The 121,896-nt window shown below is 43.4% G+C and overlaps 3 protein-coding genes and 2 long non-coding RNA genes across 6 annotated transcripts; 3 read left to right on the top strand and 2 right to left on the bottom strand.

Moving 5' to 3' along the window:
* Positions 1-19,709: 19,709 nt before the first annotated feature.
* LOC132592543 (uncharacterized) lies at positions 19,710-28,347 on the bottom strand. Its single transcript, XR_009558006.1, has 3 exons — positions 28,336-28,347; positions 22,190-22,231; positions 19,710-19,856 (listed from the first exon to the last, which is right to left on the bottom strand). It is a non-coding gene; the product is annotated as an uncharacterized LOC132592543 (long non-coding RNA).
* LOC118090366 (uncharacterized) lies at positions 22,134-28,536 on the top strand. The gene is made up of 3 exons (XR_009558005.1): positions 22,134-22,904; positions 26,724-26,900; positions 28,407-28,536. It is a non-coding gene; the product is annotated as an uncharacterized LOC118090366 (long non-coding RNA).
* Positions 28,537-52,928: 24,392 nt separating this feature from the next.
* On the bottom strand, positions 52,929-87,016 carry XKR9 (XK related 9). 2 transcript variants are annotated; one of them, XM_060277754.1, is made up of 4 exons: positions 86,819-87,016; positions 64,875-65,386; positions 56,815-57,038; positions 52,929-54,920 (listed from the first exon to the last, which is right to left on the bottom strand). In XM_060277754.1, the coding sequence occupies exons 2-4, from the start codon at positions 65,132-65,134 to the stop codon at positions 54,223-54,225; spliced, it is 1,182 nt and encodes a 393-aa protein (XP_060133737.1). In that variant the 5' UTR covers positions 65,135-65,386; positions 86,819-87,016; the 3' UTR covers positions 52,929-54,222. The 2 variants fall into 2 exon arrangements, with proteins under 2 accessions (XP_060133737.1, XP_034981909.2); XM_035126018.2 differs by lacking the exon at positions 86,819-87,016 and adding an exon at positions 68,057-68,147.
* LACTB2 (lactamase beta 2) lies at positions 73,921-85,365 on the top strand. Its single transcript, XM_035126069.2, has 7 exons — positions 73,921-74,077; positions 75,559-75,722; positions 77,904-78,030; positions 78,485-78,663; positions 80,790-80,938; positions 83,290-83,377; positions 85,120-85,365. The coding sequence occupies exons 1-7, from the start codon at positions 73,956-73,958 to the stop codon at positions 85,161-85,163; spliced, it is 873 nt and encodes a 290-aa protein (XP_034981960.1). The 5' UTR covers positions 73,921-73,955; the 3' UTR covers positions 85,164-85,365.
* A 133-nt stretch (positions 87,017-87,149) lies between the features above and the next one.
* Positions 87,150-101,282, top strand: TRAM1 (translocation associated membrane protein 1). Its single transcript, XM_035125818.2, has 11 exons — positions 87,150-87,401; positions 90,202-90,265; positions 91,099-91,220; positions 91,380-91,496; positions 91,656-91,714; positions 92,031-92,115; positions 93,759-93,829; positions 94,351-94,455; positions 96,695-96,838; positions 98,703-98,860; positions 100,688-101,282. The coding sequence occupies exons 1-11, from the start codon at positions 87,279-87,281 to the stop codon at positions 100,759-100,761; spliced, it is 1,122 nt and encodes a 373-aa protein (XP_034981709.1). The 5' UTR covers positions 87,150-87,278; the 3' UTR covers positions 100,762-101,282.
* Positions 101,283-121,896: the final 20,614 nt, after the last annotated feature.

Below are 121,896 nucleotides of genomic sequence, written 5' to 3' on the forward strand. Positions count from 1 at the left end.
GGTGACACTTATGATCACATGTGATGTGACATACGAGGTTCATAGGAATTAAGCCAGCTTCAGGATTGTTCCACCTGTGTAGTGCTGGCATAGACCAAAATTACCATGTAGTTTGCTTTCAGAGAAAACAGGAACGATAAAGAATTGTACTTGCCTTTAAAAGACACCCTTTTCTACCTCTGAAAAAGAGAGAGAACCATTTTCAAAAAGAAAAAGAATGCAGGAACACATTTTTGCTCAGTTGCAATGCAAAAATCATATACATAAGCAGCATAGCTGCCAAGTTATCCCTTTTTTACAGGGATTTTCCCTTATGCTGAATAGGCTTCCTCGCGAGAAAAGCGAAAACTTGGCAGCTATGATAAGCAGACATGACTGCAAATGGGGGGGGGAGCATACCTGCCAAGTCCTGGACTGCAAAATCCGGGATCGGCAGCTGCGTGACACCAGAAGTTGCGTAGACGCAACTTCCGGTGTCGCTTTGCCCATCTACGGGCACCAAAAATGGCAGGCGCTGGCAACGGAAGTCGCGTCTACGCATGTCCGGAAGTGCGTAGACGCAACTTCCAGTATCGCTTTGCCCATCTATGGGCACAGAAAATGGCCGGCGCCGGAAGTCACGTCTACGCACTTCTGGACATGCGTAGACGCGACTTCTGGCACCGGCGCCGGCCATTTTCGGTGCCCATAGATGGGCAAAGCGACACTGGAAGTTGCATTTACGCACTTCCGGACATGCGTAGATGTGACTTCCACGCCAGCACCGGCCATTTTCGGTGCCCATAGACGGGCAAAGCAGCAAAAAAAGGGGGGCACCGGCAGGAGCGGAATAAGGTTGAATAATGGGAGAGGAACCAATACGGGGGACCGCCGGGAAACGGTAAGAAAAAACAGGGGTTTCCCAGGGAAAACAGGGTACTTGGCAACTATGGGGGGCGGTCCTAACCCTAACTACATTCAATCTTCATAATATGAAGATAAAATGTGTAAAATCTTAGATGCCATCATTTATGATATTCAGGTAAGTGTGTTACAATCCCAAAATACCAATCTGCCATGACTGGCACAATAAATTATGTACAACAAGCAAATGCATAACTTACTCAGCTTACAGAATCCAGCTTTTCTGAGTGCAGAATATAGATTTCCTTGGCACATTTTTAAAAAGTTATATATTTAAGAGTATAAGAGGACGGAGCAGCACTCAGTAACTTCCAATTGTACAAACTGTTCATTGACATCACACAGCCATTAACAATAGCAATAATTACCCCCGTTTGCCAGATGAAAATTAGTCAGATTTTATGAAACAGAAAAAGACCAAGAACAAACAAGAGCCTATTGCAAGACAAAGAGAGAAGATAAATCTGCCAACTAAAACACTTTGCATGGACAGGCAGAGTCCCCCCAACCCCAGGCGACCCCCGAGCAGAATAATGGCACAAGACAACATGCAATGGGGTTAAAATTGGCCACAACTTTATTAAGTTTCAGGTGTAGGGAGAGCTTGGCTCAGGCATTGGGCATTTATCCTACCCAGTCCCCAGCCAGGGATCTGGGAGACACCAGGGTTATCCAGAATGTGTGGGGATTGGGCTGGCTCTGGAAAAGATATGTTCAAGCAGAGAGCCCGCCCACCCCCCGCTTTGCCCCCATTGGAGGGGAGAGCAATGACAACTTCTCAGCATATGGCCAATGCCTCCCCTCAAGACCCCCTTAATGGGGAATCCTGGGATCACCGCCACAATGGGGCGTGGGCCATTGCTTCACGCCCCCCAATTTAGGAAGATAAACTAAAGGATTCCACCCAAGGCCTGAAACCGCCAAAGTTGTGACGTTTTTCTACGGGAAAGACGAAACCTGCCAATGCAGGAAAATTCATTTCCGGCCCTTCAACAGCGACCCTGACATAGCAGCGCCTGCGTACCTGTGGAGAAGATGTTAACCTGCAAAAGAAGACTTAACTGAGGGAGGGCAGGGTGGGAGAAGCTCTGGAGCCAACTGCCGCTTTGCAGGTAAGGTTCACCTTCTGTTGTGTGGGCAGGGCAGTCTCTCCCCTTACCTGGCCGATCCCCTGGCAACGCCTCTCCAGGCGGGATTGGATGATTGGCTGAGGTAGGCGGAGACCTCCAGGTATCCAGCCTGGGGAGGATGAAGCCAGCTGGAACTACCAGGAGCCACACTGGGATCCGGGGGGCTGCGCACAACCACGCAAAAGGCGCCCCCCCCCCCATTTGATGTGGGGAGCGGTCATTATTATTCTGCTAATTGCATTGATTGGTTGGCAAAATCAATTATTCAAGAAATCTCCATTTTGCAGTTGAAGGTACATCTGGAAGCGTCAGACAATAAAGTGCTGCCCACTTTTCCTCTCCTTGCACCATATACCACAGGACAATACATGTCGAGACTTCATTACACTGGGCATCTACCTGTTCCTTGCTTTACATAAGTGGCTAGCAGGGAAACACACAATGCAGTGCCATCATTTTACACATGTGTTTGTAGTACACACAGTACAAAGAAGAGAGACATGGGAGGCAGGCAGATCCGTATATCTTCCATCTACACTGTCCTGAGAAGGCCAGGAGTCTTTGTTTCTGAAGTGATATTTGAACGGGGGACTTCCAAGGTCTCAGCTTACCAATACATTCCTAGCCTCTATTCTCCCCCAGTTCACCCAAGTACAGCCAGGCCTACTAATGATCCTAAACAGACACAAAATCAGGGAGATCCAGGCCACCATTAGCAAACGAGGCAAAAATGTCCCACTTGCCTCAAATATAAAGTGCCGTGACTGTTCTGCAGAATTCCATAGCGGGGAACTTTAAGCAAGAGGAGTTCTTAGATGCATAGAAACCCTTGCTTGGGACACCTGGAAGCCACACTGGTGTGTGATAATCTCTGTGTCCAAATGGAAAACCTAAGGCTCACAGGATCAGCATGGTCACCAGAGTTCAAAACAGTCACATCCAGTGGTGGATCTACATTTGAGGGGCCCTGTATATGAGGGCTCCTTCGCAACCAGCAGCGAGGTCTGGGTAACCACTGTTACTGTCTTCAATGGGGTTGATCCACAACAGATCACCGCTTAAAAAAAAATTAACTACTACATCTCAGATTGTGATTCAAATTTCTGTACTGGATTATCTCACATGTCAAAGTCACTCAGTATGAATAGCCTTTTTCTGTGCCTTATAGTTTTTAGTTATGAGATGAAAATTAAGGAACTGTTGTATACATGCATAGAATGATGGAATTGAGTCTACTAGACCTGAAAATTTTAAGCAATGTGAACTAAAGTTGCTTCGGGGGGGGGGGCCTCCCGACTTCGGGGCCCTGAACCTTAAGCTTCATTAGTTTCATAGTAGATCCATGCCTGGTCACCTCACACGCTTTCAAGCTGTGTGGAATGATGGTGTTCAGACAAGGCCTCTGTGACAACAAAGGGCCAGTGAGCAAATCTGGAATTTTGAGGAAGTGCTATGGATTCTGGTCACAAAATGTTTATAATGGGCCATATCAATTTATGTTCAATTAGTATGCTTTATTATGTATATTAGTTGGTCATTTTTATTTTAGATCAATAATGATTCAAATAAATAAATAATCAATAGTAGACTGTTGACATAATATGCCTTCAATTTTCTTTGCAGAATATTTCCACAGAGTTCTGCAAAATTCTGATTTCTTTCATCTGTTGAGGTTCATCTCCTGAACCTCAACAAAGGAAGTTCTCTCTCTCCCCTCACCTCTCCCCTCTCTCTCTCCTTTTCTTTACATTAAACAAAAATATAAGCCCCAAACATATGGATACAAGCTGTCCAGAAATTAAAAAGTTTGTAACTATTAGATAAAGAGATACACCAGAACATTCTCTCTTGACTAGCGATGGATCTGTCAATTCCAGTTCTCACACGAAATGAATTGAGTGTATTTTCCTGGATTCTTACTGAAACCGATTTAAAGTGGTCTACTATCTTTTTAGGGACCCAGGTGGCGCTGTGGGTTAAACCACAGAGCCTAGGGCTTGCTGATCAGAAGGTCGGCGGTTTGAATCCCTGTGACGGGGTGAGCTCCCGTTGCTTGGTCCCAGCTCCTGCCAACCTAGCAGTCGAAAGCACGTCAAAATGCATGTAGATAAATAGGTAGGAACTGCTACAGCGGGAAGGTAAACGGCATTTCCATGTGCTGCTCTGGTTTGCCAGAAGCAGCTTTGTCATGCTGGCCACATGACCTGGAAGCTATACGCCGGCTCCCTCGGCCAATAATGCGAGATGAGCTCGCAACCCCAGAGTCGGTCACGACTGGACCTAATGGTTAGGGGTCCCTTTACCTTTACCTTTTACTATCTTTTTAGACATACAGGAGACTGATTATAATATAATATAATATAATATAATATAATATAATATAATATAATATAATATAATATAATAAATATAGCTGATTCAAAGAAGACAAGGATAGTCAGACACACAGGACATTTTCAGTACAAATCTTTCTGCTTTGAAATAATAGTCTGTCTTTGGGAGCCTTATAGGCAATATTTCATGACCATCAAGCTATTATATTTCTTGGAGAGAAAAAGGACAAAATTGAGTTAAAGGATGGTTTGTGCTTCATGGGATGTCAAGTAACAGTTTTAGGACATTGGTCCAATTCGGAAAAAATATCTTCACAGCACTGTGTACAATTGCCTGGAGCTTTATTGAGATGCATTAAATAAAACCTGTATACACTAACTACAAATAGGAGCTTTGTAAGTGAGGTGTGGAAAGTGACAGAAGCCATCTGCAATGATGCACAATGGTTCACCAGGAAAGAATCCTTCCCATAATTCCCATTATTCTTTAGGGGAAGCCATGGCTGTTTAAAATGGTATCATACCACTTTAAATGTAAAGTGCAGATAGGACCTAGGATGTGGAGCGTCCATAAACAGACAGACTAACTGTGAAACCATTAAAAAAAATTGCACGAGCTACACAATGTTAAGATTGCTGCTAAATTCCTTTCACCAGGAGTGGGCAGAAGGCAGATCTGGCTGTACCATCCGGGTGTTATGAGGGGGTGACATGGGAGCCTGAACCGAAAGCCTTTTGTGTTAGGCTGGCTATCTTCTTCCCATTGGGGGAGGGGGGCAAACTATAGATTTTCTCTGTGAATTCCTGCCCCTCAATCATTATAATCACTGCTCAGAGGCCTAACACTTCATTGGAACTCTCAGAAATTCCAGTGAGGCAACTAAAAAGCAACAATTGGTTCATTTCATAATTAAGAGCTTTTCCCAATACATACTATAATGTTGATAACTTCATTGTATGAAGTGTTAAGGTTCAAGACTGCAATAACAGTACTGTACTGTTGTAGATGCTTTGGCAGATAATCCCAGCTCAGTAAAGTTATAGGAATTATATGATTCTGCAGTATGTAGTCAAACTGTACGCTCAGGTCAATATATAGCTACATTTGCTCTGAGCATTTAACAGAACTGTTATATTGGTTACTGTAGTGTGCTTACAGGCTGTAAACGTCCAACAAATAATTTTTATGTTTATGGAAAAGGGTCCAATGATACACGTAAATTTGGTGAAAAGATAGGAATGCAGGAGGAGGGGGGAAACCCAAACCTTGTTCCCAGTGTCCCACTGAGCATTCCAAATTGTCCCCCCACTCCATGCATGATGTAATTTGGCTGCAGTCCAGCCTGAAGTCCCAGCATGCTCTATTAAACTGAAACATAAACGGAAATATATGTTTTTCAAGGCATGTATGTATTTACCCGCAGCATGTAAAACCATGCAATAAATTCACAAACACACTTGAAATTATATGTGCATCAAGGCTGACTCTCTTGCAGGTTATCTTCACTATTGGCCTTCTGAAGAGACCTGCATGGAGGAAGGAGGGCTTAGACAGAAAGTAAGGGCTCCATTATATTCTGAAAGGAAAGTCGCAGTATATTTTACACATTCAAATGCAAAAAAACAATAATCCCAAGAACAGCTACTTGAACATTTGCTATATTTCCTTGACAATAATAAAATTATTTGTTAAGAAACCATACAACTAATATAGGTGCACTAACACCTGTGTGACAAAAATGAGGCGAAAACTACAATCCTTACTTGGAAGTCAGTCCACTCAAATCAGTTCAGCTGCAATCTTGTGTACACCTACTTGGCAATAACTACTTAGAGGGTTTCTTCCTTTTTACAATCCTAAATAAAGAAATAAACTTGGATTGAACACACACCGTTTCAGTTTAATCACAGAATATTATTATGAGGCTGCTGTGAAATGCATAACCATAGATGTTTCTGTTACATTTGGATATCACCTATACAACCAGTTCCTCTGGCTGGTTTATGGGGGGGGGGAATACAGTTTCCAACTTACAAAATAAAACACTTAAACCAAAATAAAATAACAGCAGTAAAAGCAGCTAGCAAAAACAGCAGAAGCCAAGCAGCAATTTAAAACAAAAATTGCAAGAGGATAAATGCTCTATTAGAAGTTTTGATAATTAAGTGGGATATAAATCCTGTTAAACTAATAAAAATAAAAGGCCTGAGAAAACAATAATGTCATCGTCTGGCACCTAAAAAGCACCATTGGCTTCATAGGTGCATAGATTTCAAATGAGCTTCTTTGAGCAGAGCATTCCAGAGTTGTGATGCCACCACTGAAAAGGCCCCCTTCTCAGTGACTCAGCGAAGTGCTATACCAGGGGTCCCCAAACTAAGGCCCGGGGGCCGGGTGTGGCCCAATCACCTTCTAAATCTGGCCCGTGGACGGTCCGGGAATCAGCATGTTTTTACATGAGTAGAATGTGTGCTTTTATTTAAAATGCATCTCTGGGTTACTTGTGGGGCATAGGAATTTGTTCATATTTTTTTTCAAAATATAGTCCGGCCCCCCACAAGGTCTGAGGGACAGTGGACCGGCCCCCTAGTGAAAAAGTTTGCTGACCCCTGTGCTATACTGTACACTTCATTTGGTGGGAGAACACAGAGAAGGGCCTCCAATGCATATCTCAAGGTATGGGCAGGTATATAAGGGAAAAGGTGATTCTTCAAGTAACTTGGGCCCAAGTCATTCAGGGCTTTAAATGTTAAAAGCAGCACTTTGAACTGGGCCTGGAAATGGACTAGAAGCCAGTGCAGTTGACAGAGGTACAGTGGTATCTCCGGTTATGAACTTGATTAGTTCCAGAGGTCCGTTTGTAACCCGAAACCATTCTTAACATGAGGCGCGCTTTCGCTAATGGCGCCTCCCGCTGCTGCCGCACCGCTGGTGTGCGACTTCCCCTCGCATCCCAGGGCAAAGTTCACAACTAGGGGCATATATTTCCGGGTTAGTGGAGCTCGTAACCCGAAGCATTCGTAAGGAGGATGGTACATAACACGAGGCTCCACTGTATGGTGAAATAGGACCATATTTATTTCAGAGCAATGTGAACACCACTGAACACTTTTCTAAGTACAGAAACATTTGGAAACCAAGGCGTGGCTTCTGATTGGCTGCAGGAGCATCCAGCATCCAATCAGAAGCCGCACCGAACATCCAGCTTCTGAAAGAATGTTCAAAAACCAAAACACTCACTTCCAGGTTTCAATCGTTCAGGAGCCGAAATTTATGAGCACCAAGGCGTTCAACAACCAGGGTACGACTGTAAATATGTTTAGGACTGGGCTTGAAACTATAACTTGAAAGCATCCAGAGACAGCAGCTCACCAAACTGAATTATATACAAGGCCAAAACAGGGCAGTGAGGACTGAGCAGACTCTCAGGAAGTACAGATTGCTGTCAGGTTGCTAAAGAGGGCCTGGAAGAGGGCATGTCTGTTTGGCTGACTGCCTAGCAACACTGCAACATTTTGCTGCATGCCCATGCTTCAAATGTCCGCTACAAGACTATTCCATTTTAAAAGAATGGCATGATGTGAGCTATGTACCTGAACACCCCTCCAAGATGTCCCAACCATGGGGCACATGCTTGATCTTTTAGAAGATCAGCCATAACCATATCATTTCACTTGCGCGAATCATCTTCCAGCATACAGAAGTCCGCTTTTTACTGCTAAATTGGAGCAGACAGCAATCCACGGAAAAGCCAAAGTGCTTTTTGCTCCAACTCAATGGAAGATCATTATTTTGCTGGGGAAAGTGGAAGGGTAAATCAGGTCCTCCCTCATCAAGAGGGTACATGTTGTGGTGGGACCTGGCAATCAGGCCTTGTGTTGTGGGTGGGAACAATGGAGCGGCCACAACACCCTATTGGTGGTCCCTCGATCTTGGGAGCCATTGGGCTAGCAGGAAGCCAGTCAAAGCGATTGAGGGGCCACTACTTAAGCTAATGCACATACCCTGAGCTTCCTCTTTGGGGCTCAGTGCATCGGAACACCCGCCCACCTCTCCCTATAGGGCTTGTGCTTGACCTTGCTATGCCGTCGTGTGTCGCCTGTCGTTGGGACAGGGGCATGGCAGGAATTTTCCCCACTTGGCTGATTGGCTGGTGCCATTTGGGTTTTGCCTGCCGTGTAGCAAATCGTCACAACTTGTAAGGTTGCGGATAGGCTCTGGTTCAGGTGGATAGGGGTGGCAGGATGCCTAGCCATCCCTATGTGTTGGGTATTCCTTTAAGAAGGAATCCACGGGCTCATGGTTGGTCTTCCCCGTGTGGGGTTGTGCCCGGAGCCTGAGTCCAGGGCTCATCTGGGTGGAGGCATGGCAGACCCCCTGCTAGCCTCTGCCCCAGGTGTTCACCCAAGGCTGACTTATGGTTGGTGCCCAGAGTCAGCGCTGCCTGCAGGCCTGTAGGTAGCTAGCCAAACCAGAGCCTATGCAACCATTCACTTGATTTGTAATCAATAAAGTTGTGGCCTAAATTCTGCCAAAAAACCAAACCAAAAATTTGAGTCCTGTCTGAATTTATTCCTAGGGCTGGTTAAAAGGTCTCCACGCGCAAAACAAACAAACAAAAAGTGCCCTGACATGGGTAGGGAAAGAATGGAACTGTGCTTGGACAGTGCAGGGCAATGGTTTTTTCAGCACACACCGCGAACTAAGTATTTAGCCAAAGATGGCTTCTCATTGGATTTTATACAGTAGCTTCAAAGAAGCAACATGTTCTGAAGAAGGACTTTCTTTATCTGCCTGAGGATGAGTGGGAGGCCAGCCCAAACCCCTTTGAATCTTGCTTCTTAACTTTAACCACAAATTTCTCGAATCTCTGGAGGTGCTTTGAAAAGAGAAAGAGGCAGGAGCATGCGGGGGGAGAGGGGGAGGGGGAAACCCCAAGAAAAATAAAAGAGAGACAATTTGTGCAGCCTGAGGCTGGAATCCCACTTCCAAGAGGAGACATTAAAGAGAAACCTCGACAAAGTCTTCAGCTATCAGGTGAGAGGGTATAAAAGTTATCCGTGTCGCTTTTGATGTGGAGCCTTGACATGAGTCTTGGAATCGCTTCTGATTTAATAATGGAGATTGTGCCAGTGATTCACATGCTGCCACCGCTGCCGCCTCCTCCTCCTCCTCTTCCTCTCATGTTGAGCCTTGTCAATGCAAGGGAGGGTATAGGCTGCCCTGCATGTCTGCTCATCAGCTATTGACAGTGGAAAAGGCTGATTAAAAGCCTCTGGGGCTCACTATGTTGCTGATCTCACAGAGTGCTCATAAACTTATGCATCTTTGGAAAACTATCATGTGTTTTTAACTTCCTGAAGAATTCTTGTAAAATATAACTTAACCACATTACCCTTTGTCCTGTGCTTTTATTCCACTAATGGACAAATTGGGAGGAGGCTGAGAACAAATGTGCTATTAATTACCCAGATGGCTTTTTAATAGAAGCTTGGATTATTGCTCAGCTACAAAACATTGTCCAGAAATTTCTTAATAATGCCGGTGAGTGCTGCATTCCTTCCAAGAGAATAAAGCTGCCATTGACCAGGGAGGCTAGGCTATGTCAGGTTAGTTTAAGAGATAGCAGACAAAGAGCGAGTATTGTATAGGTGGAATGACAAGCCATATCCTAGCTGTCCGGCTTCTCCTGCAATGACAGATTTCCTAATTCACTGCAGATTCTCAGGAAAGTGGGTGGTCAGCTCTGGGGAAAACCAACAGTACCTCTATTGATTCTGGGTGGGGAGAGACATAATTCTGAATTAACCTGGATTGATTTAATGCAGCACAGAGTCTTAGTACCAGGATAAAATTAGTATTAATGCATTAAATGTTAGGTCAGAATGTTAAGTCTCATTGTTGAAAGACCTACATGCCCTAAGCCAAGGCTTAATGCAAGCAGGTAATTTACGTTAAGTTAATTATTGCTGCATTTTTAATGCCCAAACAGAACAATCCACTAGGACAAAAATTACTCATGAAGTGATGCAATAGTGGGGGAAAGAGACATGAGTACAGAGTTTAGGAAATATTTTGTTGTCTGATCGTAATAAATTGGCTGCTAGTTCATATTATATTTTGTGTTATTTTTGTAGACAGCATCATGATGCCTAAAACAATTGATGGCTCCCTACTTTCCCAGTTTCCTTGGCACACTCCTGCCTGAAGAGAAAAGCTCCATCTTTTCCAAACAGACTCCCCTGAATGTTTCCAGTGCACACTAACAGACTATTAGGTAAAGGTAAAGGGCCCCTGACCATTAGGTCCAGTTGTGACCGACTCTGGGGTTGTGGCGCTCATCTCGCTCTATTGGCAGAGGGAGCCAGCGTACAGCTTCCAGGTCATGTGGCCAGCATGACAAAGCCGCTTCTGGTGAACCAGAGCAGCACACGGAAACGTCGTTTACCTTCCCGCCGGAGCAGTACCTATTTATCTACTTGCACTTTGACGTGCTTTCAAACTGCTAGGTTGGCAGGAGCTGGGACCAAACAACAGGAGCTCACCCCGTCGCGGGTATTCAAACAGCCAACCTTCTGATCAGCAAGCCCTAGGTTCAGTGATTTAACCCAGAGCACCACCAGGGCCGGCCCTACGTGCAGGCTGGGTGGCGCAGGGCACCACGGTGCCGGCCCGCCAGGAGGGCGCCACGAGCTGCGCCCACCCGCTGGCCGGCCGGTCCGCCGCGCAGCTGCGCCTGCCCGCCTGCCCGCCGCGCAGCAGCACCTGTGGCAGCCGCGCGGCGCGTGGCGCCCACCCGCCCACCGCGCTGGGAAATGGGGCGGGAGGGCGCTGGAAGGATCCGGCGCACCATGGCACCAGGGGCGCTTAAGATGGCACTGAGCACCACCTGCGTCCCAACAGATTATTACACACTGACTATAAGTACTGTATATTCCTGCGTTTAAGACTACTTTTTAACCCAGGAAAATCTTCTCAAAAGTCGGGGGTCGTCTTATATGCCGGGTTGTATTTCTTATATGGCGAGTATATCCCAAACTCTTTATTTTAACTGGAAAAGTTGGGGGTCGTCTTATACGCCCTTACCTATATACGGTCTATGGAAAGCTGCTGTTGCACTGTATTGTGTGTTCAGACCACTATTCTCTTTCCATTTCATTTCACTCTTTTTTCCTCCCTCTTCCAGTACTAATCATTATGAATTTCCCATATCCATCTGTTTCCATCTCCCAGAATGTCAGACTAACCTTTAGTCCATTATGAAAGGTTGTAGCTCAGTGTCAAGAGCGCATGTTCTGCATGCAGAAGGGCAGAGGTTCAATCCTTGCACTCCTTTGTGCCTCAGTGCTTCCAGTTCCTACTGTGGTTCCTCACCACATGAGTGTCTCCCTTGGCTCTGCCTTCCTGCACCCCATAGCTCCCCAGTGTCACCTCTATCCAGAAAACACTGGCTATGGGTGCTTAAATAAATTTTAAAAATTAATAAATTGTCCAGTAGCACCTTAGAGACCAACTAAGTTTGTTCTGGGTATAAGCTTTCGTGTGCATTCACACTTCTTCAGATACCAAAGCTTATACCCAGAACAAACTTAGTTGGTCTCTAAGGCGCTACTGGACAATTCTTATTTATTTTTTTATTTATTTTGACTGCTTCAGACCAACACAGCTACCTACCTGAATCTAGAATTATGGGTGCTTACTTAGACATACAATGCAATATGAACCTAGAAATGTGGGGATTCAATCCCCTGCATGCAAAGTAGATGTTGTAATACTGAGCTACAGCCCTCTGCTGGCTTCCAGGGGCATTCTGGGGTAATAAAGATGGTAGATGTTGCTTTGCTCAGTGCTTCTCTGAGCATTTGCTGAGCAGAGAAAGGAAGCTCATTTCTAAATTTTAAAAAAGGAATGACTGACATCCCTTGGTTAGCTTTCCAGAGCTCAAGGGCCCCAGCATTTGCCTCACTGTGAGGACTGCTGACACCAGGCCTCCCTATATTCACTTTGTACACAAGATTTATGCTGCAAAATAAGGGCTGGTGTGCGAATAAGCCTCAATACCTCAGGTAGACCAATACTGAGTCCTACAATTACCATGGTTATCAGTCATGATTAAGGCCAGCTATTTTAATCTTGCTCTAGATTGCAAAAGTAGTAGCACACCCTTATCTCCACCACCCTTGGCGTGTGTGCTCCTCCACCCTCCACCCCCACTCCATAACTTTTGTGTCATTAAGATTCCAAGAAGGATCTCATTTATTCAGTTTGCATTCTCCAGGTCTTCAACTTTTGGCACCAGCCAGTATTCTTTAGACTAAGCCATGTGTTTCTCCCTTTGGGCCAGTGATCATATTTAACAATGTGAGATGGGGTATCACTTACTTGTAAAACACAGGTTTATTATTTTCTTCACACTTACGTAACGGCCTTATTGGGCAAGGCACAGACAAGTCAGGAGAAGGAAGCTGAGCTTGCCTTGGTGAAATAGCACACTTGTGATCAGGACACTCTTAGGATGCAGTTGCCACATAAAACATAAGTGGAGGGTTTCTGAGGTGTGCTCTGCAAGGATGAGCTGTTCATATACTGAGCCCTTTGATATGACTATTGCCTTATATGAAGAATAGGGGACCTATTCCAGTGTGATCATCACATTACAGGCTATGGAACTGCCTTGTAGAAAGTGTCCTATCACCTGAAGCTTTGTGAGTCGAACGAAAGCATTAACCTTTTTCAAGGCACGCATCCCCTTGAAATCAATATAAGCCAGCTGCAACTAATAATGCCCATTAATTTCAGTGGGATGGTTGCTGAACTTTCTCTGCTTCTGGATCAATGTTTTTTGTTGGGAGAGCTAGAGTGCCTTATTTAGAAGATAATGGGCAGCATATACTGGGACAGTGTTTCCGAAATTTACAATACTTACATACCCCTGAGAGTTGTGTCTTACCAGTGCACCTCTTATTGGGCAAAGATAATTTTGGGGTAGTTCCAATGATACTATTTTATCTATTCAAACCCTTTCACGTACCCCCAGGGATACGCCTACCACACTTTGGTAAATCCAGAACTAGGATCACCAGTCCTGCTCTGAAACCTAGATCCATTTTGGAGAACAGACAGAAACCCTGTTAATTTTGATATGTTCATTTATTGATTGAATTTATATCCTGCCCATCGTTCCAAAGGAGTCCAGGATGGCAAACACATCCACAATTCGAAAACAAAAAGCAAAACAGTTAAAACGTTAGGGAAACAATTTCAGTTGAAAACATCTGAAAGCAGTTACGTACAGTTTAAAACATGCATGGACTGGTAGTAGGGGTGAAGTGTGGGGTTCTGGGTGTGTTCAGAAGGCACTTAGAAGCCTTCAAGTGTCAGGAACCCTCTGATATTGGGGAACACAATAATAGAATAGAATAGAATAGAATAGAATAGAATAGAATAGAATAGAATAGAATAGAATAGAATAGAAATTTATTGGCCAAGTATCAACCATACTTGGAATTTTGCTTCAACTACATTGCAATGTAAAGAAAAAACGTACCTCATACAAACACTATTTATTCCCCTCACAATACAACAGCACAGCGAAAAGACCCCATACCACCAACTGGCCTCCCTTCCGCCCACAACTACTGATTCAACAATTTGATCACAATGGGGAAAGCTATTCCTGTGCCTACACGTTTTTGTATATAGATTCCTGTACCGATGTCCAGATGGGAGTAAATCAAACAGGTAATGTCCAGGATGCGAAGGGTCTACAGCAATTCTCTCTGCTCTCTTCCCTTAGAATCACCCTTAGAATTGCCCTTCAGATCCTTGTGCTAAAAGCAGGAAGGTTTGCAGTGGACCTGGAGCATGTTGGTATGCTGAGAGCAGGGTTTGTGCATGTTCCCCTGCTTGTACTTTAAACCAGCACACATTCACCTCAAACACACAAATGGAACTAGCGTGCTCAACAGGGTATCTGCATCTGAAGAACCACTTAAGTGGAAGTTCTGTCCTGAAGTTTCATGAAGTTGTAACCATTATTTTTAATCACAGGTTAAAGAGTGGTGACAGTCTTCAACAAAGACCTAACTGAAAGGCTATTCCATGGGGTGTCGTTGCTATGGAAGAGTTTCAGAATCAATTCTTAGGCCAACTCAGGTGAGACACAGGGTACCGTCGCTTGGAGTCAATGTTACAACAAAAAGAGCAAGACAACTGTGTGGTGTTATTTTTGACTGGATCATGTCCATGCCTAAGCAAATATGCACTGTGCTTTGAATGGCACTGGTTGCAGATAACTCTTCCTTCACCAGCTGCATACAATGCTCCGTAATTTAGAATTAAGTAATGAAGAATTGAGGTTGTAATCCTATGCACACTAACCAGTGGAACATACTTCTCTCTCTCTGTGTGTGTGTGTGTGTGTGTGTGTGTGTGTGTGTGTGTTTGCTCTGAAAGACTACAAAAAGACAGCGCTTCTGTCTGCTTACTTATAGTACATCCATGTGCATTTTGCACACTACTTATGATGAGTGAAGCAATATTTTTGTGTCAATTTCTTAAGTTGGATTCTGTTCTCATGCTGTGATATTTTGACATCAGTCGGGCTTTTTTTTGTTACTTAATTGAATAATAGATGTATGCTTCCTTTGAATATAAATGAGTTCCAGTCAGTTGTGTCTATCTGCAGCGTTGATGCTTTTTGGAGAGAAACAGGAGATTGTTTTTAGTTCCCTCGTCTCCCTCATAGGCAGTGACAGAAAGCAAGTTGAATGATGAATGTTCACTTTAAAGTACTCGGTATATAGGGTTTCTTCTCAGGCTCTTACCTTGACTCTCTCTGTGAACCCAAAGCAAATGCTAGGAAATCAAGCAGAAAATGAACCTTTACAAGAACACAGGGCTCCGGGGTGGGAGGGGGCATGAAAAAAGCTATATATTGTAAACCAGCATTACATTTATATTTATATTACAGGCAATGACAAATTTATGTGCGTCCACACACACATCACACCAAACCTAGAAGTGACTTTTAAAATGGCAAAAATGGCCCTGAAAGACCGCAGAAAGGACAAAAAAGGTGTTAAAAACAGTATCTAGCAATCCCACAAGCCACCAGGACACAGATCCCAGCAGAAGCCAGCACCTGTTGTACCCCTCAGAATTTTGTGCCTAGGGCCATGGCCCCCCTGAGTCCCCTGTGCTATGTCACTGTTTGCAGGCTTTTCCCAATTGCGTTTCAAATATACACAATTTCACTTCAACGTGCAGTGCCTCGGAACGTAACCCCAGCGTTAATGAGGAATTTGCCTATACTGTATCCTCATCATCATCTGTGGGCCTAAGATTAAGGGCCAAACAACATGTCACATGACATGGGAAAGAACTGTGATTGGACAACTACTTTTTTCAGGAAAAAGAGCTGTGGCGGAGGTCATTTGGATCAGGGCCATGGTGCAAGGGGGTTAACCCTTTCCCCACCCCGCACTAATTTCCCAATCAAATCCACCACCACCACACACACCCCGAATGGATGTTGGCCATGGAAGAGTTGTTGTGAGGATAAAATGGTGAGGGGAGAATCATATACACCACATTGAGTTTCTTGGAGGAAATGTAATTAATAAATAAAAATAAATCTATACCTGCAAGTTAGCAGGTGTATCTTTTACGCCCCTTTTTGTCCTCTTTTCAGGGTATGGGTTTTCTTGGGGGGGGGGGCTACCCTATTGGACAACAGCCATGAATTCCCTCAACGCTCCTCCTGTGTCACTGAGAAACCGCAAGCTGGCTACCTTTCAGAAACAGCAGCACCAAAGCGCTACTCAGAGACAGCCATTCTCCTACACTGAGACACGCAAGAGTTGAATAAAGGGCGTCCCTTGACAACTTTAGGTGCAAGCTGATGTTTCACCAACAAGATTTGCTCGCTCAGTGAAGCCACAGCGAAGCAAAGCTCAGTTTTCCGTCTGCTGTCAGGAAATACCTGGCCAGTCTACCCTTAACATCCTTTCTTGTTTGGTTTTCTTCCCCCTTCCCCCTCACCCCCCAGCCCGCCCCGCCCCCGCCTTTTGGACATATTTTTGTAATTGCTTGTCCTCAGGTACAAAGATGCTTACAGGAAGTCATTAATCTTTCATGAGCCCATTCTGCCATTTCTTAATTCCGAACAATAAAAAAAAAAGGCTCCGAGGGGCAAGCATTCTCCTGTCACTGTGTGCTTCAAGGGAAAGGAAGTTTTTTGGGGGAGAACAAATCTGATCAAACGAGAGAGAGGGGGGAGAGGGAGGGAGAGAGATGACTGTGTTAAAGAGAAGAAAATAACAAAGCACTGGGAAGAAGGGAAAGGGAGAAAGACACCTTAGATTCTTTCTGGGCTGAGAAAGCAGGTCAGAATCTGCAAGCAGGAGAAATGTGAAGATGTGGTTGGGCCCAGATTTCCCTCCTCGTGAGCGCAGAGAGGGTCCTGCTCCCTTGGTAGATGCCGCCCATCTTTTAAAAGGCTCTTGTTTGCTGTGCAAAGCAGGTGTGGCAGGGGCTAAATGGAGAGAAGCTAGCCAGCTGGAGTCAACCATCCACCAGCTGCCCATCAGAGGCTTAGAAAAATGCCACCTGTCACTAAACAAGGAAGGGAAGAGCGGGAGGAAAAAACAGCAGCCACATCACAAGAACCAGCTCATTCTTTTGATATTGTTCTCGCTCTTGTGGCCGGCCTGCTCCAAATCCAACAGCAGTATGAAAGGAACTCTTCTGTGCGGTTTGCTTACTCTAATGGTAGGCAAAGACAACATGGGGAACTTGGGGGGGGGGTCATCCAGTTGGTCCAGATCACAGCATAAACATGCTGGATCATAATCCTATTGGAGATCATACCAGATGTAACATCAGAGACCATAGGAAAAGGTCCGTTGTAGTTTAGTATTTTGTTGGAAGCCGCCCAGAGTGGCTGGGGAAACCCAGCCAGATGGGCAGGGTATAAATAATAAATTATTATTATTATTACTTCAGGGAGTAGCTCAGTGGTAGAGCATCTACTTTGAAAGCAGAAGGCCTCAGGTTCAACCCCTGGCCCAGGTAGGGCCAGGAAAGACCCCTGCCTGAAACCACAGGTGAGCAGCTGCCAGACCGTGTAAACACAAAACCACTTCCGCATCCCAACGGAGGTGGTGTTGTGGGCGGGACCCTCCTGCACTCGCGTGACGGGGCTGGGAGCCCAGCCCCTCGCATGTAGGGAATTCCCGTCGACGTCACGCCCGTGTCGGCCAATAGGGTCGGCTAGGAGATGGAGCCTCACCCCCTTTTAAACGGAGCTGAGGCGGGAATTCAGCCTCTTTGCACGCTTCCCCCTCAGCTGTTTGGTTCACCCACCCGCCCACCCTTCAGGCTAGGCTGACGCTGCTATGGACTTCGGTTGGTCACCCTGGTTGGCTGGGGGGCCTGGTAGGACTTTTCCCACTTGGGCTAGCCAAGGTGGGTTTTTTGCCTACCTCATAACAATTCGTCACAACTTTGGTTTGGCGGTTAGGCATTGGAAATTAGCATAAATTGCATCATCATCTTCCCAGAGAGTAGTGAAATATTCCGATAAAGGTCTTGGGGGGCGGAGCATGTCCTGAGCCTGCGGAGGTCAGGGCCGTAATGCACGCCCCAATGGCAGCCACAGAAGGCGCTTCTGGTAGATGTACATCACTGGGCACCTTGCTGGTGGTTAACTTCTCACAGACTGCAACACACGGGTTGCAGTCAGATTTAGTAGTTAGGTTCCAATGCCTAAGCCAATACCGCTCAACATCCGTAACCAATAAAGTTGTGGCCTTTTCACCCAATTAAAATCTATACAGTGTGTCTGTGTCTTATTTCATGGGAAGGAGGGTTATCGCCACACAACTAAGCTACATGGGCCAATGGTCTGGCTCAGTATAAGCAGCTTGTGGTGTTCCTGATGTCTACATGTGTTTTGCAATGTTTGGGCCAAGAAGGGATGCAATGAAAGATTCTAGCAAGCATAAAGTTGTAATAATCTACCTAGAATTATGTGCTTTGGAGGCCTAAAGGCCAAATTAGGTGTATGATATCAGGGATCAAATCTCCCTTGTTTTCTGAAAATGCAGCCGCTGGGCCAGCCAATCTGGATCAGGACTACAGTGCTCGGAGAATCTCTTTATAGGGTATTTTCTAGAAGCAAATCACTTCCCAGGAGCTTCACCCCACAGACCATGACATACAGGCATTTAATGAACATTGAAGGTTTGCTAATATAGCATAGTAGAGACACTTTTCCCAATGGGTTTTTTTTGTTTTTGCACAATCATTGCTGTTTGTGACTATTTATTTACTTATTTAGCTATATAGCATAACATTTACCCATGTCTGAATTTTTTTTAAGTACATTGCATTTCCATGGTACAGACTGATTTATGTGTCAACTGTAAAAATATTTCATGCTTTTGACATGCCAAATGATAGGCCTTGTCACAAAAGCTTCTGTTTTATTTTTATTTTAAAAAAAAAAGCTTGGTTAAAATTCTAGCCCTCAGCCATATCAGCAAAGAGACATAAAACGAACTGTTTTCAAAAAAAGCAATCTTATGTTTTTATTCCACATTTGCAACCATTATAGTATATCATTTCCCATAGTGGTTACAAGTGTAGAAACATTTCGTGCATTTAGCATATGTTTTCAATGGAAACCGCTCTGATCTTTTCATACAAATGTATAAATATAAGTAATGCTAGTCCTTGTTGCATTTTTATTAAAAATAAGTTTCTACTGTTGTGTTTGCAAGGCGCATTCTTAAATGACACTTTCATTTCGTTTTCTATGTCTGATGTCCACCACCCCCCTCCTTCTAGAGCATGTTCTCGTACCCCCTCTCTGCATGGTGATATATCATTGCAACTTCATTTCAACTGTGATTCAGCCCTCAAAACCTGCTTTCCAGGGCCACATGCACACCATTCATTTGAAGCGCCATGATACCTCTTTGAACAGTCATGGCTTCCCTCAAAGAATCCTGGGAAGTATAGCTTGTTAAGGCAGAGTCAGATTTAGGGGAGCGCAACTGGTGTGGTCGCACTGGGTGTGGAGCCTTGGGCATTGCAGCTATGAAGTGGTCCAAAAGGCAAGAAGTGGGTGGCGTCAAATTTTGGTGTCCCACAGGGCACCACTGAAATTTGAGACCCCAATGTCCACCACTGCTTAAGGGTCCTGAGAGTTGTTAGGAGACCCCTATTCCCCTCCCAAAGCTACAGTTCTCAGAGTTCCCCAGGAAGATGTTTGATTGCTGAACCACTCTGAGAACTGTAACTCTGGGAGGGGGACAAGAATCTCAGCATCCTCACCAAACTGCAATTCCCATGATGCATGACGTGAAGAAAGCCCAGGCCTCAGTCTTGGACAATCTGGAGTTGTATAGGGCATATGAACATGTTGAAATTCACCAGTGAGTAACCTGCTTGTAGAATCGTAATATTACCAAGTTGGAAGGAAACCTGGAGGCCATACAAAAGACACGAAAAGGAGCTGAGTTGTAGGCTCTGTGAGCATTGTAGGAGCTGCCTCTCTCTCGAGATCTGATGTGAGCCACTAGATTTAGCCATCTGCTGGAGTATTTGAGTTACACCTCCACCTTAGCTCAGCCTGTATATCATAGGTGCCAACTCCCAGATTGAAAAATCCGGGATCGGCAGCGGCTCAGCACCGGAAGTCGCGCTGCGGCCATTTTTGGAACTTCTACGCATGCTCTGTCCATTTCCAAAATGGCCACAGTGCCAGAAATTGCTTCTGCGCATGTCCAGAGACTCCAGACATGCACAGAAGGAGCCTCCCCGGGCTGGTAAGAATCTGGGGGATTTACGGGGGGGGGGGTTAATCCGGGCTGCCAGCGGGAAACGGCTGGAAAAACGGGGGTTTCCCAGGGAATACGGGAGACTTGGCAGCTATGCTGTATATTTGTAAACAAATGCAGGTACCACAAAATACCAATTAAACCTCCAGTGACCTCCTGTCCCAAGGAAACCTGTGCTGCACTGCCTGGAATGTCTCAGCACTCCAATATATGGGTGAGCGTAACAATATAGTGAGAGAATGTATAGGATTCGGGAAGCATTTATGAGCATTTACGCTCTGCTAACTCTCCGGCAAATCCATTTTTGCAGGCTCTGATAAAAGCCCTGGTCCCCTCCCTTTCTGTAGAGCTGATTGAACCCTTACCTAAAACACCATCAGGGCTCCAATAGACAAACAGCGAAGTCCAACCTCACTTGCCCAAGAGAGCATACAAGCAGGCTTGGTTTTGTGCAGCATGAAAGTGTATGGTGAGTCAAGAAATGCAGCGTTCATTCCTGTAGCTGCTACCATCTGTGCTGGGCCCTCTTTGGCTCCCCATAGCTTTGTGTGGTTCAGGCACAGCTCATTGCCTGACTCCATTTCCCCCCCCCAATGGCAGTTTTAGCTGAGCTCACTCCCCAGTCCCTGGTGGGGTGAAAAGCTGCTACTTTCTTGGTTCTAATACTGCAATACAGGAAGCTGAGGCTCCAGGCCAGCTTAGGAGCAGCAGCCACAGTTCCAAAGCAGGGCCAGCAGAACGAGGTCTGATCGCTTCTGCCAATATTGGGAAATGAAGGGGAGAGAGACGTCTGCCATTGGCTCAGTTGCACATGTTGGGCCTCGGCAAGGCAAATAAATATGCTTCCTTGATATTAATATTAAACTGAGAGAAAAAGCCCAAGGGAGGCAAGTTGATTATTGAAACTGAGTCTATAGGCATCCAAAAGAAACCAGGGATTGCATGGTCATAAGAACAGTGGAGTCATGAGCAGGGATGGGCGAGTATGTCAATTTCAGTTTTTCTCGGTTTCTCATTTTTCCAATCTTAAAATCAGTTCATCACATTTCCACATCGGTTTGTGATTTGTTTATTTTTAAGTCCTCATGAAAATCCATCAGCATCTTAGTGCAAACTTCTTGTGATATACACATTTTGGTATGCAGTTCTACTTAATAGTTATGCTGTTTCCTCTAACATCAGCCACACTGCCTTGCCCCTGCAACAGTGGGTGCTTGAGGAGTGTGTGTGTGTGACACTGGTACACCGGCAGCATGCTGACGTCACTCAGCACATGTTAGGGGGTGCCAACGTGGCCAAGTGCAATCTTGGGGGGAGGAGCCGGCCCCTTCATTTATGATTTGTGGGTGTTTGGGCACCTAGGGCCCCACATAGTCAGTGTCTATGCCTAACATAATGCATTTTTTTTGTTATATTCACTAATGTATGCACTTATACGAACACTTTACCCTAGTAGATACATTTCTGTACACATGACATTGCAAAATTCAGAGCAGTGCAAATTTCAAAGGACGACTGCGTTACAGTTCTCATATTGTTTTGGAAGGTGCAAATTAGGTAAGTTTGCTATTGAATGCAAACCGAATCAAATTTCCCTCCCATCACTAGCCATGGGTGAAACCAGTTTTATCTTACTTTCTCTGGCACAACCATACTGCATTTCTCCGGTCTCAAGATTTTAGCCTGCATTTTAGGATTTCCAAGAGAAAGGCAGGGAGTCAGTTATTTCTGCTTGGGTCCATTCCCAGCCATCTCCAAAAATACATTATGAATATTACAGGAAGTGAAATTAGAGCTTTTATATGACCCCCATACACTGATCTACAACCAGAGCCCAGCAGAGTTAGCCTCTTGATTCACTAAATGTGAACGGCTTTGGCCAATCCGGCAGCACAAAGCATCATCACCTGATTGAAGAGGAGTCACCAGATCTGGCCTCAACATATCAAGAAGAACCCAGAGTTCCCGGACTCTCACCTCCTAAATCTTTGGGTGTGATCCTCAGGAGATTCAGCATACCTTTAACACATGAACCATTTATTATAATAGCTTTTGAAAGCCTATATTTACTGGTGTGGACATTTCATTAAGAGCCTGTCACATTTTTAAAATAATAATATCCATGAGCAAGTCACCTGTCAAGATCTACAAAAGGAAGACCCTGTACAACTCATTTGTTTCAGGGAAAGGGAGACATTGGGTGACAGCTAGAGCCTAAAAAGACACACAGATATGTGTCTGCTCAGAAGTAAGTCCAAGTAAGATCAACAGGACTTCCTTTCAGGTAGGTGAGTAGAAGATTACAGCCTTGTATGTTTGGGTTTTATGGGGGAAAGATTATACAGTACAATCTCATGCACCTCTATTCAGTTTAGACTTACTTCTGAGTAGACATGGATAGGAATGCGCTGCTGTTAATTCATTTTAATTTTGTATATAGTTCAATAGACTGCTATAGAACAAGGAAATAAATCGGCTAAATAAGCAAAAGATGTTTTCAAAGTGTGAACATCCTTTCCATGAGAATAAATGTGCCTGGGCAATGAGTCCTGCCTGCCCCCATTAAAGTGAATGACAAACTTTCCTTTGCCTTCACAGGAGCTAAGATTTCACTCAATGTGACACAAGCAGATTATTTCCAAACAGACTGTCTTTTTGTGTTTTCTAGAAGGCATCAGGGCTTCTTTAAAACGTAAGTGTCTGCCAAGAGCCATCGAGCTTTGAACACATGTTTGGCTTTCTTGAAAACCATTGGCAAACTTCAGCTGCTGTATTTCAGACAGGCCTGGATCTCATTGCTGGGTGGGAAAAAATCCACCCTAATGAAAATAAACAGGTTAAGGCTACAACTCCTTACACGCTTACTTAGGAGCAAGTCTCATTGAACTTAACAAGAATTACTTCGCAGGTAGACATGCAAAGGATTTTGCTGTCAAAGCCATTCATTGTTTAGCAGCAACACAAAAACCGAATGAAATGAAAGGCTTTGTTTCATAATTGTGTATAGCCTGATCTTGCATTAACTCACCATAGAAGACTTTTTCTGTGCTGCCCTAGAGGGCAGACCTAGGGGCTTGCCCCCAGTTCCACTAGCCCCATGCCTAGAAACCACAGGTCTGAGCGGTTTTCCCCTTGCAGTTTTCTCAGGTAAAACCCACTCTTTCATCCTAAATCGGAGCAAATGTCAATTTGGAGGAAACCTGTAGCTTGAGCGCTACAGAATAGTTTTCTCCAGGGGGAAGCAGCATGACAAGAGGAAGTATGGATAAGCCCTATGTCAAATGGGCTGAAGTAGCAGAAGGGTAGATTTCAGGAGTAAAGTCTTAACGGTAAAAGCTGTTTGACAGTGACCTTGGTTGTGTAAACGGCTTAAAAATGCAGCTAAGCTGTTCTTTTTCTCAGTTTGAATCAAAGCTGGTTTGGGGGGGAAACACATCAAAATGAAACAGTATTTCATTAGAAACAACAGGATAGATACAAGATAGCTATTGTTTGGGACTAACTTCATGCACATACCATTTACCACAACAGAGAGCGGAGAGCACTTGATGCAGAGTCTCAAGATGGAAACTGGGGGTGGGGTTAGGGATTTTCTACATCAGACAGGTGGTGAACATGATGTCCTCATCATGTTCAAATTCACATAAAGCACCTTTCAGCAGAGAAGTAAAGGGACCCCTGACCATTAGGTCCAGTTGTGACCGACTCTGGGGTTGCGGCGCTCATCTCACTTTATTGGCCGAGGGAGCCGGCGTACAGCTTCCGGGTCATATGGCCAGCATGACTAAGCCACTTCTGGCGAACCAGAGCAGCACAGAGAGAGAACATCAAATACCTTGGTTCCCAAATGTAATCCATTCTGGAAGTCCGTTCGACTCCCAAAACCATTCGAAAACCAATTTGCGGCTTCTGATTGGCTGCAGGAGCTTCCTGCACTCAAGAGGAAGCCATGTCGGACATTCAGCTTCCGAAAAAAGTTCAAAAAACGGAACATTTACTTCCAGGTTTTTGGCATTTGAGAACCAAGGTACAACTGCACTGTAGCTGTTCTCCAGAAGTATTGACAGGGCATTGAGTATTTCCTAAAAACAACAGAGCACTGAGTTCGAAAATGGAAGAAAGGAACTTAGAAGCAAGCTGGCAACCAATGTAAGAATCCACAATGGCTGAGTTGGGGACCTTTGCTGAAACTATTCCTTGCCTCGTGATTAAGAAGGAAAAGGGCATCCCAAAGGGAAAGGGTGAGAGTGTGTGGGAGAGAAACCATTTCTTGCCTACTGATTAAGAAAGGAAAATACATCCCAAAGGGGTGCATGTGAGAGAGAGAAAGACGTCACAATCTGTTTACTGAGCATTCATAATGATTTGTTTGCACAAAGTTTGTGGGGAGGTAAAGTTTGTAACCCCAACTGCTTATTGAGCATTCCTTATTATTTGTCTGCAGGGAAGTTATACAATGGCATAAGCACTGAAAAGGAGTTCTGCTGGATCAGACCAAAGGCCCATCTAATCCAGCATTCTGTTCTCACAGTGGCTAGCCAGACCACCAGCTGGTTAAGTGGTTGGTCAAGTAATGGTTATCCTACATTTTCCAGCACATTTCCACAGCACTTTCTTTACTGCAAGAAGTGTGTGTGTGTGTGTGTGTGTGTGTGTGTGTGTGTGTGTGTGTGTAGAGAGAGGGGGGAGGGGGATTTTGCGCCTGAGCACTAAATCCACTTTAATTGTGCAACCTGAATCTACTGGTATATGTTTGAACCCCACCTGCAAAAGAACAATTGTCATGGAGGGAAAGAGACTGTTGCAGGTTTTATGTCTCCTATTATGAAGCAGCCATTTAACGTTTGGGTTTTGAGCCAGAGAGCTTTTGCTTGCTCATTAGAAGCTCTCCCTTTCCTAGGAAATACTAGGACTCTTCTCTACATACTGCATGGCCAACCAATCAGAAACAAGGTCCTTGCTTTTATTGGCCAAAATGGATCTAATTCTACTGAAGTACAAATGGTCTTGTATTACACTAGTCTCGGCAAAAAGAAGTGGGGGGGGGGAGAGACCTTCTCCGAGCTTGGATCCAATCTCAGGCCTTGTTTTAGACACTGTTTCCTGGATCAGATTATAGCTATATCCAGATGGGTTATAAAGCAGAGCTGGAGTCAAGGGATGAGTCCAGTTGGTCCCCCCCCCCCTGGTATCTCTGCGAGGGATTCCTTCCCATAAGGAAGTGCACACGATGTACCATACCCTTCCGAGTCCCAGGTTTCGTAAAGATGTTGTTCTGGCACATCATGATAGGGAAAGGTGAAATGTGTCCAGCACAAGCCAGGGTAATCCATTCCAGACATATGTGTAATGCAGGGGGGGAACAGGTGCAAACAATTGAGCCAGCTGTCAGTAAGCTCCAGTGATTGCTTTTGATAGCTTAATCGTTAGTTGATCCATGTGCAACATTGGCAACATCACTGCCATAGTTGACTGCCTCCTACACATCTGCAAACCTTTTCTAGGTGCTTCTTGACATGAGTGGGAGTCCGCAAAGCCCTGACATCATAGCAGGCTAAATTAGACATGATTGCTGCCATTTCTGTTTTCCTGCTACAGAACACGGAAAGCTGACAAATGTCAATAACTGCTAATAACTCACTAGCCACTACTGTTTACCACATGCCACGCAAGGCATGTGCTCCAGCAAGCATCCATCATAACTCAGTTAGCTTGAGAATCTCTGTGTGGATAAAGAAATCGTTATCCAGCCTTTCCATCTATCACTGACAGAACTTACTTCTGACTCAACATGCATTGATTGTGCTGTAAGAAGCTTAGTCCTGTCTGTTACATTTCCACTCATGGGGTGGGGAAATGGATTCAGGGGGCGGGTAATAACAGGATAGCAGCAGCAAGTGGCAACCCTTCCATCTCGTAAAGTGCATAAGTTCATAAATCACAAGACTCAGATCCATTTCGCTCAGTCAGCTCCACCCCCCAGCTGTATAATTCATATAACACTTTTTTAAAAATGTAACACCCCTCTCCATTCTAGAAATCAATAGCCGGGTTCTAACAAACTATGAACTAGTTCTGTATACACCCAACCACTAATTTCTCCAAAGTTTTATTCACCTGTGAAAGAGAATTCAGTTTTTCTGCCTATTTTTCAGGGTGCTTTAGAATTTCTTTATCTTTTCAGTGGGTGCAGGATTGAACTTAATATATCATTGTGAAGCAGCTGTGGGTGGTGTGTGTTCCTTTATTCTCATTTAACACTCTGCAGCCTCCCCTGCTGCCTATGTCTCCTGATCTAAAAAATAAAATAAAAAAATCCCTGTGGGAGGAATTGCCTCATTTTAAATGAAGTGTGAGAAGTTGAAAAGGTGGCTACTGAGCATCTGATGTGCTCCCTGACTTTGTTTTTAAGATAAGGTTTCATTTTACCATTTATTTGTATTGTTTTGTTTTCAAAAGCTTTCTGCACTGATTTCTTTGAAAAATAAAAATGCTTCTCTCTTGAAAATAGTGAACAGTGGCCAGGCACGCAATAGGCAATGTGGTTCCCTTCTGCACATACATAAAAGCCCAGCTGAGGATGTCATGGGGTTTTCAGGAAGTAAAGACACCCAGAGAGGCTGCATGGGTGCAGATTTGAAGACTGAAAGAAAAGGACGCACACAAACATCCCTTGGCCACCTCAGAAGTAAGCTAAGTACAGCAAAATAACCTCCACCCTTTCCACAATAATTTCTCCAATTTTTTATCCCCCTTTTGATCATTTTCAAATGTGATTACTGCTCTTGGTAATTGATGGAGAATAATAGAGGGAAATACAGGAGAACTTCTGCCAAATACTGTGAGCTGTTGGGCTTGCATTTCACAAATAGGGACCATCCATGCCTCATGGCAGATCACTGGGGAACTGATGGGAATTTCAAAAGCAGCTTGCTAAGGGGAGACAAGGTAGTCTGCTCATTTTTGCATGTGTGTGTAGGTAATAAAGACATGGCATGAACTGCAGGCAGGTTTCTGGAATTCCGCATGATCACCACACAGCAATTTCTACATTTTACTCTGTGGTGTGGTCATCTCTCATGGGCATAATTCCATGCCTGGAAAAAAGTGTGCATTGGTTCTAAAAGTGGCTCAGCTTCTTCCTCCTAGAATTTGCTCCATCAGTGGCTATTCCACCTGGTCCTTCTGTAAATTGAACAGAGCAAGGAACATAGGAATCTGCCTTAAACTGAGTCAGAACACTGGTCCATCTATCTCAGTATCGTCTGCACTGCCTTGCAGCAGTGCTCCAGGAATTCAGACAAGAGTCTCTTCTGGCTATACCTGAATATGTTCGGGCCTAAACTTTCCAGGACCTAAACTTTCTGCATGCACACCAGATTTGCAACGATCCTCAAGTGCCTCCCCTCCCCTCTTTTCTTCCTATAAGCCATTATAGCACAAGAAAATCCTGCTGGATCTGGCCAAAGGCCCATCTAGTCCAATATTCTGTTCTCAGAGACCAACAAGATGCCTCTGAGAAGCTTGCGAACTAGACATGAGCGCAACAGCACTCTCCCGACTTACATGCTTCACAAGTGTCCTGGAAAAACCATTCCATTTTTTATCATGAGAGAATAGCAGCCATATTGGTTGCCATGATCTCATGCAATTTGAAGGTATGATTTCTCCTGGGGGGGGAGTGCTTTTGGGGGGCTGCGATCTCACACAGTGCCTCAAAATACACATTTTGGGGTGTATGTCTGAAAAGGCGCTTTGGGGGAGGGACCGTAGTGCGAAATCAACTTTGTGCTCTCGCGATAAAATATATATTAAAAAAAAGGAAGATGGCATCCAGGAAGATGGTGTCTCAAATTTTGGCTTCAGGGTGTTAGAGGGCATGAACTTGTTTCCCCAGAAACTGGTATTCAGAGGCATAATGCCTCTGACATTGGAGGTAGAACATAACCAGGATGACTAGCCCCTGAAAGTTTTTTCCTTTGTGCATTTGTCTAATCCTCTTTTAAAGTCATCCAACTTGGGGGCCATCTCATCATCCTGCCATTGGACCTGTCTAGTCTAATTTAAATTTTGGGTGCAGTGCAGGGTGGCTTTTCAACACTGATAAAGTTATTAAATATTACCTTCAAGTCTTCATTTTTGTCTCTCTCTCTCTCTCTCTCTTTTTTTACTCCTTACTTCTTTTGGTGTTTAGCATTTCACAGAATCTTCTGTTGACCTCTCGGTTCAGAATCGTTCCTACCATAGTAGCAGCTGTCCCTGCCGAAGAAATCATGGATTCAGTTAAATTCCCCCCAAGCATCTCGAGGCCTTTAGGCATGTGCTATAAATTTTAAAGTTCTAATTATAGCCATGAGCAGCAGGAATTACAGTCATGAAAAGCAGGAACAAATGGAAGAATAGCTCAGCAACTGAGAGAGATCGATTTTGCCTTCCCCTCCCCTCTGGGCCATCCTCTCTTCAGGATCTCTGAGGGTACATCTGCCACCCTCCCACAGTCACCCAGCAGCTCAACTTATAAACCTACCAAATCTGAGAAGGGACAGGTCTTTGATACATAGCCTCTATTTGCCACAGTTATCTGTCTTGTGAAAAAAGTAAACACAGGAGGACATCAAGACGCCCTGCATATTTCTGGTTAGAATTATTCACAGTCAAAACTTTAAGAAAGAATGGGAAAGATTTATAATTTATTTAGGAGACCACTGTAAGCAGATGAAAACATTAGCAGGGTTCAAGTAACACTTGTTATGTAACAAATACTTTGGAAAATATGGAGAGGTATAAAATATGGATGATGAAATAATATGCAGTTGACAATAAGATGGTGGGAAGTCTGGAGATTCAGAGAAATCTCTAGATATGGATATATATTTGGTATTGTTGTAAATTTGCACTTGTAAAATCAAATGAAAATTATTTTGGAGGGGGGAAGAATTATTCACAGTCAATACTAGGTTTTCTGTCAGGGCACTTCAAAAATTATTAATATTGTTATTATTTAGACAGAAAGGTGAAATAAGCCCAAACTGTAATGTTTCTAATTCGGTTCCGTTTCAAAGTTTAGCAGAAGGCCAACTCAATGGTTCCACTGATATTATCCAAAATGGTTATTATAAGTCCGAGTAGCACATCACGGTCAGGGGAAAAGGCAATGTGGTTTGCAGCGACCAGAAAGGTTAATCTAAATTATCCCGGAGATTAGCTCTGAGACAGTGTGCGGTTCCACAAACATCACCGCTGGTGTCCTGAGCAGTGATCTGATACTCTCTGCTTTTGTTAGCATTTGCAGGGAGACTAATCCAGAAAACTCAGGCGAGGTGAAGACATAATTTTATAGGTGAAGTTGTCAGTCTCCTTGGCTGAGTTATGGGGCTCGACTGACAGTGGAACAGTAGCGTGGAAGTTACAGGTCAAGATGTTCCAAAGGAACTCTTGCCGAACAAAGCAACCCAAAAGGCAAAGGCGTAAAATTGCAGTCTCTATAAAACATAGGGCAGCGGGGCCTCGCTTTGTGAAAATGGCAGCGCTTCCCATTTGTTAGGTATGATCTGAATGGTCGTTCTGCTAGCTTGGAATAAATGGGCAGACAAGAAATCTTCGCAAAACAATAAAGACCATACTTGCGGCAAAGACCCTCCCCCTTTTATAAGAACCTTCCTTACACTGGCTCAGTTCATTGGTCCATCGAGCTCAGGCTACCAACACTGACCGGCAGCAGTGACTCTTCATGGTTTCAGGCAGGGTCTTTTTTCATACCTGGAGAAGCCAAGGCTCTTCTGCATGCAAAGCAAATGCTCAACAGCTTTTCCCTCCAATGCACACATCCCTGCTATCCTTTTAACCTAAAGGGATCAAGATCTACCTGGCTGCATTTTAAAATTTAAAATTTAAACTGTATTTTAACCTGTATTTTAATTAATTGTTTTTCTTTCTTTTACTTCTTATTGTAATTTTATTGGTGTCAGCCGCCCTGAGCCCGGTTTTGACTGGGGGGGCGGGGTATAAATAAAACATTTTATTATTATTATTATTATTATTATTATTATTAAGCTGCAACTCAGTTAGTATTCAATGAAAACAAGCACCTAACCCTCATGAAAGTGGAGGTCTTGAATGTGCATCATCTGCTAAACAATAACTTGGGCTTTTTTTGCAAACTGCCTTGTGATAAGACTTTCTAAAAGACAGGCTATAAATGACAAAAAAGAGGAAAATATATAATAAGAGCCCCTGATCAAAAGCTTTATGTTTATTTCAATGCATGCATAGAGTTTCTGGGGGAGTAGACTGCCTCAGTCATTTCTAAAGAAGGTCCAGTTCTAAATAAGCATCTCTTTGTACTCACAGAATTGCCCCCACTTTACTGGAATGAACAGGTGAGACTTGCTTGCCACCATTGGATGAGAGCAGAAATCTCAAAGAGGTTTGTTCAGAGATTCCTGTGTTGGGAGCTAGAATATCTGGACTCTGCACTTTCTCAGGGCACAATTTCTTTTCCCTGACCCACACGCCTGGTTTTCCTAGTGCTTCTGTTATCTTACTCCCTACACAACAGTTATCGCAGCCAAAAAAAATTAAAGATTGCGCAATAAGCTGGGATGGTTATGCCATTTCAGTAAACAAGTGACATTTTCTCACAACTCTGATGTAGGCTGATGACAGAATATGGGAACCAGGATTGCGCAGGTTAGGATTCTGAGTGACAATAGCAAGACTAAAAATCATTCCCTGTTTCCATCTAGGGAGCGATGCTGCTTTACTGCCAGTCAAAACAAATACAAAACCTTATTACACAGGTGCAATAGTTACAACATATAGAGCGCAACAGGCTGAATAGCAATGTTTGTAACAAATTTATTTACTGGTTACTTTCTAACATACAAATCAAGTCCAGGATGTAAACCAGGCATCCCCAAACTTCGACCCTCCAGATGTTTTGGACTACAATTCCCATCATCCCTGACCACTGGTCCTGTTAGCTAGGGATCATGGGAGTTGTAGGCCAAAACAGCTGGAGCGCCGCAGTTTGGGGATGCCTAATGTAAACCATATACAATCCTTAAGGTACCTGTTCTGTGTTTCCTTGCCCTCTTTGTAGTGGTGTTTCATGAGGTCACTCACTAGACAAGACTGCTAGCATCTGCTTTTCAGCACCAAGCAAATTCTCAACCTTTAATTTAAAAAAAACTGAAAAAAGCAAGTTATGCAACATTAAACCTAGATATTATAGCCATGATAGCATTAAATTCCATGTACATTTAAGGCCTTGTCCTAGAAAGTGACACCTCCCAACTCCAGAATGCTACTGTGACTTTGAAAGAAACTCCTACAGGTCCCATATTCATGCATACCAGTACCTGGCTGATATATGCGTCTCACCATCCTCACAATTCATAAAATAAATATGGTTGGACTAGATCAGGCACGTCCAACAGGTAGATTGTGATCTACTGGTAGATCACTGGATGTCTGTAGTAGATCACTGGCTCTCCCCAAAGAAGCTCAACAACTTTGGCTCCCCTAAAAATGCACAACATTTTAGCCCTTCACACACACACACACCCAAACAGGGCTTTCCTCCTGCCTCAGAAAAGCTCAAAAACTCTGACCTGAACCCCCCCCCAAAAAATGGGCCTTCCTCCTTCCTAAAAAAATCTCAACAACTCTGACCTGAACTCCTAAAAAACGAGGCTTTCCTCCTCCCTAAAAAAAGCTCAACAACTTTGACCTGAACCCCCCAAAAGGGGGTAGATCACTGCCAGTTTTTAACTCTGTGAGTAGATCACAGTCTCTTCAGAGTTGACCGCCTCTGGACTAGATGAAACTCATTGCTCCTTCCAACACTGCAATTCTATGTTGTGGTGGTTGAGATTCTAGTTTCTCCATTATTAGGAAATCCCAAAGTTTAGTGTAACAGTTCTGGATATTCAGAACCAAGGTGTTGTTGCAATGCTAGTCGGCAACTTTTGAGCAGCTGGCAGGCACCAACATGGTCACTGCTGGTCACTACTCCCCACTCAGCACACGCACAATTTCATAGTGTCAGGTTAACAGTCCCTCTGCCTCCTCTACTGTCTTGAGATGCCCTCCAGCAACAGCCCTGCCCTCCACATCATGCAGTAACACAAGCAGGTGTTCAATGAGTCTTTGCATTTAATGTGGTCCCACCACCCCCCCCCTGTAAATAGCAGCCACTGATGTGCTGGGATGATAGCAGGATATCCACAGGATCTCAGCAGGATCACAGCAATAAGGATGGCAGTTTAACCTTTTCCTCCCATGCTTCAGTGCTGATGAAAACTGCTCCTCTGAAGCTGCTGTTTGCACTCGGAGGAAAGCTCCTGTTGGTGCCAGTGGGGTTTTTCCTTCCAATGCAAATAGCAGCTTCAAAAGAGCAATTTTTTGTGGCGGGATTGTAGCCAAGGGAAAAAACTCCCTTTCCAAACTGTTCAGACCCCAGTAATGATCATACCTTGGCTGCTATTTGCTTCTTTAAAAATGCACATTAAATGCAGAGGCACATTTAACGTCTTATCTTGTTTGCCCCTCATTGCCAGACAGACAGTGGTAACCCTGAGCCAACTGTCTCATGGGCCATCCTTGTTCTTAATGCATTGCTAATCAATAACCCACTTAAGACATTTTTTCTATATGAGTGGGAATAATCTTTGCGAAAGGAAACACATGGGCATTAAAATGTTTGAAGGGTGGCATGAACATACTCAAAATAAGGTAAGAGTCACGAAACCTCGCAGAGGAATGTGTGATTAGCACGTGCATTCTGGTGAAAAAAGACAGCCTGTGGCCTGAGCCAAGTTTAAATGGCTGTGTATGTGGTGAGCCTAAACAGGACATGGACATCTGAGCTTGGATTACCAGGGAATGTACGCGAGCAGCAATTATCATCATCACAATGCAACATTTGGACTCCGATCCATGCTTCTTTAGCAACATCAGATAATTTGGAATGCAATGGTCTGTTCTTTTAAAGTAAATTGCTACCCTCGTCATTCCATAGAAAACCTAAAAGCACATGTACAATTCCTGCTGAGGGCTTTGAAAAGGGAAAGGTTGTAGGGAATTGAGACCTGGTTGTCCAGGCCTTTCATTTTGCAAACCTTTTGTGCAACCTCACGAAGGCATCATTCCAATCATGGCGCTTCTGTGGCCTAACAATATCTTACATATATCATTGCTTTATACACCAATAAGCTAGTTCCACTGCATGCAAAAAAAGAAAGAAAAACCCTCTATTTTCAGTCATACTGTTTGCAGGTTGCAGTGTGTGTGTGTGTGTGTGTGTGTGTCAAAATTTCCTAATTTGCCATTTTTCTTCCCAAGAGCAAAAATTGTTTCCCCCCCCCCCAGTGCAAAAATTTGGATCTCATGGGCACAGCGATCGATCTCATATTATTCTTATTTTTACGGGGAAAGCTACGGGTTTAACCCTTGTTTTTCAGTAAAGAGCAAAATATGGCATACAGACAGTGCAAGTTAAGGTACTTCTTTGCCTCCTGACGTGGCAAAATTGTATATGTTCCAATGGCATTATCCGCAAGATAATTTCAGTCTGAAGTGTGATTTTCCATTTCAGCCGCCATTTCACTGCAAACTGTATTTGTTTTTAGAGCACCCGAGCCTGTCACAACGTTGATGAACCTTCCTTGAAGTGGTGGTTATTTATAGTCAACTAGACAGAACACTAGTCTGATCCAGTCTGTTAATTTTCATGTGTTTGTTATCTGTCCCTTAAACACTGGAAAACAAACCTCATTCACAGCATTATTGTCTATATAACATGGCTCATTTGGTATGGTACTCCTTCGTTGGCTTTATTCGGGTACTTAAAGATCAAAAGGGATCTGATCCAGTGCTTGTCCCGTCAAGCTAGGATTTAGGCTGATGTTCTCTGAATTTAGCTCCTTATAATAATAAGTACATTGTTAAAAACACTGCACGGTGCCTGCTGCCTGCATTTTCAAATTTAGGTTAATTGAACGTGAGCATGGGTTCGAATGAACAATTAGACCAAATGATAAACAACAACAAAAAAGCAGGGTGAATGCAACCTGTCTTGTCAAGGTCACTGCAGAAAGCACTAAATAATAACCTGCTGCTAAAAAGCTGACGTGGTTTGCTCGACTTGGCATATTGCAAAGAAAGCTCGGAATGCACATAGTGATGTTTGACCTTTAGGATGGCGTAGTGCATGTATATAAAATGCTGAGTTAGAAAACTGTCAGATAAAATATAGAGATGAGATAATAGTCAGAAAGATAATGTTAAATGGGTTCCCAGTATGCTAAAACTATCAGGTTTCTTTGAAGTGGCATGTGACCTCACTAGGGTATCAGTTTCTTTTGTGCTCACTGGTGTTTGTTTTGAGGATGAGGACATGAGATGCACGCAGGACTAGTGCCATCTGCTGGCAGTCTCCTGAAGGACAGGAGCACAGCCTGACCGTTGCTTTGCATTTTCGAGGGTGGTGCATTTATCTATGAATGCTGGGCTGTTCTGTATCAGAATCTTTGTTTTCCGCATCCTGTTCATCCTTTAGATGAAATGTGGAATTCATTTTCGAGGCAGAGGGGGAAGAAGACCACATATGCTACAGGGCCGAGCTTCTTTGTTTTCATTTTGTGTAAGGGTTGTAAAAACCATGTAACGTCAAAGGGGCATAAAATCAACACTTCATATTGCCACATAGTACAAGCCTGTGAGTGGAATGGGGTTGCATGAGAGCCCAAGTATGCGTCTCACACCAATATGTGTAATGAACTCGCAGTGGTTGCTTTTTCTAAAGTAAAATTAGCTACGGTAATAGTGATTTGAAGTGTAGAACTTGCAGGGAAATCTTACACTTTCCCTACCTGATGCGTCGCCACCCCGAAACCACCTCAAAATCCATTTCCTTTCCCTGAAGAAGTACTAGTCCAAACAAGCTATATGAATAGTATTTTGATTGTTAACAAAAACATTCAAATTATATATAATAAGAATAATCAAATATATATGCAGCAAAAAACAAAACCCAACCATTTTAAATGATCATTGCAAAACTAAGTTAGTTAGTGTGTTCTCATTTGATATTAATTCAGTTGCAGATAATCAATAGCTATTGACAGCAATATATCGGTGGGGAAAGTTTTAATGCAGGATCATAAACATCAACAAAAAATCAGGATTGCCTGTTCCACTGGCAACTTCAATGTGACAAGTTGCTTATTTCACTCCAGATAGATTTCATATATTTTTGTACAGAACTAAAGTATAGCCAGACTTTAGTAGCCAGCAACAAACATTTATGCTGAAGGTTGTTGGTTTTTGGAGGTTGTGTGCAGGGCTTTTTTTCAGCCAGAACTCACCAGAACTCAGTTCCAGCACCTCTCAGGTAGGCACCATTGCCACTGGAAGAGAAAAGTGTTCATGGTGAGTTCTGGCACCTCTTTTTCTTGAAAAAAAGCACTCTTGTGTGAGTGTTTCACAGGCAGTAGCACTCTTATATTTCTCCTTCTCCTCCTTCTGGTAGGAAAAGTATTCATCCAGCCTGGTGTGTCAGTCATAGAATACTTCTGGGAGACTAGGGGAATCCCAGACAGAAGATGTCTACTCTTGCCGTAGACTGTTTACAGTATGGGTGGTCACCTGCCTGAAGTGCCAGCACCTCCTTGCAAACTGAATAAAAGTGGGCAGGAGGCAAGGAGGTTCATTCACTGGGGGAAGTAAAGGAAGGGCAGTCTCCAGATGATGTGTTGAAGGTAATTAGTAAGTGGGGTAATAAGAATAAGAATAACAGGCTTAAGAAACAACAACACTAATATATATAAAAATTCCTTCCAGTAGCACCTTAGAGACCAACTAAGTTTGTCATAGGTATGAGCTTTCGTGTGCAAGAAGTGTGCATGCACACGAAAGCTCATACCTATGACAAACTTAGTTGGTCTCTAAAGTGCTACTGGAAGGAATTTTTTTCTTTTTTGTTTCAACTACGTCAGACCAACACAGCTACCTACCTGTAACTAGTATTAATATATATATATTAATACTATATATATTAATATATATTAGTCCTTTTTTGTGACAGTACTCACTGATAAGGATCCACCCACGAGGGCAGCGATACCTGCGGCGAGTGCCCCACAGGAGCGGGGCCGCCCACAGCAAGCATCCCGGGGGCGGCACCACCCATTGCCAGCATCTCAGGGGGGGAGCGGTGAGCACGGGGATGGCGACGCCCACAGGGAGGCGCCACCTGCGGCGATGTCGCCCCCCTCAGGTATGACACCATCTTCCTACGCCACTGAGGCTATGAGTTTAATCTGCTGCTCTGCAGGAGATGCAGCATGCTGTGGAAAGGAGGTGTTGTTCTTATTAACAGTAAGGCTGGTTGTAGTTTCTGCTCTGGGTCTTCCTTTAAAGCTAGGCCTCCGCTTACTGTATCAATTCTCTAGCATAGGAAAATAAGGTAAATGCCATTCCTCTGTTCTTTTCTTGGGTGACCTTAAAGGTCAGCTGGTCTGGAGCCTCCGTGGATTCAGAAATGTGGCGCGGCTAATTCCAGTCTCACTCAGGGTGCCAACTCCTACTGCTTTTCCTGAGAAAATGTCATGTGGCCCAATGGTAAATGGCTATGTCTTAGTCGTAGAGCATTTGCTTTATATACAGATGGTCCCAGGTTCAATCTCCAGTATCTCCAAGACTGGGAATGTCCCGTGCCTGAAACCGTCCAGCGTTGCTGCCAACCAGACTACCAATCAACTCAGGTTGATGGACCAATGGGTTGACTTGGGGGTACAGCTGCTTCCTATGTTCCCATGCTAACTACATCTAGGTGGGATAGCACTCTTTGTGCACAATAAGAGGCCCCTCACCTGTCTTCTCTCTTTCCATTGCAGCTACTATTGTACTGGATCTAAATTTAGGCCTACATTGCCAATAAAATGAGCTTTGCATCCATTGATATACATCTTAATAACAGGACCACAATTGGGAGGGGGGAGCAATCCCGATCATGATTTATATAACATTTTGCTGTTCTCATCACATACGGATGGTTGGCAGTGAAATAAAAATGTTAACCACAGAACATTTGATTCAAGCCAAAGTTGGACTGTAGCTCTCTGGGAAATGAATTTGCTGCTGAATTTCTTTCTTTTTTTTTAAGTTGCCTTAACTCAGTCTTTCCTTTTATCACTGCAAGGTTTCGAGCAGTTTGTCATAAACCCAGACACGAGGTTCTTGGATGTCTGGCTATCTAGTCTGTGCATCAAGCCACACACAGTGATGGGTGCATACCCTCATGTGGACTTTTTTGGCAAATTCCATCATTGTTATTCCAGGCACAATTTGTGTATGGAAAAACACAAATGCGGAGATTTATATATCCAGGAAATTAACATCATCTTGTTGTTGGCTTGGTATAAACAGCTTAGCTGCAGAAGAAGATGCAAAGTTGGTGAAGAAAACAGGCTCAGGTCTTGACATTTTTCCCCACCCAGGTGGCATGTACACTAGTCCAATCGACATCGTCTAGCGGATTCAGGCGGATGTAGGGCCCACCAACCTCAGCTGGCCTCCAGCCTCCAGCTGCCTGCCTGCCTTGGTAGAGCATCCAGGGTCTCGCAGTGGCTGTCAGCTTCTTCCTCCTTAGTCTCAGTGTTGCCTCTTGTAGAACCCAGCAGGGGAAACGATGGGGACACAACTAGAATTAGTTGGCTATGCATGTCATGGACTCTAGCTCCACCTGTCATTGGCTCTCTGGGTATATTGCAGTTATTGTGTATATGACCTTAAGGCAATTGGAACAATTGGGCCAAATTGGGCCCCACGTGCCGCTCCTAAGGGCCCCCACACACACCAGGGCAATCTAGATGGATTTTACTTATATCTATAAGATTTTGCAGACTTTGGCTGTGAACTGGGGCCCTACCAAAAAATAATAATCAAGTTGTGCCCCACTGCTTAGCTAGCCCTGAGTCTCATAGTTGCTGGGCCTGAGTTGCCCTGCCCTTTTAGGGTTGGGTTTGCAATTTTGGGAGAGGGGAGACTGCCCTCTGGGGAGCAGGAGGGCTGGCGAGGCCCCCTAGATTTAGAGGCCCTAGGCTTCAGCCTACTTATCCTATACATAAATTCAGCACTGGGTCAAGGGGGTGGCTGCCCCTCTGCCACCGCCGTCACTGCAGCATCAACATCCCAAACGTGTACTGTAGAATTTAATTATTTATTTAGCCACACCCCCACCCCACCCCCACCGACCAGATTGGTTGACCCAAGAAGTGACACAGCAGGGGACTCCCTAATGGCGCGGGGGGGCTTGCCACGCCCCTCATGCAGAGGGGAGAGCTCGTGACGAGCCTGCGAAAAGGAAATGGCTTTGGTGGGCAGGCGCTTGGGAGCCGCAAGAGATTGCTTTTTCAAAATTGCCTAGGGGGCCGTTTGAAACCAGCCCAGGGGGCACAAGTGGCCCCCGGGCTGGACTTTGGACATGCCTGCTGTATGGCATAGATTTCCCATGGTCTTGCATCTCATAGGGGTTCTACACTAGTAGAGCTGCAGACAGTACGCCTCCAGTTCATGGAAGATGATGGAGAGAAAATGCTCGTCCTTGCTCTCCCAGGCAGCCTGCCCTACTTACTCATGAGTATACTGCTTGAGTGTCCTTCTTGAGCTGAGATGTGAGCCTGGGCCACTGGAGTGGGACTACGGGACTGCCTGGTCCCTCCTACCTTTGCAATTCTGCAAATTTCCAGGAAAGCAATTTTTAAAAACCAAAAGAAGCAACACCAGAAAAATAGAATATTGACCAAATGTAGAAACCAATGCCTGTGCCTTCAGTTGTCCAAAATAAAGCACCAGATTGGGGCTTTCAACACGTAGGTCCAGAGCTACATTTTGCTACTCAGGCCTTTCTCCATTTCCTCTCAGGGAGCCCATTCATCATCGATGCTGACATATCTCTGGCCCCAACTGCAGCTGCCAGAGAGTTTTTGTCATTTTATAATAAATCTAATAGGAGTTGCATATGACACGCGATGAGGAATGAAGAGCCTTCGCTGCTTGAAAATGAGTAGCTGCGAGTGCCAGAATGACATGCAGAAGCAGAAGGGGATGGAGGCACAGAGAGTTTCCAAGTTCCACGTAAGGAAATGTGCTGATTTTTCCACTTAACAAACACAGAGTCCAAAGTATTTCCCCCTTTTAACTTCAATGCAGCTGATGCTGCCAAGAAATTGGGGCAGCAGAATGCTCCTAGGAGAAGACACCCGGGCCAGAGAGCACATACTCAACAACTCCTGGACTTATGGGGCAGCCCCAGCTCCACTTTTCCTGGGGTTGATTAAGACCTGTGTGCCCTGAGCGAAGGCAGAAGAGGAGAAGCCCAACCCTGTCGTCTGTTCCTGAAGTCAGCACGGGAATATTTTATACCGTTTGTTTGTGTTAATATTTTAAATTATGCTGATATTACATTGGTATTTCACTCCAGCTACCGGTAAACTGAATAAAATTCATTCAGATGTACAATTTAAGCGTTGGAAGTTCCCAGCTATAAGTGCACCTTTGTCACATATGCAGTGGGATTGTCAGACGGCTTATGATTTTGGGAGGAAAATAGTCAGAACTATAGTGAAAATGATAGGTTGCAAATTAAGATACCTTTCAGTGCTAGTCTTAGTTAGGGATGTAAGAAAGCAGTAATTTCTGTTCCAAATTGTCTTCATCTCTCGTCAGTGCTGTTTCCATTCTGCTGCAGTTCAGATTCCACTGAATATTACATTATTCTTCTCGCTGTCAATTTACAGGTAATAGAATTATGTTAGTTACAAATTTAATATAATTAATGGTGTCATTATTCCCACACCATACATTTAAGTGAAGAGGGCATGCAATTTAAATGGGGTGAGTGGGGTGTCATTAGTTACATATCTTTGCAGACTAAATACAATCAATCAATATTTGCCGGATTGATTTCCATTCTGGGCATGGGACAAATATGCAAATATTGGCAATTTCCATTTCCATTTTTGTTGAAATTCTCTTGTCTTGCTTAATGTGATTTAGGAAAACACGTGTAACAACTCGAACTTCTTAATGCCAATTATGTTAATAGCAGATCTATCCATAAGGGAGTGGTTACTGAAACGTCTAGAGATGGCAGAGATGGACAAATGGAGATGGGAAATTTTGGATTGATTAGTTTATAGAGAAATGGACTTGTTTTATCAATTACTGGAATGTAATTATGCCAATGTAAGGCTCTTGAAAGACATATATTTTTGTAAACAATGGTTTATTTGCAAATGGCTATTTGCCAATTGGATTAATTAAAAAAATCACAAACTGCTTTGGCAGAAAGGAGGTATGTAAATGCAACAAGTAAATTAGTACAGTACTTGAATTTCTATTTTGCTGACTGTTTATCTCCGTCTTATAGCATTGTACAGTGTATTCATTCATGTTTGTAATATTGCCTCCTTTGCTAATAAAATTTTACAAGCAACTTTTTTGTAGAGGAACACAAAACAAGGCTGTTTCTTATGCTTTTAAAAAATATATATATCCTGAAATAAATATTCCATCAAAGAGACTTTTGTTTCACAGTGGCAAGTCTCAAGTGACTTGAATGATATCATGTTCAAAACCTGGAGTATGATCCATTTTTACAGTAGATTTACTCTATCACAGTTACTAATCAGATTAGTACTGCTTTCATTCTGACAAGCTTTTAAAAGTTGGGAGTAATTAAGGAAGTTGCATATAACAGCAAAGGAGCATGTGATGTTGAGTTTTGCTTTTCCGGGGAACTACCTTTGCTAGCTGCTTCATCCCTGAAAACAGCTTTCAAGTGAAGAATTAATTGCTTGTGGATAGGCAGAGCCTCTAAGAGAAACATGGGGGTCTGATTCCCATTATTACTACTACTATTATTTATTACATGTGCATATCATCCAAAGATCACAGGGTGGTTCACAACATAAAAATACAAAATGAAAACACAAAATGCATAATAAAACCAGAACAAAAACAAACCAATAATCCCCCTCCCATAAATACATTTAAACGGCCATAGAATTAGTGGCAGACCTTGACATCTCATATTTCAGTGGCACCCTGTACGATGCCAAAATCTGGTGCCACTCCTCTGTCCCCTTTTGTTGGACGTCACTGTGGTGTCTGCTGAAGCTTCCCAGAAGCTCCACACCCGGTGCGAACAAAACGGTCTCGCTGCCCTAGATCTACTGTACCTTTGACAGAATGTTCAATCAGCCCAAGGCCTGCTTATAGAGAAACCACATTCCCATGAGAAAACAATTCCTGAATGGCAGCAGTACCAGAGCAAGGGTGTGCATCTTTCCTCCCAGGAAGCAATGGCACAGGCCTAAGCCCTCCTCAGGTGTGCAGATTCTGGATGAATTTAACGCATGAGAGTGGACTGTGGGGACAAGAACTCCAGATCTGCTCCCATGTGCTGTGCAAGAGGCAGAAACAGTGACAAACTTTAAACACCACCTAAAAAACCATCTATTTAAGAAGGTATTCCCGGACGAGGGGCGTAGCAAGGGGGAGCCCGCTCCCAGATCCATCTTTAGGGGGGCAGCATGAGCAGCAGCAGCAGCACCCCACTATGTAGCGTGCATGTGCAGCATTGCTACGTAGCGACGCATGCATCGTACGTAGAGACACGTGTGTCGTATGTAGTGACGCCTACGTCGTACGTAGCAATACTGCATATGTGCGCAACGTAGCGGCGCCCCACCCCCAGGTGCGTGTCTTGTTTGCCGCTCCGGGTGCCCCAGCAGCTTACTATGCCAGTGTCTCAGACTCACAAGATTCATTGCATTGCTCTATTATTTATTGATATTTAACTGAATGTTTTATTAATGGCTTCTCTGATTTTTACTGATGTGTTTCTTGGTATTTTTGGTTTTAAATGTTGTATATAGCTACAGCTTTCTTTTTCTTTATTATCTTACTGTGTTTTATGTAAACCACTTCAGGATTTTGCATATTAAGCTGTATATATATTAATATTATTGACGATGGTGCATTTCAAAATGTCCACTGGGCTAATACAGTTCTCAATGCCCAGTTTAAAACATTAAATCATAGAATCACAGAGCTGGAAGGGACTGCAAGGGTCATCTAATCCAACTCCTTGCAATGCAGGAATGTCAACCACATCATACATGACAGATGGTCATCCAACCTCTGATTGAAAACCTCCAGTGGAGAAGAGTCCACCAACTTTCAAGGGAGTCCATTTCGCTGTTGAACAGCTCTTTCTTTCAGAGAGTTCTTCCTGGTGTTTAGTTGGAATGGGAGCAGAGGCAGCTAACTCCCCTTACCCCAGAGAATGTATTCCAAAAATCTAGGAGCCCTACTGGAAAAGGTCCCGGTATTTTCCTTCATCCTCAATCAAGATAAGGAAAACAGTTTCCAATGAAGCAAATGAGAGGGGTATTTTACCTTTGCAAATTGCAATTTCCCCCCGCCCCACAACTCAATCCAAATCAGCATCATAGTGGCAGTCAAAAAGTTAAAGGCGCCCCACAAAAAAGTCTTCATCCAGATTAAGGGCCCTGAAGTAGCAATTTGCCCTTTTTAAAATAAATCAAATATCACTGCACAGATACATAGCTAATGTATCCTCTCCTTTAGCCCTCATTCATTTCAGTAGGCATTTGTCTAAAAACAGAAATCTGAAACTGATGATTTCCTAATGCATACTTCTTGTCATACAAATTCTGATCAGAGTTCTTATTTTAGGCATGCGTGTGCAAGCAAGAGATTTCCAGTAAGTGTTTGGTTACAACTAAATTTTTAGTCATCTTTTTGGCAAGGAGCACTTATTTACAATAACAAGGCTTCTTTGATGTTCTGGTCATTGCTAACCACTCAATAAATGAATAAATCATTGTTTCGCCCCTTCCATGCACCAAGCCTTTTTTTAAAAGGGGGGAAATGGGGAATTTAATGTTACAAGAAATCTCTGTCAGCATGTTAGTTTCATCAATATGGATATAGACAGATATTCATAGGAACCAGTTTTCATAATAAATCCAGCTCGGTCAATAATGAATAACATCTATTTTCCCTTTGAAGTCAATTACTGTGTGGGTTTTTAAAAAAAATATATTTTCATAATGGTTCCTCCCCCTCCCCAATTTCATAGATGGCGATAGTCATCTGGCATCCTCAAAGACTGGAAACGAGCCTTGAACCCAGGTTTCACCACTCCCATACCTGATGCACGCTCTTATGGTTGATAGAAGCCTGTTGCCTTTAGTTTATAGGATTATAATTTATTTATTTATTTATTTATAAATACCCGCCCATCTGGCTGGGTTTCCCCAGCCACTCTGGGCGGCTTCCAACAGAAAAATTAAAATACAATAATTTATTAAACATTAAAAGCTTCCCTAAATAAGGCTGCCTTCAGATGTCCTCTAAAAGTCTGGTAGTTGTTTTTCTCTTTGACATCTGGTGGGAGGGCGTTCCACAGGGCGGGTGCCACTAGCGAGAAGGCCCTCTGCCTGGTTCCCTGTAACTTGGCTTCTCGCAGCGAGGGAACCACCAGAAGGCCCTCGGCACTGGACCTCAGTGTCCGGGCAGAACGATGGAGGTGGAGGCGCTCCTTCAGTTATACTGGACTGAGGCCGTTTAGGGCTTTAAAGGTCAGCACCAACACTTTGAATTGTGCTCGGAAACGTACTGGGAGCCAATGTAGGTCTTTCAGGACCGGTGTTATGTGGTCTCGGTGACCGCTCCCAGTCACCAGTCTAGCTGCCGCATTCTGGATTAGTTGTAGTTTCTGGGTCACCTTCAAAGGTAGCCCCTCATAGAGCGCATTGCAGTAGTCCAAGCGAGAGATAACTAGAGCATGCACCACTCTGGCGAGACAGTCCGCGGGCAAGTAGGGTCTCAGCCTGCGTACCAGATGGGGCTGATAAACAGAATTGTAGAGTTGTAAGGGACTACAAGGGTCGTCTAGTCCAGCCCCCTGCAATGCAAGAATCTTTTGCCCAACGCAGGGATCGAACACATGGCCCTGAACTTAAGAGTCTCCTGCTCTTACACTTGACTTGCTGATAGGCTACACTCTGTTGCGAATGTTCATTTAGCAGAAAGTTCAAATGAGACTCTTGAGTGATTCTGTAGATATTTGACAACGCTCTACCCTCTTGCCCAGGCATCCCCAAACTTCAGCCCTCCAGATGTTTTGGACTACAATTCCCATCATCCCTGACCACTGGTGCTGTTAGCTAGCGATCATGGGAGTTGTAGGCCAAAACATCTGGAGGGCTGCAGTTTGGGGACGCCTGCTCTTGCCATTGTCTCAAAGCAAGCAAGCAATGTGGTACCCAGCAGATGTTGCAGGTCTCCAGCTCCCATTGTCCCTGACCAATGGCCATGTTGGCTGGGGCTGATAGGAATTGTTAAGCAACATCTGAAGAACATCATGTTGGCTACCTCTGTATGGGGTGCATAAGCAAGAATGTCAAGAAGCTCTTTCTCCAGGACACTCCTAGGCAATAAGCTGGAAAGGGTTCTATGTTCAACTCTTGCGCTGCATTGGTTTCTGAAAGTTACGCTGCTCAACGGGGAATTGCACAATGAGGGAGGCTAGAATTGCGAGCATTGCAAGAGCATCCCTGATCTCTGAAATGAAAGCAATGGATAAAATTATCATTTCATAAAAGCTGCATTGTTTTGATGATTCCATTTAATTTTGAGCCTAAATTGGAGAGGCTGTGCTTACCTTTTATAACAGAGAACTAGCTGTTTTCAGGTTCGTTATGTAACAGATGTTAATTCTTTTTATTAAAAGAATAAACTGCTAAAATGCATGAAACTGCATGCATTAAAAGAGAATCGGCTAGACATGGCGGTTGTGATTAATCTTGAATTGTTTCGTAGATAGATGAAAAAGGGACTTGGGAGACATTTAGGTAAAGGACAGGAAAATTTGTAGTTGAATGTCTTAATAAAGAAAGGCCCTGAAAAATGATTATATGTAATCACATGATATTATGACGACAGCTGATCTGAAAAGCTAAATGATTTTGATTGGTTCAGGATGATGACATTGGGCTGTAACTGGAAGAGACAGGAAATGATTTTTGTTTACTGTTGGTCACCAAAGCTACGCAGAAAGGCTGACAAGTGGCCAATCTTAGTGGAGACAGCCTACAGGTTGCACACACCAGCTCTGAGCAATTCTGTTTTGCATAGCTACTAAAAACACAACAGTCCTGAAGAAGTCACATTCCCTTTTAAAGAAAGCTTTTGGAGATGGTTCCGTATGTTCAGAACTGTATTTGCGTAAACTGAACTCTTTTCATTGCCTGCTTAAAACATTTTTGTTTTCGGCAAGCCTCTGCAGACACGTAGATGTTGATATTTTTAATCTATTCTATTGTTAATTTTAATAATTTTTTAAATGTTTTTATTAGTAACTGCGATATTTCTTGTAAACCACTTAAAGGTTTTCTCACAATCAAGCAGTGTATACGTTTTGTTAAATAAATAATAAGCTTTTGACATGTACCACAAAGAATTTCTTTCTGCTTTTAAATAAACAGAGGGTAACCATAACAGCAAAAATGTGTCTACATTCACACACAAACAAAGCTGTATTCTTAGGGCCAAAAACATTGTGAAGTGGGACAGCCATGACACAACTTTTCAAATATATTTTAAAGTTCCTCCAATTTTGATTGAAAACACAGGGGTTTTTTTTAAAACAAGCAAGAGTGCCATCTATCAGAGTGCCAGGATAAATGACAGAATGGCCTTGCTCTGGCAAGTAAATGAGGTTTGCTTGTGACAGAACAGCATAGAAGAAATCAGAGAATGAGAGAAATGATCAAGCAGAGGCTGAATACGTCTTTCCTGTTCTTTGATGGGGTTCCAGCTTCCTGCTAGCAATTTAAATTGTAACACTTCTTTACAAAATTGCTTGCATTTCTCATTGAACAGCTAAAGTTTGCATTTCAGCTGGCTGAAGATCTTTAGCTCAATACGCTTTACTAGCTGCAGGCAGAAGTTTGAGTTATTCCCAGATGAGTATGCATGGGATTGCAGAATGCTGATCCTAATTAATTGGGCATGATCCACAGCAAGAGCCTTTTTTCTGGTGGGAAGATGAGAGGCTTCCAAGGCCACTTTGCATCCACCCCTAGGGGCCGCCTGTGCAAGTCCTATCAAAAGTGTCAGATATGATCACTTTAATAAAAACTTATTTTATTTTATTTTTATTTTTTTAAAATATATGATTACCTTCCAAAACAGGTTCTGCGTTGGCATATCAAGATACATAGGAAACACAAATAGCCTTTGTATTCAGCAAATAAATGATATCAATCATTATAACAAAGGACTTGACAAAGCATGCAATCTGAAGCACACCTATTCAACATAAGATTCCACTGACTTCAGTGATATTTATTTAGGACTGGATGAAATGCACACACATCATAGAAGGGGACCAGTACATAACAGCAATTCTATATTGCTTCATTGAATGGTCTAATCATGAAAACCAGACATTTCCTCTCAGTATTCGTGAGTGTTTTACTAACTGCTCTTATTTTAAGTGAATAAATGCACTTAGCAGAAAATGCAATAGATACAAAACATCGCACTGCTGCATATGCTCAAACCAATGCCATATATTCTGGCTGCAGGTTTGAAAAGGCCAACCCAAACAATGTTCTACATGTTATTCGGGGAGTTGTTTTTCACACACTGTGCCCCAACTGACTGTTCTGCCCAGTGTTATATAACGATTCGAGCAAGCATGAAAGTGAGGTCAATTCCAGTAGCAGTCCGGGTAAACATTAATGTTGCAATAGGGAACAAGCGAGGTTGACCTTATGGCAGCGTCTTCTCTGTAAATGTCAATAACTGGTTTGTATACATCCAGTTAAATGTTTAGTTTGCTTTGGAAATAATAATTCTCCTGCAGTCTAGATGAATCCTCTTCTAGGGCCCCATATCACAACTCCAGACCAGGGCCAGAAATACTGCATCTCATTAACAAGATCTAACCAGAACTGCAAATAAATGGAGAACAGTTTGATCTAATCCTCATCTGAATTATGTCCTCCTCCACCCCTTCAGGCTGCTAATCCAGGTTTTAGAACACTGTGGTGGAGAAGGGCTGTAGCTCGGGGTAGAGCCCCAGGTTCAATCCCCAGCAACTGCAGGTAGGACTGGGAGAAATCCCTGTCTGAAACCCTTGAGAGCCTGTTAGGTATAATTGCCTAATTGTACCTTGAAATGGAGAATAACTCTGGATGTGTCTTGCTAAATGCCACTGAAGCTAAGTGAGGCTCTCTGGGTGCCTAATAGGTTCATAATTAACTAAGAATGTGTCTCTGCTAGCTTTCCCCTGGTGTTTAACTTAGATCACATGGGAGGGGTATTCAATTGCAAAACTCCATTTTGTGTGAGCTGGTCTTTGTTCTCAAGCCACTGAATATACAAAGGGTGTGCTAATGATGTCTCTCCTGGAATGCCTCAGGCTGGAATGGAGTCTGTGTGGAGAGAAAGGTTTTCAATTTCTGTTTGAAGTAATTTCATATTTTTTAAGGTGCTAAACCCGTGCTTGGACAAGTACATGATTTTACGCAACTGTATGAATGCACCATTATTGTTGAAAGTCTGTTTTGGAACAAGTTCTGTTAGAAAAGCTTTGGAACCATGTTTTTGATCTGGACAATTTTATTTCAGGAAGAGTCAGCTTTTATTCATCCTATTGCTTCCATATGTGCAATATTAATAACTGCAATAGAGTTGCTGCCAATCAGTGTAGACAAGGTTGTGCTAGATGGATCAATGGTCTGTCTCATTTTAAGGCAGCTTCCTATGTTCCTGTGTGATAGCAGAGTAGTCAGAAAGCAATGCAAGTTAGGGGCTGTACTAATTACTTATTTAGCTACATTTATATCCTGCCTTTCCTCCAAGGACCTCAAGGCAGTGTACATGGTTCTCCTCCCATCCACCCCCCATTCATTTTTTCCTCACAACAACTCTGTGAGCTGGTTGGAGAGGCAGAGTGGTAGTGACTGGCCCAAGGTCATCAGGGAACTTTATAGCCAAGTGGGGATTTGAACATGGATCTTCCCGGTCCTCCTGTTCATGCATACATCTCTTCACCAACACAAAATGCATTAGGGTCTAGATCACTGGAAGTCAGTTCCTTCCTTCCTGGCTATCAAAACTATTTTCTAAGAGAAGATGCTGACCTGACAGTTTACAAACTCCTTCAGCAGGAGTTTTTCAGAAGTGTTCAAGGAAGCTCTAGAGCAGACCAAGGATGGGGGAGCTTTGGTCCTCCAGATGTTGGACTCCAACTCCCATCAGCCCCAATGATCTGGGATGATGGGAATTGTAGTCCATGGAGATGCCTCGCCACTTCTCTAGGCATACATAGAACATCTTGCCTCTTGGGCTAAGATTGAATTATCTACAAAGTTGTTCCATTTCTGGTATTAAAGTGATATTTCTGTTATTTCAGTACAGGCTTGTAACCATAGCTGCCAAGTTATCCCTTTTTTTAAGGGATTTTCCCTTATGCTGAATAGGCTTCCTCGCGAGAAAAGGGAAAACTTGGCAGCTATGCTTGTAACAGAGATGATGTTTGGTCCAAGCCCAGGGAAGGAGCTTCATTTCTAAACAGGTGCTCCTTTCACTGCAACACATTATCAATAGTCTTGCGCAAAAACTGTAGCTAACCAGTAACATAAAAAAAAATGTCAGCCACTTAGTTCTAAATAGAAATATTAGCAGTTCCTTGCAAACAATGGGATATGCATCTATTTAAATAAACTCAGTAATTAAGGTGAAATCTCCTTCCAGTTAATTACATTTATCCTTTATGTTTTATGTTCCTACTTACCTACAGATTGCTCAGTAAATAATTTATGTTGAAAAGATAGATTTCTATTTTCATGCCAGAATGGAGGATGGGGGGGGGGGAGGCACCCTGGATTTTCAGTATAAGTCTTGGAGAGAGGGGGAGAGATACATATAGTATCAGTAACTAACATACAGCAGAACTCAACACTCCAAAGGTTGAAAGTGAACTTTAGTCCTCCAGTGATCACCCTCGAGTACTTTGTCTTCATAAATTCCCCCCTTTTATAGAGTGTTTTTGATGGCAGACAATTCTTTGCTGAAAGTTAAGTGCTCTTTTATATGAACATATAAAGCAGGCTTTGGTTTGAATGAGTACATTATTTTGACAAATGTTTATTGGAAAGCCAATTACAGCTTCATAAATCAGGACTCTCTGTGCCACATCAGGCAAGCTCGCCAGTGCCACCAGATGCCGCAGATGAGACCAGCAGAGTAATTAAAATAATTTGGTGGGATCCTGCCCCCTCATCCACACCACTGACAGTAGTCAAAACAGGATGAAATTGTTTATTATCTTTCATTTAACTTATTAAAATACTTGTTGCAAGATGTCATGGCCATACTGGGGAAGGGGGGGTGGGATGTGGCGGGTAACATTTGCTTTCAATTTGCAGTTAGATTAAAATGACAAGGTCAAGCACAATCCACGGTCTGACTGGCAGCTGGATTTTAAGGACTGCCCAGAATAGAAAGCGGAAGTGTGCGTGAGCATCTGTAATAGATTGAAATCCAAAGAGGAGGCCTTTACCATTTTATTTTCGAGGTGGCCATTTTTGATTTGAAATATCGCCCTTAATGATATGCACATTTGCATGTTCTGCTTGACCTCAGATACACTGGTACCGATTTAGACACATTCAGTTGACACGAGAAGGCTTAAGCACATCTGAGTCATTCGAGTTTTATAGCCTGAGGGTTTATTCTAGGCAATGTTTACAGGAAACACTATCATTACATTTTGCTGTAATTCTGTTGTTACTCGTTCCTGTTTCTTACAAAGAAGCCCTCATGTGGTGAAATCAAGATATAACATGACGGAAGGACTGTCCTGCAAGATGGATGGAGAGAGAGACTGAAATCATGCATACATTTTTAAGTACAGTACTTTAATCAACGTTTAGGAATCTCCACTGCAACAGTTAATGAGTGTTGCTACTATTTCCCACTTCTCCATGAAACTGATTAGGTAAAAAGGTTGTCATTGTCACAGCTGCTGGTTGTACCTGAGCTGCTGACGTGTTAAAGAAGAAAACAATTGCACCAGTGAGTTTCTCTTACCTGTATAAGCTTCATGGAAGAACAAAGAGTGAAGAGAACAGTCATACTGTGGAAGGCCAGATTTGTAGAAAATGAAGAGGAATTTGATAAGGGGGCCATGCCAGTCAATAACAACAATTGCAAACAGGGAGATGGTGTTATAGGAAAAGCTGCAGAGAAATGATGAGTGGAAAATAAAAATGTGCTTCGGACAGACCACAGCTGTTCAGAGGTAGCAGAAAGTGCAAGAAGGTTATGAAGCAGTTGCAACGCCACCTTTCGACGCCACTATTAATGGATTTAAAAGCCTGATACAAGACTATTTTGAGCTGCATTACTATTTTTCACATAAACACAAGAATAGGAGAGAGGTTCAATGGTGCATTATGTGGCATGTGTGAAAAAAGATAGACACATCTTTATAAATGTTGTGCTGGGGACAGTTCACTCTAAAACTTCCATTCTCTTTGAAATAAGGCCAGCAAATATGGTGCCTTCTATATGTTGTTGGACCCTGACCTTTGCCAGGTTGGCTGGGGCTGTTGGAAGGTGCAGTACAACATGTGGAGGACACAAAGTGGGCTGCTCCTGCTCTAAAACCTACCACCGGCTGTTGTTAGATGCCAATAGTATTACTGAGGTCATTTCCACACAAAGCACTTTGCAGGCAATTGGCACCTGAAGCAGAAAACTAGTAAAGTTAAAGGGACGCCTGACCAGTAGGTCCAGTCATGACCGACTATGGGGTTGCGGCACTCATCTCGCATTATTGGCCGAGGGAGCCGGCGTACAGCTTCCCGGTCATGTGGCCAGCATGACAAAGCTGCTTCTGGCAAACCAGAGCAGCGCACAGAAACGCCTTTTATCTTCCCCCTATTTATCTACTTGCACTTTGATATGCTTTCAAACTGCTAGGTTGGCAGGAGCTGGGACCGAGCAACGAGAGCTCACCCCACTGCAGGGATTCGAACCGCCGACCTTCTGATCAGCAAGCCCTAAACTCTGTGGTTTAACCCACAGCGCCACCTGCGTCCCAGGAAGCAGAAAACTAATCACCCACTAACCACAAGCTCCTGGCGGCAGCAGTCCCTGGCTGCACAGGCACAGAACATTTGAAGCATAACTTAACACAAATAATCCTAGCTTACCCCTCACAGAGCTACAGTTCCCTGCACCATAAACAAACTACAGTTCCCAGGATTATTTGGGGAAGTTATACACTTTAAAGTATGCAGACTTAGTCCCTGCCTAGCATAAACAGCATAGAGACCGAGCTACTCTTGTATAACAACAGTTATGGTAGCTCTTAATCCTTCCAACAAGAAGTACCACCTTAAGAGATACTTCCTGATTTTGTGGTTCTGTCATGAATCAAAACAATATGTGGAGCAGCCCTTTGGATTCTGCCTTCACAAAGAGCTTCCTGGTCAAGCTATATAAAACATTCCCCTTTTTTTTGTACAACATACCGTTCATAGCACCTGTGGCTTTTTCTTTGCAGTGGGGTGAAAGTCAAACATATCACATGTAAGCATGTGAATTCCATTTGCTGAACTAACGTAGCCTTTCGTCAGTTTCACATGCTTATAAGATGCATTTCAAAGGAATTGCAGAGAAATGTATCTTGAGTGGGACATTTCCCTGTAAAGAGTATATAGAAAATCACCCCAAAATAACAAAACAGAAAACACATAAAATAAAATCTAGTTACAGGTACCTGCTGCAAGACAGACCCAAAAAAGAAAATAACAGAACACCACTAGTCATCACATACAGCTCCCAAGTTAAAACAGTACAACGCATCATCAGAGATCTACAGCCTCTCCTGGACAATGACAGCTCCCTTTCTCAAGCTCTGGGAGGAAAACCTTTCATTGCCTACAGACAGCCACCCAATCTTAAACAACTCCTCACCCACAATAATACAACCACCAGACTTAACATGGACACTGGTACCAGAGCCTGCAATAAACCCAGATGCCAACTTTGCTGCCACATACACCCGGACAACATCATTACTGGCCCCAACAACATCCAACATACCATCTCAGGACTATTTAATTGCTCATCTTCTAACATTGTGTATGCCATCAAATGCCAACGGTGCCCTTCAGCTCTCTATATTGGACAAACAGGCCAAACCCTACGCCAAAGGATAAATGGACATAAATCTGACATCAGGAACCATAAGACTGAAAAACCAGTAGGAGAACACTTCAATCTCCCAGGACATTCTATACAAGATCTCAAAGCAGCTGTTTTATTACAGAGAAATTTCAGGAACAGACTGGAAAGGGAAGTTGCTGAATTGGAAATCATTACCAAGCTTAAAACCATGGAAGCACCTGGGATGAATAGAGATATCGGATTCTTATCTCATTATGCATGATCAAGCTTTCTTTAGCACCTCAGCCCAGGACTAATTGCAGCCATCAGCAGCCATTAACACCCATCTACAGGTTTACCACTCCCATCAGCCCATCTCCCATTCCCACCCACCCCCACCACCCTCTGTATATATATAGGGTCTGACACTTCTGTTTCTAGTGTATCTGAAGAAGTGTGCATGCACACGAAAGCTCATACCAAAATATAAACTTAGTTGGTCTTTAAGGTGCTACTGAAGGAATTTTTTTATAAAATAAAATGATATAGATATGAAGGCTCATTATACCATAGCTGAAAATTGCTTTGTACATACAATAATTCCAGCCAGGAAATGCCAGCCTGCCATGAACATGACATTTCACAGAAAAGTCATGTAAGGCTCAAGGTGTTCACATATTCACAGATTAAAACTAGCATCACAAATTACGATGTATTATAAGGGCATAAGAAACCATTGAACATCCTGGATTACTAATGCACTGTCCAGATTATTCTGCATCAGCTGCAATCTTCAGGCAAAACACACTGTAGAAAACATTCCTGCAATCAAGTCTTGGCATTAAAAGGCATGAATGAAGTTGTCAAGACCAAACTGAAAGAAAGGTTGCATTTTCCCCTCCAGATGAAGTCACTGAAAGGATTTAGTTATAGTTCCTACCTGAATGACAAGGAGCAAAGCAAGCCTGCAAGTCTAATGAACTCGGGAGCCTTCCAAATGTATTTTATTGTTCATTCTTGATTTGGGCTCATTATGATATTGGCGTACTAGTTGTATGTGATCACACTTTCAATTCTGCCAAAGTTTCAGGGTCCTTTGTTTCCAATCCGTGCATGTCCTGCAGCTTCCTGCTGAAATCCTCGTAACTTTTCATATGCCACAGTTGTTCTGGGTTATCTTTCAACTGGTGTTGTATTATATGCAAGAGCACTCACCCAGACACAAATAATGTGGAAACATTGGGGAAGCATCATAGAACTACTAATAAAACAGGATGGCCCAGTATAAATCGACCTCCAATGCACTACAACTGCATCAGTGACTTTTTGCACTGAGGGAATCATAGAATCCTAGAGATGGAAGATACCCCAAGGGTAATCTAGTTCACCCCCTTGCAATTCAGGAATCTCAACTAGATCACACATATGAAATGGCCATCCAACCTCTATTTAAAAACCTCCAAGGAAGGAGAGACCACCTGCTCTCGTGGGAGTCTGTTCCACTGTCCAACAGCTCTTACTGTCAGGAAATCATTCCTGATCTTTAGTTGGAATCTCTATTCTTGTAACTTGAAGCCACTGGTTCAGGTCCTAGCCTCCGGAACAGGAGAAAACAAGCTTGCTCCATCCTCCATGTGGCAGCCCTTTAGATATTTGAAGATGGCTATCATATCTTATTAAATAAAAAGAAGCATAGCAGCAGCAACGGATAATTGTCGTGAGATTTATTGCATCAGGAACCCCCTCATTCTACAGTTTTCTGTCCTTTCGCTTCCTGGTCCATCAATTACCTCTTGTGTGTAATAAATTCCTGGTCCATCAACTACATCTTGTGCGTAATAAATTCCTGGTCCATCAACTACATCTTGTGTGTAAAAATTCCTAGGATGAAAAAATGCATAATATGAAATAAGAAAAATAATGCCCAATATTAGGGTGATAACGACCACCATGATTACAGATAACAAATGTATTTTCCCATTAAACACTGATTTGCAGGACATGCAAACACACACTATTGTTGCAGTTATAAACCCCCGAGCAGTATAATAAACAGTCAGAGGTATTTTGGTCTTTTCTCCCTTGACATTAAAAAAGGTAAAAATAAGAATGATTCCCACAATAGTCCTGTAGACAATTTCTGGTCCTTTAGATGTACAAAATGCCGTGTGTTGCTTCAGGACCCAACATATACTCAAAAGCCAAAGAAACACAAGTAGAACAAGAGACGCTATACTTAGTATGGTGACCAGAGCGATGCAGAGTATCCAAGAAGTCAAAGTCAACAGTTTATAGAAAAGATACATTAATTTGGAAAATATCCCTGGAAAGTTCTTTTTCTCAGGCAGGGATTTTCGTAAAGCTATCTGATAGTCCACAGTTGCACAGGAAATGCTGCAGAAAGACGTTGCAATGGTTACATCTAAATAAAAGGAAATAAAAAAGTTGTTAGCCCTGTTAGAAAAAGAAGTGTTTTTTCTATTAAATAATATTCACACAAAAATTGCACAGTACTCTGAACTAGACAGACATGCTCTTAGAATCTATGGAAATTAGATATAGTAACTACGGTACTGGGAAGCTTTGGGGCAAATAACTGGCTGGTGGTGAAGTCATATCAATTCAGCCTGTCCCATCCCATAACTTGTTTTCCCTATGAAAGCTGTCAGATCCCAGAGGAAAGATGTCAACAGAAATCACAAGTAGGATGCAGGTTTTTCCCCAGCCAGTACTTACCTGAACTCAGTTCCGTCATCTCTCAGGTGGGAACCTTTGCCATTATAAAAGAACAAGGGAGGCGTTCATGGAGAGTTCCAGCACCTCCTTTTCTAGAAAAATAGCACTGAGAGGGAGAATATCTCTTCTACGTAGTTCATGAAGGTACAGCTGCCCTGGCAGGTTCTCAGCAGTAGACAAAATGGCCCCTTGGCTCTCTACCCACGGTCCCAACTACTCTGCCTGATTATTCCCTCCCTATTGAATGCACGAAGCCACTTTGGCCTCCAGGCTCATCATGAGGTTTTACTAAAGTCCTCCTTTTTCCTTAGCTCCTTCTTTGAGAGCATCAGAAGAGCACTGCTGGATCAGACCAAAGGCCTATCTCAGGAGTAGGGAACCTTTCTCAGCCTGATGGCAGTCTCGCCTAGTGGGCAACCTTCCAGGGGCCACATACCAGCACTAGGTGGCACAATGGGTGTGACTGTTAACCTTGTGGAATAAGCTAGAAGTCCATCCACCAAAGGGCCAAGAGGGATGCATAGAATCTATGCATCCACATTTCCATCGAAGCAATTATTATAAAAATATTATAGTCCAAAGACACATCCTAGACAGAAGAAGAAGAAGAAGAAGAAGAAGAAGAAGAAGAAGAAGAAGAAGAAGAAGAAGAAGAAGGAGGAGGAGGAGGAGGAGGAGGAGGAGGAGGAGGAGGAGGAGGAGGAGGAGGAGGAGGAGAAGAAGAAGAAGAAGAAGAAGAAGAAGAAGAAGAAGAAGAAGAAGAAGAAGAAGAAGAAGAAGAAGAAGAAGAAGAAGAAGAAGAAGAAGAAGAATGGGAGGAGGAGGAGGAGGAGGAGGAGGAGGAGGAGGAGGAGGAGGAGGAGGAGAAGGAGGAGAAGGAGAAGGAGAAGGAGAAGGAGGAGAAGGAGGAGGAGAAGGAGGAGGAGGAGGAGGAGGAGGAGGAGAAGAAGAAGAAGAAGAAGAAGAAGAAGAAGAAGAAGAAGAAGAAGAAGAAGAAGAAGAAGAAGAAGAAGAAGAAGAAGAAGAAGAAGAAGAAGAATGGGAGGAGGGTTTGAAGGAGGGCCAGGGATTAGTATGGACTAGGAAAGGTGTAACTAAGAGAGTACTGAGGTGTGAAAGGTTTTAAGCTGAGTGGATGGTGGAGGAAGGAAAAGAGAGAAGGAGAGGTACAAGGGAAGACATGAAATAAAGTGGCTAAAGAAAGTAGGACTAGGGGCAGTGGACTAAGAAGCAGAAAACACAGGAAGTAATAAGTGATCAAGAGGTGAAATGGAAGAAATATGGAGACATAGATTTAAAGAAACTCCAACCATGGAGTTGGGTGAATGGGCAACAACATGGCAAAGGTTATTTAATGTGAGTCTAAAGTGATGCACATTGAGACAAATAACAATAATCTAATGTCACATATACATCAAGGGTTGAACAGGTGGTGACTGATCTGTCTTAAGGCACAGAAGGTGTATTTCATATGTACTGAAGCAGTTCTCTGAGCAGTTTAAATGTTTGTGAACATTCTGTGCCATCGCATCTTCCACACACTGTTGGGAGATGGCTTCCATCACCACAAGCAGACTTACACTGACTGGGGGTAGAACTGTCACATGTCATCAGGATGTAGATCTGAAGAATGAGCTGGGGTGTGCTTTCCAGAAATGCCTTAAATAGTCTGAGCATACTTATATCAGTCATTGCACAAATGGCACTCTTGTGAATGGGGCTGGTGCAACCATCAATCAAGCCATCTTCTGAGTTGTTCGTTTTAAATGCTGCCTGGTAGCCACATTTCAGTGCAACCCAGTACCTGCAATGGAGAAAGGCACAGTCGGCCATTTTGTAAGGTTTAGAGCCAAAGTAAACATGATGCAACAGGTGTGGTTAACAATCTCCTGGTGTTTGTTTCTTCAAATGAAAAGCAGCAACGGAGGACCGGAAAGGGAGAGGGTTGCTTAAGTCTGTCTCTTCCAGCCACTCTTCTGCTGCCCTTTGGATTTCACAATGGGAGCGTGAAACACATCATGCCATGTGCACAATTGACTTATCATCCCTTTCCTTCACATTCAGACCCATTCACACAAAGGGAGTGAGGGATACTCAACCTCTAAGAAGCATCTAAATGAAACACAAAATTAGCAGGGAAGTTCTGAAATTTTAAAGAAGAAAAATGTTGCCGTAGTGACAGATCCCACGGAAACTATTGCTCCCCCCTCCCTCTTTCCATTTTATTTTCCCTCTTTTTTCATAATCTCCCCCCCCCCTCCAACTGAATACAAAAATATGGGAGAATGTGGCACTATACATTTAAAGCAGTATCATATCACTTTAAATGGACATGGCTTCCCCCAAAGAATCTTCTGAATCGGAACTTAAGGGTGCTGAGAATCATAGAATTGTAGAGGTGGAAGAGAATGCAATTTGAAACCATACTGGACCCTGCTTAGCTTTTGCAAATGGGCTAGCTGCTTTACTAGAGTTCCTAGGGAATAAGGATTGGTTGTAAAACCACTCTGAGAATTATAGCTCTGGGAGGAGAACAGGAGTCTCAGCACCCTTGACAAACTGCAGTTCCTAGGATTCATTGGAGAAAGCCATGACTGTTTAGAGTGGTAGGATACTGCTTTCAATATATAATGCAGATAGGGCTCATGAGGCACATGCTAAGCTTTTCTCTGCTGACGGCAACTTTATTTCCTATAACAAGAGCACTAGATAGGGCAAATGACTTGCTGAGGACTATAAAAAGCTGTGTCCCCACCCACCCACCCCATGGAAACAAACCCTTATCTGTTTATTTAAAATCATTGACTACTTTCCATTTTAAAGAAAAAATCCAATATAGCTTGCAATAATACTAAAATAACAGTTTTTGGGGGTTTAAAACTTATATCAGAAAATTTTATATTCAGTCCCTGCTTCTATAATCCTATTGGTAACAGCACCTTCCACCTGTGCTTTTCTTTTATATATATATAGTATAGCCACAATCCAGTTACATAACTCCTTCACGAGGGAAGCCCTCCAAGTGATGACAGTTGCGGACCAAAATGACATATATATGTGCAGAGCTTTATCTGTTACAGCCAGCGGTCAAAACCCCATATACCACCACAATCTTCAGATATGCATGTCTGCTTTCAAAAATAAGCCTTGAATTCCTGTGCTATCATTACAAGGAACACCAAAAGTCTTCAATTTCCTTACCTGAGAGTAAACTCCATTGAACTCAATGGGACCTACTTTTGAGCAGGCGTGTTTGTTTGTTTGTTTGTTTGTTTGTTTGTTTGTTTGTTTGTTTGTTTGTTTGTTTTAAGAACCCTATTTATATACCACAATTCACAAAATGGATATCATAGCTATTTACAACAACGATACATAAATCCACATAAAAATTTACAATCAGAGATCAGCTAACTATTATAGAAAGATGTATTCTTAACTGCTTGCATAAGCCTGGAGGAATTGAAATGTTTTCTGTAGACATTTAAAAGTTGTAACAGAAGGCACCTGCTGCTCCATATAAAGAGACGTGCAAATTCTATTGTAATTCTTAGGGCACATGAATTTCTTGTGGTGACATGCATTTCATTGGTAGAAGTTGGAAAATGAGGAGCTAATGCATGCTAATGTTTACTACTGCATTATATCTCAACTCCCACAGCCTTACACTGAATAATGTGTCCTTAAGGGTATGAAGTAATTTCCTATAAAATAAAACATAGACAGAAAACACACTAAACATTTCAGGGGGGATTAATTCATTGCCTCATGAAGAACATTTGCTTCTCAAAATATTTCTATTTTATTTGGGGAGATGCCGTTTTTATTCTCACTATCACAGCACAGCACAGCATACATCGTCTGGCAAGGAACGGGTACATCACTGAAGAAAAGATGTTCGGAATTTGCCAAACTCAGAGAAACACTCTTGATTGAAATCTACAAACATATTTTTTTTAAGTTCTGAAAATGCTTTTTTTTAAAAAAAAACCGTTTTTTTAAAATACATTGAATTTTCCATAAGGCTCACCGTCACCATCCAGTGTCACATTGTATATTGCACGTAAAACACACTTAAAACGTTTTATTTGCAGCTGTATAGCTGAGTCCTTGGTTTCTGCAAGAATTATGTTCACCCAATACCCAAGTTGCTGATTTGGATGCTTGTTTTCAAAACAGAGGTGTCTTCTCACTTGAGCACAAGGCACATTTTTGAGCAAATGCAAAGGTGTGTTTGCTCTGCATCTCAAATTTTTAACAAGGAAGCAACTGCAAGCGGATATAAAAGGAAGATAGAAAGCCCCTCTTAAAACGTATTTCAACCAGCCTCATTATTCTGCTGTTTCTCAAAACGACAGGGCACTTGCTCGCTCCTCTTCAGTTTGTTGTTTTTAAAAGCTCTGCTTACAAGAGCATATCCCAAGAAGCACCAATTGCCCCTGTGGGAATTTCTGAATAATGTTTTGAAGTTCACACGCTGGCAGTTTTGTGGCAAGCTCCAATGTACCCTGCAGAAATCTTGGGTAAATTTATACATAAATATCTTCCTACAGAACATCAATGGTGGCCTCCATACCTGTGGCTTACCCCACGATGCTTTAGCAGAACACTGGAAACAACTTTCACCCCTTAAAATAGATTTTGGGGTATCAGAATGCCCTCATAATTCTGATAATTATAGCAAAGGTTAACCTAAGGGTAGAAGTTCCATGCACAGTGTGCCTGAATGGCTTAAAATACTTGACAATTGCACTGGATGTTTAATGAAACCTTACTGTATGCATGCTTATGTAGTCCACAGGGCAGAGAGACCCTGTGTTTGTGATCAAGGGGTGTCATCAATGACTGCCTTGCCCCACCTTCCAGCCCTAGAAGCAGTAGCAGCTGGTGGTGTGGGCAGAGTTGCATTACTGACCTAACTTCCCAAAGCCTCACATCACTGCCAGTTGCCTCCTTTTTTAATTTCCTCTTTTAGCTCTCTATCACCATGTGACCTCATCAAAATAAGACGTGCCTGAGTTTGCTCACTAGGAGCTCAGCCCATGAGCTATTTTATTATATTTTGTATCCTAAGATTATTGCCTGTGTTTACTTGCTGCTGCATGGATAAATTGGAGGACCACGTCTCCCTTCTCCCTTGCTGGCTGTGGGGCGGGCGGAGGGAAAGCCAGCCAAACGCTTTGCACGGCTCTGGGGCTTTCCCTCCGCCCGCCCCACAGCCAGCCAGGAAGAAGGGAGACGGCACCGGGCGGGCAGCGGGGCAGGCTGGCCAGCTGCCCTGCTTCTAGGGGGGGCAATTGCCCGCTCCTGCCCCCCCCCTGCCTACGCCCATGTTTTACTCTGCACTTTGGATCTAGGGATCCAGCCAGTCTTTTATTAATTATCCCACATGGGTGATCTATATCTATTCCTCCCCCCCCAAAAAATCTGTGGCCCTCCAAATGTTGCTAGACTACACCTAGCAACATGTGGAGGGTGGATTATTTGATTGTTCTTGTTTTTATTATGTATTTTGTGTTTTTATATTGTGACTCTATGTTGTGAACTGCCCTGAGACCTGCAGGTATAGGGCAGTATACCAATTTAATAAATAATAATAATTAATAGACTACAACACCCATTTTCCCTTATCATTAATCATGTTGGCTGAGGCAGATGCAAGTTAAAGAGGGGTGCATATTCCTTTCATGGAAGTTCATTGCTGCCCTTAAGATACATGAGCAGTATGTAAAAATCCAAGACCTGCTCCCTATTCCTTCGGGGATGCCTGCAGCACTGACAGAAACTGTAGAGATCCCATTCATGGCTTTGGATTTAATGTGTAAAAACAAGGAAGAAAAGTTCTATTACAGAGCTGCTTCCTTGTGTGGTGCTGATGACACACATTTATATTTCTGAATGACAAAAGCCCTGCAGTATTCTCAGTTTATAAAACAATCAGGAACGCAAACATCTGGTTCTTGTATCCTAGATTGAGGCATCTGTGTAGTCCAGTATTTTTCAGAAAACCTGCTTGAGTAAATCAATCTGTTCCTCACACACACACTCATACACCTAAGCTTGTGGTTGTCCAAGCTGTGTGTTGGGGCAAGCTCACAGCTTTATGTGAAGCCTCCCCAGTTCACAACTGAGAAGCTTGATAAGGTGTGAGGTGACCTTTGGACTCCTGGCAAGGATTCTCACAAAGTAAAGTGCTTACTGAATATCACTTGGCGTTTACCTAGGGAGAAATTGTTGGGTTATGTTTAGCTTCTGCTTCTTGACAGACATATAAATATGACCTGCTCTTGGGCCTTGTATTAATGCCAAATTAAATACATTAACCACTTTTAAAAAAGAAAAGTTTTACCAATATATGTTTGGATTGGATGGGGAAAATATTAAATAGAAATAAAGAGCAATTTTTAAAAAAAATACTTCATATTCTACAAATAGCACATTATTTTGAAGATCTGAAAGACACACTGTTATGTAAGGAAAAATATTGTACGAATGCCTGGCCTGTTAGACGGTTTGCTCCACAACGCTTTTTACATCACAAATAATAAAAGAGTATCATTCTCCCCCTTTGCCGCCACCACCATCCAACAAACATGTTAGGAATTTGAAGTCTGCTCAGTACTACTACTCACCCTGACCTGCTTACTGAAAGGTAGAAAGTGGGTAAGGAGGTTGGCATGGTGCAAATGCACCAGTAGGAGGGCTAGATTGGCTCTGCTGGTGCATTCGCAGTGCACCACCCTTGCCCTTCTCCATCTATCTCCTGGTACGCAACAGCAATGCAGCCAACCAGAGGTCAGGCGAGTGGCAGCACCACATCATCCCCTACTGAGTTATAATTATTATTAACAGTTATCTGACCCTCACCTGAATCTCATAGCTCTCCTGACAAGTACTTTGGTCTGCCCACCAGATACCAGGCACTCTCCTATTCAAATTAGGCCCCAGTGTTTTTGTTACAATCCCCTTCTTAAAACTTTCTTATTTGTTAATTTGAGCAAGTAAACTACTGCTCTCACTTCATTACAAACAGTATTTCTACCTGCAACACACTTGAGCAAATCTGTTCCTCTTCCTTTCATAGATACTTTGTTGCCATTTGCAACTGTAGCTGCCTCTCATCATTTAACTCTTGGGGGAAAGAATTAGCATCACACGTCATCGTGTGCATGGAAGTTGCCGAACCAATTAACCAACTAGAAGGATTACTGTTAATAGCACCAGTTTTCCTATAACTTGATATTGCTGGATAGTTTTGATGAACTGCAAAAACATTTTTAGTTTGCTTTCTGTTGCCACCCTGGAACTTTTCTTTATTAGTGCCGCTTTGTTTTGTACGATGAAGGAAATGAAGGAAAACAATTTTTCTGCTTGTATATGTTGATAATATAATTTTGGTTACCGAGGACAAACAAGACTGTACAAAAACAAGGTTGGGTGCAGGCCTGGCCAGGACATAGGCGTCCTGACCGTGACAAAGGTGACCTGTGTGCTTGCTTGCTTGCTTGATTAACAGCTGTTGGGAACTTCAAGGTACCTGCTCTCCCTTCTTATGGTCTTTGTATTGGACCTGGAGACTCCAATAGAGAGCATTCCATGTCAATAAGGAGGGCAAGTGGGCACCCTATCAAATGACAGGGCAGGAGCTACACAGAGCAGGGCCTTTTCGCTGGTGGTGCCCATTGTATGCCTTGCTCTTCCCAGACCTGCTCTGTTTTGGCCTGTATTTTGGAGCTTTATAATTTAGGAAGACTTCGGAAGAACTGGTTGACAAGTCTTATCAGTCGCTGACTTCTGAGCGGATTTGGTTAGCTGTCAAATTCTAGAGCTCCCTATTGGTGGCTCTTAGGTAATTCACAAAATACAGAGTCCATTCATAAAACACAATGTTCATTCATAAAGCAGTAACATAAATCTCCATTGCCACATATTTGGTGTATATTTCAGCGGTTGAACGTACAGGTTTATGGCTATGCTGTAGTGTAGTGCTTATGTGACTGTGAATAAAAGGTGGCTGGGGTTTGGGGGGGGAGAGGTGACAAAACTGATTTCCAATAAGTGCCCCCCTTTATTTCCATAACAAGTCCTTGAGTCTGTACTCTGAATAGTGACACCAGGGACCTAGAAGGTGTAGGGCTTGTCAGTCCAACCCCTGCCCAGTCTCACCAGCGCTGACCTTAAGGCAATTGGAACAATTGGGCCAAATTGGGCCCCGCATGCCGCTCCTAAGGGGCCCCCCGCACCAGGGCAATCTAGATGGATTTTACTTATATCTATAAGATTTTGCAGACTTTGGCTGTGAACTGGGGCCTTACCAAAAACAAAACAAAAAAATCAAGTTGCACCCCACTGCTTCAAATTGGGCCCCACTGGCTAGCCCTGAGTCTCATAGTTGCTGGGCCTGAGTTGCCTTGCCCTTGCATGAAGTCTTGGGTTTGCAATTTGGGGAGAGGGGAGACTGCCTGCTGGGGAGCGGGGGGACTGGTGAGGCCCCCTAGATTTAGAGGCCCTAGGCTCCAGCATACTTAGCCTATACATAAATCCGGCACTGGGTCAAGGCGGCGGCCGCCCCTCTGCCACCACCATCACTGCAGCAGCAACATCCCAAACGTGTACTACAGTATTTAATTATTTATTTAGCCATGCTCCCCCCCCCCCGGCCAACCAGATTGGTTGACCCAAGAAATGACACAGCCTGGGACTCCCTAATGGGGGGGCTAGCCATGCCCCCCCCACAGAGGGGAGAGCTTGTGACAAGCCTGTGAAAATGAAATTTGGTGGGCAGGTGCTCGGGGGCCTGCAAGAGATTGCTTTTTCAAAATTGCCTGGGGAGCATTTGACCACTTTGGACATGGCTGATATAGTGGGAAAGATAGCAAATGTATAGTTCTTTTGTTCTAGTTGCCTTCTTAAGATGACAAAGAAACATTTTAGTGGCAAGTACAGAAAGCAAGCATCCTTAGCATTTCCAGCATCCACAGCCTGGAACAGAGGAAAAGTTAATTTGTCTAATTAATACCGTAGTTCCTTTGGCTAAAATGACTGTGAGAAACGTAATTATTTAAGAACATTTTAAATCACACAAGTTCTCATGTCAGTCATTAAAGGAATTTTGGCAAAGCAACTGCTACACTGTCACTTGGATGCTGTGTACATAGATGCCCCTTTGTCAGTGTTTAACATCCTTAATTATTGGGGGGGGGTGAAAGAATATTAGACAAAAATAAAAGAACAACAGGACCAGCAAATTCATGAGTACATCACTCCAGATCCGATAAAGCAACTCAGCAAATAGCAGCTAGGCAACGCATTCTACTTATCTTACACCAGGGGTATCAACTTGAATAAAACATGGAGGATGGCAGGTAAGCCCTGCCCCGCATAATCAATCACATGATGCAGTGCATGCACACCATTTGAATGACAATGCCCATCAACTTGGGGGAGGCTGGCCCCCTCAAATATTTTATTGGGGTGGGGGTGAAGAACCCTTGGCCCCTAGGAGTTGGCTCCTATGCCTCACACACCTGCACACATTTGAAATTTTGGAAGTTTAACGAGTCACCATCATCTTCTTCCCCATTAAAAGTCATCTAGGACATTACAAGCATAGCTAGTTGTATGTTCTACGTTTTATATTTACCTTGTAAATATTCCAGCTTGTAAGAGATGTAATGAAGAAATCCAACTCAGCTGGTCAGTGCCATCATCTTTAAACCAAGTGTAACTGAAATATTGGACAACTAGTGATGAAAGAAGCCCTGTGGCCAGGGTCAAGGCACACCAGAGGTACTGTCCCTCATGGAAATATTTGTTTGCTGCCCAGAGATCTGCTCCAACATCCGCAACATAAACCACCATTCCAAGAACCATCGTAGCAAACTCTTGCTTTGTATATCTCATTGTCTTGATTGATCATTTCATCTCAAGTCAGAAGCAAAATATGCCGTTTCTCATTGCATCACATACTAAGGAAATATGTGAGCGTATTTCTCCTTGGGGAAATTGGGGTGTGTATTTGTTGAAGTGGCAAATTAAATCAAAACCACAGATACTCAAATAGATTAGCTCTCTTTCAGTACTAAAGATTCATTTGCGTACATATCCATATGCCCATTGAATGGTACTGGTAAAGTTGATTCTTCCTGATAAGTCCTGAAAAGAAAAGAAAAGAAATAGGTAGATAACTAGCTGGTTCAGAAGAGTGTAAAACCTCTTAACAGCAGCATAAATAATTATTACAGCAGCAACAAATGCAATGCAATCCTATGCATGTTTAGCTGTGTTCAATGAGCTTGTTGTTGTTTAGGCGTTTAGGCGTGACCGGCTCTTCATGACCCCATGGACCAGAGCACGCCAGGCACTCCTGTCTTCCACTGCCTCCCGCAGTTTGCTCAGACTCATGTTCATAGCTTCGAGAACACTGTCCAACCATCTCATCCTCTGTCGTCCCCTTCTCCTTGTGCCCTCCATCTTTCCCAACATCAGGGTCTTTTCCAGGGAGTCTTCTCTTCTCATAAGGTGGCCAAAGTATTGGAGCCTCAGCTTCAGGATCTGTCCTTCCAGTGAGCACTCAGGGCTGATTTCCTTCAGAATGGATAGGTTTGATCTTCTTGCAGTCCATGGGACTCTCAAGAGTCTCCTCCAGCACCAAAATTCAAAAGCATCAATTCTTCGGCGATCAGCCTTCTTTATGGTCCAGCTCTCACTTCCACACATCACTACTGGGAAAACCATAGCTTTAACTACACGGATCTTTGTTGGCAAGGTGATGTCTCTACTTTTTAAGATGCTGTCTAGGTTTGTCATTGCTTTTCTCCCAAGAAGTAGGCGTCTTTTAATTTTGTGACTGCTGTCACCATCTGCAGTGATCAATGAGCTTACCCCCAGATAACTGTGCATAAGATTGCAGCCCTAAGCTACTAATCAGATAGATTAATCCATAAAAGCCTTTCCAAATGATTTAAAAGACATTAATAGGGAACATGTTTGTTGTTGTTTTTTGTTGCTTGTTTTTAATATAGGTATGTCAAAAAAGTAAAGATGAAAGGCAGCATTTTAGGGCAGACACTCCCTGTTCTCTCTTAGGGGATTGGGATGGGAAGAAGACACATCTGAAACAAAGTATTATATCCAATGCTGTGTGAGCAGAGTTCTGCTGGTGTAACAGGACTTCTACTTCCTCTCCTCCCTCTGCACGCCTCAATGGCATGTTTATCTTGTACTTTGCACCCAATCGCTGGCACATTTGTCAGAAGATTGGCCACTCTTTTCCGAAGCATTTCGCTTAATTTAACTCTGAGACCCTTTCCAGGGGGAAATCCTTTCCTGCGCAGCAATGTGCTGTTTTTATGGCTCATTGGTAGTGATAACCATATGGAGCAATACCCATTACATTTTAAAAGGGTGAAAGGCTGGCATTGTGAGAAGGCACAAGATATGGTAATATGTTTGTAGATAAAGGATTGAGAGGGTGGTCTCTGAGGAAAAAAGAAGAAGGGGGAAGTCCCAAAAGAAGAACAATTTAACAAGCCATTTAAAATGCCACAGGTAGACGGTTGAAGGTGCTTGCAATTGCGTCATAGTGTCCATGGCATCTGACAGTCACCTATGGCATTCGGACAACTGCCATCCACACAGCTAAATGTTAATTGTATGTGCTTCAGCAAGAATCCCAGTATCCCAGCAATTTAAATTAGGGCTTTGGATGCTGATAAACAATAGTCACAAACACCCCTGCAGACAATTGCAGTCTGTGTGGTTCAGGGGCAAACAATTGCTGTTTAATCTCTTCAAAGAGACATAACCAGTTCCTTCAGGCACTTGTGCAATGCTAACCTTTTCTACTCAGAAGTAAGCCTAATATAAGTGTGCATGCACACGAAAGCTCATACCAATGACAAACTTAGTTGGTCTTTAAGGTGCTACTACTGGAAGGGATTTTTTTATTTTGTTTTGACTACGTCAGAGCAACACGGCTATCTACCTGTAACTATTATTCAAAGAGCCTTACTCCCAGATAAGCACCTCTTTTGTGTGTGTGTGTGTGTGTGTGTGTGTGTGTGTGTGTGTGTGTGTGTTATGTGGAACAGAAAGTGGGAATTGGGAATTTTTAAACTGAATGTGTTTTATTTCTACCCAACGTAAGTTTGACATAAGCATGACAGAAATGCAGATAATGAAACAAACTGAAAATGCCTTCAGTGTCAATTTTTCATCTCTCACCTACAATAACATCTTCAATAACGTTGAGAGCATTTAATGAGAATCAACATGAAGAAACATATCCCTTATTATTCTAGACCCAAAAAAAATCCCTCTAGTTTTTCTTCCAAGATCTAGGGAAACAGACATCCTTTGATAGACTTCTTGACAGCAAACCAGAACTGAACAGCTCTGGAACCCACAGTAATACTTGTTTGTTTCCCTGCCTTATAACCACTGAAGTAAACAGGACACATCTACTTTGGTTGGCTTCCGGGTTGTCATTGTAAGACTGTAGATGATCTGTATCACTGAAGCCTCATCCCATATAACTGTTTAATAAGTCCTTTTTAATCCCTCTTATTAGTTTTACCCACCAATTATTTATGCTTAACCAAGTATTTTATGTATATGTTTAATCTACAGTTGGTTTTTGCCCCTATTTATTTAATAATTATTTGCTTAGATTCATATTGTTATGCTATTTCTTTAAATGTTTTGCTTATGCTGGTCTGTGACCGAATAAAGTAAATTCATTCATTCAGACTGTAGGCGATGTAGAATATGATCACCTAGATTTTTTTAACTACAGGCAACAATCCTCTCATAAAGAAGACTTACCTTAAAACTTGCCAGATAAATAAACATTCCAGTAGCAAATCCATAGAGAGAGGTGCCTTGAAAGTCTGGATGTTTATACAGTTGAACTGTGATACTTTGCAATCTACAACCAGGAAAAGGTAAAGGGTGTGGGAAAGAATGAAAACTGAAACGCCCATCTCCTCTAGGCCATGTGATTCGATTAATAATACTCTAGCTACGTGGACTGTCATTGCTTTGACTGAGTCAACCTTTTAAAAAAATAAATTAATCATTTTTTTTAAAAAAAATCATCTGTGACCACTTTCTTAAATCCCTGCAAGATACAAAAATGAATCCTTTGTTTGCCTGCTTTGTACCACATGCTTAAATAACAAGCTCTGTGTATTTAATGGTGATGACAAGTGGTACCTGCAACAAAGTGTTGCTGTGTAGAATCCTCTCACTTCAGGATTCTGTTCACTCCATTCCATTTCCCAAGAGTGGATCCCAAGAGTGGATCATCATTCCATAACTTCTGAGCATGCTTAATTCTCCTGATTGGACAGTTTTGGATTCCCCGCCCACTCCTGCTTAAGAGTTTTTCTTTTATAATTTTTCTTCTGTACTTCTGCAAACCTCGGGGTTCCTGCTCAATCCTCCCACTTGTGCATTGGTGGTCTGCATACATAATCAACAGAGTTCATAACCTCAACATCAGAGGCAGAGGGAATAAAAGAGTCCTGCAACAAAATGTTGCAGTTTGGAATGCTCCTTTTGCCAATTTTCTCCATCAACAATGGGTGTGTGTACACACTAAATGATAATGTGTATTCAGGTCTAGATGCAGGTGCATTTGGGGGGGGGTGCTGTAAACAGAGTGTCATCCCAGTGTCCCCCCTGTCCCACACTATTACTTAATCTAAAGCAGTAACAGTTTTAATCTATTTTGTGCTAAGAATACACTTCTCAGGTGCTTGCTGCTGCCATGCAGGGCCGGCTCTAGGTAGAGTCCTGGTGGTGCGGGGTGCCAGGGCGCTGGGTCGGTAGGCAGGGTGCTGCGCGGCAAAGCCATGCTGCGACCTGCTCAAGACTGCCCTGCTGCCATGTGTACACAGATAATGTTTTCTTAGGTCACCTCCTATTGACTTAGTGAAGTTGCAGGGCTGTGCTGCTCGCCCTATCAGACTTCTGGTATATATAAAAAGACACATCAGTTCTGCCAGTGCTTAGGAGGCCTGCATAGACTGATTGAGGGGAGGGGAGTTGAGAACATGCACACTGCTTCGTAAACATGCCCACCTGCATGTGCAGATAGAACAGACAATAATTCCTGCCTTAGGCAACATTATTGCGCAAGTGTGTACATATGTATAGCAAATGGCACCCTCCAACCTTTGCCCTCCACCTTCACTTTCCTCCAGCCTTGGCCCTGTCCTGTCCTGCAGGCTGCTACTAGGTGGACCTAGAGGAGAGATTGGTTAGGAGGCCTTCTGCACAGCACCAGCATTTGGGGGCACCAGTACTACTGTCTGAGCATCACTGGGTGTTGGGAGTCAAAGCAAATCAACACACAAAAAGACATCTAGCCACATTGGATTTCCCCCTGTGGTAGTGGGAGAAAGCTCTGCTGCTGTGCAGTCTAAGAAAAGCTAATATATTACTTCTTGGGGGTCTCTCAGAGTCGTTTTATTCCCCCCCCAAAAAAGTAAACCATCTTCAGTATGTTTTGAATAAAAATACAGAAGTATGCTTTAAACTAAAAAATCGGAGAAAAGGAATTTGACTTTAACCACTCTAGCTGAGCTGACAAAATTGCTAACACTTCAGAAATACCGCCAGGGTTTCAGCTGACAACTGTTTGCATGCAAAGGCGGGAGAAGTGTCCAACGTGTCTTAAAACAAATGACTACAATCTACTGTGTAGGGACACAGGTGGCGCTGTGGGTTAAACCACTGAGCCTACGGCTTGCTGATCAGAAGGCCGTTGGTTCGAATCCCTGCGACGGGGTGAGCTCCCGTTGTTCGGTCCCTGCTCCTGCCAACCTAGCAGTTCGAAAGCACGTCAAAGTGCAAGTAGATACCGTATAGGTTACAGCGGGAAGGTAAACAGTGTTTCTGTGTGCTGCTCTGGTTCGCCAGAAGCAGCTTTGTCATGCTGGCCACATGACCCGGAAGCTGTGCGCCGGCTCCCTCGGCCAATAACGCAAGATGAGCGCCGCAACCCCGGAGTCGGTCACAACTGGACCTAATGGCCAGGGGTCCCTTTACCTTTATTGTGTAGTTAAAAGGATGCTTCAGTCCTATCAGTCTCAATGGGAGTTGAATAACATAACTTTGCTCAGGATTGTATGTGGAAATAAGCTCTGAAGTTGCTGCACCCTGTTTTGAGAACACACCATATTAGCTACATCATCATTTTGCACCAATTTTGTTATGTCTGCCATCTGCAGACCAAATATGACTTAGCAGCCATTTTTATTTTTAAAAAGAGTCTACAATAGGCACATCCAACTCCCAAGAGACTACAATCTACTCCCAGAATAAAAAAATACCGGCAGTGATCTACCCATTGTCAGAGTTGTTGAGCTTTATGGGGGGAGGACTGCCTAAAATCAGTCCAGCACTGATACAATTTATTCCCCATGCTCTGTGTTTAATATGCGGTGTGTGGGTGTGCCAAAAATACAATTGGGCTATCACAAGCCTATTTTGTGAATTAATACACCCCAATACTCCCAGAGCTACAATGTTCAGAGTTACCTGGTGTTATAAGAAAAATACCAACCTTTCCCTTATAGGGTATCTAAGAGCCCTATAAAACTAAGATCATGGCCACTGGTCCCATCACCTCCTGGCAAATAGAAGGGGAAGAAATGGAGGCAGTGAGAGATTTTACTTTCTTGGGTTCCATGATCACTGCAGATGGTGACAGTAGTCATGAAATTAAAAGACGCCTGCTTCTTGGGAGAAAAGCAATGACAAATCTAGACAGCATCTTAAAAAGCAGAGACTTCACCTTGTTGACAAAGGTCCGTATAGTTAAAGCTATGGTTTTCCCAGTAGTGATGAATGGAAGGGAGAGCTGGACCATAAAGAAGGCTGGTCGCCAAAGAATTGATGCTTTTGAATTATGGTGCTGGAGGAGACTTTTGAGAGTCCCATGGACTGCAAGAAGATCAAACCTATCCATTCTGAAGGAAATCAACCCGGAGTGCTCACTGGAAGGACAGATCGTGAAGCTGAGGCTCCAATACTTTGGCCACCTCATGAGAAGAGAAGACTCTCTGGAAAAGACCCTGATGTTGGGAAAGATTGAGGGCACAAGGAGAAGGGGACGACAGAGGATGAGATGGTTGGACAGTGCTCTCAAAGCTACGAACATGAGTCTGAGCAAACTGCGGGAGGTAGTGGAAGACAGGAGTGCCTAGCATGCTCTGGTCCATGGAGTCACAAAGAGTCGGACACAACTAAACAACTGAACAACAAGAGTCCGTATAGAGTCCTTATGTAGGTTCTCTGTAAGTAGGAGAAAATAACAGAGGCCACCCAGATAATATTGAGAAGCAAAGCAGCTAGTAAGCATGATCTTTATTAAACTGTTGCAACAGGGTCCCCCACTCCCCCGACGCAGGGTGGGAGGAGAGGAACCCAGAACATTGGTGTGCAAGCTCTTATATAGACTTTTGAAATTGCCTCCCCTGTAGCTCAGGACCACCCCCCAAAACATCATACATACATCACAGAAAGAGGTGGTCCCCAGCAGAAATTTGAGTGTGTTGCTTCTCTCCTTTCTGCCAGGATACCTGAAAATGCCTTATTGGTTGCCTTTTCTGGGTATCCTGGCCATTCCTTTGAGATGGTAAATACTTAGTTCCTGAATCTGTTACACATATCATAGTGTGCTCAGCTTGCCAGACTGTATTTACAGGGAGGTGTAAGCCTCTACAGTCCAAAGATAATTGGAAAGCTTTTCCTATTTCCTTCCTCCTTGCAGAGAAATATTTGAGGTCCACTTGGGAGAGTCAAAATGGCTTCAGGATTGTTCTCCGGTACTATTTCAGACACATGGTTTATATACGTATGCATGTGTTTGCCTTGTACATTTATGAACATTTATTTTATATACTGTATATAAGACCTTAGAATTCATATAACACTGGGAAGAGGGATTCATAACCTACTCTGAAAATTGTAGCTCTGTGAGGGGAAGGTGGGTTTTCTCCTAACAGCACTTATAACAAACTACAGCCCCCAGAATTCTTTGGGAGATACCACTATTTAAAGTGGTATCACAGCATTTTATATGTATGTGGTGGCTGTTCCACCCACTCAGAGAAATATATACTGTACAAGAGACAAGGCTTTGTCACTGGTGACAGCCGGAATACATCATTCACTGTTAGTGAAGATAATGGGGCTACTCTCGAAATTGACCGGTAGCATTATTCATTACTATTGTCAATGGCAGCAGGCAGCTCACCACCCGTGCACTTTGTGTTGCTTTCTTTTTAACAACCAAATGGGTTTTCTTCATTGTTGCTATCCAACTTGGGCCCCTAGGAAGTTGTTTGTTGGCTAACTAGTTGGTTGGTTTATTACATTTATAGTCCGCCTTTCTTCAGTTGTGGAAGCTAAGGCAGAATAAATGTGGTTTCATATGCTCACCCATCCAGACCCTGACCCTGCTGGGACTTGTTTAGTCTTATTTTGTCGGTTTCATCAAGAACAGCTTTGGTTCACACACAAAAAATGTGTGGCCTTTTCCAGCAGCTCATTAGTGAAATACACTTCTGTCAATATTAAAGCAGCTTTCAACCCTTTCCTAAGCAAAGTCCGTTGTTCACTCTGGAAAAGTTAATTTGTTCCTAGATTTAGAAACATTCCCAGGGCAAAACCTGAAATCACCAACAATGGAAAAACAACAACGAGTCTTAAGTCTTTGAGGTGCCACCGCACTCCTTGCTGTTTTGCTACAGCTAAATCTCCAGAAATTAATTCTGGAGTAATTTAAGTGTAATCGTATTTTTCCTTCCTTTCCCGGTTCAGTGGAGCAGCGTTATGTATTTTTCTTGGGAGAGGAGAGGGGAGGAAGAGAGGCACATTTAAGGAAATGGGCAAAAATAAATTTAAAAATGCCCTATGCTAACTGTACGCAGTTAAATCCAGTGCGTTACTTTGAACGCCCAGTTCTGTCAAGCGTGTGACTGTAAACAAACCCCGCTGGGGGAAGCGTTTTTTGCGGGGACTCGAGTTCTAGACTCACACGGAGTGGCCAGCTTCCGGGTTAGTTTCCGACGCCATTTTTGTTCACCGTCAGAACTGAAGTGACAGGAAAAATTAGGATTTTTTAGCGGTACCTGTCATCATCTCCCCTCTCTTCTTCCCCTCACGAATGGAAACAACAAAGAAGATAGGATTCGTGCTCCAACATAGGTCGTCTTATTCCGCGCGGGACGTTGCTCGCCTGATCTTTCCTGCGCTCTGAGAAGACTTTTGTGTCAGCGACTTTTGGATGAAAAACCAAACCAGCCCAACCTCTAACCTACAATATATGCTGCCCTACACTGCAGGGGCTGTCAAAAGCCACTTTGTCTCCGCCGCATCTCCCCGCTCTCCAAGTATATATGGCGATATTAGCTGCGATCTCTAAAACGCTCAAACTCTTTCGGAGGAAAACGAGGTTCGTACGTAAGAAAGCCTGCGTTTTGAAAGCGCATGAACATGCAGCTGCTTTTTGTTTTGTTTTTTTCTGAGCGTTAGACACACACACACCCATCACAGCTACCCTAAAACCCAGGGGCTTCTTATAACCTCTCACTCCTGCCCAGGGAGGCAGGTGGGAAGTAGTGTCGGAGGTAACCAGGAAGCTGCTTCTCCAGTGGTAGTCCCTCTGTAGGAATTCCTATCTCTATGTTACCGCCGCTCAGCCGCCGCGAAGATGGTGTCTGTGCTGCCGCGGGTGGAGAGGCTGTCGTCGCGGGTGGTCCGCGTGCTGGGCTGCAACCCGGGGCCGATGACCTTGCAGGGCACCAACACCTACCTGGTAGGGACCGGTCCCAGGTACGTAGCAGCCCCGTGGCTTGTAGTTCACCTTTAACCCTTTACCCTGGTGCTAAAGGAGCGATTTGGAGCTGGCTTCAGATAACTGTTTCATGGGCAGGGCTTCCTTTGCCCGTAATAGCTGCATAGGCAGGCAGAAATTCAACAGGTGGGGATTCTTCCTCTGGTGAGGCATGTGTGTGTATCTATACATATACCTGTGTGTGTGTGCGCGCGCATAAGGTAAAAAGGTAAAGGAAGGACCCCTGGACGGTTAAGTCCAGTCAAAGGCAACTATGGGGTGCAGCGCTCATCTCGCTTCAGGCCGAAGGAGCCGGTGTTTGTCCACAAACAGCTTTCCAGGTCATGCGGCTAGCATGACTAAACCACTTCTGGCGCAATGGGATCGGGACACCATGACGGAAACCAGAGCGCACAGAAACAGTTTACCTTCCCACTGCAGCGGTACCTATTTACTGTATCTACTTTGAACTGCTAGATTGGCAGGAGCTGGGACAGAGCAACGGGAGCTCACGCTGTTGCGGGGAATCGAACCGCTAACCTTCTGATCAGCAAGGCCAAGAGGCTCTGGTTTAGAGCACAGTGCCACCCGCACATACATACCTTTGTGAGCGCATACATAAACACACACACACACACACATTTATGTAGTGAGCCCCCCATGTTTCACGAGTTCAGTTGGTACGGCGCATACACTGCCTGCAGAAGTTCCAAGGTTCAAACCTCAGACATCTCCAGGTAGGATTAGGAAAGATCCGCAATGGGATCTCTGGAGAGCGGCTGTTGCTGCCAATCAGTGGATACTGACAGGCATCATTTTATTTGTATGCTGCCTTTCCACAGTTCAAACCATGATCGAGGTGGTGGCTTTCAACGTGAAAAGAATGCATAACTACAACATAACAAAAGTGGTCATAAACAAACAAAACATTAAAAAATATTCCACCAAACTGAACAGTTTCCACATTAACCAGGACAAGATCTAAAATAAAGATACAAAAAAACCACAACAGAGTAACAACACACACCCGCAAAAAAAACCACCCAAACAACACCGCAGCCCAAGAGTCTGGTCAGCAGCCTCATCTTTGGTAGCTGGAGGCAGTCTGGGCCCTGCCTTCCCAGGGCAGGTGAGAAAAGGCCTGCAGGGCAGGGAGAAGGTATTTCAGGACTTGCAGCCAAGATGCACTGAGGACTGAGATAAAGGGTGTTATTCCATGTAAAGTAGCTGCAGGTGTTGTGAAAAACGCAGAAGACCTACCTAGTGAGAAGGAGGAACCTTTCCTCTTTTTTTGAGAAATTATCCATCAGGATTACCACTTGTGTAAAGGATGCTGTGATGTTCTGGAGTAAGAAAATGTTGCTTTCCATGTCACAGACATTTTGTTCTAGGATCCACCCTTATTTTTCTATTAATTGTGCTTTGACTTTTCCAGTTATGTGTGTCTTTTGGGGGGGGTGCAATTCTGTCTTTATTATAGAAGGATCCTTATTGATACAGGAGAACCAGCAGTCCCTGAATATATTGGCTGTTTGAAACAAGTGTTCAACGAATTCAGCATCTCAATCCAGGAAATCTTAGTAACACACTGGCACCATGATCACACAGGAGGCATATCTGATATTTGTAAAAACTTTCCCACTAGTAAGCAGTTTCATTATTTTTGTTGTTGTCTAAAGTGTCTGTATTCTGTTTTTTATACAAAATGTATCCAAGCTGTTTTTCAATACATTAATCTGACAATGGAGTGAGTCTGTGAAATAGCAGAAAGATAAAGTAGAAGGAACATTTAAAGGATTGTATACCAATGTCTAATAAAATACTTGCTGGTAAACACTGAATGCTGGCAACTAACTTCTACATAGTTGATTGTTTACCTCAGAGGCCAGTTAGCTACAGTATAAGTAAAACCAGCAAGGTAACTGTTTTTGCATTATAAAGTACATTAGTCTGTGTAGCTATTTGAAATTGTTTTTTTAATACAGTCAAACCTCGGAACTCGAATGTAATCTGTTCCAGAACACCGTTCGACTTCTGAAACGTTTGAGTTTTTTTTTTTTAAACGTTTGAGTTTTGAGGTGCAGCTTCCAATTGGTTGCAATAACTTATTGCACTCAAACGGAAGCCGCACTGGACGTTCGAATTCCGATGATCGTTTGAAAACTGGAATAGTTCTGGGTTTTCGGCATTCGGGGACTGAAACGTTCGGCAACAGAGTCGTTCGAGTTCCGAGGTTTAACTGTATGTGTTTATTGTTAATGTTTTATTGTTAATCGTTTCAGTATGTTTCATGGGAAACAAAATAAAAAAATTCCTTCAGTAGCACCTTAAAGACCAACTAAGTTTTTATTTTGGTATGAGCTTTCGTGTGCATGCACACTTCTTCAGATACCTTCATGGGAAACAGTTCATGAAGTGAAAACAAGACTGCTTTGCTATGCTTATAAAGTCAGGAAATTTAACTTACACATTTTAAATTGGCCAGACCTCTTGCAAAGCCATTTCTTTGCATGCTTACTCATAAAAACTGTTTCTCTTGTTAGCATCATAATGATATAGACAGTTGCCCTGGGCAACTAAATGTGTGTGCGTCTACATCCTTTATCTGTCAACCCATCACTACTAAATGTATGCCATTCTTTTCAACCCAAATGTAAAGTGTATAGGGCAGCTTGTTGGCAGGGCATTGCTTGGTCATTATGGCCAAGTTGCCATTAGTTTTAGCATTACCCCTAACCTGCAGAGGAATAAGAAAAACTAAGAGACAGTGTGGGTACATGGAGGGCAAGGGCTCTTCCAGATTGGTGGAGTTTTTTGCAGGTGTCTTTTTGCAATATGTCATTGACACAGTCATAGTGCATTAGTAGTAGATCTGTACTGGACTGTCCACACATAATTCCATTAGGAGTTCTTCAATGGTTCCCAAGCGTTACTGCATTATTGCCATCTGTGGGGAACATTTGGGGCCTCTCCAGATGCTCTTTCTGTTGTGCATTCATGATCTTAGTTCATGATGGTACCCGGATAGTTTTATGCAATCCTGCTTTCAGTACTGTTTGCTTCTGCAAAAGTTTTGGGGTGGTCAAACTGCTTCACAGTATGTCCTGTAGATTCCTGCCAAAAGCCTATTCTAGTGTTTGTTCTGCTGTCGTGCAAGAGTGTCCCTCCAGACAGCAATTATGTGTTGGGGAAGCATTGCAGAACTACTAGCAAATTGGAATGTTGTGTGGATGAAACAGTGTAAATCCACCACTGACGCACTATGATTGAGTCAATGACGTGTTACAGAATACACCTGCAAAAACCAGCCCCAGTCTGGAGGGGACTGAGTGATATGAAAAGTTACAGGCTTTCAGCAGGAAGCTACAGAACATGCACCACTGGGAGATGAAGCAGTTTGCCTTTCCATTAAAGAGAGCAATAGTCTCCTAAACACACCAGGCTTTGGGTTATTGGCCCAAGCATCTAAACAAAAGCAGTCATGTCTCATAGCTGGATCAGCCCATTGCCTTGTGCTAATGCTGGCCCAAGTCCTATGACTCATTTGCCTTTCCTCCTATAAGCATTCGCTGGTGCACACTTTATCCTTATTTCACTCCAGAATCATTTCATTCATGTTTTAAGAGCAATTTGTATGACAAACATCTGTAAAACAATGTCAGTATGCACTTTGGGGAGCAACGTTACAACATGTAAAATAAAGTAATGCTGCTTTTTTATTTTTGTGTTTAAAAACTAAGATACTGTAATTTTTCAGGAATTTTTAAATGTGTGATTAAGCTGCTGCTGAAACATATTTAATGCCATATTTCTTTTCAAAACTAGCTACTGAGTACTGCATAAGCAAACTTCCACGTAACCCACACTCTGAAGAAATAATAGGAGAAGGAAAGCAAAAATATACCTACCTTAGAGATGGAGATCTTTTAAAGACAGAGGGAGCTACTCTGAGGTAACTGATAACTTTTGCACATTGACCACTGTATGAAGATTTTCTCTTTCATGTGCAAGATTTTTAATTTTGGCGCAATTATGTATTTTATCATGGTATTATCTACTATATATTTTGGAAAGTTGTGTGTATCTGTGGGTTTCTATTGGACCCAAACCTGTCTGGGTTCTTGGATCTTCAGGAAGGCTGCTTTTCCAAGTCCCACAAACATCACAAGTGCCTTTAGCAGGAACACAAGCCTGTCTCTGTGAATCTTCCAAAGACAAATGAAAATTTATATTTAGACAGGCCTTTGCCTTATTCAAGTGGTTTTAACTCTACCACAGATTCTTAAAGCTTCATATATTTCATGCTTTTTATATGTATTTGTATTTGTTGTCAGATGCCATGAGGGCTCTATTACGGAAAGGTCAGGTATGAGTTTAATAATCTTTTTTTTTTTGTCAATCTGCAGGGTATTATATACCCCTGGACATACAGATGACCACATGGCTTTACATCTCCTAGAAGAAAATGCTATATTTTCTGGTGACTGCATTTTAGGAGAAGGAACAGCAGTGTTTGAAGACCTTTATGATTACATGAAATCGTTGGGAAAGCTACTGGAAGTGAAAGCTGATTTAATTTACCCTGGTTAGTTCCACATTTGACCTGAATTCATAACACATCACTTCTTGACCTCCTCTGGTACAGTTCTTATGGCTAGAACTGCTGTTCAAAATCCCTAATGAGTTGCTCTTCATCACCAGGACCCTCTGATCCTTCTGTCGGTTGTTGTCCTTTCATGGCAGGTTACAGCAAGCATAGAGAAGGTCTCCTGTGTCTCTTGAATCCTGTTTACAATGTGTTTTGTGATGCATCAGCTTTCCTGTTCATAATAAGCTGAAATTGCAGTCTGAACTTGCACTACATTTGTTGTTGTTTTTTAAGGCTTGTATGTTGCCAGAGTGCATCCTTGATTTATGGGCCTTATTGCCCTTATCATTTAGGGCAGTATGCAGTGAAATAGTCCCATTGGCACAAGGGCTTCTGGCTGTGCATTCCCTCTCCTCTCATTCCCTAAATTTGTTCTGGGTTTCTCCCCAACACTCTTGGATACCCAACTACTTTGTTGGATACCGCCCATAGTTTCCTAGAATCTACTGAAAATTATTGAGAGGATACATAAAATATAACTGCCAAAAGGAGAAGATGCATTGTGGTGCCATCTCTCTGTTAATCCTTGTTGAATAAAACGTATGGACACAGACTGATTCGGTGTGTTTTGATAACTTTTTTGTTGGCTAACATCTACCATTAGAATCTCTGCAGTGCTCAAATTACTGATGACAAAATGTCATACTGAACAAAAGAAGAGCCTGCTGGATCAGGCCAAGCATCCTGTTCTCTTAGTGGCCAACCAGATGCCTGATACCTTCAGCTGTCTAGAGAGCTCCTGCTCTCTGCAACTACTTTGTCCTTTTCCTTTGATACCCCTTATGACTAGAACTGCCTCCCAGAATACCTTTGTGCAATCACTTCCCTTAAGTCCGTCCTTGAGATTCACCTCTTGCAGGAAGCCTCACACTATATAACTAAGCCAAAATATGTGCAATTTAAGTAATCACATACTGTTCCTCAACCTACTGATACCTCTGCTACCCCCCCCCCCTCGCTTCTTCTGTTGTCTCTCAGTGTCTATTTTAGTTTATAAGTCAATTGAGGTAGGAATTGGCTGTACCTGTTCTTTGCAAATTGCCACATACATAGATAGCACATGACCATTTCCTAGGGTAGGTGTGTACAGTGGTACCTCGGTTTATGAACACAATTGGTTCCGGAAGTCTGTTCATAAACTGAAGCGTTCATAAACTGAAGCGAACTTTCCCATTGAAAGTAATGGAAAGTGGATTAATCCGTTCCAGATGGTCCGCGGGGTACTTAAACTGAAGCGTTCATAAACTGAAGCGAACTTTCCCATTGAAAGTAATGGAAAGTGGATTAATCCGTTCCAGATGGGTCCGCGGAGTACTTAAACTGAAGCGTTCATAAACTGAAACATGGGTGTAATTGGTTCCGGAAGTCTGTTCATAAACTGAAGCGTTCATAAACTGAAGCGAACTTTCCCATTGAAAGTAATGGAAAATGAATTAATCTGTTCCAGATGGGTCCACGGCGTTCATAAACCGAAAATTCATAAACCGAGGTGTTCATAAACCGAGGTTCCACTGTACTAATAGTCTGAGTTGTGAAAAGTCCTTTGGCCACTAGAGGGCCAACATTTTTCTTCACATTTGACCTAACTGTATTCAGAATTCAGTGCTTAAAAGTGACTATAGAAGAGATGTTAAAGGTATGGGGTGGTATCTGATGAACTCGGAAGTAGGCCTGTTGAGATCAATAGACATGGTTTCAGTGAGTCTGCTCTGAGTATGTCTTTGTCTGATGACACCCGAACTGGAAATCATAGTAATATTAACATAATATTACTAACTGGCTTTGCTCTTAAACTGTTTTGGTTTTTTTTGTTTCAAAAAGTTTTTGTTTCAAACTTTTAGTGTTGTGGTGATCTAATGCAACTGCTAGGGTGAGAAAGTAATAATACCTCTGAACTTACTGGTGCAGACATGCGGCAAAATCATAAGATACTGGAACCATACGTGGCAGCTATGCCACTTGCTTTGAACATCATGATAACAAATACTGCAGCAGAAGTAGAGATTGTAAACAAGTATTGTTGTTGTAGTTTTTTCTATATTAACCACTTTTTCCCCTTACAGGACATGGCCCAGTAGTAAAAGGGGCAAGAGCTAAAATTCAGGAGTACATTTCTCACCGAAATGCACGGGAACAGCAGATCCTCAATGTCTTGAAAGAGAATGCTGAGAAATCTCTTACAATAGAGGAACTTGTGAAAATTGTATACAAGGTAGCTGTCTAGCTGGCTCCTACTTTTGAATTAGGATAAGATGTTTAATTGCGCTAGTAGAAGCAGTCACAATAAAATGAATGGTTCACAAACATTGTAGTTTCTATGACAAGGAAAAAAACTGACATGAGTACATGTTCACTGTAGCAAGGCAAATTGGGAAGCTGTCCTGTATCTAAACTTTCTTGTTTTTGTTGGGACATTAAGAATTTCAGTAAATTTCCTTTTTTTTTCCCCCAGAACTAACATTATTTTGGCAGACCCTCATCAGGAAAAGCAAATATTCAGACTCTTGCATTTTAAACATATAAAATGCTAAACGATAAAGAATATGTCACATATGGAAAAGCATATAAGATGCAGCATGGGAATGCAATTTGTACAATATGCTGGTATTACAATTGTGTAATACAATTGTGTATTGCAATTCCTGAGCTGATATACCAGCAAAAATATTAGTGACATAGAAGCTGCCTCATCTCTAGTTCAGATTGTTGGTCCATCTTACTCAGGGTTGTCTACACGGAGCAACAATGGCGCAACAAACCCTTTAGGCAGGGTTTTTTCTCAGTCCTAACTGGAGATGCCAGGGGTTAAACTTGGACTTTCCACATACAAAGCATATGAACTAGGACCGTTTACTTACTTACCACCCTATACCTGGAGGTCTCAGGGCGGTTCACAGAACAAAATCAAAATATAAAACCACAATATATATATATATAATCAAAATAAAAACAACAACCCAGTAACACAATATCAAGCAATCCATAGTCTGTTGACCACTACCAGTTGGCCAGGGAGGAAAAGCAGAAGCTCAGCTGTGTTTTTTATATGATAACTATAATTATGGGAAGAATACATTTGCACAGTTCTCTTTCTCTTTCTCTTTCTTTCTTTCTTTCTTTCTTTCTTTCCTCTCTCTCTCACACACAGGCTGCTTGAGGACAGTAACATTGACATGATGAAGGCGCTAATGTACTTAATACTATGAACACACACAAGTCTGTAATATAAAATAATAATAATACATGTGATTTACCAGATATTGCGTGGGAAGCTGGAGTATAATTATAATGACAATAGCCCAAATCCAAATAATGGTATAATTTATTCTGTGAGTCCAAGGGGGCTTCAGGTTTGTGTCTGGTTCTTTATATCCGCCCATCTCCCCAGTGCTGGATCGCTTACTGCTTCTAAAACTGAGAGAAATATTTAAATAGCAGTTCATGATCTGGTGTGGAGAGGAGTGACACATGCTTAGCTATTTCCTGTTTGAATTACTGTTAGCGTGCTCTTTGTGGGGCTAGCTTTGAAAAGTGCTCAGAACTTCAATGGAGTCAAAGAGCTGCAGCCAGATTGTTGACTGGGACTGGTTATAGGCAGGATATGACTCCCTTCTTACAGCAGCTTCACTGGCTACTGGTCTGTTTCCAGGCACAATTCAAAACACTGGAAATGACACGGCTTAGGTCCAAGCTATCTGAAAGACCGTGTTCTCTCATACAAACCTGCCTAGGTTTTGAGACATTATAGGGAGGCCCATCTCTTGGTCTTACCACCCTCACAAGCACATTTGGTATGGGAAATGGCCTTCTCAGTGGCTGCTCCCAGACTTTGGAATTCCCTCCCTAAAGAAGCTAGACTGGCTCCCTCCTTGCTGTCCTTGTTGGCAGGTGAAGTATTTATTGTTCCAACAGGCCTTGGGGAATTGACTGCTTTTAATAAAAGGGCTGTTGTTGTGCTGTTTTATTATAATTATTGGTATGTTTTAAACATTTTTTATATTTGTATATAGTTTTAATTCTATCAATGTTTACTTGCATTTTAATTATGGATTTTTCCTGTGTTTTTAGTGGTTCTTGGTTGTTGTTTTCCTGTAAGCTGCCTTGTCAGGGAAAAAGGCGGAGTATGAATATATCATAAATAATAATAATATTAATAAATGTCAAAAATTACCTTGGGCTAACACAAGTTTCTTGTGTGAGCCTAAGTAGTTCTTTATTTCCCTGCGAATAATTATATGAATAGGTACTGCAATCATACCACTTTTCTGTTTGTCAAGAAGATGGAAACCCCCAAGAGTGCTTTAATTAGTTCAGAGTTTGGCTCTGTTCTGTTCTTTAACTTGGCATTAGTGTGCTTGTGTGACTTTTTAAAATCCTGACTGAAATGAAATTACCAAGATACCATTTTAACAGTGTTGCCAGTTAACAGTTCAACCTTATACAGCTCAACTCAGAAATAAGACTCAGTGTTTTTTTCATCCCAGTTGAACTTCCTTAAAGATAGTGTGTATAAGACTGCTTCCTAAACGTGTGATTCATATGTTTTTAATTCTTTTTCTCTAGGACACACCTGAACACTTGCATAGAGCTGCAGAGATTAACCTCGGCCATCACTTGAAGAAACTAGAAAAAGAAGGGAAAGTGTGTACCGGTAAGTGGCTTTGTCTTTAACACACATCTGTTGTATTCCAGCAGCATGTTTATGATCCAGTTTTCCAGAATTTTTCTGTGTCTTAGCCAGGGGTGGGCAGAAGATAGATCTGGAATGTGCTATTGGATGCTTGTATACTATAGCCGTGCATCATGCCAATAAGGTGTTTTTAATGCAACAATTCTTTGTTTCCAAATGGGTTTTCTTTTGCTTGAATTCAGAGGCCTAGATCTGCACAGAGATTTTTAATAGATCAGTACTGTAGACACAAATATTTTATTTATTTAAATCAGGGGTGGCTAACTGTATTCAGCCCAAGGGTTACTTTGACTGCCAGTCACCTTGCCATATGCCAGCTGTGGGTGTGGTCAGTGCGTTCTCACATGCCACACATACACACGCCACCCGTACAGATGGCACAAGCACACTTCCTCGCTCCCCAGCATTCACACACATCCTCACCACACATGCTGGCACACAGCACTGTTTCAAACACACACCCATATGCAGTCTTAAACTCATATATATATATACGCTTGCGCACAAAAGAACACAGCACTGTTCCTCTCCCAAGTAAGGAAAAGGGTGCTTACAAGGGAATCCTCGCCCCAGCAATGGAATGGGGGAAATGCTGTCTTTTTCATCTCTGCTGCCTTCATTGGCAACTCAGTCTTAGGTTATGGGTGTACTGCATCAAAACAAAGCCCAAGAGAATTCACTGGATCATAAATAATTATAGAACATCTCTGAACTGTAAATGTTAAGCTTCCTGCTACAGTGGTACCTCTGGCATAGCTGCCAAATACCCCGTTTTCCTCGGGAAACCCCCCGTATTTTCTTACCATTTCCCGCAGGTGTCCCAAATGGCAAAATACCCCGTATTCCCCCAGATTACGAAGCTCCTGCCAGCGGCCATGTTCTTCTGGTGCTGCGCCGGCACCGGAAGTCGCTTCTGCGCACTTCTGGACATGCATAGAAGCGACTTCCGATGCCGCTGTGCCCATTTCCAAAATGTCCACAGCGCCGGAAGTTGCTTCTATGCACTTCCAGACATGTGTAGAAGCGGCTTCTGGCGCTGTGGACATTTTGGAAATGGGCACAGCGGCATCGGAAGTCGCTTCTACGCAGGTCCAGAATTGCGTAGAAGCGACGTCTGGTGCCACGGCACTGCTGATCCCGGATTTTTCAATCCGGAACTTGGCACCTATGACCTCTGGATGCAAACGGGATCCGTTTCGTAGCCCCGTACGCATCCAGAGCAGTACTTAACCTGAAGCACAGAATCTGCACATGCTCCCTGCACGATTCAGCGCTTCTGTGCATGCGCAAATCGCCGAAACCGGAAGTAACCCGTTCCGTTACTTCCAGGTTTGGCACGTATGTAACCTGTGTTGTACGCAACCCGCAGCATTCGTATCTAGAGGTATGACTGTATTTAGAAAAACAGCATTTCGGAACTTTAATAGAGGATAACTTGTCAAAATACTTAAATGCCTCACTCTGATATTCAAATAGATATAATGGGCTTTTTTAAAAAAAATCAGATTCCTGATTTTTTTTTAATATTCATATTCCCAAATTGCTAATCTTTGAAAGCTGCAATATACTAACAGAAAAATTCGAGATTAAAGTTGTGCTTGTAAATCACTTTATGCTTAATGTCTTGCATCAAAAAAAAGTTTGTTTTAAATGGTAATGTTTTCAGATACCAGCTTATTTAATATTTTCTTCTTCTTTTGCAGCAAATGAAAATTCTCTCAGCTTCAGATTGAAAAGCAGTTTATAGATAGGACGCAAAAATAAGTGTGAGGCTGATGTTCTTGTGTCCTCCCTCTGAAGAAGCACCAAATTGTCAACACAGTATTTTTTACTTGGCAAAAGATATTTTGAGTACTTCAGCATAGTGAGAGTAAATTCATAAAAATTGACCAAGTTACTTAATTCTGTTTTTCAGCAAAATGAATAAAGTGCAGTTATTCACATACAAACTACTGTGTGTTGTCTTAACTAGAATTTCTTAATTACTGTATACAGGCCTAAATAATGGCATGTCTACAGTCTTATTTTGTGAAATAGCAGAACTATTTTAAATTATTTTTATTTGTGGTGATTTTTTTCTTTTAAAAATTGTTGTACATCTCATCAATTGAGGTAATAAATTCTTTAAATAAATATTGAAGCATACCACTTAGAAAAAAATGTTAAGCACTTTTTTTGGGGGGGGGGAGAAAACGCAGACTACTAGACAGGGCATTTTGACACCTGAGACGAAGCCAAGGTGGGTGCCAAAAGTGGGGTGTGGAGATATGTAACAGGAAGAAGGGTAGGTGGAGACCAGTGGTACCTCCTGTTCACCAAGAAACTTCTTTAGAGGTGGCATTGTGGGGGCTGCCAAGGAGGTGGCAAATCTGGCCTCTAAGAAGCATGTTGCAGCTGTTGCTACTACTGTGGCAGCACAGTGGACAGTGGAGGCCAGATCTGCTGGCCCTGTGGATCCTGTTGCTCGAGAGGGTTGCCTCACCTTGCCTCACAGGTGGGCTGGCCCCAAAACTAGGGTTGTACAAAGATGCATAAAAGCTAGAAGACTCCCTGGAAAAGACCCTGATGTTGGGAAAGATTGAGGGCATTAGGAGAAGGGGACGACAGAGGATGAGATGGTTGGACAGTGTTCTCGAAGCTACGAACATGAGTTTGACCAAACTGCGGGAGGCAGTGCAAGACAGGAGTGGCTGGCGTGCTCTGGTCCATGGGGTCATGAAGAGTCGGACACGACTAAACGACTAAACAACAACAACATGGTGGTAATAGTTCCATATCATTTCAAACTCGGTTGAATACAAGTAGTGTTGGTTTGGGGAAAGCTTGCTGGGGACTAGCCCAGGTGTGCAAGCTTCTTATCAGCTATGTGAAGTGATGGAGAGGGTGCAGGTGGGTTGGAACACCTGCTTTTGTACACAGGAGGAATCGGATGCACTGAGCAGCTTGTCTGTTCCAGATGTGCCACTTGAGGTAAGCAAGCCGAAGCCATAAGTTTCTTAGCTGTAAAATCTTAAGGGAAAGTGAATGGGACGCAAAGTGTCAAAATCTAGATATCTGAAACCTCTGCAGGGTTTCAAGCTGAACTTGGACGCATTCAAAAGCTGATATTCTGTTCCTGAGTGACGACCCTGCCTTGCCCGATGCAGTTGAGATATAGAAAGCTGGGATACAGAAATCCACACATTTGTACTTAAGAAGCAGAACGTTCAGATCTAAAAAGGGCACAAAGTCCGTCCTCTCTCACACATACACACACAAATAGTTCTCGAGGGCTGCTGCAGACAACTGTGCTCTTTCAGTAACAGAGAACCCAAGCAACTCCTAAGCTCACCTTTCTACATGCGACCCGAGACTTTTATCACTATAGACTTTTCTTCTCTCTTTCCCCCCCCCCCTTCGTACCTCTAGGACTCTGAGCCGGCCTCTGTGATTGGTCGGGCGCCCTTTCTAAAAGGGGCGGGGAGGGGGGTCAACCTCCCACTCCGCCGTCTCGTTAATCCAATCCACGTCCAATTCCGGATCTGGGGCCTCCGGAGCAGAAGGTGGCGCTCTCGCAGGTTGCCGCCGCCTCCCGGTATGGAGCCGAGGCCCCTTCTCTGCGGGCGGAGAGATAAGAAACGACGAGTCGCGGTTTCGAATGCTGAGCTGCTGGAGGCTCGGAAGGCGGCGGTGGGGGGAGGGTCAGGGAGCCGAGGAGGAGGCGAAGGCGAAGTTGGGCGGAGCGGCTGTCTAGGCGTCCTCCCCTTCCTCGGGGCCCCGCCGCAGAGAGCGCGAGCGGGGCTGGGCTAGGCTATAGGCTAGCGGCGGCTGGAGCAGGGGCCGAGGAAGGAAGGGCTGGTGGCCGCGCTGCGCTCTGCCCGCCATGGCGATCCGCAAGAAGAGTAGCAAGAACCCGCCCGTGCTCAGCCACGAGTTCGTCGTGCAGAACCACGCGGACATTGTCTCCTGCATGGCTATGGTCTTCCTGCTGGGGCTCATGTTCGAGGTGAGCGGGCGGGGAGGAAGGAGGACCAGGGCGCCCAGGAGGGATGGGGGGACGCGGAGGGAAGCTGGCTCCTTCCTACGGTCAAGCAGGCGCCTTGTTAGGGAGCGAAGTCCGCTTCTCCCTGGCCTCAGCAAGCAAGCGCGGGGTGGAGAAAGAGACTGGTTTCCAACGGGGTCAAGCTTCTAGTCCCTGCCGTCGCGCGCAGGCAGTGCTTGATCACTCCCGCTTCCTCTTTCCTTTTCAGTTGTACGCAGTGTGTGTTGTGTGTGTGTGTGAAGAGAGGGAGGAGGGGAGTGGTGTGGCGATTGTGTGTATACTAAGTGTATACGTACATCCACAAACCCATTCATCCTCGTCCAAATGCTGCCAGGAACATTGTCGTGGGGAGCTGGAGTTCCTCCCTGACCGCAAACCTCCCCAGCGCTGTGTGGGTCTTAAAAAGCACCAGGATCCTGCGTGGCGTGGGTGGTGGAGTTGTGTGGTTAAGACAGCGGCTTCCCCCACCCACCCACCCACCCCGCCCCGATAAACATCTGGCAGGCTTTTCGGTCCTTCCTCGAGCCTTTCGCCTTGGCAGACGGAGAGTGTGGGGTGGTAGGAAGTCAGCAGGTCCTTGTGTCTAGGCGGGCGCGGCGCGGGGGGGCACCAGCGAGGCAAGCGGATGCGCCTTGTGTCCGCGTCAGCAGTTGCTGTTGTGGGTTTGCGCGGAGGAGCAGCTGGTAGGTAGCCCGAGCGGTGCAACATCCTGCGAGCAGGAGCAGCCATCCTTCCACGGCAGATGTGGCTGTCTCCGTCCTCAGTCAAAGTCTGCTGGGCCTGACATCTGTCTCTCCTGCCCCCCCCCCAATATACACACTCGTTTCTCCCAGACGCCCACCACCACGCTTTTGGAGAGCCGGGTATGTCCCACACCCACTTCAGCTCCGTCTTGCTGAAATGCAGACCTGCAGCGCTGAGCATCCTAACCAGGGAGTAATCCACACGGAGCACAGTGGGGCTTACTCATGAGTAAGCCTGCACATAGCATCCCGCTGTCGGAGAGGGGAAGTAGGCACACCGCCTTTGCTGCCTCCAGTGTTTCCGAAGCGGAGCAATCGCCGCAGTGTAAACGGGGTTTTCGGAGTGTATGGTTGGGGGGGGGGAGATGGCGAAAGAGCCTCCGCCGTGCACGCCTCTCTGACCGGGTTGTGCGCTTGCCTGGCTGCCTGCTGAGTAGTTCCTGGTCTCGGCAAGGTTACGTGGCACTCAGAGCTGGAGCACTATGGGGAGGGCGGGGAGAATCTACGTTTTTGGAGACGGGAGGTGCTGGCAGGGGGTGTGGAGCGGGGAGCGCGTAGAGAGAGATTTGCCTCCGGTTGCCTGGGCTAGAGGGAGGGGAGAGGGCGCGCAGTCCTTTGTGTGCAACGGGCAGAACTACAGGCCCCATGAGGCGCTGCGGGAAGCGGCTCCTCCCCCTCCTCTTGGCACCAGGGAAGGTGAGCTGGACGGTGACGTGTACATAGAGAGAACCCCGCGGCCCGCCTTCCGAGCGTGGCGGTCGCTTGCAGTTGTTGGTCGCAGCCAGATGGGGTTGCCTGGCGCCCCTCCAGATAGGGGATGCGACACGTGTCAAGGTGTGTGCATGCCATGGCTCTGGGTTAGAACCTGGGAAGTGGAAGCTGTCCTTGAAATAGTTAAATAACTGACTTATAAAAATATTTATTTTTATAAATATATCATTAAAAAAACATATTAAAGCATACAGCAATAAAACATGAAACTGAACTTAGTAACCCCAGAGCTTAATGAGGGTATGGAAGACTTAAGCAGTCGAGTGACTAGCTCCAGAGCAGTTTTAAATGGTAGTGCTTCTTTGTGAAGTATTTGAGTCATATAACTTTAAGGCTCTGTTGAAAACCTGCTTCAGAAACTGCTGCCCCTAGTTCTGATGACACTTTGGAGGAAAGTAGCACGAGGAGCAGATGCACTTTTATAAGGAGCAGAATTAGAATTGCACATGGGAACTTAACTTTATCTGAACAGCATGTATGCAAACGCCTCTCTAAAATAGTTGTCGTTGGTTTTCCATGCATTACATTGGTAAATAATAATGTGTCTAGCATTTTTATTTCTTGAAGCTAAAGATTGCAGCAGTTTCTGTCCTTTCCATACCAGCTTGCCCATAAGTGATGTCCTGAGGCCATTTTTTTGGGAACAGCTGTTTTAAAAGTGGCATGTGCAGTTATGTGTTCTAAACAGTGCATTTACTTGAGTTATTTGGACAGCCACAAGTGTTGGTGCTGACCTTTAAAACCCTAAACAGCCTCGGTCCAGTATACCTGAAGGCCTCTCTGGGCGGCTTCCAACAAAACATTAAATTACAGAAATCCATCAAACATTAAAAGCTTCCCTAAACAGAGCTGCCTTAAGATGCCTTCTAAAGGTCTGGTAATTGTTGTTCTCTTTGACCTCTGGTGGGAGGGCGTTCCACAGGGTGGGTGCCACTACCGAGAAGGCCCTCTGCCTGGTTCCCTGTAACTTGGCTTCTTGTAGCGAGGGAACCGCCAGAAGGCCCTCGGTGCTGGACCTCAGTGTTCAGGTAGAACAGTGGGGGTGGAGACGCTCCTCCTATGTTCTAGTTTGATGTTTCTTTTGTAATGGCTTCAGCTACACAAATAAGCAATAATAGTAACAATAATGTTATTTTCCTTGCTTCTGAGTAGACATGGTTAGGGTTGTGCTGTTAGTATGTTTAGAATCATATCCTTGGTGTGTTCTTTGTAGAAATAATTTTATTTAATTGGGTTTTGTTTCATTTCAGGTTACAGCAAAAGCAGCTGTTGTCTTTGTTACACTTCAGTACAATGTTACCATTCCTGCCACAGGTAAAGCTCTAAAAAATATCTTATCCATTTGTCCTAGATAGAAAATGAATACTGATTCACTGCTAATACATTGCCATATCATCTGATAGGCTAGTCCTAAAACTTGCTAGACTAGCAAACACTGTACTAGTGGAACAGCAGAAGAATGAGAAACACCAGTAATGATGTTTGCGTTGTGACCTATTGGCTGGTTTGAATGTACTGTACCACCAAGCCATGGCTTGGTGCAACATGTATGATGAGTCTTGAAATGCTGTAGAATTTCCCCTTCCTTCCCCACTCATCACATACCATTATTTCATCCCTTCCTTCCTGATTTGCAGCAAATCCTAGTTTGTCTTTCCTCCAGCAACATGGTTTACACTTACTCCCTGCAAACCAGGATCAGAAACAATGGATCAGAGATCACAAACCCAGGGAGGGAATCATGAATGCCGGAGGAAGAGGGGCACACAAATGCAACAGTCCTCCATCCCTTGTTACTCTAGCACCAAACCACAGTTTTGCATTGTCTTACCCTGCCTATTGTCAGTATGAGCTTAGCTCTGGATGGAGCTGTGCTGCTCTTAAAGATAAATAAGATTTTGAATCTGGTGACTGAAATAATGAAGGCACGATTTGTTCCAACATTTTAACGTACTGCATATATTGTAATTTAGACTTTTACTTGCATTAACTAATGCTGTGTTAGCAGAGAAGTAAATAACAAACTAGTCCTTGCAGTCTTCATTAAACTTGAAATAACTCTTTAATTTCTTCAGTTCCAATTTCAAATTAGGAGCGGGTTCGTAAAATAAGTGTATATTTAATGTTGCTGTCTTTTCTTCTCTTAGAGAAACAATCTACAGAAACAGTCACATTGTATCACTATGGCATCAAAGATTTGGCTACGGTTTTCTTCTACATGCTGGTTGCAATAATCATACATGCTATCATTCAAGAATATGTGTTAGATGTAAGTATTGTCAGGACAATATTGAAGATTGCTACAGTGGTATTTGATTGAGTGTATGGATGTGTTGTCAACATGAGTCTTGGATTTGGCTTCGCGTGACAGATAACTTCTTATGGAAGCTGTTATGCAGATCAATAACACGGATTCCTTTTCTTATAGAAAATTAACAGGCGAATGCACTTTTCCAAAACAAAGCACAGCAAGTTCAATGAATCTGGACAACTCAGTGCGTTCTACCTTTTCTCCTGTGTTTGGGGAACAAGCATTCTTGTCTCTGTGAGTATCTCACTTGTACATACTCGAGCTGCAATTCTGTATCACTTAGTAGGAGTGAGCCCCATTACTCTCAGATGGGACTGACTTCTCCGTAGACATGTAGTTACAGTTTAGTCTTAACCATAAAGGGTATTTGACATGTTTATTTCTTATTTTCAGGAGAATTATGTAGCTGACCCAACATCACTCTGGCGGGACTATCCACATACATCATTGCCGTGAGTTTATCAGTGCTGCGGGGTGGGGCATATGTCATATAGTTTCTTTAACTTGTCCCAGGGTGTTAAATCAACCAGCAACTTGATTGCAGGTATTTCAAGTTCTTTTCTTCTTTTCTTCTTCCTGGTCTTCTGTTGCCAATTCCAAGCATGTTGTTCTTTCATAAATGTGTGACCGGTAGTTTCCATCCTACCATTAGTTCTTAATCTCCTTAGAAAACATTTCAGATATGACTCCATTGTAACACCTAATTTAAACAAGGTCTTATTCGAGAGCTATTTCATTATCTTTGACCTTTTCCATGCTGTATTGTAGGTTCCAAATGAAATTTTTTTACATCTCCCAACTGGCATACTGGTTGCATGCTTTCCCAGAACTCTATTTCCAGAAGACAAAAAAAGTAAGTCCACCTTTAGTTTCATGTTCAGAAGCGTGTGTGTGTGTGTGTGTGTAAATCTTAATTGGCTGGTAGGAAAGAAAAAGTAAATTCTTCTAAAAGCAAACTGTTTGCTCATGGCAATGCTTTAAGCAAGCTTGTTGCCTAGTTCTGTATATCTTAATGTCAACATTTGTAGCATTCTCCCACACTGTACTTGGGTCTTCTGAGAGGTAGGGAAGATTTCTGTGAGTTACTTCTCCAAGGGACTTTGCTTTTACCTGGATATACAGGTTGATTCATAATAAAATATACTGTTTCCATTTATAGTGAATGGAAACTGTATACTTCATTATGAATCACCCTGTATTTCTAATGATTAGGCTGGAACCCTATACAGCAGGTGTTGAAAACCTTTGGCCATGTTTGCTAGGGCTAATGGGAGTTCACCAGCATCTAGAGAGCCCAAGCTTCCTTGCTGCTATACACATTTATCTAGGAATAAGTGCCAGTGAACTTAGTGGGACAAGTGAATAGATATGCCTGGGAGTCTCTTGTTAGTTAGGAGCACTAAACTGCACCTGGGAAACCTACCGTACTTTTCCGTGTATAAGACTAGGTTTTTTTACTTTAAAATAAGGTTAAAAATCTGGGGGCATCTTAAACACGGATAGTGCATATGCCCATTTTCTAAATTTGGGGTCCCCAAAAGTAGGGGGCGTCTCATACATGGGTGCGTCTTATACATGGAAAAATACGGTAGTTGCTGAACTGCAAACCTCTGAAGGCTGTGTTGCTGAGACCCAGCACAAAACCAAGCTTTAGCCTGCAAGGGCAGCAGCGGCAACAGCACACACCCAGCCTCCAGCATAGTCATGAGGAGGGCACCTGAAGCTTTCATTTCCTTTTTTAAAGCAACCGCAGTCATTTCCCCCTCTCTGCATATTGCAGTAGCTGTCAGCTCTGGTTTATGATGATCTCGATGCAGAACAGCTGCGCGGTATAAAGGTTTACAACTTTCAGCATTGTAATCAGCCTTATTAGCAGCTACCAGGACAAATACAGTGAGATCTTTCTCATTTCCTGCTAACAAAAATTAATTTTCTGCTTGGTTGAACAGTTCATGGTTTGAATGATAATAAGAGTAATTTGGTCATTATGTTCTGAAAGATGGCAGGTTAGCAAACAGTGAATAAGGTCTTGAATGGCCACATTATATCAGTGTGTGGTTTTTACCATTTGACCAAGAGTAGTGTTGCAACGTCTAGTGAATAGTTGGAGCAACACTAGCACAGTACATTTATTGCTTCTTAGGTGGCGAAGTTTCTGGCCTGTTACAATTTGAAACCTAGACGTGGGGAACTGAGGATTGCATATTGTAGAAATATTACTACTATGCAAATCTTTTACATTTTTCTTATTTTTGCACAAATAGAAACTTGTTTGTATGTCTTTTAAGTATTTGTGAAATAAATCAAGCAGAGCATTTATTTTAAAAATTTGAGTAAGATTTCAGGGTACGAACAAACTCCAGGATCAGCTATTAGAAACAGAATAGTACAAGACAAGAAATGCCTGTCCTGATTGGGTAATGTTCAGAAACTGGTGAATGTATTTAAATTATGAGAATTCCCTGCAGAATTGATAAAGCTGTGGCTTTTTCATAGGAAGACATTCCTCGCCAGCTTGTTTACATTGGACTCTACCTTTTCCATATCGCTGGAGCTTATCTGTTAAAGTAAGTGGCTTACTTGTTTTGCTGCCATACAGAGCCCGTTAGAGGGGATTGGGGGGCAGGGGCTAAATTAAATAATAACTAATTTGATAGTGAAACACCGTATCAAGTGTTCTGATACTGCAATCCAACATATTTTACATTGTACCCTGGAAAATGACTGTAGAAGTCCAGTAGATGTTTAGCAATCAGGTGTTTCCCTCAAAGGGAAAGGTTTTTTCCTGCAATAACTTGTTTATTCCATCTTTCCTGACCAGACTGCAGGAGACAAGCTCATACCTGAACTGTTGAATTTATCTTGAATGCACACAGAAACTTTATGTCAATATCCAAAGTAGATTAATATATATATATATATATATATATATATTGCATTTCTCCCCTCCCTTTGAAATTGAGCACTCACTGGAATGATGCTGTAAGTCCATAGTTCACTTTGAATGCTCAAATGAGTGGGTTTAATCAAAGACCTTGTGTCCCTCTACCAACTAGAAACTTATTTCCTTTCATTTTTGTTCTTACAGTTTGACCCACCTTGGCCTTGTTCTTCTTGTGCTACATTACTTTGTGGAGTTTCTGTTCCACATCTCCAGACTGTTTTACTTCAGTGACGAAAAATATCAGAAAGGGTAAGTACTTTACGGTAACTTCCAACCTTTAAAAATATGTCTGGAAATACAACTTCTGATTAATGCTTGAACATGCACAGTTAACATTGGGCTGCTTCACCGAATGCTGCCTGTTCTTCTGTACATTAAAATAACATATTATAATAACAGGGATAGTTTTGTTAAGTTCTCTGTTTAAGATAAAAATAAGTCTGCAAGCAAATATCTGGCTGATTACTTCAGGTACACAGACTTTGGCCTGACTTACCTGTATAGCTCTTGGTCAGGTGCACCCCACTCCTCTTTCTCTTACATTTTCTTCACTTCTGACACCATGTTCCAGGCATTTCTCACTCCCTTGCCACCTTCTGCACTCAAGGATCAGTGCAGCTTAGCCAGATATATTCCTTCCTTTCCCCTCTGGCATAAAGACAACTTGCTGTTCAAGTACAACCACAGAATTCCTATGCACAAAACAGTTACCAATTACTTCTTGAGATTGGTGTGCATTCAGATGCACATACAAAAACTCCCCCCCACCTGGAATAGCTTCATTAGTTTTGAAGAAGGGTCTTGACCTGTTTATAGATATATATCCACATTAAACAATTCCTTAATCTAGAAGCTATTTGAAGCTTAGATGGCTTCACACATTTTTCTGAGCCCTCAGAGATGGAAGACATACCGTGTTTCTCCTAAAATAAGACGTGCCTCTAAAATAAGCCATGGCACGATCTTTTAAAGGCAAAAAAATATAAGACATCCCCCAAAAATAAGACATGTTGGGGGGGGGTACCGGTACCTACCCGACCCAGCGGGAGCCGGCAAATACAGCAGCGCGCACCGCGCCGCGCCCCAGCCCAGCGGGAGCCCCAGCACAGCGACGCGCCGAGCTCCGACTGAACGGGCCCCAGGACCCGGCAGCGGGTGGTGCGCGAAGCCGCAGCAGCCGGCAGGAGCCGGCAGCAGCCCCAGCCGCGTCGCGCCGCACCGCGTCAAGCCCCGGGACCCAGCAGTGGGCTCAGCGAGCGGCGCGCAAAGCCGCAGCCGCCGGCAGCAGCCCCAGCCGCGCCGCACCGCATCGCGTCAAGCCCCGGGACCCAGCAGTGGGCTCAGCGGGCGGCGCGCGAAGACGCAGCAGCCGGCAGCAGCCCCAGCAACGCCGCGCCGCACCGCGTCAAGCCCCGGGACCCAGCAGTGGGCTCAGCGGGCGGCGCGCGAAGACGCAGCAGCCGGCAGGAGCCGGCAGCAGCCCCAGCAACGCCGCGCCGCACCGCGTCAAGCCCCGGGACCCAGCAGTGGGCTCAGCGGGCGGCGCGCGAAGACGCAGCAGCCGGCAGCAGCCCCAGCAACGCCGCGCTGCGCCGCGTCAAGCCCCAGGACCCAGCAGTGGGCTCAGCGGGTGGCGCGCGAAGACGCAGCAGCCGGCAGCAGCCGCGCCGCACCGCATCAAGCCCAGGGACCCAGCAGTGGGCTCAGCGGGCGGCGCAAGAAAGCCACAGCAGCCAGCAGGAGCCGGCAGCAGCCCCAGCCGCACCGCACCACGCCGCGTCAAGCCCAGGGACCCAGCAGTGGGCTCAGCGGGCAGCGCAAGAAAGCCCCGTACCATAGTTAAGGTAACAATGCTGTACCATGCTTAATTAAAAAATAAGACATCCCCGAAAATAAGCCGCGATGTGGTTTTTTATAGGAAAAATGAATATAAGACGTGTCTTATTTTAGGAGAAACACGGTATGTCAGAAGAGACCCATGACATTGTATCCTCTAGAATGCCTTCCTGGATGTGTGAGAAGGGACAGTGTTCTGGCTAAACGGTGTTCTAAAATTTATGTTGTGAGAAGCCAAGTTACAGGGAACCAGGCAGAGGGCCTTCTCGGTAATGGCGCCCGCCCTGTGGAACGCCCTCCCATCAGATGTCAAAGAGAAAAACAGCTACCAGATTTTTAGAAGACATCTGAAGGCAGCCCTGTTTAGGGAGGCTTTTAATGTTTGATTGATTATTGTGTTGTATTTTTCTGTTGGAAGCCGCCCAGAGTGGCTGGCAAACCCAGCCAGATGGGCGGGGTAAAAATAATATATTATTATTATTATTATTTATTATTATGTGTGAAGTCAAGTACTTTTGGCCCATGACACCTTAATATTCAATACGTATGTTAATCTTATCTGCCTCTGAAATAATTGCTTTTAGTAGTACAATGAATGGAATTCTACTGAGGTGCAGTAATAATATGTTCATACCTGGTCTCCTTCCTCTAGGTTTTCAATCTGGGCCGTCCTTTTTGTTTTGGGAAGACTTCTGACCCTGATTCTTTCTGTCCTTACTGTTGGATTTGGCCTTGCTAGAGCAGAAGACCAAACATTGGATTTTAGTACCGGGAACTTTAATGTGCTGCCCATCAGGTATGAGACGACAGGCACAGCTTTATAGTTTGAGGCAGTGAAACTTCATGAGTTGCTTGGGGACCACTTTCCTAAAAGCATCTGGTGGGCTTCTGTTTGAAAGAAGAGGCTGCATCAGATGAACAGCTGGCAGGCTTCTATCTTCATGCTTTTGTGGTGCTTTAAAGTCATAGCTTCATGTGGATGAGACTTGTTTGAGTAGTCTGGTTTTGTATGAACTGGCTTTACCTAGAACTTGTACAATTCCCAGCTAATCAGCATTTGCATAAACCAGGGGAAGGCAGGGGTGGGAAACCTTCCAGAAGCTGCATCCCATTGGTGGGCAAGGCAAGAGACCAAAAGTGGGTGGGATTAGAGCCACAAGTGGGTGGGGCCATGGCCGAGGCTCTTAATTTGTGTGTTCTACACCCCATCTGCCCCATCTCTCACCTTCTGTCAAGGCAAGCAATAATTGTTTTCGTAGTTTAGGGACACATGCCAGCTAGGCAAAAATGAAGAGGACACAGGGCAGTGTTGTTGGTGAGGGATGAAGAGGTGTCCCAAAGACAGAGTACAGAGATCTGGAGGGTCATATTTGGCTCCTGTCAAAAAGTTATTTTTAATTTATTTCATGAACTTTATATTATTATAATAATTATTAAGCTTTATTATAAAAAAAACTCAAAGTGGTTTACAAAAAGATAAAACATTAAAATGAAGAAAAATTCACAAACATACTTGAAAACATACAAAAGTTAAAATAGTAAAATAGATGAAATTTACCTCTCTCTATGCAGGATTAGGGTATGTTGAGGGTGAATTTAGGTAATTAGCTGAGGTGTATAACTAGAAAAATAGTAAATAAGACCTTTCCTTGTGTACATGTTTTGCAGAATAAAATGTGATGTAAAACATGCTGTTAAAACTGTGTGGTGTGCACTGCCTGTCTTTTCAGGAAAAGTTTCTTTTTGTAGTTCAATGATAAATCCTTCTTAAATTTAAACACTTGAGCATGTTGACCACCTGACATTGTTGGTGCCACTCCTTCACATTTAGGGTAGATGTTTAGGGTCTAACTGTGATGATGACCCCAGAAAGTGTCGAATCCATTCCACAAAGAATTTTGGCTCAGTTTCAATATGAATTTCAGCTTCTAGTTACACAGTACCGTGACTATATTTATAGTTCCTGGAAGGATGTTGTTTCAGTGAGCTGCAGATCATGGGCTGCTGTTTATCTAGCCACATAGCGTATGTCACTGATAACTAAGTGTGAAATATCTTCATCTAGATCAAAGTACAAAACGTACAGGGAGATGTTGCCCTCAGAAGGCAAAAAGTGTTGCCCTCCTGGTTAGAGAATTGGATGTTATCTTCTTTGCCAAAATACATACAGAACTTTTATTTGTATGTTGCCTTTCCACAGTTCGAACCGTGCTCCAGGCAGCTCACAACAAAACCCCACAGACAAACCCCAAGACCAAGAGTCTGTTCAGCAGCCTCAGCTTTTGTAGCTGGAATCAGTCAGGGTCCTTGCCCTCCCAGGCCAAGTGGGAAATGGCCTGCAAGGCAGGGAGCAGGTCTTCCAGGACTCACAGCCAAGTGTAGTTTAATTATTGCATGGGAACGAGAGAATTTGCCAATTTCAGAACATGCTTTTCAGTCTATGCATTCCTATTGTGTTATTACCTTGTTAAATTCCTGGAGCTTTGCTATGCTTCCATTAAACCTAATCTCTCTGGGCTTTTTATGTACTTTCCCAGATAACAAGGAAATAAAAGGCTTGATAAATGGCCAAGAAACATCCTGCCTAGTGGGAACAGTTTTCCTAATGCTTGTCATTTTCGGAACTTCAGGAATCCTAGTAATCTGTCTTCTCTTTGTAGAATCAGCGTACTGGCATCTATCTGTTTCACACAGGCCTTTATGATGTGGAAGTTCATCAATTTCCAGCTGAGAAGGTGGAGAGAACATTCTTCACCTCCCCAACCAGTGAAAAAGAAGTTTGCAACAACTAAAAGCAAGCCTTCCAAAAAAGAAAGAGGTTTGTATTTCAGTCCTTTGCCCTTTTGGAGGAGGGGGAAATGAAACAAGTCCCACAAGGCATTGAGGAACCTCGTTGCAAGTGACACTTAAGCCAATACCACGTTCCCTGAATTCAAGGGCAGCAGTACTGATTTCTTACGTAACCAAATATTGGCGATACAGATTCATTGGGAGATAAAATTGGCTTCCCACAAAGAATCCTGGGAACTGTCATTTGTTAATGTTCTCCTAAGAACTCTCAGCACCCTTTACAAAACTATGGCTCCCATGGTTCCTTGGGGGAAGCCATGACTGTGAAAAGTGGTGTGAAATAATGCTTTAAATGTATGGTTTTGGAGGGGGGGAGGGTCACACACATCATCTTTAATAGTATTCTGTCTCTGGAAGAAGCTCTTGTCTCTTTTCATTTATCTTTTTGCCCTGGGTTAGTGATCACAGTTGCAGAGTGTAGAGACAATCCGCAGACTTGAGTGGTGATCTTAATGTACTGCATCTTGTATCTGCGCATAAAGGACGAAAACAGCAGGGGTCTCTGCAAATAAAGCAAGAAATTTCTGGTGTCAGAATTCTGGCTAAGTTATTTATTTATTGGATTCCTGCCCTTCGTCGTAAGATCTCAGGGCGGATCACAGAATGGCACTGAACTGATTAAGCCCCAATTCCTTTTTTTATTACTTTTAGATTCTTGGGTTGCATGCAGTCATGAAAGTGCTGAAAATTAGACATATGGAGTTGTTACCTAGTTTCATTTGTTGACTTTTTAAATTTATTGTATATATTATTGTTACTGGTGCGTTTTACTGTTTGGGATTTTTAATTGCATTGTAAGCTGACCTGGGATGAAAAGTTAAGAAGGGCAGGAAAGGGGTAGTCAAAGCGCCCCCCCCCCAACCAGGCATTCATTGCCTGCTGGATCTTCTGTAAATGACATAAATTACAGGGCTTTACCTATTTGGAAATCTAGATTTTTTTTATTAAGTTTTATATTTCCCCTTTTCTACAAGGAGCTCAAGGTAGTGTGCAGGGATCCAATTCCTTTCCTCTTCACAATTGCAAAGTAGGATATGGTGAGAGTTGGTGACAGGCCCAAGATCACCCAGCAAGCTTCATGACTGAATGGGGGGATTTGAGCCTCTTAAGTCAGTGTTTCCCAAACTTGGGTCTCCAGCTGTTTTGGGGCTACAACTCCCAGCATCCCTAGCTAGCAGGACCAGTGGTCAGGGGTGGTGGGAATTGTAGTCGAAAAACAACTGGACACTCAAGTTTGGGAAACACTTCTCCAAGTCTACCCACTTCTAGGCCAATGCTCTAATTCTTGGCAGCAGCCCTCAATGGTGTTTTTCAGATAGTGTGGCCTTTCTGCCAAGCATAGAATACTATTGTAGCTATTTGTCCTAAGCCACTCTGGGCGCTATTAACATATATCTGTATCGGGTGTAAGGAAACTTTGGCCTACCAGTTGTTGCTGGACTGTAGCAAGTCCCAAAAGCCCCAACAAGCAATACCAATAACTAGGGATGATGGGATGTGTAGTCCAAAAATATATGGTGAGTCAAAGGTTCCCCCCACCTAACTTGTATGGTGAATGTTATTTTTGAAAATCTGGTTATAATATAAAGTTGTCTGGATATAATTTTACCATTTCTTCTAAAGCTGCTGTGGGATATGGGATGCTATACAAAATTGACCTTTGGTCTGATTCAGCAGGGCTAGTCTTGTATTGCTTTAAGTTTGGCTTTCTACTAAATGAATTATATATTTTTTAATGCTTTCTAGATATGTTACCTAGAAAAGAGCTTAACAATGTATATTGTCTTATTTTTAGAAAATGGAATAAATGGAACATTAACCTCAAATGGAGCAGACTCGCCTCGCAGCAGGAAAGAAAAATCCTCTTAAAACAGAACTTTATTAAGTTAATTGACTAATATCCCCAAAGAGAACTGCTTTTTACTTTGGAAAGTCCTTCAGCACCCGAGTTCCTACAGTTAACAAAAAAAATAAAATTAATACTTTTTTGTTATTGCTACCATAACGTTTGTGCAGCTTTTTAAACTGAAAAAGGGGGCCACATTATTTTTTTAGTATCTTTGAAAATGTTGTGAGTGTTGATTGGAATCCACTTGCCAAAAATCAGTGATACAATCTGCCATTCCTTCCAGCTTTACGGTGATGAATCTAGTCCATTCCAAAAAAAAAGACAATATGAAATTCCTGTTTAAGGAAAAATTGAACATTTAAGTAAAATAGTAATGCCATATTTTTTTTTAAGATATTCTCTTAACACTTAGGTGTATATTTTGATTTTACAGTTCCGAACAGAATTTGTAAACTACCAAAATAATACTTGTTACTTTGTAGACAATCTCTACCATGATTCAAGAAAATCCCTTATTAAAACACAGTTGGACTGATTGAAATGTTGCTGTGTATGTATATTGTCAAGTATACTGTGAGTTTTGTTGCCATCAGAACTTCCATCAGCATGCATGGATAGCCAGTGACAAAACACTGCGAGTACATATTGATTGCTGCTGAACAGCTCACTTGGCATCCTCCTGGTTTACATTCACAAATTCCTGAATTTGAAGGCTCCCTATGAAGATACCACAGCTGCTTTGTTCATCTTCCCTGGTGGTTTTTCTGCTGGGCCATGGTGAGCTAAGTCATAGTTTGGTTTCTTGTCTCATCCAAATCCAGACTCATGATTTATCTCTTTCCTGACTAACCACAAGTTTGTTTTATGGCTTGTGGTTTGTCAGGGAGAAGCTAAACCACAAGACTGGGTTTGGACAATGCACTAAGCCAAACTTACCAGGACGAGGAGCAAAGCAGCTACAAAACCCTTTTCCTGGTGCCTACACGCCAACCAGGGCATCGTATCTCGTTCTGCCAAGCCATATTCAAGTGTGCACCTGAAAGCATGCTGAGACATGCTTTCACACACCCTTTTAGCCCCAGCCACATAGTTCTCCCATCTCTACCAGCTGCAGCCTCAGATCTTTGGGTGGAATGCCCGAAGGCAGGGAATGCCTAAACTGTTAAAGGTCCAGGTAAATATATGCATCATTGGTATACGTCAGAAGCTGACTAACGATGGAGCTAGATGCAGCTCCGTACGGAGGGAATTCCACAATTTCGGGATGGCATGGAGACAAGCCATTCCCAGGCTGCCATCCCCCCCCCCTTCTTAGCGGTGGAACGAAAATAATGCCCAAGAGGATCTATAAGAATGAAGACAAATATATTGTGACAGGGCCTAAGCTGTTTAAAGCCCTAAGCATCAGTGTAAGTAAGCACCTTGAATTGGGCTTGGAAACAGTGCAGCTGTTTTAAAACGGGGATTATATTCATTAAGTGGAGCATAGTCACTGCATTTTGGACCAGTTGTAAGAAGAAGTATGGAATAGGGAAGGTGGTAGCTAGCATGGTGCTCAAAAGAGCCAGTATTGACTCTTCAGAAAGGCGCATTGTAGTGACTATTTCAGAGTTTTCCTTAATTCAGTGACCTGGTCTAACTTTGAAGTCGCAGTGGTCAAACCAGAGGAACAGCTGCCACCCTGGAAGATCACTGTTTGAGCAGAGATGTTTGAGTACGTAGTAAGAAAAAGAACAGCAGCATCCTGGTTACAACTGGAGAAGATACAATTGGAGAAGGATAGGCTAGACATAGGGTCCTGGCAGTGACCCTACCATTGGAAGTTGGCTAGGAGTGTATCATTAGAGTAGCTTCCAGCTTTGCTCTTTATTTAAGGAACAACTCCTGTCCTCTCACCACAGCTGTCCTTCAGTTTTACTTAGAAGAACACTCGGGTCTTTAAAGCTGTGTTGATAAGGGTCAAGTCATCTAGCAGGCCACATGCAATTGAAACAGTATCCAATTAATCTCCCAATAAGGAGTGTACCGGGTTCTACAGAAAGAACCATCATCAGTCAAAATGCTAAATATTCCAAACAGTGCTGTTGACTTTTGCACTCTCTTCTATGGTTTTATTGCTTTGTCCCTTGCTGTAGATCATTGGCTTCTTTATTTAAAACTATTTATAAGCTATTTAATATTTTTTAAATTCTCATCAACAGTGTCCACTATGTACAAGGTAAACGCACTATCCATTAAAAAAATACAACCTTAAAACAATCTAAAAGCAAGTGAAACAAGTTCAGGAGATTCATCGGGGTCCAGTCATATGGGTCAGGGAAAGCCTGACCAAAAAGAAGTTTTTCCAAGACATCTGAAGCAGCTGGTGGTTGCTGCTTCCTGAATGGCAGAGGGAAGGACATTCCACAGAACGGTCATCACCCTATGATATCATGTAGAGTGCAGTGCTATGAATATATTTTCTCCAGATCTAACTGGTCTTACAAGTCTACACAGGGGCAGGGGGGTCTTTCAGGTAACCTGGATCCTAGTTGTTTAGGGTTTTATATATTAATGACAAGATCTTGAACATGATCTGGTACTAGTGCAAATCATGCACATCAATCCTCCTTCTCATAGAATGACTGGCTCCTTTTTCTGGAATGTCCACCTTCCCAAGCATCTTATGCACGCAAGATGTGAGTCCCATGCAATTTGCTCCTCATCTTGCCCATCCAAGACCCACCCCACATATGTACCAGGTCTGTTTCCCTTGCGACCAGGGTGCTCCTAAGATAGCACTTCATTACAATTGGAATTCGTAGTCTTTGTTGAATGTCTCCTTACCTGGAGTAATCGGATTACAGTACTTTACTAATTTGTTGTTGCCTGGAAGCTTCAATTTTAATTGCTTTAAGATTTCCTTTTCTGCCTAAAGTGGAGCATTGTAAAGATTCAAATATTCTCACCTGGGGAAATGTTTCTCTGGCAACCTCCCTCAATAAAGATGGGAGTGAGGTAACATGACCACATTTGGGTGCTTTAAAATTTAGGTTCTCCCTATCAGTAACACTTGAGAGGTCTAATATTATCTGTGTGTGGTAATGTTTCCTCATATCCAGTAGCAAGGATTTCTAATAATACGAAGGAAAATATGACCACTTTTCCTCAATCAGAAAATTAAAGTAATGATGAGGCACTTTGTAAACAAAACTGGAATTGTATTTAAAGACAGTGCGGGCTACGGCTTAATGTCTACTCTGATGAGGCAGAACACTTTGTTTCAGTCAAAACTCTTTCAACACTTAAAACGCTCACTTTACTGTGTAAAACTCCCAGCCTCTTCAAGGATCTTCCCCTCAGACAGAGAAACTGGGTTTCCCTGCCTAGGTAACCACTAACCAAGACCTTTCCAGGCTGTAATCTGAGCCCTATCTGACAGTTAAGCCTTATCTAGGCTGTAGCCAAGCCTATTTAACTGACAGTTTGTCAGAATCTACCTACCCACTCTCTGCTGGTTGTTGTAATTTCGTTATTCCCGCAAGGGGACAATGACAATAAAGATATCTTATAACACTCTACCTAGCCCTGATTGGTTTCTGGATCCCCAGGAGGCTGACCCAAGGTCCATCCATCACAAGTTCCCAAAAAAAGGCGTAATGCCTTATCATATCACAAAATGGAGATCATAGCAGATGAATCTTCTGGAAGAGATTTTCAAGATGGATTGGGAATAAAATTTGGTATGCTATTGCTGCTTTGGGAATATAAATATATAATAAACACTTAAAGAGCATGCCTTCTTTCAGTTTCTGCCTTCACATATTTGGCAGAACCTGGCAAGTTTCCATCTTTAAGGCAAGAAAATGTGTCAAAGGAGAAGAGAGTTTTAAATCAGTTTTGTGTTATAAGTCGGCTCTGATAACGTGTTGCACAACTGGATGGCAGGTGCTTGTTTGCCAAGGGAGTGGAACTGGTATTAACATCAACAACTGTCACTTCCATTTCTCTGAATGATGGGTGAAGAGCTGCAGACTCCAGCAGCGTCCTTGAATGGCTCGTGTCTTCAGGGAAACTCTTTTTGTAGCAAGCAACGCAGAGAGAGGCTGATCTGATTGCAGGCTTCAGAAAGTGCCAAAACAGTGTTTTGATCCTTCCCTTGGGCGAATTCACCCCTTTATCCCTTTGTGTTGTGATTGCCTTGGCACAGCCTTGGGTACAAATGAGCAGTGGCATATGTTGGGAGTGTGATGTGGGGAAAGGACATCTTTTGGAATGTACATTTGAGTGTTCAATAAGGGCTTCAACACTTGGTGACATGTTATATCCGCCAGTTGACAAGGAGTCACATGTAAGCAAGCTCTTGCTCTTGAGAATGCTGAAACTTCCCCTGGAGAAGACCGGGATATCCTGTGGCCAATTACACAATAGCTAGGAGCCATTAGCCACCTTTCTCTGTCCTACAGCCCCTCTCTGCTTAGCTGGTGATTTTTCTTGGAAGGGGAAGGAACAGTGAAACATAGCATCTCAGCAGAAATTGAGAAGGGAGGGAAAGAGAATCTGTGATCTTGTCCGAATGTCTCAGAAGGTCTTCAGTGTGGTATAGTGGTTAGGAGCGCTAGACTCATAATCTGGAGAACCGGGTTCGTGTCTCCGCTCCTCCACATGCAGCTGCTGGGTGACCTTGGGCTAGTCACACTTCTCTGAAGTCTCTCAGCCCCGCTCCCCTCACAGAGTGTTTGTTGTGGGGGAGGAAGGGAAAGGATAATGTTAGCCACTTTGAGACTCCTTAGGGTAGTGATAAAGCGGGATATCAAATTTTCTTCTTCTTCTTCTTCTTCTTCTTCTTCTTCTTCTTCTTCTTCTTCTTCTTCTTCTTCTTCTTCTTCTTCTTCTTCACTCTGTAAGCACAACTTACTTCTGGCTACTTTTTATGTGGGAAATGTACTGCACAGTTCATCTCTTACACACTCAAAGCAGAAATGGCTATGCTGTAGCTGATGTGAAACAAACCAATAGCCTTGGTGTTTTTTTTCAAATTACATACCTAGATTTACTACAATTATTTACATTCATGCTATAAATCCTACCAAGGCAGCTTAAAAGTAAAATTCAGTTACATATTTTTAAATGCACAGCAAACAATATCCGCATCAGGGCTGTCATGAACTGGCAGGACAGGGAGGAGGAAGAGGATCCCAGTGAGGGGTGTAGCTGGGACTGAGACACACTGGGACATCCAGGGGGTGGTGAAGGAAGTACTCACAAGGTGACAAGGATGGTGAGGAGTAGGAGGTCAATACATGGGACCCAAAGCAGCTGAGCCCATCACCAGAGCCAGAGGAGGCCCTTTCCCCACAAACACGGCAGGCTCTGAGTTGTAGGGGGCAGTGGGAGGGGTGCTTTAAGAGGCTGAGGCAGGCAGGGGCCCACAGTCCAGCTGGCCAGGTGGAGCTTGCTAGCTCTGAGAGGAGATGTGTGATTCCTCAGTAGGCTTAGAACAGGTGAGGGTCATCTGTTACATCAAGCCCAGATGTTTCAATCAACATGCAAAGTATAAAAGGGAAGCAGAGCTGAGGTGCAGTATCTGATCAACTGGGGCCTAATTTGAATAGTAGAATGTCTGGCATCTGGTGAGTGGAGCTTTTGTGTTGTACTCCGGAATCAGCCCCTTCTTTTGGGTGTTCAGTTAAGTTCAGTTAGAGAGGTCAACTGTCATTCTTGCTTTTTGCCTCTTTCTTGCCTCAATATTGTTTTAGTTTCTCTCAGACAGTATGTTATGATTTTCTTTATTAGTAAAGCTTTGTTTGACATATACGTGAGCCGCTTACTTTGCTGAAAGAAAAGAAAACTCTGCTGAGGAATGGTAGAATATCCTAAACTGCGTAAGTGAGGGGATATTCCCAATCTGACAGGAAGAGGAGGAGAAGGAGAAGGAGGAGGAGGAGGAGGAGAAGGAGAAGGAGAAGGAGAAGGAGAAGAAGAGTTTGGATTTGATATCCCGCTTTATCACTACCCAAAGGAGTCTCAAAGCGGCTAACATTCTCCTTTCCCCTCCTCCCCCACAACAGACACCCTGTGAGGTGGGTGGGGCTGAGAGACTTCAAAGAAGTGTGACTAGCCCAAGGTCACCCAGCAGCTGCATGTGGAGGAGCGGGGAAGCGAACCCGGTTCCCCAGATTACGAGTCTACCGCTCTTAACCACTACACCACACTGGCTCTCAGGAGGATTGGTTCTTTTTAATCGCCCCCATCCTCCACAACAGATGGACCTTGGCTTGGATGCTCTATGGGACTGTGCTTCTGGTTTAACTCTGGACTGTATTCTGACTGCTAGACTTCACACTTGGCTAATTGGATTGACCCTGGACTGTGTTTCTTCGGCTCTGAACTTTGCTTGTGTGGCTTGACCCCTGGACTTTGGACTTGACATACTGTACTGACCTGCTACCAGGTAGGCCAGGGGTTCAGAACACAGGCACTTCATTCAATTCCCCATTCAGTATTCCATGTCTCGTGAACATGCTTGGGCTGTTTGCCTCCTTAGTTATTTTCCTTGAGATGTGCAGCAATTCTGCAGACCTGAACATTCACAAAAGCATGTGGACGTTCTGTCTGGGTGGTGCCGTTTTGGCTATTTAAAGACTGGCACATGGAGCAGTGAGATCTCTATTAGTATACAGGGTGGAAAAGGGTACGTTGAAGATGGCTGGGCATTTCAGCAATAGAATCAGAACTGTAGAGTTGGAAGGGACCCTGAGGGTGATATAGTTCAACCCCCAGCAGTTCTGTGTGGGCTCGAACCACCAACCTTTTGTCAACACACTGACCCATTGTGTCACAGGAAAGATTCTAAAAAGCCTCCTCCACTGCCACACACTGAAAGTCGAGTTCAGTATCAGAAGGCCTGACAAAATTTTGGCCCTTATACTGATAAGCAATAATGAGAGAAGCAGGCCAGTGTTATTATGATCATGTCAGCAAATGGAGCTGTATTTCCAGTCTCCCATTTCCATGCAAACGTTAGATTTTCTTTAAAAGTGTTACAGCAGCATTCTTGTTCCTCCAGCTACTATGGTAAGTAAGTAATTGAAGCAATTATGCAGCTGACACTGAAATCTAAGAGTTCAAACTGCCTCTCAAATCTAAGAGTTCAGCAAAATCCCCCTTGGGCATTCAAATTCACACTTTCAAAAATGTGACTATCTTCAGCTTGCTGAGCTCTGCTTAATTTACATTTCACTCAGATGCCCTACCAATTTAGCCTAGGTAGCATTCCTATTAGGAAATATTCTCCTTGAGTAGTTCAACTAACCTCATATCAAACCGATAAGGATCAATGACTATTGTGTGATAACTTGCTTGAAAAATTTTATGCCACTTATCCAAATGCTTGAGACAAACACTAATTAATTTTTTAAAAAAAAAAAACCTAAGTGACATTTATTTAAAAAAATTAAAATATAAACCATATGGCAGTAAAAAATATTTATAAAACTACAGAGTGCAGAAGCCATATGCATCCCTTTAGAATGCTTGCTTGACAAATATATTTCAAATATATGAATAAATTGTTAAGTGCTTCTATAAGAACAAGGAAGAGAAACAGGCCTTGTTGGAGATTTGTCAATCTGTTTTGCTTTCTTAAATTTTTTTAGACATAAATATAAAAGTTAGTTTTATTTTAATAGGTTTGTAATTAATACTACTTTGTGTATTTTCTTTGGCAATTTTGCTCTATTAAATATTTAACAAAATATTAAGCTGAAATAAGCAGGATGGTGAGTTCCCAAAGGCCAACCTAAGATACTCACACTTTCCTTACATTCTACTAGCTGGCAGCAAAGGACTTCCTGTAGGAAATGATTGAAGATTGGCCAAGCAGATGCTGTGAAAAATCCACACTAGTCCTCATGGATGTTTTTATACTGTGCATTCTTGGCTGATTGGAAATTTTTCATGGGAAGAGAACTAAGCTCACTGAATCTACATTGGTCATGTTATGCCTCCTATAATGTTTGAGGAGCTTTTGTTTGAATAACGCCCTCCCACAAATCACAGGATCTCAGATCAATAGTAATTCTTTCAATTGAAAATGATCCTCTCGTCAGTTTCGTTTCCCTCCCAGTTATTTGTACATGTATACAGCTTGTGCTGTGGAGACTGTATATGTGGAGTACGCCTTTCCAGTAGTTACCTGATATGCTTGCAATAAGGTTATTGTAAAATATTTATAGTGTTGCTCACCACATGCACTGAAAACCAGTGTTAGCTTTTACCTCCTAACTGATCTTTATTCCGGGGATTGTCCCTTTCTCCTCAAGCCACAGAACATAGCCAGTACTCTGCATCTCCTAAGGTTCCCCCAACTTCAATTTTTTATAAATCACTTGGGGTAAAATCTTGATACAATTTAGTACTGTAATTGTTACAATATATATTAAAAAAGGACAGGTGATGACCATTTCACGTGGGGTTTGGGTTCCTGGCCCCTGTAAGCATTGGTGGAGCTGGCATAAGTGCACCCCACTCTGTTAAGCTCAGCCTGGCCCCATTATACCCCCGTTCTGCCCTCTTCAGGGTCCAAAAGGAGTCCATGAGTTGGTGATCACTTGGGCACACCTAAAATGATCACCACTTGGATGTTACAGCTGTAGGAATATAGGAATCTACCTTAGACCAAGTCAGACCATTTGTCCCTCAATAATGTCTACCCTTGATTAGGATTTCAGATAGGGGCTTTTTTACAGCCCTACCTGCTGATGCCAGACAGGGCCAGCCCAAGACACCTGAGGCAAAATGGCCTCTCCTCTCCCTGCTGGGAAGAAGTGATGATGATCGAAGATCTACATCAGGCATCCCCAAACTGCGGCCCTCCAGATGCTTTGGACTACAATTCCCATCATCCCTGACCACTGGTCCTCTTAGCTAGGAATCATGGGAGTTGTAGGCCAAAACATCTGGAGGGCCGCAGTTTGGGGATGCCTGATCTACATCAATAAATATCTACATTGGGATCTGCTGCCCCTGTGGATCCTGCCACCTGAGGCAGAAGCCTCTCCTTGCCTCATGGGTGAGCTGACCCCAATGCCAACGATTGACCATGGGACCTTCTGCATACAAATCATGTGTTCTACCTTGAGTTGCAGCTATTTATGAACAAATGTTTTCAAAGCCAGCGCTGTGTCCTTGAGCGCTTGTGAAAATTCTGTCCTCAGTGGTGCAACAGATCTCGTATTTGACAGTAATGTATTGCACATAATGTACTTAAAGTTAACCTGAACAAATAAAAAATGTTTGCGTAGATACAGCTTTCAAACAAAGTTATTCCCTCAGACAATTAGGGTTGTGAGGAAACTATTTTCTTTGTCCAGGCAGTGTCCTTTCACTTTATGCTCTGTCTGTCCGTCTTATCTTTTTTGAAACATAAAAATGTATCCCTGTTGAGTTGCTGGTTTACTATTTTAACATGTCTTTCTGAATCTCTAGTCCCAAATGCTCGATATTAACCTGTCATTTTGGTGGGGGGGAAAACAATCCAACACAAGATTAGGCATACTTGTCAATAAAACAAACAAACAGATGATAACCCAGGCTTTATCTGAACAGGGCCTGGTGACATTTAAGCATGAAGAAGAAGAAGAAGAAGAAGAAGGAGAAGGAGAAGAAGAGTAGTTTGGATTTGATATCCCGCTTTATCACTACCCTAAGGAGTCTCAAAGCAGCTAACATTCTCCTTTCCCTTCCTCCCCCACAACAAACACTCTGAGAGACTTCAGAGAAATGTGACTAGCCCAAGGTCACCCGGCAACTGCATGTGGAGGAGCGGAGACACAAACCCGGTCCCCCAGATTAAGAGTCTATCGCTCTTAACCACTACACCACACATACAGTGGTACCTCTACTTACAAATTTAATGCGTTCCGAACACACATTTGTAAGTCGAAAAAAATTGTAACTCGAATCCCATAGGAATGCATTGGGAGAAAAAAATTCGTAAGTAGAAGCAACCCTATCTAAAAATTCGTAAGTACAGTAGAAAAAATCCTATCTAAACCGCATCCAAGATGGCGGACGGAGCTCCATTTGTAAGTAGAAACATTCGTAAGTAGAGTTATTGTAAGTAGAGGTACCACTGTACCTCATTCTTATTTGATCACAGTTCACTGCTGAGATGGTTTGAATTGGTTTCAGATTCTGGATTAAGCAGGAACTCTGATTAGTCCTAACCTGCTGCCAATAATTACAGTTCACTCTTACTTTGTTCCAGAAGGAATGGAAGGGGGCACAGCTTGATCCTATGGTCCACTCTTGCTTGCTTAACCATGGTCAAGCAATTGGCAGACTTGCATCTGCTCTGGTTTCCCAGGGTTGCCTTGGAGAAGTTAATACCTTGCAAGGCTGTTGTGAGCTTGAGAAAATAAGAAAGGACTTGAATAGTCATCCTTCCCATTGAAATGCTGCTTATGTGATAATAATTACACCGAGCTACTGTACATTAACGCAACATCTGCTTGCGTAGCATATTTTATTACATATTGACATTATGCTGTTTGAAATTGCCTGTCAAACTTACATGTCTATTATTTTACTAAGCATACGCACTGGTTTATCCCACTTACTGGCTGTGTGTGCAGAAACTTATCTATTTCATGCTAGCATGCTAGCAGCTGTTCCTCATTCAACAGATGTCATTAAAAGTTCATTCTATCACTTACTTGGAATTTTAAAAGACATAGCAAACCCGCAGAAATTGATTTTTGTTTCAGTATGTCTGTGGAATGGGACTTGGCAACATTTTGGGGAAATGCGGATAATTTTTCAAGCTGCATACATAAAAAGAATGGGTACATATCCACTTCATAATATCATTCATCGTGAGTGAATTACAAGCTAGAAATTTTTTACTAGAACAATGCAGATTATAGAAATATGCATCAAAAGTACTATTGTACTGTACTTATCCAGGATGGGTTCCGTTTTGAGTATTTTGTTAAATCAAGCCATAATCTTGTAGCAGGTTCCATATACAGTATAGATATTTCAGTTCAATCTTTTAACACTAGGGGGGGTCAGGAGTTTAGTTCCAGGGGGAATGTAGGTGATCAGCTTATTATGAAGCACTGCAAAGTTATTATTTCAGGATAAAAAGTGAATCCACAATCTCTCTCTCTCTCTCTCACTCACTCACTCACTCACTCTCTCACACACCACCTATAAAATAATTCAGGGTGTGAAGAAAGTGGGGGAAGATAAATTTGATTTCCCTCCTGCTCATAACACCAGAATTCCAGTCATCCAAAGAAATTGATCAGGACAGACAAGTCTATCAATGTCTATTAACCAGGACAAGTTGGGCCACTGCACTAAAATGGTGCAGTGTGGATTGCTTCTAATTCAGGATTTTAGCCACTCCATTCCCTTGTCCTTCCCAATTTTCCCCCACCCATCTCCAGCAGTTACACTGCAGTATGGTAGCTCAGTTGGTAGAGCATGAGGCTATTAATCTCAGGGCATGGGTGTAGTGCGGGGGGGGCAGCTGCCCCCCAAATCAATAAAAATGCATAGCAAATTGAGGTTCTGCCCCCCCAAACAAAAATCCTGGCTACGGCCATATCTCAGGGTCATGGGTTCGAGCTCCATGTTGGGCAAAAGATTCCTGCATTTTAGGAGGCCGGACTGCTGATACAGTGTGCAGATGGTTTGTGAGACTAAAGCAAGGAGGTTGCAAACAAGAATGCTGATTGATCCTAGACACAGGAGAGCGCCTTAAAACCTGCATTTTGAATTTGTTATAGTAATTGGGTGGAGAAGCTGCAGAACATAATATCCAGAGGAGAGCCGTGTCAATGTGTTGCAGCAAAAGCAACAGGAGTCTTGTTGAACCTTTAAAACTAACACGTTTACTAGATGGGGAAATGTCTTAGAAACATGGGCTCTCCTTTTTCTAAGGAGTGAGCAAGGAACAACAGTAGGACACACGGCATTATTCTGAAGAGCGCAACTTAAGGCAAGATCCAACCATATGGCAGGAGCGTTCGGGCAGTGTGGGTGTGATCCAGTCCCATCAAGAAGCTACTGATTATGAATTAGAAAAGCAACATGAATATATTAGTGTAAATAAGCATCTAAAGAGGGAGATTACTTTTTGTAAGGAACTGGCCGCTCCCAGTCTGACTGAGTCCAAGTTTCAGATTTGCTAATGAAACTCGTTGGTTTCAGGTTGGCGTCTCGCTCTGAAATTTTATTCTCGTTGTTGCTGAAATATGTCGCCAACCAACGCTTTTTTTGAGGTGGTACACAGCGCTACACCGTCCCACCAACTCTTTTTTCCTTGCCTGCCACCGCCACTGCACAGCCTCCTGGGAGTGCTTTGGCACAACCCTTTTGTTATCACCAAAGCACCTTCCAGGAAGGTCCTGGCTGAGCTTAGAAAGGTTGTGCCAGAGCAGAGGCGCTTTGGCGTGACCCTTTTATGGTCGTCAGGCAAATACCTGGAAGGTGCTTTGCCAATCGTAAAAGGGTTGCTCTAAAGCGACTCCAGAAGGCTGTGCCTGCTGCCATGGGAAGCAGCAGAGGAGGAGGCAGGCAGGCAGGCAAAGGTGGGAGGGTGGAGCAAGCAGGTGGGCAGGCGGGTAAGTGGCAGAGGCAGGATGGTGGCAAGGGATGCAAGCAGGCAAACATGGGTGCAATGGGGGGCATGGTGAATACCAGAACCATTTTTCACAGAAATAAAGCACTGTTGGCAACCATATTTCAGGCAGCTAACCTTATGACATTTGTCCCTAATGTCTAGGATGCATATAGAACTCTCATTAACCCCAGCCAGCTTGGATGATATAGTAGTCCAGCAACACTGGAAGGTTCCATATTTCCCACCTCTGATATTGAATATATTATAGACCAGGGGCCGGCAAGGCTTACCGGGCATGGGCCGGATCATTTCTGCGATCCTCCATGGTCCAGGCCGGTGCAGTGCAACGCCGGAAATCGCTTGTGTGCATGCCTAGATGGCAAAAATTGTGCCTGTGCAGAAGCGATTTTCGGCATCTGGGCATGCGCAGAAGCAATTTCTGGTGTCGCAGACATGATTTCCGGCATCTGGGCATGCGCATAAGTGATTTCCAGAGCTGCGGAAGAGAGTCCCCACGCTGGGCTGGTTTAGTGCAGTGCACAGAGACTTGCCAAGTGGGCGGCTTGGTTTGGGGGCAGCTCGTGGGCCGGTTAAATGGCCTCCATGAGCTGCTTCTGACCCATGGGCCGCAGGTTGGGGACCCCTGTTATGGACCTAACTCCAAACAGTACTTAGACTTGTAGAATTATTGAGTTAGAAGGGGCCACAAGGGTCATCTTGTCCAACCATCTGCAATGCAGGGATCTTTTGCCCAACATGGGGCTCACAACCCTAAGATTAAGAGTCTCATACTTATTCTGCAGTTTTGTCCTGCCCTCTAGTGAGCTCAGCTTCCCCCACCTCCATAAGACATTGGGGGGAAGTACTTGCAATCAATTGCATCACTATTTCACCCCCACCGGAGCTGCAGCCCTGCCCACTTCAATGAAGCTTCCTCCCTTTCTTTATTCTTCAAACTGACAGTGTGGTGTAAAAAACAACAACAACAAATGACCGTGTTGTATAGTAGTTAAAGTTTTGGACTAAGATCTGGGAGGCCTAAGTGGTTCGAATCTCATAGAATCATAGAATTGCAGAGTTGGAAGGTACCCTGAGGATCATCTAGTCCAGGCATCCCCAAACTGCGGCCCTCCAGATGTTTTGGCCTACAACCCCCATGATCCCTAGCTAACAGGACCGGTGGTTGGGGAAGATGGGAATTGTAGTCCAAAACATCTGGAGGGCCAAAGTTTGGGGATGCCTGATCTAGTCCAACCTCCTGTAATGCAGGAATACGCAGCTGTCTCATATGGGGACTGAACTTGCAATCTTGAGGTTATCAGCCTCATGCTCTGACAAACTGAGCTATCCAGGCCATGAAGCTCACTGGGAAATCTTGGGCCAGTCATTCGCTTTCAGCCTAGCCTACCTCACAGGGTTGTTGTGAGGATAAAAAGGAGAGGAGGAATACTAAGTAAGCTACCCTGCCCTCCTAAAAATGTAGGTTGAAGCAATCAAATTGATGTCGTCTTTTAGTTTTTTTTAAAGTATATTTAAAATACAACAACTTCAAAACTGGTTGGTGGGGGAGTGATGAGGGGTTTTGTTGCTTCACAATACCAGCTAAACAGTGTTGTGCACAGCCAGTTGTGGCTGCTTCAGGACTGGTAGAGCTGGTTTTCCCTGCTCTTGGCCCTGCAGAGGATTAGATATATACAAACAAGAATGTGGTGAGTGGACGTCTAGAGGGCAGCACATCCTCTCTTCATATACTTCCATACTCACCCCTAGTTTAGAGGCCTATTCCTGTTACATAAACCGCCATCTGTATAAAGTATAAAGTGCTATAGTCTTGAAAAAGGTTTGCCACCTATTTGGGGAAAAAAAGAAAAGAAATGAAAACGCTGAAGAAGTAGTGGGTGTGGAAAGGGGAGTATCAGAAAGTGAACACTGATCCATCCCTCCAAAAACAGAAACAAATCACCAGGAACCCAGTGTGGAATGGTTTGGAGCCCAATTTTCCTGAATTTATTGGATTATCTCCATATGGAGTAAGCTTATAGGGGGAAAGCATTGAGACTTGTGTTGACTGAGGGTGTGGATTACATAAGTTTAGTGGGAATGCAGCAGTTGCAAACACACAGCATGTTCCAGTGTCATCAACTGTCCTGAGATCTTATGATGAAGGGAGGGATATAACTTTTTGTTGTTGTTTAGTCGTTTAGTCGTGTCCGACTGTTCGTGACCCCATGGACCATAGCACGCCAGGCACTCCTGTCTTGCACTGCCTCCCGCAGTTTGGTCAAACTCATGTTCGTAGCTTCGAGAACACTGTCCAACCATCTCGTCCTCTGTCGTCCCCTTCTCCTAGTGCCCTCAATCTTTCCCAACATCAGGGTCTTTTCCAAGGATTCTTCTCTTCTCATGAGGTGGCCAAAGTATTGGAGCCTCAGCTTCACGATCTGTCCTTCCAGGGAGCACTCAGGGCTGATTTCCTTAAGAATGGATAGGTTTGATCTTCTTGCAGTCCATGGGACTCTCAAGAGTCTCCTCCAGCACCATAATTCAAAAGCATCAATTCTTCGGCGATCAGCCTTCTTTATGGTCCAGCTCTCACTTCCATACATCACTACTGGGAAAACCATAGCTTTAACTATACGGATCTTTGTTGGCAAGGTGATGTCTCTGCTTTTTAAGATGCTGTCTAGGTTTGTCATTGCTTTTCTCCCAAGAAGCAGGCGTCTTTTAATTTCGTGACTGCTGTCACCATCTGCAGTGATCAAGGATCCCAAGAAAGTAAAATCTCTCACTGCCTCCATTTCTTCCCCTTCTATTTGCCAGGAGGTGATGGGACCAGTGGCCATGATCTTGGTTTTTTTGATGTTGAGCTTCAGACCATATTTTGCGCTCTCCTCTTTCACCCTCATTAAAAGGTTCTTTAATTCCTCCTCGCTTTCTGCCATCAAGGTTGTGCCATCTGCATATCTGAGGTTGTTGATATTTCTTCCGGCAATCTTATATAACTTTAATTAATAATAAAAATAATGAAACAACCTGCAGTCCAGCAACATCTGGAGGGCCACAGGTTCCCCATCCCTGCTTTAGACAGATAGGTAAAGGTAAAGGGACCCCTGACCATTAGGTCCAGTCATGACCGACTCTGGGGTTGCGCGCTCATCTCGCATTATTGGCCGAGGGAGCCGGCGTATAGCTTCCAGGTCATGTGGCCAGCATGACAAAGTCGCTTCTGGCAAACCAGAACAGCACACGGAAACGCTGTTTACCTTCCTGCCAGAGCGGTACCTATTTATCTACTTGCACTTTGACGGGCTTTCGAACTGCTAGGTTGGCAAGAGCTGGGACAGAGCAATGGGAGCTCACCCCGTCGTGGGATTCGAACCGCCGACCTTTTGATCGGCAAGCCCTAGGCTCTGTGGTTTAACCCACAGCGCCACCCGCGTCCCCTGAGACAGATAGGTATATTTTATGTTAAAAGAAACTTGTAAAAGCAACAATGTTTGCACTTGTATTTTAATATTTCTGTTGGAAGCCGCCCAGAGTGGCTGGGGAAACCCAGCCAGATAGGCGGGGTATAAATAATAAATTATTATTATTATTATTATTATTATTATTATTACTTTAGATCCTTTGGGTGGGGGAAAATGTAGCAAACACTGGTCAAGTTGAATATTTTGGAAGAGAGAAGACAATATATTTCAGCTAGTAGTTGTAGTCGGAAAATCAAGCTGCTAAAATTGATTTTGCATTTGGAGTTGCAGATTTTGATTGATTTTTCCTCTAAAATGGTTTATTTTTAAACACCTCCTCTTTATATTCTCTCAAACCTAAGAGGTGACAAAAACTGAGTTCTAGAGCTAATAATTTTAATATAAGAGTAGATGGTGTTGAAACTGCATAGTCTTAAAAAGAAAATTCAGAGTGTCAGCAGCGAAATATATGAGATATTGTTGGCAGGGAAAGGGGGTATTCAGTGAAGCTCCCTACCTGGATTGTCTATCAGGCAAAGTAGGTGTGGGTAAAGGATTGCTATCAATTTTACCCAACCGCCTTGTGTTTTCAAAGGACTTGTCCCAAGTCACCTTCATGTGTGCTTCATGACATTTTCTGTATTGTGGGGTAGCAACACTGTTGATTATGTAGCTACCATGAGCCCCTCAGCACTGTCAGGACCAATTTTGGATTGACAGGTTCTGACACAGGAGGAGTAATAAATGGGGAACTGCCATAGGCTACCTTCCCAGATTGATGAGCCCCATTGGCCCCTCACTTCCCTCTACAGCACATGCAGAAACTGCCTTCTTGACCATTGGGCCCACTATTGGTCTCATCCACTCAACCCGCTGGAGCTTGTCTTCATATGCAGGGGGAGTCTCTAACTCACTGAGGGCTTAAAACCCATTGACTACCCTCACCTGGTTTAGCCGGACTCAAAGCCATTCCTGCGGTGTGGCTGCCAGGGGGATAGCTAGCCGCTCTGGTGGGTGGTGCAGGGGCCTGTCCTGCAGCCGGGGGCGGAGTGATCAGCCCATGGGGTGGGGTGATCCGCGGCCATGGGGGTGGGGCGATTTGCCCTTGAAGGCAGGACGAGCTGTAGGGCGGCTGAGGGAGGGTCAGTAGGCAAAGGCAAGTCCCACGCTGCCGTTTCAGGCAGCACAGAACCTGCAGGCGCCTAAGTCACCGTGTCACTCCTAAAAAGTTTCACGAGCCCCTTTTTTTAAAATAAAAAAACTTATTTTGTCACCCCCTCCCCCCCAGTGATGACACCCGGGGCGGACCACACACCCGCACCCCCCCTTCCTCCACCAGCTTGTAGGAGCCACAGGTGAGAGCTGAGTGCAGGATGGGGATCAAAGGTGGACAAACTATTCCAGAAGTAGCACAATGTGTCCCCCACTAGATGTACTACCCCTCTTCTAACACCCCGTGCACCCCAAATGAGAGACTATTTAGAAATGAAAATATGATTGAGCTACAATAGGCTTTCCTGTTTTAGTGTGTTTTGCCGCAGGCTGAATTAATATGAAGAATCCCCTTCGGGAAATATTAGTCTTGGTTTCCTGTGATTTTGCATGCATCTTTATTCCCATTTTCCCTGGTAGGCAATTCTGGAAAAGCTTTTTTGGGAGAAGGGCACAGTGGAGATTTATACTTCTGTCATATTATCAATTTGTTTACAGATATGCAAGCTGAGCTGGTACATGCAAGCAGCTAGGGACAGGGGCAGGTGGCAGTAGTCTCCAAGTAACCCCAGCACCTGAGATCCAAGAGAACAACAGCCGGCTCCAAAAACCTCTTCCTTTAGCTATCTTCTTCCATTTTCCTTGCTGCAAACCAAAGTCCAGACTGGACTTTTGCAGTTCCCACATTAACGGATGGGCATGATGTTCCAAGTTAGCTTTTTAGACAAAAGGCAACTTTTATGCCCTGTTTAATTACCTGATGAACTTCTCCCACTGAAATCAATTAGTGATGGGCGAACTCCCCTCAGCTCAATTTGGAACCATCTCAGTATTTACAAGCTTTCTTGGCAAGAATTCAGAAAAAGCTTGTCTGTTTTCCCAGGGTTCTCTCCCAGCTCATAATGGGGGTTCATGCATGCTGATGGTGCAGCGTCCATACACCTTGTCATATTTGCCCCCAAAACAAACATACCTGGGGACAAGAGAGGGTTTCTGATTTGAACGGGAAAACAAGCCCCTCAGAGGATTTTAAGAAACAACTGCAAGAATTGGTTTTTAAATAGCTTACTTACGAAGTAAAAGGCTGTTTGCTTCACAGCAGCCACTGTTTCATTGAGAAGAGGTTAGTATCAAAAAGAGCTTCTGTGCATACACATACAAAGTTAGTTGGCTTTGATCACCTGCTGTACCGAATTCCAATAATGCTTGTGCTTGGCAGCATCATTAAAATCAGTAGGTTTTAAAAAGGCATAAACTGTGGCTGGATTGCAATTAGTTTTTGTAACCTGAATCTGACAGGATGGAGTATTGACCATGATGAAAGCACTAAGATTTGGGCATGATGCAGTTAAGCACCTGGGTACCACTGATTTAAATCTCTCCCATTGAAATATGTGGATTGATCACCCACATGCTTATTCAGAAGCCTTATTTAGTTTGGGATTTACTATAGTATGTGTAAGATTATAGCCTTAGCAGCCCAATCCTAAACAGGCCTACTCAGAAATAAGTCCCATTGGGTTAAATCAGGCATCCCCAAACTGCGGCCCTCCAGATGTTTTGGCCTACAACTCCCATGATCCCTAGCTAACAGGACCAGTGGTCGGGGAAGATGGGAACTGTAGTCCAAAACATCTGGAGGGCCGAAGTTTGGGGGTGCCTGGGTTAAATGGAACCTATCCACAGGTATGTCAATATAGGACCGCTGTCTAAAATGGTATTGTTTTGCTAGATTGTACCCTTCACTAATTCAATACATTTTATTGTGTCAACACCTATCTGTAGTTACTGGCCTTTTCCTCTTTCATGTTTTTTCTTAATTCCTTTTCTCCCAGGAAGTGCAGTCATTAGAATCAGAGAATAGGAACTCTGGACATTAAAACCAGTAGCCATTAGGTCATAAGAACCAGTGATACTGGCTCTGAACTTTGGTTTGCAAGTGAACAAAACTGTAAAAGAACAAATGTTTATGCATGTGCACAGGGTTTATTTTAGTCTGTTTTCATTAGCTTTTCTTCATGGAGGCATGGCAGCATAACATCTAGCTAGTTTTTCAACATGGCATTCATTTCTTTGGTGACATGCAGGAAATGTTTTTAATTCTGCCAGGTGAATCATTCTAAACTTCTTAAACTGACCCAACTACCGTTTGGTTTTTTCTTTTTGTCCAATCAACATGAGGCAATGATGAGTCAGTGTACAATAACATGTTAAAATGAAGGGTGCCTCTTCCTGTCCCTACCATCCCCTGGAAGAGGTAGCAATTATTTTCTAAGTCTTCAATCTACACTACCTAGTTTCCTGTTCCACTGGCCTAAGTGGGATTTACCTTTGAGTAGACATGTGTAGAATTGCACTGTAAATCCAGAGCAATCTTATACATGTGTGTGCCTGACTGTCCTGTTTAAAGCTAATACATCACATGGATTTAACAGCCAGTTACAATTTCAAACATCCTAAAACTGACCTAAACTGTCTGATTGTGCTGCCTACTTGAACTGTGATTGTCATCTGTCCAATGGCTTAACTGTTTTCCAGTCACTAAGAAGATTACTGTACAAGACTATCAATGGCTACTAGCAGCAATGGATATGTTCTACCTCTAGTGTCAGAGTCACATCCCCCCACCTCTCTCCCAACACAGGGAAATCATTATGCAGGGAGAACAAGGCACTTTTCATACCAAAAGCAGGTCTGAATCCCAGTTGAAATGCATCTATAAAATCTGTATCCTCCAAGAGTACTTGGATGTGGTTGGCAATGGCCCTCTCAATAAATTTGCCCAGAAAGTGGACATCTGCATCAGGTCTATAATTGTTAAGATATTATGGGTCCAAAGGAGGTTTGTTTAGAAACAGTCATACTACGGTACCACTGCCTTCTGGCAGCCTGGGATCTCTCCTTCTTGAAATGAGGTGTTGATTATCTTCCTAGCCCATCCAGCTGCAAGACTTGTACAAGCCATGAGAGGCACGGGCCCAAGACACAAGTGGTTGCACAAACCCAGCCAAGAACCTTCTCCATGTCTTCGGGCTTCAATAACAGAAACTACAACAGTCCTGCAGAGTGGTTCGCTCTTATACCACTACAGTATTGTAAGCTGGAGGTCTGTGCTGCGAGACAGTAACATCCAGCATCCTTGCAATATAGTCCACTGGCAGTATTGCAAGTCAGAGGTTAGGCTGGTTTGGATTTGCAGTCAAACATCATCCATACATCTCAGATTGCAACAAAGATCAATTTACTTAAATTGCCTCCTCAGTGCCTCCTCCCAGGCCAAATCAAGCACTCAGCTGTATCCAGGAGCTTCATTATCCATTGACTTGTTTGCAGATTGTTGCACCGTTAAACGTTCAGAAACTAAACACCTGATGCAAGACCCTAGTTAGAACAGGAATTCTTTTATTCAATGCTAACTGTTGTTTTTCACCCCTACTCAGCCACCAGCTCACTTAATGCAGCTGGTAGCCTCTGGAGGTGGCTAAAAGATGAGTGACAACATATATGGGCATGATGCCATATTTTATGCTGCTTAATTGGGGTGATAGTGACTGACAGTTAGAAGCATAATTGACCAATGAGGGGGACTTACGTAGGCAGGGAATGCTGCAGAAAGAGGCAATTAACTTCCACAATTGTCTCTAGTAGGTGAGGCTGCAGATAGCAAGCTTTTTTTTCTTCCAGACAGCAAGGTAAAGTAATGGGATGCTGGTTTTATATGTGACTGGCAGGGTATCATGATGTGGAATCTGCTCTTCCAACCAACTCTTTGGAAGATACAAAATGTCAAATTTCTCCCGTCCAAAGATTCATGGCACCTTTTCGACTGAACCGCACTGTGCCTCTGGAGTATTACCTTACAA

The sequence above is a fragment of the Zootoca vivipara genome, chromosome 8, assembly GCF_963506605.1.
Source record: "Zootoca vivipara chromosome 8, rZooViv1.1, whole genome shotgun sequence".
In the NCBI taxonomy this organism is placed as follows: Eukaryota; Metazoa; Chordata; class Lepidosauria; order Squamata; family Lacertidae; genus Zootoca; species Zootoca vivipara.

Excerpts from the sequence above, each read along its gene's own strand:
- TRAM1 (XM_035125818.2), top strand. The coding sequence starts at position 87,279 with ATGGCGATCCGCAAGAAGAGTAGCAAGAACCCGCCCGTGCTCAGCCAC. Across the intron at positions 91,715-92,030 it reads TATCCACATACATCATTGCC|GTTCCAAATGAAATTTTTTT; the intron begins GTGAGTTTATCA and ends GCTGTATTGTAG. Across the intron at positions 93,830-94,350 it reads GCTGGAGCTTATCTGTTAAA|TTTGACCCACCTTGGCCTTG; the intron begins GTAAGTGGCTTA and ends TTGTTCTTACAG.
- XKR9 (XM_060277754.1), bottom strand. The coding sequence starts at position 65,134 with ATGAGATATACAAAGCAAGAGTTTGCTACGATGGTTCTTGGAATGGTG. Across the intron at positions 57,039-64,874 it reads CAAGCTGGAATATTTACAAG|GTACTGGGTTGCACTGAAAT; the intron begins GTAAATATAAAA and ends TCTCCATTGCAG. Across the intron at positions 54,921-56,814 it reads CAGTTCTACCCCCAGTCAGT|ATGTAACCATTGCAACGTCT; the intron begins GTAAGTCTGCTT and ends CCTTTTATTTAG.
- LACTB2 (XM_035126069.2), top strand. The coding sequence starts at position 73,956 with ATGGTGTCTGTGCTGCCGCGGGTGGAGAGGCTGTCGTCGCGGGTGGTC. Across the intron at positions 78,664-80,789 it reads AGCTGATTTAATTTACCCTG|GACATGGCCCAGTAGTAAAA; the intron begins GTTAGTTCCACA and ends TTCCCCTTACAG. Across the intron at positions 83,378-85,119 it reads AGAAGGGAAAGTGTGTACCG|CAAATGAAAATTCTCTCAGC; the intron begins GTAAGTGGCTTT and ends CTTCTTTTGCAG.